The sequence below is a fragment of the Rhinoderma darwinii genome, chromosome 2 (assembly GCF_050947455.1).
Source record: "Rhinoderma darwinii isolate aRhiDar2 chromosome 2, aRhiDar2.hap1, whole genome shotgun sequence".
Lineage (NCBI taxonomy): Eukaryota > Metazoa > Chordata > Amphibia > Anura > Rhinodermatidae > Rhinoderma > Rhinoderma darwinii.
In genome coordinates this window covers 61,658,111-61,802,289 of record NC_134688.1, presented here as the reverse complement: position 1 = coordinate 61,802,289, position 144,179 = coordinate 61,658,111, and the positions used below count along the sequence as shown (strand labels likewise).

Sequence of the window (144,179 nt, the reverse complement as noted above, 5' to 3'; positions counted from 1 at the left end):
TTTGGGACTGCCTGGTTTAAGTTTATGCGGTCCAACTATTAGGGTATGTTCACAAAGGGCGGATACGCTGCGTAAAGGTACACAGCATATCCAGCCTATTACCGCAGGGAATTCCAGATGAAAAACCACACCAAATTGTGTGGCAGTTTTTCGGCCAGAATATCCGCTGCGGAAATCTTGCAATGAAAGAAAAAATCGGGAATACTTACCATGGCCATGCATCCCTCCGACATCCTGAAAACCTGCTCCCTGGGATGACGCTTCATTGACTGCAGCGGTCACATGGGATGAAACGTCATCCCAGGAGGCCGGCCTGGACAAAGAAGCACAGAATTTTTGGTAAGTATACAGATATTTTTTCCTGAGTTGCGATTTTTTGGCAGAATCTCTTCCGCCGCAAAAATCGCAACATTGGCAACGTTGTTGATTTTGCCTCCCCATTGAATTTAATGGGGGAAATCCGCAACAAAAGAAAAAAGTGATTATGCAAATACAATTGACATGCTGCGGATTAAAAAACGGCACCGCAGGTCAATCTCTGAACAGTTTTTTTATGCTTATCATTTACGCAGCTTTTGGATGAGATTTATTCAAATCTCATCCATTCTGCTGCTACTGTATTATGCTGTCGATTTTCCGCAACTATATATGTTGCGGATAAAATGCTGTATTTACGCAATGTCTGAACTCGGCCTTAGGCTGGACTCACACGAGCGTGACGGTTTTGATCAAGCAAAAACGTGGCGTTTTGCCTGCGCAAAAGGCACTTAACAGCTCCGTGGGACATCAGCATATGATGCGCGGCTGCGTGCTTTTCGCGCAGCCGGCATCATTATGACACGCCGTTTGGATGTTTGTAAACAGAAAAGCACGTGGTGCTTTTCTGTTTTCATTCATCTTTTTGACAGCTGTTGCGCAAATCACGCAGTTCGCACGGAAGTGCTTCCGTGCGACATGCGTGTTTTTCACGCACCCAATGACTTCAATGGGTGCGTGATGTGCGAAAAACGCCCAAAGAACGGACACGTTGTGACTTTTTTTCAGCGGACTCACGCTGAGTAAAAATCACGGACATTTCTGCACGGCCCCATAGACTAATATAGGTCCGTGCAACGCGCGTGAAAATCATGCGCGTTGCACGGACGTTTTTCCCGTTCGTCTGAATAAAGCCTTAGACAGGTAAATGTGGGCCAATATTCCATGTGCAGTCTATCTAGAGATTTGTAAAGTGGTAGAACTTTGTTTTCGTCATGTGCATCTATACTATTTTGATACATCCCATGATCTTATTTGCCTTGGCAGCAGCTGCCTGACACTCTATGCTACAATTAAGTTTACTGTCTACTTACGTTCCTAAATCCTTTTTCATGTCTGTTTTACCCAGTGTTTTCCCATTTAGCATGTAATGGTGACATGTATTTTCCCTTTCCAAACTACATAACCTTACATTTTTCATTGTTAAACCTCAATTGCTACTTCTCTGCCCAAGCCTCTAACTTATCCAGATCCATTTGTAATAGAATACTGTCCTCCTTTGTGTTAATTACTCCACACAGTTTAGTATTATCTTCAAAAAAAGAAATTTCACTCCCTCTATGAGGTCATTAATAAACCCACTAAACAGCATAAGGCCCAAAGCTATCCCGTGTGTTTTTTTGTTTTTTTCATTGAAAGCCCGAGCCGTGCTTTCTCTCACCCAAGTGCATAAAAGCCACACAAAAAGTGCACAAGGATGCGGTCTATCGCAGCCCTTCTCTTAAAAGAGAGAAGCCCCTCATAACCATTCCCCAACCCTCCAAACCATATGCCTAGAGGATCGATGATCCCCCCTCGCCGAAGCTTGGGGAGACCCAAACACACTCTTACGCTTCCACCTAGGAGCCTGCATCAAGGTCGCATATCCCCTCCGAAGAAAGGAGGCCGAGTTGCAGGGGAAAACGGAACCAGATAGCCACACATTTTCCCCCTAGACCTCAGGAGGGTCCCAAAAGGGCACCACATTTCGAAAATCCTTGTGACAAACACACAGTGAAAAAACAAAATTAAATAAATGGATGTGCGCTGTGATACAGCCTGGACATCTCCCAGCCAGAAGGCTGGGAGAATAAAGGTGTGTGCTCATGTAGTGTGAAAGGTAGTGCGTGCAAATGTGCCTTCACACAGTGGGATCCCACCCCCAGTGAGTTAGGGCACCCCAGGGTCACCAGCCCTGGGGCACATAGCAACTCGGGCTTCCAAACTACCCAACCTCAGTCCGGCAGTCGCCTGGTCACCTACAAATGGTGCCTTTAAACCAAATGCGTACACCAGAGACTGTTGTGTTTCCCTGCCCTCACCTCAGCATTCTGTCATCCCCCTACGATGGTTCAAACTTCCACCGGCAGGGATGATTACTAACCTCAGCTTGAGCAGGTACAACACTTGATCTTAGCCAAAAAGGCCGAGAAGCAACTAGCCACTAGTAACACAGGGGACAGAATTGGGCCCTATGGTATCCCCATAACCATGCCAACCCATACAATATAATAAACACATTATTTATGGTGATCAGTAAATGTCGTAAATAAAAATATAAAAATATTTTTTTCTGCATTTAGTCCACAATACGAGTTCATAGAAAATAAACACTTCGTTTTGTGTATGGCAAAAGGATGCCTAAAAAAATGACAGCTCAGTCCGAAAAAAACAGAACCTCATTCAGGTATGTTGACGTGAAAATAAAGAAGTTATGGCGGTTATTGCTATGTTATGGTTATGACCATGGGAAGGCGAAAACAAAATAACTCTTCTGGCTATCTGAGCAAGTACAGCAACCACATTTCCATCAGTAAACTTTGCGGCATATATTTCGAATATGTTCACACAGTGAGTTTTTTGCCGTTTTTTGGTAGAAATGACAGGGAAATATATTTATGTCATTTATTTTTATTTAAAAAAGAAACTCATGCAAAAAAACAAGGCAGCATAAACTGTGATGTAAACGTCACTGGTGCCATTATTGGTATATAACATACTGGGTGGATTAAAGAAGTTGAGGCATAAGGGGACCCCTGTGACTTTATCCCCCAAGGTTCCACGTAAACCTGGAGCCAGCCCTTGCAAGCAACCACACATTTCCCCTGCAATGGCCACTGCAGCGAGTAATACAGGCTGCTAATTCTCTCTGGCACTCTTACATTTTTGTGCAGCGTGGTGCGCTTTGTACCACTTGATAGCTTGTACACATTAATGCATCTTAAAGAGGCTCTGTCACCAGATTTTGCAACCCCTATCTGCTATTTCAGCAGATCGGTGCTGCAATGTAGATAAGAGTAACGTGTTTTTTTTTTTTTTTAAACGAGCATTTTTGGCCAAGTTATGACCATTTTTATATTTATGCAAATGAGGCTTTCTAAAGTACAAATGGGCGTGTTTAAAGTTAAAGTACAACTGGGCGTGTATTGTGTATGTACATCTGGGCGTTTTTACTTCTTTTACTAGCTGGGCGTTGTGAATAGAAGTGTATGTAAGTAGCTACATCGACTTACCTGCAAACGCCGATGCTGCTGCAGAATCAAATGTAGCCTCTGGTGCCGATGTGTTCTCGCTCGTCTGACATGATGCAGGACCTGGGGCAGGAAGTGAGTGACGTCACAGCGTGATCTCTCGAGAACACGCTGTGTGTCTGTGCACTGCCAGAAGCTGGGTGGTAACGAAGAGAAGTGGATGATGCTGATTCGTCAGCATCATACACTTCTATTCACAACGCCCAGCTAGTAAAAGAAGTAAAAACGCCCAGATGTACACAAACAATACACGCCCAGTTGTACTTTAACTTTAAACACGCCCAGTTGTACTTTAGAAAGCCTCATTTGCATAAATATAAAAATGGTTATAACTTGGCCAAAAATGCTCGTTTTTAAAAAAAAAAAAACGTTACTCTTATCTACATTGCAGCGCCGATCTGCTGCAATAGGAGATAGGGGTTGCAAAATCTGGTGACAGAGCCTCTTTAAGGCTTCTCTGAGAGGCTTGTTCGTTGCAGATGTGAGATATATATATCTCAACGTTTCAAGTCAAAACGACAAGTACAGTAAACTAACAAAGCACACCAGTCCTGTTGTAGAGCATGACGGCGGTAGTTTTGAGATGTAAGAAAGCGCTATACAGGTGGCCTTGGAAGGTTTGTGAACTCAGGCCTCATGCACACGACCGTAATGATGTACAGGGCCGTGATTTGCATCTCGGATGGCCGCGGAGCATCACCCGCGGGCCGCCCTTAAATCGTGGGACGTGCACATGGCCGTGTGCATTCATTTCTTTGAGCCTGGACCGCAAAATACGGTCGTAATAAGACATGTCCTATCATTTCGCGGTCCAGGCTCCTGGGCAATGCACGGACAGTGGAAACCACGACGTATGCATGGGCCCATTGAAATGAATGGGGCGGCAATTCGCCTGCAGGTTTGCGGGTATATTGCGGCCACAAAAATATGTTCGTGTGCATAGGGACTTAAAGGATCTGTTGGATTTCACTCAGAGATTAAGCTGTTAGGTAATCTCAAGGGCTATGCTTCCCCATGAAAAGTTTGCAAACTAGCTCTGCTTTAGAAAAAAAAAACTGTTTAAATAAATAAATAAAATAAAAATGTCTATCAGAGTGATTGGTGCAACTTTCAATATACTTTTTATTACAAATTATTTTAACTTTTTCAGATACAGCTGCTTTGTATAGTGTATACAGAGCAGGTGTATCTAGTGCTGAAACCTCTATCTGTCAGGTCCGCAGGACTGACGGGTTCAGTGTCAGCGGGTCCTGCGTGTCTCTGACACGCAGGATCGAGCTGCTATCGATCACATCTAAGTTCATAACTTAGATGTGATCGATTACAGGTGGATTACAGTCCCGCTGACCTGACGGATTCAGGTTTTAGCGCACGATACAGCTGCTCTGTATACAGAATACAAAGCAGCTGTAACTCAAAGTTAAAAAAGTTTTTAATAAAAAGTATTTTGAAAGTTGCACCAATCACACTGATAGACATTTTTATTTAAAAAAAAAAACAAAAAAACTTCACAGGTGTACATAGCCTTTAAAGGGAAGGTGTCACGGAAATTATTTTTTTTATATGTTATAGCTTTTATTATGTCATTAAAATAAATTTTATTTATTTGTGTTTTTGTGTTGTACTTTTTTCTTTTTTCTTTCTTTTACTTCTCTATGGGGGCTGCCATTTTTTCTTTCATCTCTGTATGTGTCGATTAACGACACATACAGAGATGGAATAAGACTCATACAGCCCCATAGAGAATGCGAACGGGAGCCGTTCCATTCACTATAGTGTACGCCGTCTGTGTGGGAACGGCGTATGTGCCGCTTCCACACAGTCCAAAAGGAAGGTCTTTGGCAGAGCGACATCCGGCGACATTTTCATGTGGACAGGAAGCCACGACCGGACAGTAAGATAACTACTTCTGGTCGCGGCTTCCGTCCATATGTTCAGAAGCAAGGACAGGGAGCGGAGGCGGCGACAGCGGCAGGAGCAGGTAAGTTATGTTTGTGTATGTGATGTGTGTGTATGTTCGTGTTATACTGTGTGATTATCTGTATCTAATCCTCCTACACTGTGCATTCGCTCAAAAAATGGCAGCACACAGTGTAGGAGGTTTGAACATTCAACCCCCACCTTTCTCCTGGCACTAGCCAGGATAAAAGGGGGGGGGGATTGTTTGAGCACACTAGAGCGAGTGTGCTTCTCTAATTTTACAGCATAAAGCAATGAGGTTGCTTTACCACATGCCAATGCTGCAATTTTGGGAATTGCTCCCTCTAGTGACCAGCACATGGAAATGCTATAAATTAGAATCTAATTTATAATATTTCCTGACTTGTGAAAAAAATTAGAACAATGTGTAATCACTTATGTACTAACTGTTTAACTTAAAAAAAAAATATTCTAGTGACACATTCCCTTTAATACATTAATCAGGTTAATAAACAAACCAGAGACATTCATTGGTAACCAACGCTGTTCCAGAGTTGGTGTTCCTCATCTGCCCAGAGTAAGGTTTTGGTTGGCTTTTTGAAGTAGCTCTTGAAAGTTATTGATTCTCCTTGCAGAAAACCAGTTGGTAGGTGGCACTAGAGAGAGAGTTGTCTTTTTTCTGGAGAACTATTTTGCATACTTTTCCCAGGGAGCATTGCCCTTAAGACTCCCTATCAGCTGGATCTCCACAAGGTGAATCAGTAACTTCCAAGGGCTGCTTCAAACGTGTTTCACTCAGCCAAGTGCTTTAAGGCTCTTTAACCTCTTCCTGACAGTTGCCAGCTGGGTATGCCACTTCTTGGCCTTTTGGCTAAGATCAAGTGTAGTACCTGCTCAAGCTGAGGTTAGTAATCATCCCTGCAGGTGGTTGATGGGCCATCGTAGGGGGATGACAGAACGCTGAGGTGAGGGCAGGGAACCACAACGGTCATTGCTCTGGTGTACGCATTTGGTTTAAAGGTACCATTTGTAGGTGACCAGGCGACCGCTGGATCGAGGTCGGGTAGTTTGAAAGCCTGAGTTGCTATGTGCCCCAGGGCTGGTGACCCTGGGGTGCCCTAACTCACTGGGGGTGGGATCCCACTGAGTGAAGGCACACTTGCACGCACTCTTCTTTCACACTTTTAAGCACACACATTTATTCTCCCGGCCTTCTGGCTGGGAGATGAGGAATTTTTTTTATACCTGGCGGATGTCCAGGCTGTATCACAGCGCACATCCACTTATTTAATTTTGTTTTTCCACTGTGTGTTTGTCACGTTTGTCACAAGGATTTTGGGATGCGGTGCCCTTTTGGGACCCTCCTGAGGTCTAGGGGGAAAATGTGTGGCCATCTGCTTCCGTTTTCCCCTGCAACCCGGCCTCCCTTCTTCGGAGGGGAGGTGCACCTTTGATGCAGGCTCCTAGGTGGACACTGGGGTGGCAGCCCAGGTAGAAGCCTAGGAGTGTGTTTGGGTCTCCCTAAGCTTCGGCGAGGGGGGATCATCGATCCTTGATCCTCTAGGCCTAAGGCTTGGAGGGTCGAGGAATGGTTATGCGGGGCTGCTCTCTTTTAAGAGAAGGGCTGCGATAGACCACATCCTTGTGCACTTTTTGTGTGGCACCTCTGCACTTTTTATGCACTTGGGTGATAGAAAGCACATCTCGGGCTTTCATAAAAAATATGGGTATGCCACTTCTTGGCCTTTTGGCTAAGATCAAGTGTAGTACCTGCTCAAGCTGAGGTTAGTAATCATCCCTGCCGGTGGTTGATGGGCCATTGTAGGGGGATGACAGAATGCTGAGGTGAGGGCAGGGAACCACAATGGTCATTGCTCTGGTGTATGCGCTTGGTTTAAAGGTACCGTTTGTAGGTGACCAGCCGACCGCCGGATCGTAGTCAGAAGGTCGGGTAGTTTGGAAGCCCGAGTTGCTATGTGACCCTGGGGTGCCCTAACTCACTGGGGGTGGGATCCCACTGAGTGAAGGTACATTTGCACGCACTCTCTTTCACACTTCTGAGCACACACCCTTATTCTTCTGGCTGGGAGCTGAGGAATTTTTATATCAGGAGAATGTCCAGGCTGTATCACAGCGCACAGCGCACATCCACTTATTTAATTTTGTTTTTTCACTGTGTGTTTGTCACGTTTGTCACAAGGATTTTGGGATGTGGTGCCCTTTTGGGACCCTCCTGAGGTCTAGGGGGAAAATGTGTGGTTCCGTTTCCCCCTGCAACCCGGCCTCTCTTCTTCGGATGGGAAGTGCAACCCAGATGCAGGCTCCTAGGTGGACACTGGGGTGGCAGCCCAGGTAGAAGCCTAGAAGTGTGTTTGGGTCTCCCTAAGCTTCGGCGAGGGGGGATCATCGATCCTCTATCCTCTAGACCTATGGTTTGGAGGGTTGGGGAATGGTTTTGCGGGGTCTCGCTCTTTTAAGAGAAGGGCTGCGATAGACTGCATCCTTGTGCGCTTTTTGTGTGGCACCTCTGTACTTTTTATGCACTTGGGTGATAGAAAGCATGATTCGGGCTTTCAAAAAAAATAAATAAATATGGCTACGCCATTCTGGTACCCTTTTCCCCTTCAACCCGGCCTCCCTCCTTCGGAAGGGAGGTGCAAATAGAAGCAGGCTCCAAGGTAGAAGTCTTGGAGTGTTGTTGGGTCTCCCTAAGCTCCGGCAAGGGGGGGATCATCGATCCTCTTGGCCTAAGGCTTGGAGGGTCGGGGAATGGTTATGCGGGGCCTCTCTCTTTTAAGAGAAGGGCTGCGATAGACCGCATCCTTGTGCACTTTTTTTGTGGCACCCCTACACTTTTTTTTGCACCTGGGTGATAGAAAGCTCAGCTCGGGCTTCAAAAAAAAAATAAAAATATGGGTATGCCATAGAAAGCCATGACTTCCCACAAATTGCCGTATCCATACACCAAATGTTTGGCACCGGCTCGAAAGCTGATCCGGTGCCATCATCGCCGGATCTCAGCAGTATCTTACAGCTGACATCCGGCTGTAATGGCGGGTACCGAAATTAGCTTCGATCCCTGCCATTAACCCATTAACCCCTCAAACGCGATCGCTGCACTTAAGGTGTTTGCAGCTCATTGGAACCCCAGGAATTAAATTGCCGGGATTCCGGTGGCTGCAATGGCAACCGGAGGCCTAATACTGGCCTCCTGGTTTGCCTAGCACGGAAGCTGGTCAGGACCCGCCCGGCAGCGGAGCCTGATCGGCTTCCGTAGCCGCCAGCAAGATGGCGCCGGCTCAGGAGCTGATCCGGCATCATCAGCGGTGGAAGTCAGCTCTATGTTACAGCTGACATCCACCTGTAACAGCAGGAACTGGAGCTAGCTAAGATCCCTGCCATTAACAACTTCAATGCAGCAATCGAATGCGATCGCCAGCCCTGACAGGCAATCAGGACTGGCGACTGCTGCTATGGCAACAGGAGACACAATGGCCTCCTGCTCTGCCATTACGGAAGTCGACTAGGCCCCGCCGGGAGGCGAAGGCTAATCGGCTTGCTGTCAGTGAATAACTGACAGATCTAATACATTGCACTACGTAGGTAGTGCAATGTATTAGAAAAAAAACATCAGACAGTTGGACCTTCAAGTCCCCTAGAGGGACTTGAAAAAAAGTGTAAAAAATAGTGAAAAAAATAAAAGTTTGAAAACATAATAAAAGTTTCAAGTAATAAAATAAAACACAGTCGCCCTGTTCCCTTTATCAAGTCCTTAATTATTGAAAAAATAAATAATAAACCATACGTATCTGGTATCGCCGCGGCCGTAATGACCTGAGGTATAAAAATATTATATTATTTATTGCACACGGTGAATAGCGTAAAAAAAACTCGTAAAAAACAATACCAGAGTTTCTGTTTTTTGGTCACTTTGCTCTACAAATATTTTAATACAAAGTGATCAAAAAGTCCTACAGGTAAAATGGTACCTATAAAAACTATAGCTCGTCTCTCAAAAACCAAGCCCTTATACAGCTCCGTTGACAAAAAAGTTAAACAGTTATGGTTCTCACAACTTGGCGACAGAAAAAATACATTCTTTTTGCAAAAGTAATTTTATTGTGCAAAACGTTGTAAAGCATAAAAAAGTGCCAGAAATTAGGAATCGCCGGAATCGTATTTACCCACAGAATAAAGTTAACATGTAATTTATAACGCGTGGTAAACGCTGCATAAAAAAAACCTTAAAAAACTGTGCCAGATTTGCGTTTTTTTTTATTACCTTGCCTCCCAACAAATAGAATAAAAGGTGATAAAAAAGTCGCATGTACCCCAAAATGGTACCAATAATAACTATAGCTCATCCTTCAAAAAAACAGCCCTCATACCACTACGTATATGAAAAAATAAAATTAGTTAAGGCTTCCATAAGTCAGGAAATAAAAAATATGCAGTTGTGCAGCCCGAGGGGAACATTTCTTCTGTTTCAAGAGGCGATTTATCAAGGCCCTAAAATTAGGGAACCAGGAAGGGGAGGGCCCAAACATATCTGCTGGAAGCGACGGTGCCCGTATTATACCAGGACAACACTTTCCCAGCAAAATTTCCCAAACTGCAAAGGTGTGGAGTGTGGACCAAAACGGGGATAAGAAAGGACACTATTTATCAGTGCGACCCCGGCCTGTGCAGAAATTATTGCTTCACAGCGTAAGGGCGGATTTACACGAACGTGATTTGCATCCGTGCAACCCGCGTGACCTATGCAAGTCTATGGGGTAGTGCAGACTGTCCGTGATTTTTGCGCAGCGTGAGTCCGCTGCGTAAAACTCACGACAGGTTCTATATTTCGGCGTTTTCTGCGCATCACGCACCCATTGAAGTGAATGGGTGCGTGAAAATCACGCGCACCACACGGAAGCACTTCCGTGGGACGCACGTTATACGCGCAACAGCAGTAAAAAAATGAATGTAAACAGAAAAGCACCACGTGCTTTTCTGTTTACAAACATCCAAACGGAGTGTCATTAACCCGTTAGTGACCGGCCCATCGTGTTTCTACGTCGGTCACTAACGGGCCTTATTCCGATGCCATAGACTTTTTACGTCGTGGCATCGGAATAAGTTTACAGAGCAGGGAACTGTCAAATCTCCCTGCTCTCAGCTGCCAGAGGCAGCTGAGGGCTGGGAGCGTCGCTGCTCTGCCGTGTGAGATCGATATTAGTATCGATCTCACACGTTTAACCCCTCAGATGCAGTGCTCAATAGCGAGCACCGCATCTGAGTGGTTTTGGAGAGAGGGAGGGAGCTCCCTCTCTCTCCCACCGACACCCGTTGATACGATCGCCGAGTGTCTGTGTCTCTAATGGCAGCCGGGGGTCTAATAAAGGCCCCCAGGTCTGCCTGGAGTGAATGCCTGCTAGATCATGCCGCAGGCATGACCTAGCAGATGCCTGTCCGTGTTAAACGGACAGGCAGTAATACACTGCAATACAAAAGTATTGCAGTGTATTATAGATGCGATCGCAGAATCACATATTATAGTCCCCTAATGACACTAGTAAAAAAGTGAAAAAAAAGTTTAATAAAGTTAATTTAAAAAAAAATGTGAAAAAAATGAAAAACCCAGCTTTTCCCCTTATAAAATGCTTTACTATTAAAAAAACAAAATAAAGTTAAAAAGTTACACATATTTGGTATCGCCGCGTCCGTAACGACCCGACTATAAATCTATTTCATTATTTAACCCGCACGGTGAACGGCATAAAAAAATTAATAAAAAAATATGGAAAAATTGCAGTTTTCTGTGAATACTGACTTTAAAAAAATGTGATAAAAAGTGATCAAAAAGTCGCATCTACTCCAAAATGGTACCAATAAAAACTACAAGTCTTCCCGCAAAAAAAAAGCCCTCATACAACCGCATCGGCGAAAAAATAAAAACGTTACGGCTCTTCAAATATGGAGACACAAAAACAAATAATTTTGAAAAAAAAGCGTTTTTACTGTGTAAAAGTAGTAAAACATACAAAAACTATACAAATTTGGTATCGTTGCAATCGTAACAACCCGCTGAATAAAGATATTGTGTTATTTATATCACACGGTAAACGGCGTGGATTTAGGACGCAAAAAAGTGTGGCGAAATTTCAGATTTTTTTCTATTTCCCCCCAAAAAAAAGTTAAGAAAAGTTAATCAATAAATAATATGTACCTAAAAATGGTGCTATTAAAAAATACAACTTGTCCCGCAAAAAACAAGACCTTATTACAGGTATGTAGATGCAAAAATAAAAAGGTTATAGCTCTTGGAATGCGACGATTGAAAAACGTAAAAAATAGCTTGGTCATTAAGGTCCAAAATAGGCTGGTCATTAAGGGGTTAACCACTTTAGGACGCAGCCTGTTTTGGCCTTGCTGCACAGCCGATTTTTCAAATCTGACATTTGTTACTTTATGTGGTAATAACTCCGGAATGCTTTTACATATCCAAGCGATTCTGAGATTGTTTTCTCGAGACATATTGTACTTTATGATAGTGGAAAAATTTGGTCGATAAATTCAATATTTATTCGTTAAAAACACCAAAATTTAGAGAAATTTTGCAAAAAATTTGAATTTTTCTAAATTTAAATGAATCTGCTTGTAAAACCGATAGTAATACCACACAAAATAGTCACTAGTTACCATTTACCACTATTTTTACAGGGGCCAGTTTAGTTCTGAAGTGGTTTTGAGGGCCTTATATATTATAATACCCCAATAAAACACCCCATTTTATAAACTGCACCCCTCAAAGTATTCAAAACAGCATTCAGAAAGTATTTTAACCCTTTAAGCGTTTCACAGGAAATAAAGCAAAGTAGAAGGGAAATTTACAAATTTCCCTTTTTTTTGCCGAAATTCATTTGTAATAAAAATAATTGTGTAACACAGAAGGTTTTACCAGAGAAATACAACTCAATATTTATTGCCCAGGTCCTGCAGTTTTTAGGAATATCCCACATGTGGCCCTAGTGCGGTAATGGACCAAAACACCGGCCTCAGAAGCAAAGGAGCACCTAGTGGATTTTGGGGCCTGCTTATTTTTAGATTATATTTTAGGCACCATGTCGAGTTTGAAGAGGTCTTGTGGTGCCAAAACAGTGGAAACTCCCCAAAAGTGACCCCATTTTGGAAACTAGACCCCTCAAGGAATTTATCTAGGGGAATAGTTAGCACTTTGACCCCACAGGTATTTTGCTATATTTATTGGAGTTAGTCTGTGAAAATGAAAATCTACTTTTTTTCTGAAATAACATAGACATTTTTAATATTTACAAGGAATAAAGAATAAAATTCACCCCAACATTTGTAAAGCATCTTCTCCCGATTACGGAAATACCCCATATGTGGTAATAAACTGCTGTTTGGACCCACGGCAGTGCTCAGAAGGGAGGGAGCGCCATTTGGATTTTGGAGCACAGATTTTGCTGGATTGGTTTTTAGTGCCATGTCACAATTGCAACCCCCTGGAGGGAACAAAATAGTGGAAACACCCCAAAAGTGACCCCATTTTGGAAACTAGACCCCTCAAGGAATTTTTCTAGGGGGTTAGTAAGCATTTATACAACACAGATCTTTTGCAGAATTTAGTAGAATTAGGCCGTGAAAATGAATATAAACATTTTTGTCCACTAAAATGTTGAATTTTTTCATTTTCACAAGGGATAAAGGAGAAAAAGTCACCCTAAATTTGTAACGCAATCTCTCCCGAGTACGACAATACCCCATATGTGGTAATAATTTATTTTTTTAATAGAAATTAATTAACCTTTGCAGGACTGATCCTTTTTTGCTTTTCCATGTTAGTTTTTCACTCCCCGCCTTCCAAACGCCATAACTTTTTTATATTTCCATGAATTTAGCGGTGTAAGGGCTTATTGTTGGCAGGACGAGCTGTAGTTTTTATTGGTACCATTTTTTGGTAGATGCAAATTTTTAATCACTTTTTATTACATTTTATTTAGAGCTCTGGTGGCCAAAAACAGTGATTTGGGCGTTTTAAATTCTTTATTTCTTACGGCATTCATAATGCGCTATAAATGACAATTTTACTTTATTCTGCGGGTCGGTACGATTACGGCGATACCATATGTATATAGTTTTTTTATGTTTTGCAGCATTTGCACAATAAAATCACTTCTTTATAAAAATTATTTATTTTCTGTGTCACTATATTCTGAGAGCCGTAACTTTTTTTATTTTTCAGTCAAAAAAACGGTGTAAGGGCTTGTTTTTTGCGAGACGGGTTGTAGTTTTTATTGGTGCTATTTTCGTGTACATGCGACTTTTTGATCACTTTTTATTCTATATTTTGGGAGGGGTGGTGACCAAAAAATAGTGATTCTGGCATTGTTTTTAGTTTATTTTTTTTGCGGCGTTCACGTGCGGTAAAAATAACATTATAGTTTCATAATTTAGGTCGTTACGAACGCGGTGATACCAAATATGTGTACTGTTTTTTAACGGTTTCATTTTTTTCCTATAATAAAATACTTATTATAGGAAAAAAAAATCTTTTATTTTTACACTTTTGTAAAACATTTTTATTAACTTTTTTTTTTTTTTTTTTTACTTTTTACACTTTCTTTTTTTACCTGCAGCTCTAATCGCTGCTAGAATACATTACACTACCTAGGTAGTGTAACGTATTCCAACTGTCAGTGTGACGTCACAGTTACTCTGACAGTTAGTCTATGAGGACCAGCCAGAAGCTGATCCTCATAGGCTTGCATACACAGCAGACCCGGGGGGCCGTTGTTTGGCCCCCGGGTGCCATCACAAGCATCAGCAGCCCCCACAATTGCATGGGGGCTGCTGATGTGCTACAAACCCTGTACATGCGGAGATCGCAATCGAGCCCCGCATGTAACGGGTCAATTGCCGAAATCAGCGGCAACTAGTGGAGTGTCAGCTGTCAGGGACAGCTGACCTCCCGGTTCTCGATGCACATTGTCGCCGACACTGTCACAGACACTGTCATCGACAGTGTGCATCGCGAACGGCAGTGACGTCCTGTCACTCTGACAGGAAGTCTATCAGGAGGCCGTAACTTTTTTTATTTTTCAGTCAAAAAAACGGTGTAAGGGCTTGTTTTTTGCGAGACGGGTTGTAGTTTTTATTGGTGCTATTTTCGTGTACATGCGACTTTTTGATCACTTTTTATTCTATATTTTGGGAGGGGTGGTGACCAAAAAATAGTGATTCTGGCATTGTTTTTAGTTTATTTTTTTTGCGGCGTTCACGTGCGGTAAAAATAACATTATAGTTTCATAATTTAGGTCGTTACGAACGCGGTGATACCAAATATGTGTACTGTTTTTTAACGGTTTCATTTTTTTCCTATAATAAAATACTTATTATAGGAAAAAAAAATCTTTTATTTTTACACTTTTGTAAAACATTTTTATTAACTTTTTTTTTTTTTTTTTTACTTTTTACACTTTCTTTTTTTACCTGCAGCTCTAATCGCTGCTAGAATACATTACACTACCTAGGTAGTGTAACGTATTCCAACTGTCAGTGTGACGTCACAGTTACTCTGACAGTTAGTCTATGAGGACCAGCCAGAAGCTGATCCTCATAGGCTTGCATACACAGCAGACCCGGGGGGCCGTTGTTTGGCCCCCGGGTGCCATCACAAGCATCAGCAGCCCCCACAATTGCATGGGGGCTGCTGATGTGCTACAAACCCTGTACATACGGAGATCGCAATCGAGCCCCGCATGTAACGGGTCAATTGCCGAAATCAGCGGCAACTAGTGGAGTGTCAGCTGTCAGGGACAGCTGACCTCCCGGTTCTCGATGCACATTGTCGCCGACACTGTCACAGACACTGTCATCGACAGTGTGCATCGCGAACGGCAGTGACGTCCTGTCACTCTGACAGGAAGTCTATCAGGAGGCCGATCCTGATAGGCTTCCGTAAATGGCAGACACGGAGGCCATTACTTGGCCTCCGATCGCCATTCTAGCCATCTGCAAACCTCACGATTTCATCGTGAGGTCTGCCGATGAGCTAGAAACCCCTGAATGCGGTGATTGCAATCGATCACCGCAATCAAGGGGTTAATTGCCGATATCAGCGGAAATAAGCCGCTGATCGGCATACAGTGGAGTGTCAGCTGTCAGGGACAGCTGGCCTCCCGGTTCCGGGTGCACACTGTCGCCAACAGTGTGCACCGGGAACCACGCAGTAACTGTACGTCCCTGTGCCTTAAGACACTGGAAACATGGACGTACAGTTGCGTCCTGGTGCGTCTAGGGGTTAATGATGGCGGCTGCGTGAAAAGCACGCAGCCGCGCACCATATGAACATGACACATAGAGCTGTTAAGTGCCTTTTGCACATGCAATACGCCGCGTTTTTTGCGTGCGCAAAACGCACACGCTAATGTAAATCCGCCCTAACACACATCTATGGATCATTTTATTGTTTTTTTTACCCCATTATTATACCACCTGACTATGCCCCTGATGTACTCTGCCCAGTTTACATGTACCCCCACATTATAAACGGAAACACCAGCAATACTCAAACAAATCTACTACCAATCAAAATCCGCTCTCCAAAAGCGAAATGGCGCTCCCTCTGCTCTGAACCCTACAGCGTGCCCAAACAGCAGTCTATTTCCACATATATCGTATCGCCATACCCGGAAGAAAACTTTAAAAAAATTTAGAGGTGTGTGTCTCCAGTGGCATAAGCTGTGCACAACATATTTGCCACTGAAATGGCATATCATGGGAAAAATATTAATTTTTAATTTGCACCATCCGCAGCGCATTCATTTATGGAAAAGATCTGTGGGGTGAAAATGCTCACTACACCCCTTAATAAATGCCTTGAGGGGTGTAGTTTCTAAAATCAGGTCACTTTCTTTTTATTATTTCACATCTGGGCCTCTGCAATTGTGAACCAATACTTTGTAAATCGCCAAATTAGGCCTCAATTTTACATGTTACTCTTTCACTCCTGAGCCTGGTCGAATGTCCAGGCAAAAGATTAGGGTCACATGTAGGGTGTTTCTAAAACCGGGAAACACTGCATAATAATTAGAGAGCTGTCTTGTTATGGTGGCACAAGCTGGGCACCACATATTGGCATATCTACGGAAAAAATCCCATATTTACTCTGCAACATTAGTGCACACTAATTTCTACAAAACACTGCTCACTACACCACTAGGGGAGTGGATTGAGGGGTGTAGTTTCCAAAATGTGGTCACTTCTGGGTGGTTTCGACTGTTTTGGTCCCACAGGCGCCCAGAAACCAATCCAGCAAAATCTGCACTCCAAATGGCGCTCCTTCCCTTCTGAGTCCTGCCGTGTGCCCAAACAGCAGTTTATGACCACATATGGGGTATTTCCGTACTCGGGAGAAATAGCTTTACAAATGTTGGGTTCTTTTTTTCCTTTATTTGTTGAGAAAATTAAAAATTTTGAGCTAAAGCTACGTCTTATTGAAGAAAAAGGATTGTTTTTATTTTCACTGCCCAATTCTAATAAATTCTATAAAACACCTGTGGGGTCAAAATGCTCACTACACCCCTAGATTAATTCCTCAAGAGGTGTAGTTTCCTAAATGGAGTCAGTCTTTGGGCGTTTTCATTGTTTTGTCCCCTCAGGGGCTTTGCAAATGCAACATGGCCTCCGCAAACAATTCCTGCTAAATGGGATTTCCAAAAGCCAAATAGCGCTCTTTCCCTTCTAAGCCCTGCCGTGTGTCCAAACAGCCGTTTATTATCATATATGGGGAATTGTTTTACTCGGGAGAAATTGCTTTTTCTCCTTTAGTCCTTGTGGAAATGAGAAAAAAAAATCGCTAAACCTACATTTTCTTTGAAAAAATTTAGATTTTAATTTTCACAGCCCAATTCCAATAATTTCTGCAAAAAACCTGTGGGGTCAAAATGCTCACTATACCCCTAGATAATTTCCTCAATGGGTTTCGTTTCCAAAATGGGGTCACTTGTTGGGGGTTTCCGCTGTTTTGTCCTCTCAGGGGCTTTGCAAATGTGACATGGCCTCCGCAAACCAGTCCTGCTAAATTTGAGGTCCAAAAGCCAAATAGCGCTCCATCCCTTCTAAGCCCTGCCGTGTGTCCAAACAGCCGTTTATGACCACATGTGGGGTATTGTTTTACTCGGGAGAAATTGCTTTACATATTTTGCAGTGCTTTTTCTCCTTTAGTCCTTGTGGAAATGAGAAAAAAATCGCTAAATCTACATTTTCTTTGAAAAAATGTAGATATTAATTTTCACGGCCTACTTCCAATAATTTCTGTAAAAAACCTGTGCGGTCAACATGCTCACTACACTCCTAGATCATTTCCTTGAGGTAGTTTCCCAAATGGGGTCACTTTTGGGGAATTTCCACTGTTTTGGCACCGCAAGAGCCCTTCAAACCTGACATGGTGCCTAAAATATATTCTAATAAGGCCCCAAAATCTACTAGGTGCTGCTTTGCTTCTGAGGCCTGTGCTTTAGTCCAGTAGCACACTAGGGCCAGATGTGGGATATTTCTAAAAACTGCATAATCTGGGCAATAAATATTGAGTTGCATTTTTCTGGTAAAACATTCTGTGTTACAAAAAAAATGGATTAAAAATGAATTTCTGCAAAAAAAACAAAATTTGTAAATTTCTCCTATACGTTGCTTTAATTCCTGTGAAACGTCTAAAGGGTTAAGAAACTTTGGGGATGGCGTCTGTGCCGCGGACCATGTACATCTATGGTTACGTTACATAGATGACATCTTTTTTATTTGGCAAGGATCGGAGTCTGGGCTGATGAATTTCATGCAGCAATTGAATATAAATCCATATAACATCAAATTGACCTATAAATACCATCAACAGAGGATCGAATTCTTGGATATTCAAATATTCACTGATGACTCTGGCTTCTTGCATACTGATGTATATCGCAAACCTACGGCAGTTAACTCTCTGCTGCATGCTTCATCAGCTCACACTCCATCCACCATTAGGGCCATCCCGGTTGGACAGTTTCTGAGGATCAGGCGGATCTGCTCATCCAATACCCTGTTTGAAAATCAATCCAATGATCTAAAAACTAGATTTAGGGAAAGAGGGTACAGTAATAGAGTGATTAAAACGGGATATGGAAGAGCAAGGAAAACACCACGAAATGAACTCTTGAGACACAAATGCCACCAATCCAGTGATCCCGAAATTAGATTTATCTCCACATATAATAGACAATGGAGCCAGATGAGGGCAATACTGGACAAACACTGGCCAATCTTAAAATCTGAGCCTGTATTAGCCCGGACCTTACCAGAAAGGCCAATGATGATGGCAAAGAGGGCTAAGAATTTGAGGGACTTTCTGGTCACAAGTCATTATATACCGTGTCAGATATGCCCATTTGGCTCCCGTGGACCCAAAAAGGGTTGTTATCCTTGTGGTGACTGTAGGGCCTGTAGTAATATCTGTCGAGCGACCAACTTTGTGTCAGCTGATGGAAAAAAGGAATTTGAGATCAGGGAATATATCTCGTGCAGCAGCACACACGTGATATACTACGCAACATGTAGCTGTCGGAAAATTTACATCGGACTCACGTCCAGGGAACTCAGAACCCGGACTAGAGAACACGTACGTGATATTGTGAAAGCAGCTGAGATTGATGATCTGTTGAGTCTAAAAACCTTACCTAGGCACTTTAAAAAACACCATGATTGCAACCCCAAATCTCTGTCAATACGTGGCATTGACAAAATACACTGTGGCATCAGAGGGGGCAATGTGAAGAAAATGTTCGCACAAAGGGAATGTAAATGGATCGTAATGATCGGATCCATGAAACCCCATGGCCTTAATGAACACCTGAGCTTCGCCCCATTCCTGTAGTCTCTGTCTCTATTGAGGTTTTTTTAAATCCTTTTAATTTTGTCTGTGAATTGGTATCTAACTCTTTGCTTTTAATCTAGGTTTCTAAAATTGCTCCTGTGTCTCTTTGCCCGAAGACTCTGATTGATACCTTCAATCCTTTTTCTCTATCTAGAAGACTACAATAACAAGATTGCCTACCTATTGTATCGCATGATATGATGGTACAAGAGAGTGACACTTTATCTTGATGACTATATACAGTATATCGTTTTGTCTGACCTTATCTGTATGACTTTGACATGAGATGTAGCATGAATGTAGATATGTTTCCATATTTAAACTGTATCACTATATGTGGTGGATATCTCTCCTCAATCCTATATATTTGCTTTGTAACGACTACATCGGTCCTTAATAGATCTCCCCTATATGTGAGGATCGAGATGACCTCTTAATACCTCTCAGCCTAATTCTCATAACGCGGAGTGGCTGATAAATGCCTTAAACCCTATATAATGGTCCCTTGCCAATCATATCTCCGTGTGACATTGACGCAAACTCCCATTTCTAAATATATCATCTGTCATGTCTTGAGGGATTTGTTGTAATATATATAGAATTGTTGACACTGAACATGTACCTCTGGACCTTTGTATCGGCCTATGCCGAATTTAGTTTGATCTGTTATATATTATATAATGGTACTATGTAACTTGATCACTTTTACATCAATAGCTTTTGCTATTGTCTTAAACTGTGTAGTTTGCATTTTTTACTTCTTATTTATTATTTTTTATTTTTTCATTTTTCATACACCTTCACCTTAGTGTTATTCTCAGCTTTGTATTGTGTTTGTATATTATTATTAATCTGAGTGATGTGTCCGCGAATGTAGCATTCAATATTTCTTGTTTGCAAATCAAGCATTGAATACAACAAGGCTTCTTCCTTGCCCATACTAATTATACACATAGCAAAAACTTCAGGTATACACATTTTCACTTTACACATATATTTTGAGTAGAGTAATCTTTATATCTTGCATCCTTAATACTGCTTTTCATCAATATACTATTATTTTGATATATACTGTCACGTAACCACCATCACATGTCTTTCTTTTTCCTGTTGTATCTCTAAATTTTTATTGCAACACATGACGAGACAAATATATTTTTTCCGCTATTTGCAATAACGGATAAGGATGGGCTATTGACACATACATATGACATAACATACTTCACATCACTCTACCTACATCAACTGTCTTTGCGATGTGTGCGCATGCTCGGATCCGGCCTGATTCGCGATGTTGTCCTGCTCCGCCTCTGTAGATGCACTGCGCATGTCCGGAAATCCCGATACGCGTCGGGTATCCGGATGTGCGCTCCAGCATGTGGAGGCGGAAGTGGGGCAGTCCTCGCTTCCGGCTCTGTTCTGGGCATGCGCCGATAATCATCGGCGATTCCTTGTTATTCCATATAGTATAAAAGGGTTCTTTGACACAGGACACAGTTACACATCTCCCCCTGAGGAAGCAATATCATAGCGAAACGCGCGTTGGGGCTTTTGTGCTGGAGCACACATCGTTTTACTACTGCTATTCAATATAGGTAAGCTGTATCCAACACCTCTTATCCTTTAGCTATTAAGTTAAGGGAGTTGATCTAGCTACTAAGTTAAAGGAGTTGATCTTGATGCAATACCTGGTATCTAGACCCCTGTACAATATCTCTGTTGACATAGGGCTGTTCTCAATATGAATTTGCCTCATAAGAGGTACCTTTCCATGATAGTTAATGAATTCTGTGTAAATGGATAACACAGCCAAACCTACCTTTGCATATCGATATCTTTGATGTGTGCTCCTTGAAACTTTCTCTAGAGTCTTGTCCTTTTTTATATATTGTATCTATGTGTATTTTATATGAATGTATTTGTATACATGTTAATAAAAATTTCTAATGTTTAACATAATTTCCTGGCTACAAGCTCTTTTCTCTCTGTGGTCTCAATATTCAAATAGAGTTGCCTATCTGATTACATGGGAGGTCGGTTTATGACCTTGACTTAGCCCTTAGTACTAATGCGTGTTGGAGTGCATATATTGATTCTTTCACTCCTGAGCCTGGTCGAATGTCCAGGCAAAAGATTAGGGTCACATGTAGGGTGTTTCTAAAACCGGGAAACACTGCATAATAATTAGAGAGCTGTCTTGTTATGGTGGCACAAGCTGGGCACCACATATTGGCATATCTACGGAAAAAATCCCATATTTACTCTGCAACATTAGTGCACACTAATTTCTACAAAACACTGCTCACTACACCACTAGGGGAGTGGATTGAGGGGTGTAGTTTCCAAAATGTGGTCACTTCTGGGTGGTTTCGACTGTTTTGGTCCCACAGGCGCCCAGAAACCAATCCAGCAAAATCTGCACTCCAAATGGCGCTCCTTCCCTTCTGAGTCCTGCCGTGTGCCCAAACAGCAGATATATGGGAGAGATCCTCCAGCTCACCTGACACTTGACATGTGTGTCGTAGTCATCGCACGGAATCTCGTGTCGGCGCACGATAGGTAAAGACAGGCAAAGGCAAGGGGTTGAATCCAGCGATGTAGAGGATAAAATGGAAACTTATTCCAAGTTTACTAGGTATCGAGGTTTAAAAAGGTCCAATAAGATGGAGTCCTGGTGTGCAGACAGGAGTGTGTATCGGTCCAGTCTTGGAGCCTACGCGTTTCAGACGTTGTGCACGTCCTTAATCATGGCTGTTTAGTGTTTGGAAACTGGGGCTCTGGTTTTATATGTATGGGTTCCGGTTTTACAGCTGACTTGATTAATTGCGTTTCAAGATGCAGTGAGTCACTGGAGCGCACGCCAGTGTGTTCGGGTATTCAGCATAGGTGTTAGTACGGAATAAACCACTTTCTTGGAGTATTCTCGAGGGGAAGGGAAAAGAAGGCCTGGGGAGCGAGAACATGCATGTTTTTATCTGATGGCTTTATGTTTTTGCTGTCAGCAGGTGTGGAGACATTTGGTCCGGTGTGTTACGTAATGTCAAAGACTTTGTTTGCGTTCCAGGTCTCATGTGTGCTGCTGGACCACAGGATAAGCCAATCAGAGGCAAGAGCACCGGAGGAGCCTCAACGGAGTCAGCTGTTGCTACGATCTGATCTAGTGCAAGGTGAGTAAGTGTGACATAGTTTCTGGCGAGAAACATATTTTGATTCTTACTCGATGGAAGAATGTAAGTGATAAATTGAATATTTATTAGATTTTAACTGTAGAACAATGCACTGTATGAATACGATGAGTTAATAGCATGTGACTATTTGGGGCGGTGTCTTTAAGGCTATGTTGTTGTCTATCGTGATAATTCATATGGGCCTTTGTTTATTTTACAGGTTTTCTATGCATGTCGGAAGAACGAACGACTATCTGAACGTAAGAAATCCCTCCACCCTCATTGCGTCGCTGTCGGCTGAAGTGCTCCAGTATATGCTGTGGGTAAGTAAAATACTTTTGCATGTCTATGGAGAGCATGCTTGATGCGATTATTCATGGCTAGGGATTAATGTTTTGGTTAGTTTGATATGTGTGGTGTTGTGACCTGTATGTGGAACGATAATCTTGTAGTCACCTAGATGGATAGCCTGTGGCGGAACTATACTTTTGTTAATGTTTTTGCATGATTTTATAGCAAATTAATTTGGGGGGGGGGGCCTCAGTTTCTATGCGCTGGATCAAAAATCTGGAGTGCAGGGAGTGTAGGAAGGAAAATGAAGAAAATTAAAGTGGATGGAGAAAGGTGGCTAAAAAAGTCATAATATTGTGTAGATTGCATTACAAAAAGCACATGTTATGTATGCAAGAATACTGTTGACTTTATGTACAAATGGAGAGAATATCATTTGTGTGGGACAGTTAATTCTAACATGGGTTACGACTGTAAGAGAACAAAGTATGCAATTGGTGCACAGGCTTAAATTAATACTGGAACATGAGTTCTTTCTTGAGATTAAGTCCCAGTGGGAACCTTGTTTTTAATCTGTATATCCAAAAGGCCTCTCGCAGGTGAGTTTTATGTTTCAAATCGCCTCCTCTTTTGGGGAGATGGATTTTTTCTATAGCGAAACATCGGAGAGTTTTTATTGTTCGATTATGGTGATGCATAAAATGTTTGGAGGCACTCGAAATATTTATGATGTTTGGATTTCTTATGTAACTGAGGTGTTCGAGGATCCTAATTTTGAGTTTTCGGTTCGTACAGCCTATGTATTTTAGTAGGCATTCTGTGCATTCAATGACGTAGATAACAGACTCAGTATTACAATTGATGTCGTTTTGGATGGTATATGTGTCTGACTGTGTGGAGTCACAGAAGGTTTTTGTGGGATAAGCATATTGGCATACCTTGCAGGGATGCTGTCCACATTTGTAGAACCCTTTAGTTTCCAACCAAGTTGATTTAGTCTCATGTGACGTGAATAGGGATGGTGAGAGGATGCTGCCTATTGATGGGGCTTTTCTTGCTATTATTTTGCATCCTTCCTTTAGGATGGACCGCAGGTCACCGTCCTCCATGAGAATGGGTAGGTACCTATTTACTAGATGTTTTATTTCCAGAAACTGGTTGCTTTGCTGTCTGCACACCAGGACTCCATCTTATTGGACCTTTTTAAACCTTGATACCTAGTAAACTTGGAATAAGTTTCCATTTTATCCTCTACATCGCTGGATTCAACCCCTTGCCTTTGCCTGCCCAAACAGCAGTTTATGACCACATATGGGGTATTTCCGTACTCGGGAGAAATAGCTTTACAAATGTTGGGTTCTTTTTTTCCTTTATTTGTTGAGAAAATTAAAAATTTTGAGCTAAAGCTACGTCTTATTGAAGAAAAAGGATTGTTTTTATTTTCATTGCCCAATTCTAATAAATTCTATGAAACACCTGTGGGGTCAAAATGCTCACTACACCCCTAGATTAATTCCTCAAGAGGTGTAGTTTCCTAAATGGAGTCAGTCTTTGGGCGTTTTCATTGTTTTGTCCCCTCAGGGGCTTTGCAAATGCAACATGGCCTCCGCAAACCATTCCTGCTAAATGGGATTTCCAAAAGCCAAATAGCGCTCTTTCCCTTCTAAGCCCTGCCGTGTGTCCAAACAGCCGTTTATTATCACATATGGGGAATTGTTTTACTCGGGAGAAATTGCTTTACATATTTTGCAGTGCTTTTTCTCCTTTAGTCCTTGTGGAAATGAGAAAAAAATCGCTAAACCTACATTTTCTTTGAAAAAATTTAGATTTTAATTTTCACAGCCCAATTCCAATAATTTCTGCAAAAAACCTGTGGGGTCAAAATGCTCACTATACCCCTAGATAATTTCCTCAATGGGTTTCGTTTCCAAAATGGGGTCACTTGTTGGGGGTTTCCGCTGTTTTGTCCCCTCAGGGGCTTTGCAAATGTGACATGGCCTCCGCAAACCAGTCCTGCTAAATTTGAGGTCCAAAAGCCAAATAGCGCTCCATCCCTTCTAAGCCCTGCCGTGTGTCCAAACAGCCGTTTATGACCACATGTGGGGTATTGTTTTACTCGGGAGAAATTGCTTTACATATTTTGCAGTGCTTTTTCTCCTTTAGTCCTTGTGGAAATGAGAAAAAAATCGCTAAATCTACATTTTCTTTGAAAAAATGTAGATATTAATTTTCACGGCCTACTTCCAATAATTTCTGTAAAAAACCTGTGCGGTCAACATGCTCACTACACCCCTAGATCATTTCCTTGAGGTAGTTTCCCAAATGGGGTCACTTTTGGGGAATTTCCACTGTTTTGGCACCGCAAGAGCCCTTCAAACCTGACATGGTGCCTAAAATATATTCTAATAAAAATAAGGCCCCAAAATCTACTAGGTGCTGCTTTGCTTCTGAGGCCTGTGCTTTAGTCCAGTAGCACACTAGGGCCAGATGTGGGATATTTCTAAAAACTGCATAATCTGGGCAATAAATATTGAGTTGCATTTTTCTGGTAAAACATTCTGTGTTACAAAAAAAATGGATTAAAAATGAATTTCTGCAAAAAAAAAACAAAATTTGTAAATTTCTCCTATACGTTGCTTTAATTCCTGTGAAACGTCTAAAGGGTTAAGAAACTTTCTAAATGCTATTTTCATTACTTTGAGGGGTGCAGTTTTTAAAATGTGGTGACTTATTGGGGGTTTCTAATATATAAGGCCCCCAATGCCACTTCACAACTGAACTGGCCCCTGTAAAAATAGCCTTTTGAAATTTTCTTGAAAATGTGAGAAATTGCTGCTAAAGTTCTAAGCCTTGTAACGTCCTAGAAAAATAAAAGGATGTTCAAAAAACGATGCCAAACTAAAGTAGACATATGGGGGATGTTAATTAGCAACAATTTTGTGTGGTATAACTGCCTGTCTTACAAGGAGATACATTTAAATTGGAAAAAAAAGAAACATTTTTGCAATTTTCTGATAATTTTGGTGTTTTTCACAATTAAATACTGAACATATCGAGCAAATGTTGCCAGTAACATAAAGTCCAATGTGTAACGAGAAAACAATCTCAGAATCGCTTGGATAGGTGAAAGCATTCCGACGTTATTACCACATAAAGTGAAACTTGTCAGATTTGAAAAATGAGGCTCTGTCAGGAAGGTCAAAAGTGGCAAGGGGTTAAAGGAGCAGACACTGACTTACAGGGCAGTCTTCTATACTTAATTGGCAGGAGAGATACCATGATCACTAAGGTGAGATTGGGACCTTCTTGCCAGGTTCTTGCTCCTTGGCCTTTGGCTTAGACCAGGTGTAGTAGGGTCCTTATCTGAGGTTAGGAATCATCCCTGCCGGTGGACCATTGTAGAGGGATGACAGAACGGTAAGGAGAGGGGCAGAGAACCACATGGTTAATGCTATCGGTCGGGTAGCTGGAGAGTCTGAGTTGCTAAGTGCCCCAGTAGTGGTGACCCTTGGGTGCCCGAACTCACTGGGGGGGACGGGACCCACTGAGTGATGGCACATTTGCACTCACTTGTCTTTCACACTATATGAGAACACACCTTTATTTTCCCGGGCTTCTGGCTGGGAAATTAGGAATTTTTATATCTGGCGAATGTCCAGGCTGTATCATGGCGCACATTCACTTATTTAATTTTGTTTTCTCACTGTGTTTGTCATGTGTGTCACATGATTTTTGGATGCGGTGCCCTTTTGGGACCCTTCCAAGGTCTTGGGGGAAAATGTGTGGACTTCTGGTTCCTTTTTCCCCTGCAACCCGGCCTCCCTTCTTTGGAAGGGAGATGCAACCAGATGCAGGCTCCAAGGTGGACACTGGGGTGGCAGCCCAGGTAGAAGCCTTGGAGTGTTGTTGGGTCCTCCTAAGCTCCGGCAAGGGGGGATCATTGATCTTCGATCCTCTTGGCCTATGGTTTGGAGGGTCGGGGAATGGTCACTCCTTTAGGAGTAGGGCTGTGATAGACCGCATACTTTGTGCACTTTTTTGTGTGGCACCTCTGCACTTTTTTTGCACTTTGGGTGACAGAAAGCACGACTCGGACTTTCCATAAAAATGTTTTAAAAAAAACATTCATCTATAGGTGAAACTAGAGAGACAGATTTCATCCTTCTTGAGCAAAGCTATTTTGTGAATTTAAAGAATACAATTTGAGGAGTATTCTGATCGTAGACATTTATCGCATATTAAGGGTATGTTCACATTGAGTTTTTTGCAGGCTGAAAATTCTGCCTTAAAATTCCCTGATTTCCAACTACTCAAATAATGACAGAAGGTAAAACTAAAAAATAACTTTTATTAACATGAATTAAACATTTCCAAAAGGACACAAAACACACAAGGTTGAAAATAGCCAATATAGACTAGCAATGTGTAGTGAGTCAGAATACGTCTCTAAGATATTTGAAGTGGATACATATAGTATACGACAGCATGGGTGTATCAGTCAGTGGCTGCAGAACGCTGAACTAGCACCAAATAACTGTTGGGATTCTAATATAATTGCTAGCCCCATTATACCCCTGAGGACGCTACGTGTGTAGCAAAACATGTCGGGGGTGGGGGGGGGGGCTATCCTGCTTTTAATTTCTTTGTTAGTCTAGCAATTATATGAGAATATTGCGTATTCGGAAGTTTTTTGGCCCGTTTTCCAACATGGTTTCCGCGTCAAAAATCGTGTCCAAAAAACTCTGTGTGAACAAAGCCTCATATGATGCCAAAAATGTTTAATAGGTGGGGTTCAGCATTTTCTGTAACTCTCATAGACTATAATGGGGGACTGGTTTTTCCCTACTATTCTTTATCGTGGCCACCACAGCCTGGCTCATGATGAGACCCCTGTTCTCATGGTGCCCAAGTGGTGAAATCCTCACCTATCAGACATTTATGGATATGCTATGGACAACATCTCCAGTTCTTGACAGCAATAGTTATGCTCCATTGTTACAATAAAACAATCCAGGAGAGTGGGTGTTGAATACTTTTTATATATTCTGCACTTCAGGATTATTCATAGTCTTTGTATGTACTCATTCATGGGAGATTGGCAGAAATGCATTTGAATAGGAAAATAGAGTTGACAATACTGGATGTGACAAAATTCAATACTCATAAATGTAGGTTTGCATGGTAAATTAGACATTTGCATGGGAAATAGGATGTTCTGTCAGCACAATGGTGATAGTGAAGTTGTACCTTCTTACATACAGAATGTCTCTTGCATTGTTCTTTTTGATACATAAGGAGCGAATAACTTTCCATTTTGTCTGAAAAAAAGTGGCTTCCTAAAATTCAGCAAATAGGCCACGGAATCCCAGGATCATTTACATTTTATATCAGTTACTAATTGTAATTAATGGGGAGGGTGGACCCAGAACACAGACCCTACTTTTGTAGACTTCCGACATGACTATGAAAGTTGAAGTAGAAATTATGGAAGAAATTGAACAAATTAAAGGGGTTTTCTGACACGAGTCCACCAGAAGAGGGAACAGATTGAGGATGTACGGGACATGGGCGGATGGTAGTATCTTCAGTGTGAGAGGCATCACGTGACCAGCTGGGAGAAACGGCAATTGGAAAAAATATGGAATTTCAAGTGTATTGCAAAGCGCCCTGGATTTACATGCTCAGTTAGTTAGATGATAGTTTATTTGTCCTGAAAAACAACATTAACACGAACGGGTTAAACGTCCGTGGGACGGCCATTGAAACAGCGGCCGTCCCACGGACCTATATAATTAAATCTGGACATTCACACAGCCGTTGTTTCAACGGACTGCGTGAAGGGTCTGTGCGAAAATACGACATGTCCTATGTTTTCACGCATCACGCATCCCGCCATAGACTCTGAACTATGGTGGATGCGTGACATCGTGTCCCGCAGCGATGAGCACGGATGCACCTCGGATGTGAAAAACAGCAGTTTTTCACGTCCGAGATGCGCAGCGCTGATGTGAATCAGGCCTAACTGCTGCATTTATTAGTTTCTTATAATTATTCTCATATGGTAGGTCCCCCAAAGAACAACTGATCTCAAGGGGCCCCACTGCATCACCCCCCCTACTCGAGCATCAGTTATAGCCAGAGGAAGAAGCTATCCAGATGAGCTAGAGACACCCACCATTACATTTATACAATCTAATAGAGCATAGATATATTCATACACTCATATTTTTATATGTAATTTTATGTTTTATGTTGTATTTTTATATATATTTAAAACAATTGTATATCAAGAAAATTAAAATAACAAGAAATAGATTGTCTTATGCTTTTAATCTATGTCTTTTTTGTAAGTATGGTATAAACACGTAGATTTGTTAATTTCCCAAGGGTAGTGCACTATCTCCTTTTTCTCCCTTGTTGGAGATATAGACCATCAAGTACGAGGATTTGCACAGCAGGCTGCTGCTTTAGGGCATGGCCAGACGTGGTGGAATTGCTCCGGAATTCCGCTGCGGCCAGTCCGCTGCGGAAATCCGCAGCGGACAGTTTCTCCATTGGTTTCCACACCTTTTTAGTTAGGTTCGTGCACACGTGGCGGAAAACTCCACTGCGGACCATAGGCGTGTTGCGGAATCATTGCGGAATTTCTCCATTGACTTCAATGGAGATTTAAAATTCCGCAATGAAATCCGCAGATGTTATGTGTGTTGCGTTGCGTTTTGGTTTTAAGAAAAGGATATTTCTTCACTCTGGCTGGACCTATGTATTTCTAGGTCTATAGCCAGACTGAGGTGAAATGTTTTAAAAGACAGCAGGAAGTACTCTTCACCTGAATACGCAACAGCTAATCAGCATCAATTTCCTGCACATTTTAGGCAAAGCCGCAACAGAATCTGCAACGCAGATTATGTGCGGCATTGATGTGGTCAGTGTCGGCAGAAATACGCCACGTCTGGCCATGCTTTTACTGTGTGGAACCACAGGTGCCAGCGAGATATACACACGGGTGGAAATTTGGATCGTTCTTTCTGCATGCAAGCTGGGGGAAGGAAAACCCTTGATGGACAATTCGAACTTTACATCTACAACCATCTGAGCGGTAAAAATCTATCAATTTGTCTCTGGTTCTTGTGGTGTTCAGGACTTCACCCCTTTTTTTTTTACCTGCTCCGGTGGTTCATCTTCTTGTTGAGAGATTATAGTGAGTGGAGAGCTGAGTTCTCAATATTTGGTTGTTCCAATCTAATAGAGCATATGGATAGGGGTTGTTTAAAGCAGACAATCACTCCATAGAAACAGTCTTCCCCACTGCTTTGGGGCCCGTGGTGAGAAGGGGGCCCAGCACTGAACTTCTACTACCCGACATAGAGCCATTATGTTTTCCTGCAGACACCACTAGGGGAAACTCAGTGCATAGAGATTTTTACACTTTCCATTGAGTTCAATAATAGTGAATAAACTCATATGAACCAAGCTCCCCCTAGTGGTGGCCTCAGGCAGACAACATTTTATTGTGTGTGAAGAGCAGCAGAGGATTTGGAGCTGTATGGGATTGATTCATCTATGTATTTAAGTCAGTTGTCTGGAGTACATGCACTGAAAAATATTCAGACTTCACGCCATATTTATGAAGCACTTGTTCACTTTTCCTGACATGAGGCGGTAATGTCGGCGAGTCATCAGAGGCGTGCGGGTGACATTTGTTTATTAAAATATTCCTCCACTCTCTTACTTACAAAAAGTGTTGGGAAAGGTCCGACCCGGCAGAGGTCTTAGCCAGATTTATCAGCAGGGAGTGCACCATGTTGATAAATCTGTTACACGCTGCACAGGGGGAGAGTACTGGCATACCGCTCACATGGTGCATCAGTATTAGCAGAGCTCCCACTATAAAGATCTGTTATTAAATGACTGGACGTTAACTTAATGAAATATTATTGCATTTTTCTGAGCTCTCCGTGTTGGGTGTGCCAATATTTAGTTTTGCTGCGGGTCCCTATGATTTAAGTGTACGCTCCTGCAGACAAACCATTTCTTAATCAGTGGCTCAGGTGCTATATGTGGCTCTCGGCCCCCCTCTAGATACTATTGTGCCCTAATGGCACTAGGGAGGTCATAGCATTACTGGTAACAGAATCAAATCCAGATCACAGGGATTTAAGGGGAATGTATTACCTATAGTTGTTTTTCACTGATTAAAAACAGATTAGAAGAAAATATGTATCTGTATTTGATTTGATTCTCTGATTGTAGATTCTTTTATTCGATTTTCTGTACATTATTACGGGGGGCAGCCATCTTGCCTGAGCTGCTTTTTACAGCATTTAGAGATATGTTTTACAGCAGCCACATGGACCATAGGAACCTGTGAACAGAAGGGGACCCATTGACTTCTATGGAAGAGTTTTCTAGGCACACTCTGTGATCTATGCAGAGATCATTGTGCAGGAGGGGATAGAAGGGAGCTGTCCCCATCAACTGTTGTCAATGGTGGATCCTGTGTTATCTATATAGAGGTGTTATCTTTCATTGTAATCCTGCCTGTGATGATAACGTAATGACTGCTGAGAAGTGATCTCTGTAGAACAGGAAGTGTCAGCTAATGTGAGGCTTAGTGGCCAGAATGAAAACTGCAAGATTTTAGGATTTTTTTTTTATATAGATAGTGGCACAGAAAATTAAAAAAAAGTCACCAAAATTCTTAAAAGAGTTAGATTTGTATAGACTTTAACAATGAAGATTAATTTTTCCAACAGACAAGTCTAAGAGTAAGAGTTTATTTTCTTCATATTGACAGAATGATACAGTTTGAAATACTTATAAAATTGGGTTTAGCATTGACATGGCCTCTCACATACTTTATTAAAGCTTTAAAGACTATGTGAACTAATATAACAAATTTTACTCCACTCTCTCTGCTTCCTCTTCTTACTAACCTAGATATTAAAGGGGTAAGATGGAAATGAGTAACATGTGACTGCAGGATCAGAAAGGCTTTGCTTGTAGTCTGTAACCAGTGGTGTAACTAATGCTGTAGCAGCCATAGCGGCTACTACGCGGCCCGCGCCGCCCGCCGACATGACCCCCATGCCCGGTGGCGCTACCTAGCAGCTGCTATGGCTGCCATAGCGGTAGCGATGCTACATTCACTAGTATCTGCGTCCTTAGGACACAGATATTGTTGAACACTATGGCAGAGCAGGGCGGTATCTCCCTGCTCTGCCATTTACTAGGCTACAGTTTGTTCGGTCTGCATCATTTTAAGAGCAGGTACAGGATTCCTACGCAGGCCGGCATGAGGATGTCACTGGATCACGCCAGCCTACATAAGGATCCCGTCGGCATTGTGGAGCAGCTCTGTTCACCGCGGGAATGGGGCCTAGGTGAGTATACACTTTTTTGTCTTATTTGTTTGGGGAGCACTGTCTACAAGGGGGTAGTGTGGGGCTGTATGGCACTGTCTACAAGGGGGGTGGAGGGCTGCATGACACTGTCTACAACTGGAAGGTGGGGGCTGTATGGCACTGTCTACAAGGGGAAGGTGGGGGCTATATGGCACTATCTACAACGGGACGTGATGGTCTGTATGGCACTGTCTACATGGGGAGGTGGGGGCTGTATGGCACTACAGGGGGGCTGTACTGTCTACAAGGGGGAGGTGGGGGCTGTATGGCACTGCCTACAAGGGGGAGGTGGGGGGGCTATATGGCACTATCTACAAGGGGAGGTGGGGCGCTTTATGGCATTGTCTACAAGGGGAGGTGGGGAGCTGCATGACACTGTCTACAACTGGGAGGTGGGGGCTGGATGGCACTGTCTACAAGGGGGAGGTGGGGGCTATATGGTACTATCTACAAGGGGAGATGGGGCTGTATGGCACGGTCTACAAGGGGGAGGTGGGGGGCTGTATGGCACTACAGGAGGGCTGTACTGTCTACAAGGGGGAGGTGGGTGGCTATATGGCACTATCTACAAGGGCAGGTGGGGGCTGTATGTCACTGTCTACAAGGGGGAGGTGGGGCTGTATAGAACTGTCTACAAGGGCAAGATGGGGGGGCTGTATGGCCCTATCTACAGGGGGCTGTATGGCAGAATCTACAGCGGGGCTGTATGGCAGAATCTACAGGGGGGCTGTATGGACAATCTACAGGGGGGAATTATCTACAAGGGGGCTCTGTGTTACACCCAGGGGTGGGGGAGCAGTCAAATGTTTGCTATGGGGCCCAGTGTTTCCTAGTTACACCCCTGTCTGTAACTATGGAGACACATTGTCTGCATAATAGCTGTATGCACAAAACGGTATGATATTTTTAATCAAGAGTATTTGCAGAGTTGCTTAATTTTTTTAGATACATTGGAGCAAAGAAAAAAGACAAATTGTATGCAAAATTGTACATACCGTTTAAAGTGAAGGAGTGGTTGTGTCCCGTCTATTCTAACGATTTATAGAGATACCATTTTACAGACTGCGACATTGACATCTTCTTATGTGTCTCAATGTCAAGAATGTAAATAACTTTTTTTTTTTTTTTTTTTTTTATATATATATTATGCAATGTAAAACAAACATTAGAATTATGGTATGAGCAGTAAAGGAGAGAAAGTCTTACTGAGTCCACTTATATAATTCTCCATATCACTTCCAAAGATGATCACAAGGTAATAGTTCAAGATCCCAGCCAGACTCATGGCAAAAAGAAAAAATATAATGCGTTTTCCAAAAACATATCCAGGAGTGCTACAAGTAAAGGAAAAATAAAAATGGTATAAACCTTGAAAATACACAACCAGATCATGTAACATAAAGAGGACCTGTCACCTCTCCTGATATGTTCATTTTAGTAAATACTTGTATTTCTCAATTTCTAGAGCGTCTTATCTTAGAACTCTACAGTGCACCATTCCTCTGTTATTCCTCCTGGAAATGTCTGAATAAATTAACCACTGGGCATTACCACTTCCCCTGAAAATGGGGCGTGACCAACAAAGTCTGACACTGTCCAATCAGCCCAGTTGTTAATGTATAAATGTGGCGCACGGTCAGAATTCTGCCACATTTGAATTGGGGAATCGGCCCCAGTGTTTTCTATAGCAACCTGACCTTATTTCAATTATCTGTTTCACATTTTATTTGTGTTTTCCCTTCTCTGGATCAAACAGCTAGGTCTGGAAGGAAAAACTTAATAGAGCTTGATAACTGCAGGCGCAATCTACTATTACTTGGCGGATATTCCAATCAATGCCCAATCATTTAATACATGGATGGGCTGAGTTGGCCAGAGCGAAAGCTGCTCTTTGTGAGAAGAGTGTGTGACACCCCCCCCCCCCTCTATGATGTTCGTATGCCCTAATACATATCTTCTAACATGGCAGAAGATCCTATTGGTGGAGTTTGTGGACCACCACCATTTTCCAGAATGAATGGGCTGTTGTGTTGTATACAGCTCTGAACTTCTTTGACACTGTCCAGAAGTTTCTGTTATTGGAAATCTCAGACATAACATTCTAAGCAATGAATCCTTGAACTGAAGGCCCCTTTATTTAGCATGTTCTAGATCTTTATAATGATTGAAAAATCTAATGGCACTAAAGGTGTCTGGGCATGATATAGTTCTATAAATCAGATCCAATGACATGTTTCTATGACTTGTGGAGATATCAATTTTGAGTGGATTTTTTGTTTAGGAAAAGTTTTGGTTGTATTTTTTTTAGTCAAAGCCAAAAGTTGATACAAAAGCAAGGAAAAGTATAAAGAAAAGACTGATGCATCTCCTTTCTTTTGTGTCCACTCCTGTGTATGCCCAAAAAAAACAAACAGCCAAAAGCATCACCAAAAACGGTATCAATACTGTGTGTGTGATCCTGGGGAAAACAACTCTTTACGCAGTACTATAGGTGTACAGGTGCTCTATAGAGTGCATTGTTGTGCATTGTCCAAAAGCTGAGTACTAAGGGTGTGTTCACATCAGCGTTAGGTTCAGTTGATGGGTTCCGCTAGACCTTTCCGTCGGAGGAACCCATCAACGGAAAGGCAAACCATTTGTTTGCATTACCACTGATTTCAATGATAATGCAAATGGTTTCCATTTGTCTCTGTTCCGACTGCGCTATTGATTCCGCCAACAAACAGAAACCTTATGGAACGGAGACAAACGGAAACCATTTGCAACGGAAGCATTACCATTGGTAATGGTAATGCAAACGGAAGTTATGGTTTCCGTTCGGCTTTCCGTTCATCGGTTCCTCGGACGGAACAAATGAACGGAAGCCCAACGCTGATGTGAACAGGCTCTGTCTCCCTCCTTCCAAAATGACATATCTAAAGATAATTTCTGACTGTATTTCCCTTTAAGGGAGGAAACATTTTATGAAATTATATTGTAGGACTATTGCTTGTGAATTTGAAACTGCCGTAATTGAAATGACATTTTGCGCTGTAATAGAAGTGTGCCTGACATTATATCTGATTGAAGCAGGATCATTATCCTGAGAATAGTTTATGAATTGCTGCAAACTTGATAGGAAATGTTAAATGTAACTATAAAAGGGTAAAGTACTAAGGTTTCTGATACATTATTCGAATGATACCAAATAATACCTCTGTGTCTTCTCTCCTAGGTAACCGACAAAGTACTTCTGCCGAACAAACAAGTACATAAGGCCAGCAAAGGCGGCAGGTGCTACATTAACATATGGAAACAAAGTGTTAGAAGGCAGCGACAATGCGACAATTTCCTCAACGTTAAGTAAACCTTACTACCTGTACATGTCCTCATCATATCTCATCTAGATTACTCCAACAGCCTCCTCTGTGTTCTGCCCTCCAACACTCTTGCACCCCTTCAATTCAACTTCAACCCCGCTGCCTGTTTAATCCACATCTCCCCTCTCTGCCAGTTCCTCCATTAGCTACTCATTACCCAGCGAAAACATTTCAAAATATTATCATCGACAAACAACCTGTCTCCGTACGACTCTGCCCTAATCTCCCGATACCGCCCCTTACATAACTTCCAGTCCTCATAAGACCTTATTCTCTGCTCTCCTCTTGTATGCTCAACCCATCATCGTCTCCAAGATTTCTTATGTGAATTCCCCATATACTGGAACTCGCTACTTCAACACATCAGACTCTCCCTCCATCCAAACCTTCAAAAGCAGGCTTAAAGAGGCTCTCTCACCACATTATAAGTGCCCTATCTCCTACATAATGTGATTGGCGCTGTAATGTAGATAACAACACTTTTTTATTTTGAAAAACAATCATTTTTGAGGAAGTTATGAGCAATTTTAGATTTATGCTAATTACTTTCTTAATGTCCAAAAGGGCGTGTTTTAATTTTTGACCAAGTGGGCGTTCTAAAGAGGAGTGTGTGACGCTGACCAATCAGTGACCAATCAGCGTCATACACTTCTCTTCATGTCCATTTGTACTCAGCACAGCTTTGCTGTCGCATACACCCACATTAACTTTACTGAAGTGTCTTGACAGTGAATAGCTATCACCTCCAGCCAGGACGCGATGTCTATTCACAATCCCAACAATTCAGTAAAGTTTGTGTGGGACTTAATCGCTGCACAGTAAAGTTAATGTGGGTGTATGTGACAGCACAGCGTGATCTCGCAAGATCACTATGTGATGAGTACAAATGGACATGAACAGAGAGAAGTGTATGACGCTGATTGGTCAGCGTCATACACTCCTCTTTACAACACCCATCTAGTCAAAAGTTAAAAAAACGGCCAGTTGGGCATTAAGAAAGTAATTAGCATAAATCTAAAAAAGGATAGTTTTTCAAAATAAAAAACAGTATTGTTATCTACATTACAGCGCCGATCACATTAGATAGGAGATAGGGCACTTATAATGTGGTTATGGAGCCTCTTTAAAACAACCCCCTTCAGAAGAGCTCACAACCCACAATGACCATGTCTCATATGCAAGCGGTTTCTACCCCTCAGTTTGCGGAGCTTTTACAGCTTATTTGGGTTGAAATTTGCATTAGAAGTCACAGTACATGCTGCTAATGTGCTCACATCAGTATTCTAAGCTATAGACATGTATTACTTATAATCTTTATGATTAATTTTAGTTTTCGAATTTGTTCATAAAAAAAAGCTGACTATCCGTGATTTTTGGATAGTTTTTTTTTTTTTTTTTTTTTTTAATTTAGGTTGGCAACCCTTGGTGGGGTCTCCCAATAATTTCCAACTTTGGACTTTTTGCAGAAGGCCATTGTAGTACTTCTATTATTTGCAAACTTTTGTTAAACCACAGCAGACCGTTTAAAAAGTTGTGCCCTCCAAATTTATATTACCTTGGCTACAGAGGACACCAGCGCACCACAACACAGCTAGGAAAGTAGCGTATGCATCAGTACAATTTTGGCTGGAAAAGATAAGAAGCATTAAAAATGTGTAAATTCGCTATATACTTATCAAATACTACAAATCAAAAGCAATATATCATGTATTAAAAACTAATCAATAGAGGACCTAAATGATACTGGTTTCTAGATGTCTGTACTATCTATGTTGGATGACCATAGAGTATAAGTAAGTTATATGCTGTATTCCTCATAGAATAAGAAGTAGAAGGCTTTTTAAGGCTGCAATTACTCATGCAGTTTTTGTTTTCAGAACCAAAGCCAGGAGTGGATACAAAAAAAAGATGTATGAAGTTTAGGCCCAGTTCACACTGAGTTTTTTTTACGCTGATTTTGACGCGAAAACCGCATCGCAATCAGCGACAAAAAACAACCAAAATCGCCTCCCATTGCTTTCAAAGGGAGGCGGAGCCGTTTTTTTCTGCAGCGGTGTTTAGCCGGCTTTTAGCATAATTTGCGGTACACTTTTACGGCCTGGACCCCTTCCCGCAAATATACGGAAAGGTGTCTGCGGTCAATAGAAGTGAATGGGTCTGTAATTACGGATGATTTTTACAGTCGTATGCATGGGGCCTTAGACATTTCTTTCCTGTTGTATCCACTCCTGGCTTTGTCTAAAAAAAACAACATCAAAAACTGCATGTGTAATTTCAGCCTAAGGCTGGATTCATAAATACAGTCACTTGCATTTTCAGTGAAGTTTTTCACTGCGTTTTTTTGCATTTCCCCCCCCCCCCCCCCCCAAAAATGCTGTGGCCAGAGGATACTTTAAATTCTATAGTAAAATATGAGAATGCCTACATACACAACGTTTTGGTTTGTGCCATTTTTGTAGCATTTTTAGGGTTAATGGTGCATTCTGTTTTTTTCAAAACGCAGCCTAAAGGAGGTTGGTGTTGGTAAATAGAGGTTGCGCTAAGAATATAATCTTTCAACTGTCTTTTTTTCTACTTTCTACTGAAATTATCTGATCCTTTTTATTCTCTGTACGTGTTTCATAAATAAGTATGATATATAACAAATTTTATAAACTATAAATTATAATTCTTAAAGAGAATATTTAATGTATTTGATTTTTTTTTAAATGTTGTAGCTATTTAGTTTTTATTTTTAAAAACTTTCCTGGGAAAGTCATATTGGACCTGCAATGAATGGGAGTTTATGGGCAGAGAAATATCATACATTATTACAGTCTCCAGACCAGAGAGTGTCAGGTGAGGTACATACAGATCCTTATTTTTGTGTATAGTATTAATATCCTGCCTTATCTAGGTTTTCAGTAGTACAGTAGAACTATTTAAATCCTGCAACTATTAAATCTCCTGCTCCCTGTTGACTCTGTCCCAGTCTACACAGTAAAGTTGGCAAGTGAACTGCAAAAGACTCCTCTAGTGGACAATGCAAAAACTGGACTACTTTAAGATTATATTTTTTATACATATATGGATGGCCACATACAAAAAAAAGTAAAATCCCAAAATTTGAAAGGACCTGATTTAAATAATATATCATTTTCTACTGATACATCCCTTTGTTCAACATAACCAAATATCTGCACCTCTAGACATAAATTAATTCGATAACCCTGCAGTAAATCTATAGTACGTATAAGGTCACACAGACTCACTTTGCTGTATACACTTTCTCAAAGGCAAGAGAGCCCGTTCTCTGGAAACTCTTGGAGTGCTGAGCCTTGGATTCATGTTCCACTTTAAATGCAAAAGAAACTGAAACATAAAAAACAACTCGTATTAGCATCACATTTTCTTTGGTGTTATATAATTAAAGTTACTTATAATGAGCACTGTATGTAATGTATCTCATGTAAATTTCACAGCTATTCGGTCAGACCTGTTTGTTTACCCAGACCAGCCAAATGTAGGACTAAACGCGTCTTAGTAATGTCCTGAAGGTATTGTAAACCTTAATGACCAAGCAATTTTTAAAGTTTTTCCACCGTCGCATTCAAAGTGTTATAACTTTTTTTTTTTCCTTCGACCTAGCTGTATAAGGACTTTTTTTTTGCGGAACAAGTTGTATTTTTTAATAGCATTTATTTGAGGTACATATAAGTTGATCAACTTTTTATTAAAAAGTCTGAAACTTCGCCATTCTTTTTTGAGTTTTACATTTACGCCACTTACCCTGTGGTATAAATAACATATTAACTTTATTCAGCGGGTCTTTACAATTGCGGCGATACCATATTTATATAGTTTTTTTATGTTTTACAAATTTTACATAGTAAAAACACTTTTTTTTCAAAACTATTTGGTTTTGTGTCGCCATATTTTAAGAGCCATCATTTTTTTATTTTTCCACCAATGTTGCTGTATGAGGGCTATTTTTTTTTTTTGCGGGACGACTTGTAGTTTTTATTGGTATCATTTTGGAGTACATGCAACGTTTTTATCACATTTTTTAAAGGCAGGATGAACAGAAAATAGCAATTCTGGCATTGTTTTATTAATTTATTTTTTACTGCGTTCACCTTGCGGGTTAAATAATGTAATAGTTTTATAGTTGGGTTCGTTACGGACGCAGCGATACCAAATATGTGTAGGTTTTTACTTTTTTCATAATAAAGTATTTTGTAAGGTTGAAAAAGTGGGTTTTTAATTTTTTTTACTTTGGACTTTTATTTATTTATTTCAAACATTATTAAACTTTTTTTTAACTCTTCTCTAGTCCCACTAGGGGACTTCACTATGCGATCTTTTGATCGCTTTTAGAATACACTGCAATACTTATGTGTAAAACTGACAGGCATCTGTTATGCCTAATGCACACGACAGTGTGCGGCGGCCGAGTGCTGTCAGTGATCCATGGAAAGATAGGACACGTCACCTGCTAAAGTGAATGGGCCCGTGAAGACTATCGGGCGCCACTCGTATGCCGTTAAATCACTAGAGGCAGACCTGGAGGCCTTTATTAAGCCCCCAGCTGCCATAGAAATCATTGGCACCCCATGATTGCATCGCAGGTGTGCCGGTGGGGTGAGAGCGGGAGCCCCCTCCCATTAAAACCACTCAGATGCGGCGGTCTCACGATGCTGGAAAATTTCTTCTGAAGTGCCGTTGTGGAACGGCTGCCGTAAAAACACTATACGGTGGTCGTTAAGGGTACTGATGAGGTGCAGTAGCTGTTATAGGCGTATTTTGCCTGGCACTTATGTGGTCACCGTAAGGGCCGCGGTCGCAGACCATAGACCCCTTTCATGCTGCCGACGTCTTTCTCTCCGGGGATGCCAGCATATGCGGCCGTCCTGTCCTGTAATGACCACTAGGGTGCACGCGCGAGCGAGCTCACTCCTGGCCTTAAAGAGGCTCTGTCACCACATTATAAGTGCCCTATCTCCTGCATAATGTGATCGGTGCTGTAATGTAGATAACAACACTGTTTTTTTTTTTTTTGAAAAACTATCATTTTTGAGGAAGTTATGAGCAATTTTAGATTTATGCTAATTACTTTCTTAATGCCCAACTGGGTGTTTTTAACTTTTGACCAAGTGGGCGTTGTACAGAGGAGTGTATGACGCTGACCAATCAGCGTCATACACTTCTCTTCATTCATGTCCATTTGTACTCAGCACAGTGTGATCTGGCGAGATCACGCTGTGCAGCAATTAAGTCACACACAACCGTTACCAAAGTGTCGGGAGTGTGAATAGACATCGCGTCCTGGCTGGACAGCGAAGTCTATTCCATCTCAAGACACTACAGTAACGTTAATGTGTGAGTAAGTGACAGCACATCATGATCTAGCAAGATCACTTTGTGCTAAATACATGAATGGAGAGAAGTGTATGACGCTGATTGGTCCACTTGGTCTAAAGCTAAAAAAAACACCCAGTTGGGCATTAAGAAAGTCATTAGCATAAAGCTAATATAGGTCATAACTCAGTCAAAATTGATAGTTTTTCTAAATAAAAAAACACTGCTGTAATCTACAGTACAGTACAGCGCTGATCACATTATGTAGAAGATAGGGCACTTATAATGTGGTAACAGAGCCTCTTTAAGGGGCCAGCGCCCGAACATGTTAAGAATGAACTAATTAGTCCCAGATCCCTGACTATAAAAGAGCCCTGCCCTGTCACTCCTTGCCTGAGCGTTGTTTGTATTCCTCTGTTAGTCTTGCAAATGGTCCCTTAGTCATTTCCTGTTGCCAGTGTTCCTGTGCCCTGCTACCTGTATCCCGTGCTGTATTTGTTCCTGTGCCCTCTATAGTGTTGGAGTTGTGTTGTGCCGTTTACCACTTCTACTGTGTTACACCACGTTTGGTGTCATCTGCCGTCTGAGATTCCATCTGTACCTAGCCACTGTGACTGTCTGGACTATTCAGGTACCCTTGTGCTGGACTTTGTATTAATTGGGTACTCTGTTGTTTGGCCGGCTGCCTCCCTGCTACGGCGGTGCGGCCTAGTGGATCCACGTAACCACAGATCGTGACAGTCACTGTGACTGGCATTTGTAGAGTACTTGCGAAGTAAATATGGCTGCCACTTGTGAAACAACGGCTAACACTTATGAGGGCTCAATTTTTCTCTTAGAAGGTATTGCTTCTCCTTACAGAGATCCAGCTGGTAAGGAGTCATAAAGAGGCTCTGTGACCAGTTTATAAATGCCCTATCCTCTACATAATCTGATCGGCGCTGTAATGTAGATATCAGCAGTGGTTTTTATTTTGAAAAACTATCATTTTAGAGCAAGTTATGAACAATTTTAGATTTATGCTAATTCGTTTCTTAATGCCCAACTGGGCATTTTTTTACTTTTGACCAAGTGGGCATTGTAAAGAGAAGTGCATGACACTGACCAATCAGCCTCATACACTTCTCTCCATTCATGTCCATTTGTATTCACAGCACTCACAAGATCACGCAGTGCTGTGTAAGTCCCACAGAAACTTTACCAAAGTGTCGGGAGTGTGAATAGACATCGCATCCCGGCTGGAGGCAATATCTATTCACTCTCAAGACACTTTTCTTTAAAGTTAATGTGGGTGTATGTGACAGCACAACATGAACTCGCGAGATCACGCTGTGCTGTGAGTACAAATGGACATGAATGGATACAAGTGTATGATGCTGATTGGTCAGCGTCATACACTCCTCTTTACAAAGCCCACTTGGTCAAAAGTTAAAAACCGCCCAGTTGGGCATTAAGAAACGAATTAGTATAAATCTAGAATGCTCAAAAATGATTGTTTTCAAAATAAAAACCACTGTTATCTACATTACAGTGCCGATCACATTATGTAGGCGACAGAGCCTCTTTAAGGCAATGCTTCCTGAGAAAAAGGATGCACAATAGCTCTCCTCTAGATGGAAATAAAACTATCTCTCTAGTGCCACCTATAGGTGACTACTGTGTAAGTCAATGTCCAATTCTTTATAATGCCTTGAAACATGACTCTGGTTATTAGCCAAACCAGAGACACCAATCAGCAGACAGCACTATTTTGGCATAGAGGCTCCTCATCTGTACAGAGTAGGGTGCTGGTTGGCTAAGTGAAATGCCTTTCAAGTAGCTCTTGGAAGGTACTGAATAGAGATGAGCGAACCGGGACAACCGAACCCGGTTTCGGTCCGAACATCGGGAAAAGTTCGGTTCGCAGCGACTCCGAACTTCACCGGGTTTGGCCGAACACGTTTTGACCGAACCCGGTCAAAAATATTAGACAAATCGGCAGCCACTTGTCTCTATCAATCACTGATAGAGAAAAGAGGCTGCTGATTAAAAATAAAATAAAAAGCATTTCATACGTACCCGGTCGTTGCCTTGGTGACGAGTCCCTCTTCTTCCTCCAGTCCGACCTTCTTTCCTGACGCGGCAGCCTGTTATTGGCTGCAGAGGCCGCTGTAGCCTGTGATTGGCTGCAGAGGCCGCGGCAGCCTGTGATTGGCTGCAGCGGTCACATGGGCTGTAGCGTCATCCAGGAATGTCGGGCCGGATGTCGAGAGGGACGCGTCACCAAGGCAATGGCCGGGAGACCGGACTGGAGGAAGCAGAAAGTTCTCGGTAAGTACGAACGTCTTTTTTTTTTACAGGTTACTCTATATTCTGATCGGAATTCACTGCCGATCAGTTAACTCTTTCAGCACCCTGGACAGTGACTATTTACTGACGTCGCCTAGCAACGCTGCCGTAATGACGGGTGCACACATGTAGCCACCCGTCATTACGGGGCCTCATGCACACGACCGTAAAAACACCCGTTATTACGGGTTGTAATTACGACCCGAAATAGCGGGCCCATAGACTTCTGTTAGCCACGGTTACCTTCCCGTTTTCTCACGGGAAGGTGCCCGTGCCGTTAAAAAGATAGAACGTGTTCTATTTTTTTATTTTACGGGCCGTGCTCCTATACTTTATAATGGGAGCACGGCTCGGAAAAACGACCGGCTGCCCGTGGCCGGCCGTGCCCGGCCTTGCTCATCTCCTGAAATACTCTGTGCTGCCTTAAACTCTGTGGACCGGTCAGGATCCTGTTTCTTTTAAATGCTGCTGGGGAACCCGCTCGATCCACTATATAAGGCTGCACTACAGTGCTTGGGAATAAGTGACTGGGGCAGAAGAGGATGGAGGCGCAGCCTTATATAGTGGATCGAGCGGGTTCCCCAGCAGCATTTAAAAGAAACAGGATCCTGACCTGTCCACAGAGTTTAAGGCAGCACAGAGTATTTCAGGAGATGGGCGTGCGGATCTTGTGCGGGGTGGTGACTTGCCAATCATGTGAAAGTGTCATTGAGGACAGGAGTGGAGGAGAGGTAACAGACTGAGAGCTACGTAATGGTAAGAGCAGAGTTCACAGCAGCACAGAATATTTCAGGAGAGGAGCGTGTGATTGGCTGCAGAGGCCGCGGCAGCCTGTGATTGGCTACAAAGGCGGTCACGTGACGTGCATGACCGCCACTACAGCCTGTGATTGGCTGCAGCGGCGACATGGATGAAACGTCATCGCTGGAGGCCGGACAGGAGGAATGTAAGCATGAACGTATTTTTTCATTACATTAAAATTTTATTTTCCGCGCGCCGAGCATGGTACTGTCCAGGTTGCTGAAAGAGTTAGTGCAGCCCATTAACTCTTTCAGCACCCTGGACAGTACCATGCTCGGCGCACGCAAATTACAGGTTCGGTCAGAACTAGTTCGGTCCGAATCAAACTTTTTCGTGAAATTCGGCGAACTAGCTGAACCGAACTTTTCATAAATTCGCTCATCTCTAGTACTGAATATACTTATGGAGATCAGGTTGGTAGGGGAAATACTCCCTGGGAAAATTATGCAAAATAACTTTCCTCCAGACTACCCAAACAGTCTCTCTAGTGCCACTTATAGGTGACTATCCTGTATGTCTGAGGTCGGGTCCACACAGGATGGAAATGCTGCGGATTTGTGAATAAAATGCGCATGCTGGGCATTAAAGGGACCAGAGGCGCTCTTTTTCTTAATTATAAAATCTTAATTTATTTCTTTTTTTCCATGCTCAGATACAAATACAGTGCATGTGCTTTACATATATTTTATGTAATATGTATATATTTTATACATATATTCTCCCCACACAGTAATTTTAAGCATATAGTGCCAACTTTCTCCTCTAACTACTTACGGTATATCTTTCAGATACCAGGAGGTTCAACCTTGAAAACCACTTGAATACATTTTACATGCAGTTTATCTATAAATATAATCTGCATAAGAGTTAGCAACTCTGCAAATACATTTCCTTACTTATCTTGTACTGATCTTGAGTGACATCATCTCATATTTCTTTCACGTACACAGCGGAATCCACAATTCTACAGGCTTTGGAGCTTGCATTGCCCAGCATCCCCTGCCAATTTAGTGCCTGTACAGAGCTTACTCTGGTTATTTGCATTAATGGATGAGTAGTATTTATACCAGACACTGTATAGTAATCTTCAATAGAAATAGAAATCACCTTGCAGAAAGCATACCCCCAACATTTACATCCCTATTCGTGGGGCACTTTTCAGCCCTGCCCCAATCCATCTGTGAATGCCCACAAAACATCCCAAAAACTCCCACTTTTATCCGAATTGAGACACATTTGCAGAACATTATTCAGTAAAAAAAACAAGACGGTTGGGAAATATGCAGAAATAATGCCTCTCCTTCCAGTACCCCTGTAAGGGTGTGGGGGAGATTTCCCACCCTTAAAGCAAACATTACTGCTTATTTGGCCAGTAATGGAGTTGTTTCTATATATTTGTACATATGCAAAAGGGATATGCTTATTTATATCCATTGTGCCTTTAAGAGCTGCATGTGTCATGGTTTTGCGTCCAAAGAGGAAGGCATGGCCATTTCAACTTGTATTTATGTTGCACTTATGTGGCCTGTCCTGCATGTGTACATAAAGCCTATGTACACCCTTGTAAGGAAATTATTATTTTTTTATGAAAACAATGCTTTGTGTCTTTTTAAGAATTTTCTAATTGACTTTTATTACAAAATGTTTTACTTTTTACAATACAGCTTTTATGTTTCCTGCATACATAAAAGCTGTATCATTCTCCACCACCTGAATCCATCAGTTCAGCTGAACTGACGGCTCGGCTGAGAGTGGGTCCTACAGGATCCAACTAATATCGATCACATCGTGGGTCACGGTGCAAGCTACCCACTACCTTTTGTGGAATCCTCAAGGATGGCGCGTAGTAATAGTGTCCCCACACATTGATGATACCTCCTAAATGCCCACTCCCAGTAATGATGCCCCATCATGCTCCCATAGTGCCCCCTCCACCCAAAATCATGCCCCCATGACACAATATCAGGCCCCCAAAGTGGCCTCACATAGTATCATGCCCCAATAATGCTACAACACAGTATCATCCCCCTGTAGCGCCCCTACACAATATCATGCTTTTATAATGCCCCTCACAGTATCATGCCCCCATAGTGCTCCGACACAGTATCATGCACCAATATTGTTCCCCACAGAGTATATTGCCCCCATAGTGCCTCCACACAGCATAATGTCCTATAGTGCCCCCACACAGTATAATACCCCTTAGTGCCTCCACAGTATAATGTCCCCATAGTGCACGTCAAACAGTATTATGCCCCACACACACAGTAACGAGCCCCCAAAGTGACTCCCCATGCAGTATAATGCCCCCATAGTGCCTCCCTTCTGAGTAAAATGCCCCCATGGTGGCACTATGACATCACTTCTTCACGCCTGTCTGTGCCAAGCTAATTACGGCAAGCGTCACAGGGAGAATTGTGGAACGGGTAGCTGACAGAGATACAGTTGATTCCGGGAATGTCCCGCTGGATCTGGGACGGTTGGGAGGCATGCAGTTATCATTACAGAATTAACTCCAATACATGGTATTACATATAGACAATTCCAAGGGAGACCGCAATAAACACTTGTACACAATCAAACAGTCACATTGATCGGGGTGGTACGGTCTTCCCCCTCCCCTCCCTTACAGACACACCGGCCTTGGCCCTTACACCCCCACCTGCTGGGGGGCTGCTTCCTTACACCCCCTCAACCAACTTCCATATTGCACTGAACAAAAAGATTAGTTACCTATTACTTTCCTCTTCAACACTGAGCAGATTAGTCACCTTTTCCTGCATGATGCAGAGGGTGGACGTAAGTAATATGCAGTGCCAGCATTTCTGAAACAAAAAAGGGACCATACTAGTCTCCACAAGAACATGGAGATCCGGCGTCGTCACCTCTTCTATGGTGGATTAGGGGCCCATTAATGTACCAGAGCCTTTGCCCACTGAAGGATCCTCTGGTATTCTGGAGGGCCATTACAGCCGTGGAAATACAGATGACACAGCTCCCTGATACATTCCTTTAGATAATTCCAGGTGGAGGTTCACTTAAAAAAATTGAGTTTCACTTGTTCAGGTGGCAAGGACCGAGGCCACTAGATGGTATTTGGCCAAAATGTCTCATAGCTTTAATAACATCTGCTCAGAAATATCTATTGTACCATAAATCACACTCATATTCCACCTGGAATAGAATAATTAGTCTGATAGGGAATAAAAAAATGTACCGTGTGAACGGCCCATAAATAAAAGGGCCGTTTTTCACAACCAATTTGACACACGCTCATCTGAATAAGTCATTATAGTTATTAAAAACTTTATAAGACTACGAACATAATATCAGCAATATTATAAACTCCAATCTACTTACTGTTCTGTACAACGCTGATTAATGTAACGATTGCCAGGAGGACAATATTCTCGATGATTTCTTGATTCATTCTTCAGAGAGCAGCGGCCGATGTCTGGCTTCTTGGGTAACTAATGTTTTACTGGGCACTGCAGATATAGTGTCTTCAAAGAGGAAAAAAAAAAAAAGAGGAAGTTTATTTTCTAATCTTTCATTGAGTATCTCTGCTCCGGATCTGTCAGGGGAACCTACATGAAGAGAAATCGAGGTAAACTTTAGACCATTCCTCTATTTCTACCACATAGGTTTTAAGGTGGTGTAGGCAAACATACTGTTTACCATGGCTGGAAGACACAGACACTTTATACGACTAGATCACATTATTTTTTATTTCCTTATTTCTCCATCACTCAATAATTATACATGTGGTGTAGCTGTAAGGATGTGGAGTAGCCATCACCAGTATCCTCTGGCTCCTGGAGTAGGGTCATGCGCTGGGAAGAACGGCACGGTCCATATTTTAGTGTAATTTATGTGCCATTAGCGTTGGCAGCAATTACTAAGGGGTGGACCCCAATAGTTGGTGGGCGCAAGAGATACAATATATAGAGTGCCTGCCGGCAAACAAAGCCCTTGTTTCCCAACTACCAAAATTAAAATCACAAGTTTTATTAGGTATAGACGACCATAGACAGACTACATGAAAGTTAAAATTCCTGGTCCATTGCTGATAAGGATCAGCATAGTGCAATGTGTCAACACTCAAAGAAGCAAGGTGCTAGCGACTGCAGTCCGCAGCACCACGCTGTCAGTTAAATTCTAGAGGATCAGCAAGACCAGTAATTAAAATTCAAAAGAGCCCCCCCGACATGTTTCGCTACCGACGTAGCGTCTTCAGGGGTATCGGGGATAGTGACAGCGAGCGGCGGAATCCACAGTCATATATACACGTAAAAGTATCTACAACTGTGCCTGTAATAAGCTGGGAGCCAATCAAAGACTGAGTAGAGGACCGTGCCTCCACTCGGCTGACTGACAGTCAGCAGCTCCAATCGCAGGCGAAACACAGACCACCAATGAATGCGGTGCCGGTGCGCATGCGCAGTAAAGAATATACCGGAGATAGAAAAAATTGGGTAGTTACAAAGATGTTGAGAAAGATTTATCTAGGCGCATGCGCACTACGATGTATGCAAACATCATTAAGGTAAGATGTAATTACTAGGTCATTAAATGACCAGCAATAAAAAGGGATTATGTAAATAAGTAGACTAATAGTTATGGCTGCAATAAGGTGGACCGTAGAAATGGTTAAACACGGGTATAAGCGATGTGCGTGTGATGCCAACTATAAGATACCAACGATAGTGGCACCGATTTAATCTACAGTGGGAGCCAAGTTATAAAATTAAACGAAACCGTCGCTCTAGTCACTAAAATAATCTGAGTACCTATCCAGGATTAAACAGTAAATTAAATTAACATCAATAAGTAGTGACGAATAGCAAAAGGTATAGTCATAGTCAGAATTAGCTCAATAATAATGCAGCTTATAACAAAAGGTGCCCAAAGAAAAACGTATACCGGGACGAAAGGAAGAACCGGCAGATAATAGTAAAATGCTCATATCAGATAGTAGATAAATTCACAAAAACGCTGCAAAGGTAAAACCCTCGTTAAGGCCCCCTGGACTGAGAGAGCCCAAGCTATGGATCCAGCGTGCCTCCTCCTGTAATAACCTGCGATCTAAGTTACCTGCTCAATGGCAAAGTTTAATATGGGTAATGCCCCAAAATTGTAGGGCACGAACATCCCTGTCATGTGCAGAGCGCACGTGCCTAGAGAGTGGTGTATCTTCGTTGTGATGAATAGTACTTAGGTGTTTAGAGATTCTCCTCCTCAATTCCTGTATAGTCTTGCCGACATATAATTTAGGACAAGGGCATTTAGCAATATAGATCACTCCCTTACTCTGGCAATTGATAAATTCTCTGATCTGGTAAGATCTACCATCCAATGGATTCGTAAAATGTTTGACGGTAGGCATGAGATAGCAAAAAGAACATCGAAAACATGAGTGTGAACCAATAGTAGATGACTTTAGCCAGCATTTTGACATCACACTCGGTCCGGAGTGATGGCTATGGACCAGGTAGTCACGTAGGTTCCTCCCTCTGCGATAGGTGATACTAGGTGTAGGGGGGATAGCATCGCGAAGATCCGGATCGGCCAGAAGGATTGGCCAGTGTCGGTGTAAAATTTCGCGAACCTGTTGGGAGCCAGCATCAAACGTACCAATACATCTGATGCTGGTAGATCCCATGGATTTAGCAGTGATCGCTATTTGCTGAGCATCTTGAGATTTACATTCACATAATAATTCACTTCTATTGGTAGCTCTAGCCCTAGCATAGGCTTTGTGCAGCCACTTTCTGGGATAGCCCCTTGCCACAAATTTGGAGAAGAGGCTATTACATTCCAGTTGAAAGGTCCGTTCGTCCGAACAGTTCCTTTTTGCATGGAGGTACTGCCCAATAGGGATTCCCTTCTTTAGGGCAGGAGGATGGTAACTTTCCCAATGCAAAAGGCTGTTAGTAGATGTAGGTTTCCTGGAGATATCAGTATGGACACCACCAGCAGGATCCAGGCAGATTTTTAAATCCAAAAAAATAATTTCTTTTTCGTGTATACAGTGGGTGAATTTCATACCCACCTGATTAGTATTGAGTATGTTCATGAACTCATGGAATAGAGATAGGTCACCGTCCCACAGGAGGAGAATATCGTCGATATATCTCCCCCAGAAGAGGATGTGACAGTTGTAGGAGGCTAGTGTGTCAGTGAAGTGTTGGCAAGATACAACTGGCATGGAGGTGCTGCATGCCTCCTACGCGGTGGTGCTTAGTTGAAAAAAGAAAGGATGTTTGCACCTAACAGGGAGAAGTATGTAGGCTACGGCCCTAAAGTTGTGACCGTAATGGTGGGTGGAAGTTGCCAGGAGCCTCCCCGCATCCTTAGAGAGTAGGTGGGTTGGGATGCCAGAACCCACCAAGGAAGACAGATTGCTGTGAGCCAGGTTGAGTACAAGCCGTGACATCATGTTCAGTCCGCTGTTTTAAATCGCAGCCAACCCTGCCTTCTTTGATCCGCTTGGCCTACATACCTATAAGGGGTGAAGAGATAGCAGTTGCACCTTGGCACTGGTGCCTAGGGGGGCCCAAGGCCTCTGCCACATAGGAATACACCAGTATTGTAAATAGCACTTGGTAGGTATGGGGTCCATGGTCTTAGAGTTACACCTCTGAAGCGTACATATAGTCAGTTACAGTTCTAGGAACTGTTATGTTACAAGAAGTGAACGCTGTAGACCAGTGTTTTCCATACAAAATTGCATGAATGGTGGAGTGGTTTATATTTGTTCCTGAAAAAATATTCTAAGCTCAGTGCTGGTTTTATCTTCCCCACATACAATTAGCTTTTTAAGTAAATATATGTGGATCATATGACAAACAAGCTGTACAGTATAGGCAGTACCGGATTTACATCTTAGGAGCCTGTAGGCACAGATTGTCTGACGCCATAGACTACACCCATCAAGTCGGCCACACCATAAAGGGGTTTTCCATTTTTGTAAGTGAATACAAACCTCTAGGATATGCCATCACTTACTGATTAATTGGGGTCTGACTCCCAGAATCCCCTACCAAACTTTAGAATAAAGGTGCCGCAGCACTGGTTAAGCTCTAAGGCTGCTTCACAGTGCTGACCTGCACATCGGGTGACCCGGATCACAGCTGTGCAGGAGAAAAACCAGAAAGACCAGAGGTCGGACCACCCGGATTAAAATATTCCGGCGTATCTTATCGATATTCCATAAAATTATGTGATGTAAATATCCCCTTTAAATCATGGATGGCTTTAATATGCAGATTGCAGTACACATCTATCAACTGCTATTCCCTTGTCCCTCCCTGGATGCCTAATTAACATATACATACAATTATTTACATATAAATTCTCTGCCTATAGGTAAATGCAGCCTGAGTAAAGGGTCACTCAAGAGAATTTCTTAATACAGTGATTCCCAACTTATATTTTACCATGGGGGAACCTCCAGTAAATGGTTTTTTTTTTTTAAATTCTGAGGAGCCTTCCTTTCATGTTTGGGCATGTTCACACGTGGCGGAATTGCTGTGGAATTCTCCAGCGGCCGTTTTTTACATTTGTTTCAATACATTTTGAGGCAAGTTAGTTCAGACATTACGGAAAACTCCGCTGCGGACCATAGGCTGCGGTGCGGAATTTTCCCTCTGCAGCCTGCACTGTCTATTGCGGAGAAGAAGCGGAATTTCACTGCGGATTTCAGCCTTTGCAATGCAAAAACTGAAATCTGTGGCACGTCCGCTGTGATATCTGCAACGTCTGAATTACCTGTCAAATATGCAAATGTTGGTGCAGATTCGTTGCGTAATTGCCCCAAATCTGCACCAACATTTGCAGCGGAAAAACTCTGCCACGTCTGAACATGCCCTTTTGGTCACTTCTATCACAATGGAAATACGCACACACAATCCCATTGCATGGACAAAACATGCAAATACTTCTCATAGTCCCTCCTATACTTCCACATTACATAACATTTTTTTCATAGCTAAATTTACTATAACCAGAATAATTGGAGACAGTCAATGTGAGGGGAGAGAGATCATTACATAGCTCAGATTTAGGCTGAATTCAGACGACTGTGGTATATGTCCATGTGACGGTCATTAAAACAACGGCCATCACACGGACACATGTATTTCAATGTGGCCGTTCACACAACCATTGTTTCAACAGACCGTGTAAAGAGTCTGCTGAAAAATAGAACGTGTCCTATTTTGTTCCATTTTCACTGATCCCTCGATAGACTCAAGTCTATGGGGAGCTGTGAAAACGGAAACCCGCACGGGGGCTACTCGGATTTGAAAAACGGCTGTTTTTCACGTCCGAGTTTCCCCACGTTTGTCTCGCACGGACCTATGTTAGTCAATGGGGCCGTTCAGACAGTCCGTGATTTTCACGCAGCATATGTCCGCTGCGTAAAACTCACGAAATGTCCTATTTGGCCGTGTTCCGCGCTGCACGCACCCATTTAAGTCAATAGGTGCGTGCAAATCGCGCTCGGCACACGGAAGCACTTCCGTGTGCTGCGCGTGATTCGCGCGACAGCAGTAAAATCTATGAATGAAAACAGAAAAGCACCACGTGCTTTTCTGTTTGTAAACATAAAACCAGAGTGTCATCATGATGCCAGCTGCGCGAAAATCACACAGCCGTGCACCATAAGCTGATGACACACGGACCATTTGCGCATGCAAAACGCCACGTTTTTTGCACACGCAAAACGCCACGTTTTTTGCACACGCAAAACGCACACGCTCGTGTGAATCCAGCCTCACTAGTCGTTCGAGCACCATTTACCGACACCACTAATGATAACAATAATTTTTATGTTTGATCGATTCTGATCAATGATTGTTTATATTTTTATATACATTCAGATTGGGCAATAATTGTTATGATCACTCAGAAACGAACAAATTATTACGATTAGTCTTACATGCAAACTAACTTTACCTCTGCTGTGGGTCCCTAATAATTCTAGTTACACCTCTGATGCCTAGATTCCCTACAGGGTTAACACATGGCCCTCTAAAATAAAAAATGACGTGTAATGTTGTATTTACATGAGTCGTTATTGTTGTGCTTAGTATTTGGGATTTTCGTCTCGGCTTTCACAAAAATAGTATCGTTTTACAGCAATTACAACAATCACAACCAAAAAAAAGTGTTGAAAATCTCAAAAAAAAAAAAAAAAAGACTAAGGTCAATAAACCCACAAATAAAATTGTCTTCCTCTGTTAAGATTGAATTTTAGAAGACTGTGTGACAACCAATATGTCTTACTTCTCAGCTCACACATCTGTAACCCAATGTCCCTTGAGTACTATATCTAGTGGTGTGGCTTACGGGATGTTTGGTCAGAATACTGGGTAGATTTGCCTTTCAGGGCTCTGGGAAAGTTGTGCGACAATCCCTATAATGGTTTCACTCTGCTGTCCTAGAAAAAGCTGTTAATAAGACGTCTGAAAATAATTTCTAAAGGCTTGACTTAGGACAACGGAATAACTCATATTTAGTTGTACGATGATTTGTTTGGACGGAAATATTATTTTATGTTTTTACAGAATTTGTATTATAAAGTGAGAGCAGCCGTGCCTCTGGCAATAGGCAACAAAATGCTGCACGCAACCTTTCAAGAGGTAAAACCAGGAAGAAATTAAAGAGGATCTGCCACAAATACAGACACCTTTAGGTCCCATGAACATGATAGAGCCATGTGCAGGAGGCTTTACAGAGGAACACAGGGTCCCTGTGGCGCAGCACTATGAGCCATAGGCACTCTCTGTGCCACCGCATGGCTCTAGGGGAGAACACCCTCGAAAATACAGCGTCTGGTGATGGATGCCACGTTTGTGTCATCAAACTATGTAGCATGCGGACAGGTCTGCTTTCCTATTAGACAATACAAAACAAAAAAATAATGTGCTGTCTGGCTAATAGGAGCGATCAAAGAATAGACCAGACTCATGAGTCCGGTGTATTCATGAGGGGAACGCTCCGCCTGTCTCTCCCTGCCCCTCTCAGCGATGATTGAGAGCTGTGTGTGTAGCGTCCATGGCCGCGTACCGTCGGGATTACTCCCCCTTGCGCCCGCAGCCATGGATCTGTGAGCGCTGGCCCGCATCTCCTCCCCAGGAGACGCCAGCGCTCACTTCCGCTCCGTTCTGCTGTGTAACCACGGTCGTGGGCATGGGCCCATAGAAATGAATGACCCATTTTTGCAGATGAATTGTGGACGCAAAAACACTGCTGTGTGCATGAGGCCTGAGTTACCATCTGTAACCAACTTCATCATCCTCACGCATTCTCTTTTTTTGTGGTCTTGCCTGTCCCCCACCCCTCTAAAAATGTTATTACATTTTTTCTGTCACCCCCTCCCCATGTTCTTGTCTCCCGGTTTATTGTTATGCTCCTCTATTTAGGAAAAAGAACCTGCCGCTGCTCTGTACATGACGCTGTTGTCGTGGACTGTCTATATAATATATCACAATGTACATGTTTTCTTGTACTGATACTTTGTTTTATCTCCGCTGTTTGTTATTATCTATCATAGAGATAGAAGACATATCAGACATTTCCAGGTCCCAAGACATGTAGTTTATAAAGGAAATCAATGACCAGATTGCAAATAGGAAGCCAGAAGTTTCACAAATACATCTGAGGTTTGGAAACTTCCTTTTGTGGCAGTTGTGATGAGGTAAGACGGAGCTTTACTGACTGCGCACATCCTTTCTGATAGTGTTGCAAACAAGACATGACTTCTCAAGTGGTCTCTACAAATTCTAAATTTATGCCGATGCATGCAGAGTTTTCTGTTCGATTCCGCATTGCTTTTAAGACGAATATCTTCTTAGACACATAGTCCGACGGAGCCCGTACGGCAGTGCACGGAAGCTGTACGGTTCCGTATTAAGCTGCACAGTCCCCTCGCACGAGGCTCTGCCGTGTGCATAAACCTTTAGACATAATTCTAAGGGTGTATTCACACGCAGCAAATTTTGTTGCAGAAATTTCTGCAACTGAAATCAGTTCCATGTACCTGAATAGGGTTGTTTCTGCAGCAAGCGCATGGATTTCTGCACGTTCCAGTCAGATGAATGGCACAATTGCAGAAACTTTTGCAACAAATCTTCCGCGTGTGAATGTACCCCAACAAAATTCTAAAAGAGAGAGAGTTCTTACCCTGACTATTTTCCCATAATGACAGCCAAGAGGCCCCCAAACACGGTGATGTGATCGGTCTGTGTTCCATGGCAGCAATTGCGTGATCAGCTTTGGGAAAGTGATATTCAACATGGGACTTAGGTGGGTTCCCTTGGGCTCTGTTCACATAGAGTTAGAGCACTATGTTTGGCATATGCGTCTGGAAAGCTACCGGCGAATACGCCAAATGTATCCATAAGCCCCCCCCATCAACCTGGAATTTGACAAAACATTCTCCTATTCGCATATACTGTGCCGGTATACATCGGTATACTTTTTTTTTTGCTGTATAGAATAGCATAGCAGACTGTGCTATTCAGTACAGAGGGATACAGAAAATAAATAAAAACTATACCGTGAGTATGGAAACAGTGGCATATGTTGGAGTCTTCTTGCATCGGAAAATCCTCCTGATGTATACTTCCAATTGAAGGCTCTACCACTATGTGAACAGAGCCTTATTTTGCAAGACACCTGGACAATTCAGGACAGTAGGTCAGTATGTTATGCGGTGGTACTAGACATGTAGGAGTTGGTGCTCAGCGCGCAGGAACTCTTCTCATTCTACACCAGTTTAACATTTCAGATCAAGGGTGTCTCATGTATCATGTATCAAAACCGCCGAAGAGGAAAGGAGCCCAAGTTTCTTGCAAGTTTGTTGCGTGTCCGCTTGTAAATTTTATCTGCCTAGTGCAGAGGAAAATCGCACCAAAACACGAAGCATGAAAACACTGCAATTTACGCATCAAAGCGTAAAAACTGCACCGACAACGCATAAAAAAACTCACCTTAATTTTTTCCTGCGGTTTCTTGCGGTTTCCTGCGGTTTTTCTGTGTATGTTCTGCAGCAAAACATGCAATGTGTGCATGGAGCCTAACAACTGTGGTCGTGTCTAGTCTAACGCTAAGGAGCAACCAAGAGAATTTGAAATTCCTGAGTAGCAAAACGAAAGTTGTTTTCTTTTTTTTAAAGGAATCTGGTACCAGAACTGACTCCTTTAAGGCCCCATGCACACGAACGGGAGAATTGCGGCCCCATTCATTTCTATGGGGCCATGCACACGACCGTAGTTTTTACGGTCCGTGCACGGAGCGGGAGCCCGCACCGCAGAAAGAACAGACCCGTCTTATTACGGCTGTCTTCTGCGGTCCGGGCTCACTGAAAATAATGGCCGCGGCCATGTGCATGTCCCACGATTTGCGGGCGGCTCGCGGCTGACAGTCCGTAGCCGGCCGACCCGAAAATCACGGCCGTACACATGGCTACGGTTGTGTGCATGAGCCCTTACGTTGGGAAAAGGCGAGACTTTTCCATCAAAAACGGACAGGAGTACGACCTGTCCTATTTTTGATGGAAGGGCCACACGGTTCCGTTAAAATAACGGAAGTGTACATAGCACCCTGACACATCAATTTCAATGGGGCCATCAGTTAAAAAAACGGATAGCACCCTGAAGAAAAAAGCTGAAGTGTATAGATGTAGAGGCTTTCTCAGGTTTTTTTCTTCAAAGTGAATGGGTCATGGGTCCGTGAAGACTATCGGGTACCACTTGGATGCCGTTGAAAACAGCCCGAGTTGCACAACGGTCACTTGCATAAGCTATAACGATAACACTTCACTGGAAGAGATGTATATAGTAATTGGAGAGAACTATTTAGTGGCCTCCCATATGGTCTAGCGGTTAGGATTCCTGGTTTTCACCCAGGCGGCCCGGGTTCGACTCCCGGTATGGGAAGTTAGATTTTTTTCTTTCTTAAGTATTTTTATTTCAAAACATGTTCTAAGTATTTCTTCTATTTGAGTGTCAGTTGTTCGTTGTTGGTTTTGTTGTAGATCACATTCTAAATCATGGGGGAGTATGCCTGCATAGAGAATTGTAATATGAAAAGTGTCCACTAGGAGTCAGATGTTGCTCATTACAGTTTTTATATATCCAAAACTAGATCAGCATGGCAACGCAGTCTCTGTGGCGCAATCGGTTAGCGCGTTCGGCTGTTAACCGAAAGGTTGGTGGTTCAAGCCCACCCAGGGACGCATACTTTTTCCATTTAGTTTTCGTTTTAACTTAACTTAATTTGGTATAGAATCAGTTTTGAATGGCTGAAATACAGCTGAGCCTGACATTTTATAGACTGAATAATGAATTCACATTATTGTATACATATTACTGCAATCTTGAATTCCGTTTTGTATACAGTTACTATATACATACATATCTATTTATCTAATCTATCTATATACATGGCTGCATTTATTACAGAGAGACGCCAGCCATAAGAACAAGAAGTTTCCGTAGTGTAGTGGTTATCACGTTCGCCTAACACGCGAAAGGTCCCCGGTTCGAAACCGGGCGGAAACAGTTTTTTGTTCTCATTTCTATATCACACTTCTATATAGATCTATGTATGCGCATGGCTGCCTGGTGATTAAATTATTTTAAATTAATTTATTTTAAAACATTAGGGATGTGTGAGAGAAGGGAGGATGTGCAGTTTAGCGTGTATTTCTGATTAATCACAGGCAATGCATTGAATTGATTGATTCTCCATAGAGCAGGCTAAATACTGATCATGGGGGTGGGTGTGCCTACAGCAGGGTCAGCCATGGGGGGGGCAGTAGTGTAAAGAGTGCACTAGTAATAACGCATTGCAGAACTGCATAAAAAGTAATTCCACAATACTTCCCTTTTTACGCTGGGTTTGTTACTTTTATGGAAAGGGGCGTGGTTTCTTAAAATGGGCGGGGCCACAGCGGTCCAACAAATTTATTATAATTTATGGCAGAAAAGTGGAAATCTATGGTGGAGATCTACGCAATAAAAAAAAAAAAAAAAAAAAAAAAAAGCATGCTCACCTCTTCTCCCCTCAGCATGCTGCCGGTAATACAACGTACTGACGCCCGAAAAATGTTTATTATTTTTTTTTAACGACCAACGTTTCCATTTTATGTAGATATTCAATTTAAATAAATCTTTTTCTGTAACACATGAAGTGTTAACAGAGAAAAGAAACAAAATGTATTACCGATTCTGTCGGTTTTAGAAATATCCCATATGTGGCCCTAGTGTGTGCAACTTGACTCAAACATAGGCCTTAGGCCCCATGCACACGACCGTGCCCGCAATCACGGCCCGCGATTGCGGGCACGGCCGGCCGCTGACTGACAGCCGCATTTTCGGGCCGTGCTCCCATACAAAGTATGGGAGCACGGCCCGCAAAATGCGAAAGAACGGACATGTTCCATAATTCCCGGAACATTTCCACGCCACTGACACCCTTCCGTAGTGCTACGGAAAGGTGTCAGTGTTCAATGAAAGTGAATGGCTCCGTTTTTGCGGACCGCAATTGCGGTCCGCAAAAACTGAGGTTTTTTACGGTCGTGTGCATGGGGCCTCAGAAATGAAAAAGCACCCTGTGGATTTTGTGGCTTTCCACTAAGGCCTCATGCACACTTCCATCACTGTTTTCAAGGCCGTTTCTCACGGATCCGTGTGTCCCTTTTGGGATCCGTGTGGTTTCCATGTGTACTCCACATCCGTTCCGTGTTTCCGTTTTAAACGGACGTTGTGCTTCCATTTCGCTTCCGTGTTTCCGTTAAGAAAACGGAAGGTATTGAACTTTATTTGAACTTGTCACATGTCCCAGTCTGTGAACTTTGGCACACCCTGCCATTGCTAGGGCAAAGTATCCGTCAAAAACGGACGGCACACGGAAGCCTTCCGTTTTTTTTGACTGACCCATTGACTTCTATGGGCCTCACGGTCACGGAATCACTGACCCAAGTAGGACATGCTCTACTTTTGACGGAACGGATCAACGGATGCGTCAAAATAACGGAAGTGTGCATGGGCCCATTGAAATGAATGGGTTCAGGATGCTATCAGTGACAAAAACGGATAGCACCCCTGAAGGAAAAAACTGAAGTGTGCATGAGGTCTTAGGATGTTTTCCAGGAACCATTAAGGGTAGGAAGACACGGCCTAATCAGGGCGGATACTCTGTGTCAAGCTGCGCAGGGTATCCGCCCTGAACACCACAAGGAATACAATCCAAAAACCCGCACCAAACTGTGGTGCATTTTTTCGGGCATAAATTATGGCACATACTTACCCCCTCCCGCCTGTGATTGGCTGCAGTGGTCACATGGCCTGCAACGTTATCCGGGGAGGCCAGACAGAAGGCATTCGCCGAAACACGCGTCTGGTCTGGTGTCTCCCTAGTGCAGGAGCTACAACATGGGTAGGTTCTCACCTGTATTATTCTAACATGTCAGTCTTTTTGTGCCAGTATCTGGTGTCTTTAATACGTCATGTAACTTTCCAGGGAACTTCACGTTTTTAAGACGCATTGTTGTCTTTTGCAACAAGATTATTACTTATCCGTGGCTATCCGCTCATTTATAGGTATTTTCCCCCTGTAATTTGTATGTATTCTGACACATTATCATCTATTTCTCTTGTTATATACCATTACCATACTCTTATGTATATGTTCTCTGCGCAGATAGACACCTTTGTATGCTTTGCATGACTCATTTTTTAATTTCTTTTTATGTCTTTATGTAATAAAACTATTTTTGTAATTTTCTAAAAAAAAATAATTCATGTGCTAATTGACCTTCTCTGTAGGCTATGTATAATGCAATAGGTCTATGCACCCAGTATCACCTGGTTATACATAATTTTTTTGCCCTGGTATTTTTTTTTACTGTAGATACAATATTTATGTAGGAAAAAAAAACTCTCCTGGATGTACCAATAGGTTGTACGGACTGGAGAAGAAGCAGGGAACTCTGGCGAAGTATAACTTTATATTATTATTTTTTTTTTATTACTTGCGATTTTTGAGGCAGAATCACTGTGATTCTGCCGCAAATATCGCAACACACAGCACTTTGTTGCAGGTTTAAGCACCCCATTGAATTCAATGGAAAAACCCGCAATGAAAGGGCTGTGATTTCGCAGGATTTATTTTACATGCTGCGGTTGAAGATACCGCACCGCAGGTCAATATTTGTGCGTTTTTTTTTCGGTGGCATTTTTCCGAAGTGTGGAGACGAGATTCATTCAAATCTTACCCACACTGCTGCTACTGTAATACGCTTCGTATTTTCCGCAATTAATCCGTTACGGAAAATCTGCAGTGTTTACGCTGCGTGTGTTCCCACCCTAAATGGGTTTACCACCTTCTGACAACTGATGACCTATCCACCGGATAGGCCTACACCGAGACTTTGTGTAGCGCTACTGATTGATTTTAACTAGAGCGACAGCTGCAGTCCACAAGATCGCATGCAACTCAATGTATTAATTTGCACTGCAGCTGTACCCCAAGTGTTAAAATAAATCTGCAGCAATTCCCTTTAAACCCTCCTCAAAGAGCTATTTTCTCTTCAAAATCATGGGAATGCCTAATTTCCTGTCAGGGTTTTTCCATTCCCTCTTAATGAGGCTGGTTATATTCCCGTGAACAGGAAAAGTCCTCTGTTTCCTAGGACCCAGGCCCTCAAACATAATGTCCTGAACAGACCGGGGTTCCTTGGGGTCATCGACATTCATAGTGGCCCGGACTGCTTTAAGAAGTTGGTCCACGTCATCCGCTGGGAATAAGTTCTTCCCTCACCCATCTTCGTCAGAGGAAAACTCAGCCTAGCTCCCCTTCCTCAAACCTTTCCTCTTCACTAGAGGAATTAGAAACGCCTAGGTCTTGCCAGATGCGGTGCTAGGACGATCACGATTCTTTGAGGGATCTAAGGGTGCTCTTAACCGCTGTATGCACTATATCTCTTATGCTAGAGGCAAGGCTAGGGGATTCTCCTGCCAGGATCTTATCTAAACAAAGCTGGCATAACCGTTATTGCTAAGAGGCTGCTAGCTTCCTACTACACACAGCGCGTTCTTTGTTGCGAGCCTTGTCCAATTTTTTCCTGGGACCCTCTCTCACCTAGGAAACATGCAATTTACAAGGAAGGACAAAATTAATAATGTGAAAAAAAAGGTCTGTCCTACCATGCTTCCTAGAAGATCCCATGCCGTTTAAAGTACCGGACTGGAGGATCTTCCTGGGTCTGATCGCTCAGGTCATTCCACGCGTCCTGCTGCTTCACCTGGAGCTTCAATGCTGGTTGCTTTGCTGGAGGAGCCATCCTGGTTCAGGACTAGGATTGGCTGTAGCTCCTCCTCCCCACATGGGCCGCCGGAGAACCGCTTCCTGGGACGTCCGCGCGTCATTCCCACCGGAAGAGACGTGCGCCGCGGGCCAGGAAGTGGTCACTGTTGTGCAGCGGAACGCTGGGTCAGGAGTCCTGGCTCTCTGCCTGTAACCCGGAGCCAGGCCAGACCACAGGAGAGCCCCCCCCCCCCCCCCCAGAGACCCCCACCTGCGGTGGGAATCTACCACCTCCATAGAGGGAAGTGGTGAACGGGAGAGGAGGGAGATACCAGCCCCAGACTACAGGATGCTCCCGAAGAAGCTTATACCCTCATAAAACCTCCAGCAACACAGGTGAGTACCTGCTGGAGAGTCTGCAATCCTGGAGAGTATGTCTTGATCCACAGGACAATCCCATCTGGAGGGCATGAAACTTGACGGTGTGTGGAGAGGGATGTCCTTTTTTTATATGGTCAGGCTTCCTCTCCAGCAAATGGGATGTCTCTCCAGGGGTGCTGTCATAGATGAAAGGGTAAACCGCAGTTTTTCACGTCCGAGATGCGCAACGCCTGTGTGAATCTATCCTAATAGAGGGATGAGTAGGAAGTATATGGGTAAATCTTTCCCATCAGGCCAGGCATGCCTATATATAGGGGTTTTATAGAAAGGAAACAATTATACACATGTGGACCTGAGATCTTGGTTGGTTACCTAACTGACACGGCCATGTATAAAGTATATCAAAACAGTCTGACAGTAAAGGTTTAGCTTTTGAAAACTTCTAAAACTTCCTTTTAAGGCCCTGTTCACACCAACATTCGGGACTTTTGTAAATTTTTCCAGTATGTTTACTGCATCCTGCACTATTTTTGCCATCGAAAACACCAGAACACATTTAAGTGAATAGGGTGCGTCAGTATACATGTGAAACAGATCAGTCACGGCAGTTATGAGCAGAAGCCATGACACTAGTCTGAAGAGAACCTAACTCATTTAGAATTTGCGGAAATTAATGAAAGTAATTTAATCCAGGCTTATGCTGATCAACATTTTATTTCAACTTTGTTGGTTCTGCATAAAGAGCAACAACTTCGATATTCAAAAACGGTTTTTTTCCAAATTGACAAATTTTTACAATAAAACAAAGACATTAATAACTTTACACATTAATATAGCAGACCTTTGCTTTTAAACAAAAAAAAAACAAACTAAAAAGTAAGGCCTCATGCACACGACCGTGTTTTTGCGGCCGCAATTCCCCCGAAAATCCACGGGAGAATTGCGGCCCCATTCTTTTCTATGGGGCCGTGCACACGACCATAGTTTTTGCGGTCCGTGCACGGCCCGGGAGCCCGGACCGCAGAAAGAACGGGCATGTCTTATTACGGCCCGGTTCTGCGGTCCGGGCTCATTGAAAACAATGGCCGCGGCCATGTGCATGTGCGGGCGGCCTGCGGCTGACAGTCCGCAGCTGGCCGACCTGAAAATCACGGCCGTGCACACGGCTACGGTCGTGTGCATGAGGCCTAATAGTTTCAAGTCGTCAGGAAATGTATAGACCAAGCCTCAATGAATGAAGGGGAAATATTTAATGTACATAATACCGAGGCTGTACAATCAAATGTCAAAATGTAATTTTATTATATATGTGGAATTTGTTTTTGACTGCATAGTTGTGTAGGTGAAAAGTAACCATCTAGAGCCGCTACTGAACATATCCATCCAGCACCAATGGGTTGAAGTCACGCTGTGAAAATAAATATAAAACAAACAAATAAAAAAACAAAACACTAAAATGCTGCCACTTCCATACACATCCATCCATGGCGCTCATAGACCGTGGGATAGTTTTATCCATTTCTGCCACTTCTGATCATCAAGTGCTTTAAGTATTACCAGTAACTATAGACCAGTAAATATTTCCGGTTATGTTTTATGCAGTCTGTCAAACCATAAGATGCTCGATTCCAATATCTCAACATAAAATTTTTATTTTCTTTGATAGCCAATAAGCTTCACAGTAGAATCACTTCGGTTCCCTTTTTAAGGTACATCAGGTCAGGAGTATTTAGGCACCCGTTATCCAGAACGGTAAAAGGTTAACAATGATGGCCTTTTGTAATCTGTCCGATGCCACATAATGCAGATAAAGAACTTCGGATACTGTGCGCGTTACTTGCAAATGACCTGTAAGTCACCCTGACCTCTCCCCATCACAAGACAGCTCCGGTGACATCCTGCACATGCGCAGTAGAGCAAGGTGTGCTGGCCACGGCTTCACCTTTCCACGCTACAAATGCTGTCAGGGGTGGCTTGTAATGATGTATGTCAGACTGTGGGAAGTCAATCAAGCCAGCAGGGGGACCAGCAAGGAGTGGCACCAACTCAATGACTCTTTGCAGGTCATTTGCATATAGTGCACATTGTTTTCAAAGGTTCTTATTTTACATTATGCTGCATCGGCCAGAACCTCAATGTATCCCTTTAAGGGTAAAAGTTGTGACAATTGCAAGACTTCAAACCTGGGTCACCCGCAGCTTTTTCTCTCCTAAGGAAACATGAAGGTCGTAGGCAAGTCACGGTAATGCTGCAATTTTACCGTGGCTCACAAGTGGCCAAATGTTACCACAGGGCCCTAACATTAAAAGGGGTTGACCACTTTCTGAAAACTGATGACCTATCCACCAGATACGTCATCAGTATATGATCGGCGCATGCCAGACATCCAGAACCTGCACCGATCCGCAACTCCGTCTGCCTACGTGCACCGGACGTTTGGAACGGGATGCAGTAGTTGGAGCCAGAAGCAGATGGCTCCGACCACTGCATAGCGGCCGTTCGGCAGAACAGCAGCTCTGCCGCTATTCTTTGACCGGAGCCATCTGCTTCCGGCAACATCGTCCGGAGGCAGCCGGAGTGGTGCGGGGTCCGGGGGTCGGACATGTACCGATCTATCTAGCGGATAGGTCATCAGTTGTGAGAAAATGGAAAACCCCTTTAAGTTCCTCCATAACTTCCACCTGTTTAGGACACATTTTGGTTTTATAGAAAAACCTTAAGAAAAAACAAAAAAACATCAACAAAATTGCACTGTAACCGGACCTTAAAAGTCTGAATTGGCTAACAAAACAATAGCCTAGAAATAATCATCAAAATGAAAATAATCATTGTCCTCATTCAGAATTGATAAAGTAGAATTTGACATGAGATTTAAAGATTCATCTGTATTAGAATGGTTTAGTGTGCTGGTCGTAGGGCAGGAATTACTTCCTGAGGTAGACTGCAAGACACCTCTCTCCTTGGACAACTGATGGTCCTTTACCTGGTGTGACTGACCCGCTGCTGCTATTCCACAGCCATCAGCCAACATCTCCAGATACCTGCTGTCGCTTGGTTGGTTAACAGGGGAGGGTGATAAAAGCTCTGTGAAGAACTCCGCATCCCCGGGACTACTGCATATAGAAGTGCTGGAGCTCATAGTGCAAACAGATTCATTATCAACATTGTCTATTTGTTCCTGAAGCTCCTGTAAAAAGCCCCGGAGGTGCTCCTTCCGATTAAAACCACCCTGAGGAACGCCATTAGCCTTGACACCAAAAGGGCCGCTCTGCTGCGTTTTTGCCAACCGTTCTAAGGAGGCCAGCTCATGTTTCTTAGCCTTCAACTTTTTCAATAACTTCAGTCTCAGTTTCCGAATTTTATCCTCATTGGATGAGCTCCCTTCCCTTGACAACACGTTGCCAGAATCTAGACCATTGCTCCCAGGTATCTTAAAACGTGTAGCTGCAGGTGTTGTCAATGTTTTAGCTACTGGTGTACCTTTCTCTTTCGGAACATAAAAGGATGGCTTACATGCAGCGTTTGATATTTTAGCATCCAATATATTTCCATCAGTTTTATTCATGCCTCTGCCTTGAAAGCCATTAAAGCTCTGAGCCTTCTTGGAAGCACTGGTTGAATCTGTTACCTTCAGCGGAGGACAAGTTTTGAGCGTTACAAGTCTCTTATTTGCCCCGAGGGGGTCTAAACTTAAAATAGAATCATCTTTGTTGATCAATCTAGTCATCCAGTTTCCAACTACGCTCCTCCTGGGGTTATAGGGTTGTTGAGCGGGTGTGCTGGTAGCAATGGCTTCGACAGCTGGCTTTAAGCAGCTTCGTTTCAAAGGACTTAGCAGAACGCTACAATCCTTAAGGATAACAGCCTCAGAATTCGAGCCTGTGGCGATGGGTGAGGTAAATGTACAGTGCTGTTGGCCTTCAAGCTGAGGATTAGTTGGCATCTCAAGTTGAGCAGTGTGGGTATCTACCCCTTGAGTTTCTACCACGTGAGAGGCACAAGTATTAGTTGGCTGAAGCTCAGTAAGTGTCTCAATAGGACGGCCATTCACATCGAGGGGTACTTCAACTAGCGTCAGTGTTATGACGTCATCATCAGCATAGTCTTCCATTCCTGCAAGTGGATTTGATACGTTTAAAGCATCAGACTGCGCGGTAGGAGTAACCTGTTGGGAGAGCTCAGCAGCCCCCACTGAACACAAGCTCTGATCTTGAGAAGACATAGATATATTTGTTGAAGTCAATTCTGAATCTTGCTCTGCTGCACCAATTTGCAAATTATCCTCAAAAGTCTTTACTATAGTACTCTCCCAAATAACAATATGAATGTCGTTACTTCGCACCCTAAATTTCTGGTGTCTTCTGCAGAATGAGCCTCTAAGGTCATCCGATTCAAGCCAGGTACCTAGAGGGCAAATTAAAACCATCAATCTTTAAGAAAACATCAAAAGGTAAATTTTTGACAATCATTCCTACCCAAATCAATTAAGGAGTACCTGTCAACTGTACTAAAATAGACATGTCAGCAAGTTAAATTCCCTTTAAAATAACAATTCTGGAGAACCATTTCTTAGAACTCTGATGTACAATCATAAGGCCTTATTCAGACGACCATATTTTACGTCCGTGTGCTGTCCGTTTAAATAACGGCCAGCACACTGACCCATGCAAATCAATAGGGACATTCACACGGATTTTTTCACGCGGCGTGTCCGTTGCATGAAACTCACGGAATGTCCTATTTTGGTCTGTTTTTGCAGACCACGTCGCCCTTGAAGTCTATGGGTGCGTAAAAAACACTGATAGCAAAAGGATGAGATCTGCGTGCTGTCCGTTTTTCACACATCATTTCCTAAAGGAATGCAGAGAAAATATATAAAACCAGAAAGCATAGAAACACGAAGGTGTGTGAAAAACTGATGCCACATGGAAAACCCACTGATGCCACACGGAACTAAAACGCAGAAAATACGCTCCTTATTTTGCGGATGCAAAACTGACACGCTCGTCTGAATAAGACGTAAAATTTATAGAAAATGAAAACAGACGTGTCTGTAGATCGTCTGATATGGTCAGTATTAATCCGTATACGTGCATTAACACCTATACATGATTTGGACTGTGAAAAGACAGATTTACCGTTTTCTTTTGTTGGACTGAATATATATTATATAGCTCTGATGCTCACCATCACTATTTGATATCCAAGTAGAGAAGTGCTTATTCCGATACTTAATTACCGTCTTTACTTCATATGAATGTCCTTTAAATTGAAATGCATAATCATTCAGATCACTGCTGGGCAACCCTTCCACAAAGTGAACCATGAATATTGAATTCAGCCTACAAGAAAAAAAGAATATAGAATATGCACTGATAAGGTAAGGTTCAGGTAAGATTCCAGCCATGACAATGTTATACTTCTAGAGGAAAGACCCCCCCAAAGACCCGATGTAAATCAGTATTCATCAGTTAGCATTGCCCAACCACTCAGGATCACATTTACGTGCAATAAAGACTGCGGTCATTATACACAGGGCATGCTCACGCAGGTTAGGGTATTATGATGCTGGGATAGCCTGGTGTGCGGATGTTTGGCACTGCATGCAGGGCAGCCCGCTCTCTTACAGTATGGGCGCTATAAATAGGCTGCTATTCGGCGATATATGCTGTGCCTCACTATCCAAACACTATGCCTCCATGTTTTACACTCTACACTCACTTTTTTTGTTTCACTCACAGCCCTGATTTCTACACACTACACTTAGTCATGTCCCCTATACCTCACATGTGCACTATACACAGTACTTCATTATTTATTTATTATTATTACACATTTACTTCCATGCCCAACACACCACTCCCCTCAAGGTAAGTGGGAGTGGCTATCATTATTTAAACACACCTGGGCACTTCCCATCAACAGCATTCTCTGACCTGGTTGCGTCCTGTTTGGAACGGGTATTTTACCCACCACCTAATCTGTGAGTATGGCCTTTTCTGTGGTTTTAATTACATTCTATGTCCCAATTTTTTTTTGTATATCTTAGATTTTGGAACGAAAAGTTCTAGGTAGGGACTCGCAAGTGTGGGGATCCGTGACGTGGATTGCGAGCTTGCGTTTTTTTGGCCAAAACAACAACTAATACCCCATGTTTTTTCATGGTTACTTACATTGTACATACTTTTTTTCAGGACGCGCCCGGGTCTTATGATGCTGGGATAGCCTGGTGTGCGGATGTTTGGCACTGCATGCAGGGCAGCCCGCTCTTACAGTATGGGCGCTATAAATAGGCTGCTATTCGGCGATATATGCTGTGCCTCACTATCCAAACACTATGCCTCCATGTTTTACACTCTACACTCACTTTTTTTGTTTCACTCACAGCCCTGATTTCTACACACTACACTTAGTCATGTCCCCTATACCTCACATGTGCACTATACACAGTACTTTATTATTTATTTATTATTATTACACATTTACTTCCATGCCCAACACACCACTCCCCTCAAGGTTAGTGGGAGTGGCTATCATTATTTAAACACACCTGGGCACTTCCCATCAACAGCATTCTCTGACCTGGTTGCGTCCTGTTTGGAACGGGTATTTTACCCACCACCTAATCTGTGAGTATGGCCTTTTCTGTGGTTTTAATTACATTCTATGTCCCAATTTTTTTTTGTATATATTCACACAAGGCAGATTTGTTGCAGAAATGTCTGCAAGTAATAATCAGTTCCATACATCTGAATGGGGTTGTTTCTGCAACATGTGCATGTATTTCTGAAGGCCCCATTGAGAAATTCCTACAACAAATCTGCAGTGCGTGAATAAACCCTTAAAGGCTATGTACATCTTTAAGTATTTAAAAAAAAAAATAATATTTCAAAGTATTTAGAAAGTATTAATTAAAAATTAATTTGAGATAAAGCTGCTTTGTATTCTGTATACAGAGCAGCTGTATCATGCACGGGGAGACCTGAATCCGTCAGGTGAGCGGCACTGACGAGTGCAGTGTTAGCCGTCCTGTGCATCAGATCCACCAGTAATCGATCACGTCTAAGTTATGAACTTAGCGTAGGATAAAGCCGTTACTGATCACATCTGACACTGAACTCATCAGTGCCGCTAACCTGACGGATACAGGTTTCAGCGCTCTTTATACAGGATACAAAGCAGCTATTTCTCAAAAAGTAAAAGTAATTAATAAAAACTACTTCAAAAGCTGCACAAAACACAGTGATGCACAATTTTATTAAAAAAGAAAAAAAACGATTTCAAAAGGTGTACATAGCCTATAAGAGCATGAAACTCTCCTTGCCTTTCCATAAGATGTAAATCTGAGAAGGTATATTCACTATAGCCACTAATAGCTAGAGGAGAGAAACCCAGAGCAGGAAGGGCTGAACACTCTGCTTGTATGGTGATGGCTTCTTCCTAGATAACAAGCAGAGAGCTGTGTGTATAAAAAAAAAATATAAAAATAAAAAAGGTCAACCACAACGTGAGCTAAAGAGTTATTACTAACAATATTAAGGTAACCAATTAGTTAAGGGCCAATATGCAAGGCAGCAGGTCACACAGTCCCATGCAGTCCAATATTAGAGCACCAAAATATACATCGGACAAACGATTGAAAAATATTGAATAAATCTTTAGAATATTGTATAAATCCATATTAAGGGCCAAATATCTTACTTTTCCAGAACCAGTGACCGCTTTTGTTCAGCATTCTGGCATTTGTTGCACGGCCCTACGTGTACAGCATTCAGAGGACGCCACTCTGGTAGTACCTTTGTGAACGTAGTCAATGTGTTTTCGCATCTACAAAAATAATAAATATAAAATAAATAAAAAAATAGTATGGCTAAAACTATATATTGCATGTAATTAAAATATAACTCCGTGTTTGAGAAAACAAAAAACCAAACACTACATTACAACAAAAATAGACTAAGGGTGTTTCCAGATGGTGCAGATGTGAGGCCATTGTAGCCACACAGTTTTAAAGACCACCACATTATAAGTGGCCTATATTGTACACGATGAGATCGGCGCTGTAATGTAGATTACAGCAGTGTTTTTTATTTAGAAATACGATCATACGAGTTATGACCTATATTAGCTTTATGCTAATGAGTTTCTTAATGCCCAACTGGGCGTGTTTTACTTTTTGACCAAGTGGGCGTTGTGGAGAGGAGTGTATGACGCTGACCAATCAGCGTCATAGACTTCTCCCCATTCATTTATTCTGCACATAGTGAACAACGCAGGTTTACTATGTGCAGTTACTCAAGTGTCCTGACAATGAATAGACATTACCTCCAACCAGGACGGGATGTGTATTCAGAATCCTGACACTTTTCACAAACGTTTGTGGTTGATTTACAGCAGAGCAGGTGTAATCTCACGAGATTACGCTGCAAAATGTCATTTACATCGAGACTACGCCTGCTGTGCTGTAAATCAACCACAAACGTTAGAGAAAAGTGTCAGGATTCTGAATACACATCCCGTCCTGGTTGGAGGTAATGTCTATTAAGAATTATTGTTGATTTTTTTATATTATCTCCGTAAAAAAAAGAAAAAAAAAAAAGATTACTAAAATCTTGCAGTTTTCACTCTGGCCACTGAGCCTCACAATACACTGACCCTTCCTGTTCTGTAGAGATCACTTATCAGCAGTCATCACCTGCAGGATTACACTGACAGGTAACATCCATCCATCTATAATGCAGGGTCCACCATTGACAAAAGGTAATGGACACAGCTCCCCTCCTATCCCTTCCTGCACAAGGACACAGAGCATGCCTAGAAAACTCTTCCAAAGAAGTCAATGGGCCCCCTCTTGTTCACATGTTACTTCAGTCTATGTAGCTGATATAAAGCATAGCGCTATATGCTATTAACAGCAGCTCAAGAAAGATGGCTGCCCCCATAATCATGTAAAAGAAAATAGAAAAATAAATTATCTTTCTGGTTTTAATTAAGGAAGAAAACATAGGCGATACTTTCCCTTTAGATTGCACAGCTCTTGGAAGGTACGGATTCTTCTTCCTCAGTGGAACGCTTCCTGGGGAAAAAAGTATGCTCCCTTCTGGAGGAGAGCTACTTTGCATACTTGAATTGTAAAGTAACCAGTGGGAGGTCTGTAATGTTGCCCCCTTGCCCTTACCTCTGCTGGTAGCTATATCCACAGGCCTCACACTTAAATTGCCACATAAACGAATGCAGAAAAAGTCTTTCAGTCTCTGGGTCCAGCTTAAGTAGTAAAGGAAACGCAAACACCGGGCTGTCTTTGTTTCCTGTTGGGGGAAAAAGATACAAAAAGTTGGAGATAGACTGCAAAAAATATATATTTCTTTATTTCATACTGTGCACTTAACCCATTCAGCACCAGAAGGCGGCACATTAAGTACATTTTATATGTAAGTAGAGACCTTGGGGCAGATGCCTGATTGCAACACTGGAAGGGTCACTAGGTGTTGCTCAGATCTCGTGATGCCTATACAGATTCTGTCTTTAAATAATATGGGGGGGGGGGGGGGTCTACACTTTGGGAAAACCCTGAGTTATGACATTAAAGTGTCACTCCTGCCTGAGACAAAATGTATAAGCAAGGAGATAATAGTGTATTAATCAAGAGTTGCACAAATTGCTCACACTTTAATATATGGAGTTGCTACTAAATGTATGGGTGGGAGTAGAGAGCTGGAACTGGGGCTGCAAGGATAAGCCTGTTTACGTTGAGAGAGTACTTGCAGCCGCATGCATGGATGGATGAGCCTACTCCTATGTATTGCCTGGATGCTTTATAAAGAAAAATGTTAAGTGTCCATTTTATCACATATGAAGAATCCCTTTTATTGCTCTAAGGCACCTACTGTATAGACTTCCAGCAGGCACAAGGGCAGCACCCATGTAACATGAATACGAGTACTGAGACATCAGTATAAGTAATCCTACTGTTTTGCAGGGACACTATTTATTTTTAATTGCTGAGAACTTAACCCAGCACGGCTTATTTGACAGGGTAGAGCCAATATGCGTACCTTGCAGCTGTTATTCTACTTACACTAGAGCGCAGTCCATTAAGTCCAAAAACGTTAAGTCACTTCTCAGACACCTGCAATGAAGGGGTGCCACCTAATTAAAAATAAACTGCACATGAAAGTTTTAAACCAATGTGACAGATGGGCTCCTAGTGCTGAACGGGTTAAAAACGTGATCTCTAATCTTGGCGAATATATTCTTATATTAAATAAGTCCTAAAACTACCCTCAGTAGTTATAAAGGTTTTATTATGCAATGCAGGGTTTTGGAAATCTCATCTTATGCTGTTTTTTTTTGGTGCACAGATTTAGTCTAAAGTGGCACGTAACCTCAACATAATAACGTTTTTTGAAAGAAAAAAAAGTCTCCCTAGGATTAAAGGGGTTATATGGGGACCAAAAATTATTAGAAGTATACGAACACACTTGCTAATATACATGCCGGTCTGAGACTTTCGTAGCGCTGGCGGGGGAGCGGAAGTCTAGTTGCACAGCCTTCCTTGAGGACGATATGACTCTTGGTCACGTGACTGTACGCTTAGGTACGCGCTTCACTACATAAGAGTACAGCGTGGGCCAGTCACATGACTTAGAGTCATATCGTCATCACAGACGGCTGTGCAGCTAGACTTCCGCTCCCCCGGCAGCGCTATAAGAATCTATGAAAATCTCAGAATCCGCGCGATAGGGGACCGGAATGTGTATTAGGGAGTGTACTCACATACGGCAGGGACTAAACTGCTAATCATTTTTGGTCCACGCACAACCCCTTTTAGCCTCAAAGTAGCAAAAAATAAATATCAATGATACGTAAGCAAATATACATGGCCTAAAAGCAGGACTATCCTGCGTGGTAAGAACAAAATCATAGCTTTATACCTTAGGGTTTATTTATAGGAGTCATTTTTGATCCGGTTTTGGCATGATCTTCCACATCGTGGCAAACGGCACCATTTTTGTAAATACACCCTAACACTATAATGGGACTTCTGGGAAACAATTAGGGCTCATTCAGACGAGCGTGATTCTCGTCCGTGTGCTGTGCGTTAAAACAACGCACAGCACACGGACCCATTTAATTCAATGGGGCTATTCACACATGCGTGAGTTTTCATGCAGCGAGTGTCCGTTGCGGTAAACTCGCTGCATGTCCTATATTAGTGCGTTCTTACGCACCTAGCCGCCCATTGAAGTCAATGGGTGAATGAAAACCACGGACAGCACATCCGTGTGCTGTCCGTGTTTCACGCACCAATTACATTGCAAAAAAAAAAAAAAGTGCTTTCAGATGCGTGAAAAACACATGCCACACGCAAAGCACACGGATGCAAAAACGCAACGCACACGGACAGATTTAGGCACGTTTTTTACGCGTGTAAATCTGTCACGCTCGTGTGAATGTAGCCTTACACTTTTTTCCATTGCAATCCACCATCAAGGTAAACGAACATTGGAAAAGTCCACTTCAAACTACAGGCAAGCTGTTTTTAAAGGGAGAAGGAAACAAGAAACAAAATAAGAATCATCTCGAAACATCTACCCCTTCACCTTCTTGAGCTTGTTCTGCCACTGTGATCCATAGACAAGTCTAAGTGATATACCAGAAAGCATTCATTTTGCCTCAACTCTCCAGTGCTAGTGCACGTGAAGCAATTTTTTTTTTTTTAAAAAGGGGCAGGACTTTGGTTTAGGCTTGCTGCAGCAGAAATCTTCTCTTACTACTCGGTTCCACCGCTATCATCTAATCACTTGCCCCCTACCATAGATGAAAGAAGCAAGGATGTGATGGCACCATAATGATTGGTTAAAATATTGTTTACATTTTCAGCTACTTTGCACTAGATCTATGAGCCCTTTCCTCTACACCACTTGTGTTGAGAAATTATAGTTTGGCGCTCCCAAATGCTTCATTTTTTGGGTGGGTGGTGGTTGGGTCTCAGTAATTCTACTTAAGAACATCTTGTGGGAATCTACAGCTCACAACAAATTTGTCAGTGATAGATCCACGTTAAGATGTTGGTAAACCGTTCAACAGCTCTAATAAATGAGTTTTATGATTCAACACATTACCAAAAAAAGTTTAGTGGCCACAGGTATAATGTCCACGGGCGGTGACTGAACCCACATAAGTTAGAAGTAGGTTAGGGGCAGTCTATGGATTAGCTTAGAAAATAAAGAATTTAAGTAGTGAACACTAACAAAGATAAATCAGTGATCTGTTGGCAATCAGTCCACTTTAATTGTACGTACGTAGTTAGCAAATTTTCAAGTCCACTCTGGAGCAGTACATACCCAATTTGCACTTCAAAAAAGGCTTCAGTTTTTCAAAGACGCCTATTCTGGCCTCATTCAGACGCTTCTCATGCCTTGGTCGCTTATCTGAAAAGAAGAACGGGTGATTAGGTTGTATCCATATAAGCATTTGATTATTTACTGGTTAAGAGAAGACAATATGCAACATATAGGTTCCAGCCAACAAAAAGACACAAACCTCTCCAACCCCCCTGGCACCTATTGCACTATTTCATCCAGACGTCAGTTGCGTCTCCTTTTGCAGGCAAAGCAGGAAGACCACGGTCTGCGCTCTGGCCTTGTTCAGCCTTTAGACAGCTACATAAGGGGATATTTACTTATACAGACTTACCGCTAAGAGGAATGCGTTAATGACATTTTATTGTAAAGTTATACACCTCAGCCAGGTGCATGCAGTGTAATACTGAGCTACTGTTGCTTTATGTAGGTTGTACCGTGCCTAAAAGTGGCAGAACCATTTACGAAACATGTTGCAGTGTGCGACTTGCAAGCCATGCCCACTTTTAACAAATATCGAAAAATCATTACTAAGCAAAAGGACTCAGACCGAGCCGCATTTTGGCGTAAGTACTTTGATAAACATGCCCGACTGTGAAGATCCAATTCACTATCCTTTGCCTACCTGGCTTAAATAGAGGCAGTTGTGTATATATGTGCATGTTGATGTGAATGGTGATCAGTGTTAGATTTATGCGAATTATTTCTTAATGCCCAACTGGGCGTTTGTTTACTTTTGAGCAAGTGGGCGTTGTAAAGAGAAGTGTATGACCCTTACCAATCAGCGTCATACACTTCTCTCCATTCATGTCCATCTGTATTCACAGCACAGCATGCTCTCGCGAGATCATGCTGTGCTGTCACATACACCCACATTAACTTTACTGAAGATTCTTGAGAGTGAATAGACATCACCTCCAGCCAGGATGCGATGTCTATTCACACTCCCGACACTTTGGTAAAGTTTCTGTGGGACTTACACAGCACGATCTCGTGAGATTAAGCTGTGCCATGTGTGTATGTCCCTCAGAAACCTTACCGAAATGTCTGGAGTGTGAATAGACATCGCATCCTGACTGGAGGTGATGTCTATTCACTCTCAAGAATCTTCAGTAAAGTTAATGTGGGTGTATGTGACAGCACAGCATGATCTCGCGAGAGCATGCTGTGCTGTGAATACAGATGGACATGAATGGAGAGAAGTGTATGACGCTGATTGGTCAGCATCATACACTTCTCTTTACAACGCCCACTTGGTCAAAAGTTAAAAAACGCCCAGTTGGGCATTAAGAAACGAATTAGCATAAATCTAACATTGTTCATAACTTGCTCAAAAATTATCGTTTTTCAAAATAAAAACCACTTATCTACATTACAGCGGCGATCAGATTATGTAGGAGATAGGGCACTTATAATCTGGCGACAGAGTCTCTGGAAACTAAAAAATAAATTAAAAAAAAATAAAAATTTAAAACACCTACCGGTTTTCCGTTTCTTAAGACTCTGTATAAACATTGTAGTGGCTTCATTATATCTTGTAAAGAGATTGTGAATGACGGACTCCTTTCTTATATGATGACCCTCTGCAACAAAATAGATTAGAGTCTCCGACTGGACCAAGGCTGATAGTATGCAATCTAACCAGCATAAGGAATGTTTGTTCTTCCATTGTAGACGTCTTTCCGCAGGTTTCAATCTTTTAGCTGCAGGTGCTTTATCAACTCGTGCTGGACCATCGTTTTTGGCTTCCATGGCTTCATCACTATCATCAGCCAATCCTTCACTGTTAAACGAGGTTTCCAAAGAGCCCGTATCTGACAATTTGCTGTCATCTTCAATATGGTCACTCAATATTTCCATTGCATCGGTTTCCATTAGATTAAGACACTCTTTGACCTGTCCATTCTGCAAAACCTTTTGTGTCACTACTTCCATGTCTGATGGAGTCATGCACACTGTAGCATCACATGCAGTATTGGGGGATGTCAGTAAATGATCTTCCATTCGGTGTTCAAGCTGAATGTCCAGCAACAAGTCAGGTAAAATTGTGTTTTCATAAAAGTCTTTATTCTGCTTGGATAACGGTGATTCAGATTCTATTGGTGGGGAGGATGCAGTGTTTTCGACAGTAGCAAAAGTAATACTATTCGTAAGACTGTCTGACTGTGCCGATACTTTAGCTGTAACCCCAAGCAAGGAATTGGCAACTTCATTTGCAACATTTTTATCTTGTGTCTCTGTATTCTGCAAACTCTGAGACGACATATTCATTTTACAATGACACTTCATGCAGTCCTGTAACAAGATTTGAGGACCCGGCAATGAAATTTTGTTTAGAGATTTGGAATCTGTGTGTGCAATACAGCCATCTTTCATAATAGAAGCTGAAGTGACAGGAGATTCACACACTTTCTCCATGGGACAATTGTCTGGAAGGCAAACAGGTTGATTATCCTGTGATGGGTCATCTGGAGTAGCCATGTCATTCTGATCGGGATGAGTCCCGTCAAATGTCTCGGACAACGGATTGCCTGGTAAAGATATCGCTGCAGCGTCCGTATAGGCCTTGTCTTTTACAGGAGGCGTTGTAGTAGTTGACCTGCCACCAGTATTCTTGAAAGCTTTTTCTTCAACTTGGTACTCAGGCTGAACATCCCGTAAAGAATTAGAGGGATTGTGTTCTTCATAATTAGTTTTCTGGCTGTTATGCACTAGCTCTTGTATCAATGACAAATTGGGACATGGTATTGATGGTGGGCTTATCATAGACCTGTCTGGCACGAGAGAAACGGTTTTACAGGATGTCAAATCCAAAGGTGTATCCAAGTTGTCTTTTGACAAACTCTCAGGTTGACACTTCAACTCGCACGATGGCAAGGTAGCCTGACTTTTCTCAATAACCTCCGCCACAGCATTTGTGGAAGCCAGTGTCTTCTCCACTGTGAAGGAACGTTGTTCTGCTGGACACTCTTGTAACACATCTTCTAGAGATTGAGAGGTTGTCAATTCACAAGATTGATGAATCAACTTAAGAGATTCCGATAAATCTACACTACCAAAGCTGTTCTCTTGTACAGCCGCCCCTGGACACATTGGAGGAGATCTCTCAGGTAAGGAGCTTAGGTAAATTTGTTGATCAGACTTTTCATGTTGCAATTCAGGGACTGTATTTCTAATTATTTCTGTAGGACTTTCCTGAATTAAAAGAGAAGCCTTTTTGTTACATGAAAAAGATTCAACATCTCCATCTAGCAAATCATCCATGTTTTCAATTTGTTCTTTAGGCTGTGCATGTTGAAACAGTGGAGATTCATTCAAACAAGTCTGCGGTAACCCAGAGTCCATGGAAAAAGTTTTTTCTAGATCTGACAGAGCGTCAATATAGTTTGGGGGGACAGACCCTTCTATAGAGGAATTTTCCTTCGCTTCACACTCGAGCTTCAACATAGGTGAAGGTGAAAAGTTATATGAGTGCATACTATCTCCGCTGAATGCAACACCATTCAGCATAAGTTCTTCGTTTAAAGATTCAGTAGTTTCCTTATCTGAAGTTGGTTTTACCTGCACTTTATCTACCAGGTTTGGTATCAGGCTATTCTCTGGTGGGTGGAGAAGAGAACCATTATTTAAAGTGTCCATTATTTCTAGATGTCCATTCTGTAATACTTCTTGATGGCCATTCTCTACAGCAGGCAATCCATCAGGTTGACCATGTGCATATCTACGAGATCCTGTAGGCAGAATTGGAAATCTATACTCGTCTCCTAAAGCAGAACTACTGAAAGAGTTAGTAGTTCCTGATACATTTTGCATCTGAGAATCTGTGGACTCCATCTGATCACGTTGTAATCTTGTTGGTGAACTTGTTTCACATTCCAGTTCTGGAAAACCAGATGCAGATGGACATAGATCAGCCTGAACAGTATAAGAGTCAAAGACTGGAAGATCCATTCTCTGTCTCTTCTCACATGGGAGTGGAGTTGGTGACATGTCGGAGATGTTGCGCTTTTTCTTCTTACTTGGGCTGCTATTCTTCTTAAGGTCAGCAGTTTTTGCAATTACGTTATCCAAGGGAGCATATCCCAATGGATAAATACACTAAATGGAGAAAAAAAATAAAAGAAAGTTGAACACATCTTTGGAATTGTATTTGTTTTTTTGTAACTGCTAGTTGTAACAAATATACCCATACCTGTGGGTTACTACAGAGGAATATTGACTGAGTAAAGTTGATGCGGTACGTCTTGAGAGCCTGTGCTTGGCCCTTGGTCTTGCACACCGGGCACAATCCATCATGGGGTGAATCAATGCTATGAGGGTCCTAGCAGTGTAGAAAACGTATAAGGTTCAATCAATTCTAACACAAATGCCACTTCTTTCTTTTCTAATAACATGATTATTTGCCTATAAGAGAAGTTATCAAAACTACCGTTCATCACAATTATTAGAAAAGCCATTGTGAAGATCTATCAACATTAAAGCAAAGAAAAATAATATAATGAAGTAATTGTCCATAGCAACCAGAATGCTACTTTCTTTCTTGAACGGACCTCAGAAAAAGAGCTGGAATCAGATTAACATTTTAATTTCCTAATGTTTGAACACCCTTGTAAATTACAGCCATGTTAAATTGTGGAACTACCAGTAAAAAGATATACTTAGGTGGCGCTACCATAACAGATGTATTTTTCACGTATAAGAGGTAATGTTCATCGCTGTGATGGGTGATGGGGTTTAGGGCTGGATAACTCTTGGAAGCCAAATAACCAATATTCCTTATTATGTCTCAATTGAGCTTTAAATGTGCCACCACTTCTATCTACAAATCTGAGCTGTAATTGACAGGAGCTAAGCTTGGTGGGGGGATCCATACCAATCCCTAGAATGAAGTGGCTCGCTGCCCTTTACCAAGCACTATGACCCTTTGGCTTTTAAATCGGAGTTAGGGCTCAGACACTTGGCCGATTATTGCTCTGTTTTGTACAGAGCCATATTGGGGTTTCCATAGGAATGCAGGAGCCCTCTGCTGTATATCCATTTGCCTTCATACGGAGGCATCCAAAAAACGGTGCATGCTCCATTGTACTCCATATATACAGAGGTATTCAACGCTAGCACCCTTGTTTCTAAGGGAGAATATCTCCATACACATGAAATAGGACAGAGCCTGTAGGCTATGCACAAAAGTACCCATACAAGGTTTGCACATAGCCGTGCAGGCTCCGTGTCAGTGTGAATGAGCCCTTAAAGTGAAGCTAAACGTTTGACAAACTTCTGACATGTCATAGTGACATGTCAGAAGTTTGGATTGGTGGGGGTCCGAGCACTGAGAACCAAACGTTTTCATTACCATAGACCTATTGTTAAAGGATAACTAAACATTTCAAAGGTCATAGTGACATGTCAGAAGTTTTGATCGGTGGAGGTCCGAGCACTGAAACCCCCAATGATCGCGAATATGAAGCAGAAGAAGCGCTCGGGTGGGTGCTGATCGGTTTCTGATCTGATTTCCTCATAAAACAGAGCAGGCGTTTTACAGGCTCATAGAATTTCTATTGAGCCTGTACACCACTTGCTCGGCTTTCGGATGAAAGCCGCTCAGAAACAAAGAAGCACAATGGCTCACTTAAGCGCTTCTGCCACTTAGTTTTAGCAATCCGTGAGGGTCTCTGTGCTCGGATCCACACCAATCAAAATAGCGAACATTTCAGAAAATCGTCCACGTGTCACCCTTAGTAAGAAAGTAAATAACTAATATGCTTGCCCTAAAAGCTCAGGGAGGGGGCAATAGAAATGTGGCTAACGTACGCATTTTATTTATAATGTGGTGCCCAATGAATTTTACTTTTTTCTTTTAGGAATGAACATTTTGGTGAAGTCAGTAATATACAAAAATACACACAAAGATCATGTACATAAAAACACTGGTGATTGCATTAAAACGAGACAACTTTAGACAATAAAACCATTGGATCATACAAAGATGTAAGCCACCAAATGTAAGGTTTACTTTTGTGGTCATCTTTCGCCTTTTTTTTTTTAAAGATTTCCGTGGAAGAGAAAACACAAAAAAAAATAGAACATTAAAAACATATGCGCAGGTAAAAAATATTTGAAAAATTTTCTAAATGAAAAAAAAAAAGTTTCACTGACTTTTCCCATGTACCCCACCATGAGAAGTGAGGGCTTATCTAAAAATGACCCTTGTTCAACCAATGACACTGTAGATCCTGGAGTCTTGGCAGCCATTGTGGTGACCCATTGACAAATTTTTGTCATAGCACATGTAACCTGTCAGCACCGCTTAGGACATGTCAGAGAACCCTGAAAGACAAGCGAGTGGAACAAGTTATTAAAATGATTAAAGTCTCCAGATACATCAAATAGAAGTACTTAGCCAGTAATAGACACACATATGTACCATTATCCAAAAAAAAACAACCTTTAAAGACTATGTACACCTTTGTGTTGTTAAAGAAAAAAGTTCAATGTTTAAGGTGATGCCGTACATCCACGTGACTGCTGCTTGCATGTACGGCATGAGATTTCTAAGGCCAGTGATTGGCTGCAGCGGTCATGTGGATGTAGGCGACGTCATCACAGCAGGACAAGTAGACAAAGGCCAGAAGAGCATTCAACAGGTGAAAATTGCTAATTTAAATTTATCCCATTTCCCACTTTTAGGCAAATTTTTTAAATTCCCAGAAAACCCCTTTAAAGACAGGAGCAATACAGTAGCCAAAACCTTAAGGCTGGGTTCACACGACCTATTTTGAGACGTAAACGAGGCGTATTATGCCTCGTTTTACGCCTGAAAATAGGGCTACAATACGTCGGCAAACATCTGCCCATTCATTTGAATGGGTTTGCCGACGTATTGTGCAGACGACCTGTCAGTTACGAGTCGTCGTTTGACAGCTGTCAAACGACGACGCGTAAAAATACAGCCTCGTCAAAAGAAGTGCAGGGCACTTCGTTCAGACGTAATTTGAGCCGTTCTTCATTGAATTCAATGAAGAGCAGCTCAAAATTTACGGCTGTCAGAGAAGCCTCGCAAAATGCGAGGAGGAGCATTTACGTCTGAAACGAGGCAGCTGTTTTCTCCTGAAAACAGTCTGTCTTTTCAGACGTAAAAGCCTGCTACCGTGTGCACATACCCTAATAATTACATACATGAAATAGAAAATCTGCGTGGTAACAAGTAGGACCGTCTGATCTCCTGCAGACGCCGCGAGCTGGTAACTTTAAACCGGCATCTTGAAGTAGATTTCACCAGCCTGAACTATTAATGTGTGTGTGACAGTTCAGGAGAAGACAGCTGCAGCGACCACAAGACTCCAGCGCCAACGCTACTACGGACAGGTCAAATTACCCTGAATGCAACGTGATATTCACATGAGACCATTAACGACTTACACATCTTATTTCTTCTACCCTCAAGAAAAAAACAAAACTCAAATTAGGAGAGCAGAGGTTGATTTTCACACTTAGGCCTTATTAATACGACCATGTTCTGTCCACGATATACGATCCGCATGTCCCGGACCGAACACCGTTTAGGGTGCCGGCTCCTAGCATCATCATTATGTATGTTGCTAGGTGTCCCTGCCTCCCCACAGGAAAACGGTCCTGTACTAAAACATGTTTTCAGTACAGGACAGTAGTCCCGCGGGGAGGCAGTGTCTCAGCGTCATACATAATGATGATGATGATGATGCTAGGAGCCCGGCACCCTAAACTGTGTTCGCTCCGGGAAATGCAGCCGACATGCGATCTATATATCAAGGACCAAACACGGTCGTGTGAATAAGGCCCGATACAAAACACTGTTACAATGCATGTCCTCATAGTGTTCACCCTTTATAAGACAAGTATATATGGGCCTGTGTTGTACATAGCGAGAAAAATATGTATTGTGGACATGAATTGCATCCCATGGCCTAGTCAGATGAGCGATGTTCACGTCCGGATGCATAGCTGACAGTGCATGAACTAGTTTGGTCCAAATCTCACATTAGGAATTGCCTATTCAAGTTAATGGGTCAGTGAAAGAAAAACTGAAAATAAAAATCGGTTTTCACACGAGTGCGATTGGTTTTTCACTGATGATTGATAGTAGATGCTAAGCCCTCATGCACACGAACGTGCTTTTGCGTCCGCAATTCATCCCCAATAAACCGTGGTTTACACGGACCGTGTGGGGACCGCAAATGAGGACCGGTCCCATTTAAATAAATGTACATCTTCTGTGTGCATGGTCCGTGATCGTGGACGGCCTGTGGATGACACTCAGCGCCCATCCGTGCCTTAATCACAGACTGTGCACACTCGTCTGAATACAGCCTCAGGGATCATTCTGGCTGCCGTAATGCAGCCGCATTTCGAATGCAAGACCCAGAACCTTTGTAATTGAAGTGTACCGAGCTCAGCCTTAGGGTTCTATGTTGAAGTTCGGCTCAATTGAACTGCAGAGGGTCCGGGTCTTGAAGCTGTAATACAGACGATAGAATACCGCCTAGCCCTGTTAAAGTTATGTAGATGAGAGTGGCTACACAGGAGCAGGTATATGGATGGGACAGCTAGGGGCTATAGCTGCTCCTGTGCTTTCCATATTTTAAACAAGCATGAAACCCATTTCTAGCACCTTATCACTACTATAAAGACAACCCCTTTAAAGAGGTATTCCCACCAGTAGGCATTTTTTCCAAGCCTCCCCAAACCTTCCGTAATACCCCTAAGTCTACTCTTTGTTGAGACCCCTCCCATGTTCTTATGTTCTTTTAATTTGTCAAGCGGCTCTGGTACCTCTGTGTTTTCATACCTATTTTGGCGATAATGTGAAGTGTCCGTCTTCTCTACTGTAACCCTTTCTCTAGCCCCTCCCCTTTGCAGAAGTTACAGCTCTAGCCAAGAGCACGTTATGGCGCAGGACGCTGCTAGATCTGTCACTCAAAAGCACAGGGGTTACAGTGGAGAAGACGGCCACCCTCACATCTCCTAAGCAAATAGCGTGTGAGGATTAAAAGTTCATTTTCCTTGTGTTGCTTGCACTATTAGCGCCAACATAGGTATGATAAAACTTGTCTCTTCTACACCTACAGTATCTGGCAGTGGTCGCCCAAAAGTGGTGACAGACTCACTTTAAAGGAGCTTTATGGTCTGTACAAAATACTGACGCTAGAACGGTGTTAAGGCTCTTATATACGGGCCAATATTGAGGCAAACGAGCGTTCATATGAAAGCTCATTCCCGATCAGTTCCGTGATTGTTTATGCAGCACATCTCCCTATGTAAACAGATGTGCTGCCGAAATGATGGAAATGTATGGGGACGACCGATCATAGCAACTATCGCTCGTCCCCATACATAGCTCCTTGTGGAAGGCGCAAACGAGCACCGATCAACGAGACGTCTCGTTGATCGCCGCTCGTTTACACGGTCCAGGTCAGGTAGTGTTAGGCCCCGTGCACACGACCGTAAAAACTCCCGTAATTACGGGCCCATAGACTTCTATTGGCCACGGGTACCTCCCTGTATGCTGCGCGAAAATCACACAGCCACACACCATATACAGATGCCCACTGAGCTTTTGCGCGCGCAAAACGGACACGCTCGTGTGAATAAGGCCTTAAAGTGGTAGGTTCACTTTATAACACATTCGGGGGCGTAAAAAGAAATTCTCTAATAAAGTGTTATTTACACAATCTATGCAGCGGTCAGTAAGGCAGAGTTCACACAGTTTTTTGCAGGCAAAAAATTCTGCCTCAAAATTCCGTTTGGAATTTTGAGCCAGATTTTGATCTGCCTGCACTTCGTTTGCTGCATTTTTCGCTCGCGTCCATTGAGCGCCACGAGCAAAAACGCCACAAAATACACTTTCTCTGCCTCCCATTGATGTCAATGGGAGGTCAGAGGCGTAAACGCCCGAAGATAGGGCATGTCGCTTCTTTTTCCCACAAGCATTTTTTTCCAGGAAAAAAAACACGTCGGTTTCCGTGTAAAAAAAACTTAGCAAGAACTAGGCCTAAGTATTCTGGATTGACCAGTCATGGGAACGTCTAATTCTTTGACGTTACCCACAAATATACAAATCCACAAGCTGTAGACTATAGTTATGACAATCTAAAGCCGGTGTATAACCTGTAGACTAGTGCAGGACCCTGCAGCGTCTACAGGTGCTGTTCTCCACGAGGAATGGCGAATTGTACCGATTTTTCCCAAGAGTTTCCAATACACTTAAAAATATAAAGCAGACGAGCGCGACAGAGAGAAAATATGAGTGAGTATGAGAAAGTGAGTGTGTGGCGGTAAATGTGTATTTCCTTCTTGCATTCATTTTCGGATTCTTTTTCATGGTTTTTGTTATTACGGTTATTGTTTAGCTGCCATTGCAGTGATAAACCTAAAACACTGGACAGATCCTGCAGGAAGGACAATGTATAAGGCTTCACTACTGTCAACATTCATTCTGCTGATTTTGAAATTGAAAAATTGAGACAGGGAAGGGCAATATGTTATCTCAGTGAACTCAAATAATAATATAAAAAGATAGGTCATCAATGTCAGATCACCAACCTCTACGATCCCAACTGATCGCCAGAGCCCAGTAGCAGCGGCGCTAGCGAAGCATCGTACCCTTTCGGCTCTATTTTTTTTCAGGGGTCCATCATAGTAAATGTACATTTTTTTAGTGCTGCTGACACTTATCAGAAAACTGATTGGACATGGATGGTATATCCCAGCGATGTCATCGATGTCTTAAAGAGACTGTCACCAGATTATAAATGCCCTACCTCCTACATAATCTGATCAGCGCTGTAATGTAGATAACACTGTTTTTTATTTTGAAAAACAATCATTTTTGAGCAAGTTATGAGCAATTTTAGATTTATGCTGAGGACTTTAATGCCCAACTGGGCGTTTTTTAACTTTTGACCAAGTGGGCATTGTAAAGAGAAGTGTATGACGCTGACCAATCAGCGTAATACACTTCTCTCCATTCATACTCAGTACAGCGTGAACTAGCGAGATCACGCTGTGCTGTCACATACACCCACATTAACTTTACTGAAGTGTCTTGACAGTGAATAGACATCACCTCCAGCCAGGACGCGAAATCTATTCACAATCCCGATACTTCGGTAACGTTTGTGTGGGACTTATTAGCTGCACAGCAAGCGTGATCTCACAATATCACGCTGTGAATGACAGCAGTAGCCTGATCTCACGAGATCTCTATGTGCGGAGTACATGAATGGAGAGAAGTGTATGACACTGATTGGTCAGCGTCATACACTTCTCTTTACAACGCCCACTTGGTCAAAAGTTAAAATGCCAGTTGGGCATTAAGAAATTAGCATAAATCTAAAGTTGCGCATAACTTCCTCAAAAATTATCATTTTTCAAAATAAAAAACAGTGTTCTCTACATTACAGCGCTGATTAGAATATGTAGGGGATAGGGCACTTATAATCTGGTGACAGAGTCTCTTTAAGTTGGAAAATCCCTTTAAAAAGTGCACACCCTTTGGCTTTAAAGGGAATCTGCAATCAAACAGACCTATCTTGGTAAAGATATTAACATTATGGTCAGCGATGATCTCGTTCAGGGAAAGCTGGAATGACAGGCAATAGGGATATAATTACCCAGCTTTTCCAAACTCCTCAACGACAAATACACAAAGCTATACAATACTAGGAGAGAGTAAGATGTTGTGCAACTCATAACTACAGGTCAGTCTCAGGCTCTCCTGTACATGGCTCCTATATAATGCATGTGAATGACGGCTGCCCGGTGTATGTGTAGTATCAGTGTATGGTATCAGCAGGATGACATCACGTCAGGTGGGGACACCCAGTCACCACCACTTCCTCACCTGTATCCCGGACTCGTCACCACGAAACCCGCGATACGCCGATTATAGCACTCGGTATCCAGCCGGCTACACGTGAGGTGAAATACGTGAAACCAACGTCCCCACTTCCGTCGGCTGCAATGTACGTCACTACGCCATTTCCGCTTTCATTTGCCGCTGTATCCCCACATCCGTCGCAGACTAATGACGAAAATAAATATGTGGCCATCTTGACTGTGGGCAGTTGTTGTTCTATTCTAAATTCTAGGGACCAATAGAGATAAATCACAATAGTGTTAAGAAGTCAATCGGAGTTCTTAATATTGTCATGACCTATGATATGTCGAGCTGTAGAAAACATAAACATGAATTTAAAGGTGTAGAAAAGTATCCTGGTTTTACTGTTTTAGATCTCTGTAGCAACATATTGCAGCCGATCATGGGTGGAACGAGAACGTGCAGGGCCCCATAGCAAACATTTGCCAGCTCCATGCGAAAGTTAGGGTGAGGGCACACTTGCCGGACTAGTCACGATTAAAAAAAAAAAAAAAAGCACAATTTCTGCGTACAATTAATTTTTTTTTTTTAAATTATCGAAGCATGATTTGACATTGGTACCATGGTACCACACACTATCAGCCACATACGTAGAAAATGCAGGATGGAGCCATCAAACCCCATAAATAAATTCACACCCCATACCAGACACCCACATGAATCAGACCCCAAAAAAACAAAATTCTGACCACAGACTAGACGACCCTATTTATTTAGCTCCCCTCGCTCCAATCCTCTGTTCACTACTGTCATAGTTGGCAACAGTCCCGAATTTACAGAGACAATCCCGGCAAATTACTGTCCCAGCAACTTGAACTGGCAACTTCCGTATATAATTGTATCTGCATTTTCTGGACACAGATACAATTGAATACTGTGACAGAGCAGGGAGCCAGCTACCTGCTCTGACATTCACTAGGTTATAGGCCATGTTAGGCCTGCAGTCTATATAACGCTGGGACAGGATACCTGCACATTCCGTTGCGATAACTACGCTGGTTTTTACGCTACCAGTAGTGGCTAGTAATAATGTGAGACATCACCTGGCTCTATACAATCAGATAACCAGAGAGAGATATACTGGCCACCATAGTAGTTGTCAACATTTGAATTTTTTCCCCAGGGTGCGGGTATTTGGTGGGTGTGGCTTATATGGTGGGTGCGTTATGGGGGCGTGGCTTTCTTCCCAGAATTTCTGCACACAAATAAACAAAAAAAAATTCTACGCTAGTTTGGCTGACAACTACTATGGTGGCCAGTATATCTCTCTCTGATTATCTGTTTGTATACAGGCAGGTGATGTCTCACATTATTACTAGCCACTACTGGTAGCATAAATACCAGCGTAGTTAGTGCCATATTAAGTGCTCCTTGTAGATTGTGCCCCATACTGCCCCCAGTAGATTGCGCCATACACTGCTTCCTGTAGATAATGCCACAGTGCCCCCAGTAGATAGTGACACTGCTGGTACTTGAGTCATGGCTGGCACAGGAAGAGGAACTCGTGGATGCTGACTGTACACAATGTAGAAAGGAGACGAGGCAATAGACTCACTTGTGTAATTGTTGTAAGAGAATTCTACCCAAGGCAGGAGTTGTACCCAATTGTCATGTTGGGCGGGAACATGATGATGATGATGATGATGATGATGATGATGATGATGATGATGATGATGATGATGATGATGATGATGATGATGATGATGATGATGATGATGATGATGATGATGATGATGATGATGATGATGATGATGATGATGATGATGATGATGATGATGATGATGAAGATAAAGTCGGGGGGGGGGGGGGACGGGACTTATGCATGAACCGTCTCTTAAGGTTCTCCTTAATGTAGGCGGTCATGGCTAGGGTCTCAATCAAATCACGGTCAAGAACAAATATCCGTTGCCACTCATTTCCAAACTGTTTGACCGCATACAAGGAGCCAAGATTGTTTCTAAATTAGATTTGTGTGGTGCTTATAATTTTTTCCGAATCCGTCAAAGTGACGAGTGGAAGACAGCGTTTAACATGAGAGACGGGCACTACGAATACCTGGTGATGCCCTTCAGTCTGTGTAACGCTCCCGCGGACTTCCAGGAATTCGTCAATGATATCTTCCGAGATCTCACCTATGTCTGTGTTGTGGTCTATCTCAATGATATTCTGATTTTCTCTCCAGATCAAACAACTCATCGGAGGCATGTTTGTCAAGTTCTGCTGTGATAAAGGGAGAATCGTCTGTATGCCAAGCTGGAAAGTGCGTCTTTGAAAATAACTCTCTGCCATTCCTGGGTTATATCATCTCGGATCAAGGTCTCAAGATGGATGCAGAGAAAGTAAAGTCCGTCCTGGAATGGCCACGTCCTCAGGGCCTGCGGTCCATTCAGCGTTTGGGATTCGCCAACTTCTACCAGCAGTTTATCCCAAACTTCTCATCATTGACGGCTCCCATCTATACCCTTACCAAGAAGGGTGTGAACGCCATGGTGTGAACTCCAGAGGCAGAATCTGCATTTAATTGCCTCAAGAATGCCTTTACCCCAGCCTCAATCCTCCATCATCCTGACATCTCTCGTCAGTTCACGTTGGAGGTGGATGCTTCCTCTGTTGGTGCAGGTGCACTTCTGTCCCAGAGAGGCCTCAAAGGAAAGGCAGTGACATGTGGCTATTACTATAGACATTTTTCTCTGCAGAGCGCAATTACTATATTGGGAATCGGGAGTTACTGGCCATTAAATTGGCTCTGGATGAGTGGAGACATCTACTAGAGGGCGCAGCCCACCCCATCCTGATATACACCGACCACAAGCACCTTACATATTTCCAGTTGGCTCAATGGCTGAACCCCTGTCAAGCCAGGTGGTCCCTGTTCTTCACCCGGTTCCAATTTGTGCTCCACTACCTGCCGCTGACAAAAACATAAGGGCCGATGCCCTGTCTAGGTCATTTGAAACAGAGGACACTGTGGAGTTCCCTCAATGTATCATAGTCTCGTCCTGCACTATTTCTGCTAACCCTCTGCAAGCTAGAGACATTTCCCCGGGGAGGACGTTTGTGTGGTTGGCAGGCAGGAGGAGAATCCTTCGCTGGGGACATAGCTCCAAACTGGCTGGGCACGCGGGGGTTCATAAGACGCGAGATCTGATTGCTCATCATTTCTGGTGGCTCACGATGCTTAAAGATGTTGTGGACTTTGTCGCTTCCTGCACTTTGTGTGCTTCCAACAAAGTTGCTCACTCCAAGCCTGCCGGTCTGCTCCAGCCTCTACCTGTGCCCAACGCTCCCTGGCAGCATACAGCAATGGACTTTGTCAAAGACATTCCTGCCTCAGCAGGATGCAATACGGTCAGGGTGGTGGTGGACTGGTTCTCAAAGATGGCACATTTTATCCCGCCGACCAGCCTACCTTCTGCTCCTCATCTGGCATATCTTGCGTTTACATGGTCTGCCCCTTCATATCGTGTCTGATCACGTTGTTCAGTTTACATAGAAATTCTGGAGAGCCCTCTGTAAACTCCTAGATGTGAAGTTGGCCTTTTCCTCAGCCTACCATCCCACAGTCCAATGGCCAAGTCGAGAGGACTAACCAAATCATGGAGAATTATCTACGACACTTCATCTCCATGCAGCATGATGACTGGGTACAGCTTCTTCCTTGGGCCGAGTTCTCATACAAACAACCATACAAGTGAGTCCACTGATGTTTGGAAGGATCAGTATTATTGGGTCATTAAACAAGCGGTCCCCCTATGAAAATTATTTCCTGGAACGTAAAGGGCCTTGAATCGAAGGATCAAGATACTTCGGCACTCTAAACGTTTTCACCCTGATGTGGTATCAGGGCCAGCCTTAGGGGGTGTGCGACCTGTGCCATTGCAGAGGGCGCATTACTCCAGCAGGTAGACAGGGGTGCTGCGCTGGCTCTCTGACCCTGCTTGTGTTTCAGAAGCTGCTTTTCTGCCCGGGCGCTTCTTCTCTCTGTAGCAGCCATAGTGGTTGCTCGCAGCGACAGCGGGCATGACGGCGCCCACATGGCCGGAAGCGCCGCTAGCAGACGCTCTGGCTGCTACAACAGTAGCAACGCCACATTCTTTAGTATCTGCCTCCTACTATGTAGCGATGAACTAATTGGAAGAGTTATTGAATCCGAAATAGAAGAATTAGTAATCTCAGATCATGCACCAATCTCAATATCCCTTCTTGACACTCACCTGAAGGAAACTGACTATATATGGAAGGTTCCTCCATTCTTAGTCAAAGATGACACTTTCGTAGAATCCATGAGGGGATGGTGGTTAGAGCTCGAACATAACAATGCGGAACATAAAGATAACCCTTTGTTATACTGGGCAACAGCTAAGGCGGTAATAAGGTGTAGGTTGATAGCATATCTACGCGCACATAAGAGAAAGGTGAATATTCAGTATCAGTCGGTTAGTGATCGTTTACGGCGTGCTTATACCTCATATCTGGAATCACATTTAGACCTTGATAAGGAAGAGTGGAACACAGCAAGAAGGTATTTTGAACTATCGTTGGATAGTAGAGAAAAGTTGCACAGAGCACTCTTTGAGAACGTATTCTTCCGATATGGTAACAAATCGGGTAGGCTCCTGGCCAGACTATCTAAAGGTAGAAATCCCGTCTCCCATATCACGGCCATGAAAGATCAAGGGGGGTGGATTCGGGGTGATCTCAAGGACTTTCCACTCTTTGTGATTACTATGAAAAACTGTACCAGAATGATAATCAAGATATCAAGAGAGGGGAGAACTTCATAAACACTATTCACCTTCCATCCCTATCACAGGATCAACTGGACTTACTCGATGCTGACATCTCGCTGCAAGAGATTAGTGAGTTTATCAAATATCTACATAATGGAAAATCGCCGGGGCCAGATGGGTTCACCGGGGAATTTTAGAAAGCTATGATAGAGCAAATCACTCCTTCCCTGCTGAATTATTATACGTCAGTGTTGAATACGGGTAGACTCCTGTCGGGATCTAATGTAGCATATATCAAAGTGCTGCCCAAACCTGGAAAAGACCTGCTGGATCCAGGCTCATATAGGCCTATTTCCCTCATTGATCAGGACTTGAAAATCCTCACCAAAAATATGGCAGATAGACTGGCAGCCCTAATGCCCATTTTGGTGGACTCGACCCAGGTGGGTTTCATTAAGGGAATATCAGTGGTTGCCAATATCCATAAGGTATTGACGGTTCTTGATAGGGTTCGCCATCGCCCCCAGCCAGGAGAATCACCGGCCTTATTAACTCTGGATGCGGAAAAAGCATTCAATAATGTAAAATGGCACTAGCTGGGGGAGGTGATGGACCTAACGAATAAATTGGGAACTTTTAGAATACTCCTGAAGTGCTTATACGACTCTCCGAAAGACAGAATACATACTCTGGGCTTCATATCTGTAGCATTTTTGCTGGAGAAGCGGATGCCCCCTATCCCCTCTTCTTTTTGACTTCGTATTAGAACCCCAGGCAAGACTTTTGGAGGAGGGCAATATTTTTTCAGGTATAAAAGTTGGGGAATGGAAAGTGAGGCTCATGATGAATTTGGTGCCCTCTCAGGATACAAAATTAACGTTGATTTATGGAATCTTGGTACATTCTATATATTCTATGTCATGGTGGGGCCTTCATTACTTATTTTATCATTAGATATTTTCATGTAGCTTTCATATATACTCCTTTTAATGGTACTTAACATTACTTCTCTTAATGTTAAGGGTCTGAATAGTCCCTTCAAACGCTCCATCTTATGGAAAGAGGCTAGGAAACAAAAAGGTGACGTATTATGTGTTCAGGAAACGCATCTTAATGACGCTGACTCGCCAAGAGTGTGTAATCGCCACTTTCAGAATATTTTTTTTTCTCACGCTGCTAATAAGAAAAGAGGGGTAATGATTCCGTTTAAAAACACTATTGCCTTCCAATTGACATCAACTGTTTCTCACCCTGAGAGTAGATATCTTATTGTGATATGTACGATTAACAACATTCCCTATACTTTGGTATCTCTATATGTCCCTGAATCTCGGCAGACTGAATTTATTAAAGATAAAATTGATCTGGTCAACAATATTAGAAAGGGCTCAGTGGTTTATTGTGGCGATTTTAATATTATACCAGACCCTGTCTTAGATAAAAGTTCCCCTCACTCTTCATCTACTAAAGAGTTTGTATGATATATGGAGAATTCTCTATGCAAATGAGAGAGATTACTTTTTATTTTCTAACCCTCATAAAATCTATTCCTGTATTGACCTATTCCTATCAGATAAATTGCTACAAAAAAATGATACACGCTAAGGCCGGATTCACATGAGCGTGTTCGTTTGCGCGCGCAAAAAACGCGCCGTTTTGCGCGCGCAAAAGGCACTTGACAGCTGCGTGTGTCAGCCCCGTATGATGCGCGGCTGCGTGCTTTTCGCGCGGCCGCCATCATTATGACACTCCGCACGTGGTGCTTTTCTGTTTCCATTCATCCATTTCACAGCTGTTGCGCGAATCACGCTTGTCCCAAGGAAGTGGGTGTGTGATGCGTGAAAAACGCTCAAAGAACGGACATGTTGTGACTTTTACGCAGCGGACCAACACTGCGTAAAAATCATGCAACTGTCTGCACAGCCCCATAGACTAATATAGGTTCGTGCGACGCGCGTGAAAATCACGTGCTTTGCACGGACGTATATCCCGTTTGTCTGAATAAGCGCTAAGATAGATCTCATCTCTTGGTCTGATCACGCTCACATTTCTATAACTATTTCTGAATAATTCAATAACACTCCTTCATCCCCTTGGAGACTTAACAACTCTCTCTTAGGCCTCATTTACACGAGCGTATTATACGCGCGTGCGACGCGCGTGCTTTTCACGCGTGTCGTACGCACCTATAATAGTCTATGGGGCTGTTTAGACGATGCGTGAATTTTGCGCTGCGTGAGTGCGTTGCGTAAAACTCACGACATGTTCTATATTCTTGCGTTTTTCACGCAACACGCACCCATTGACTTCAATGGGTGCGTGAAAACAACGCATGCCACACGGACGGTCCTGCGTTGCATGCGCGAAAATCACGCAAGAGCTGTCAAACTCCTGAATGTAAACAGAAAAGCACCACGTGCTTTTCTGTTTACAAACATCCAAACGGAGTGTCAAATTCGAGATGAGCGCACCGAACTTCACCGGGTTCGGCCAAACTCGTTTTGACCGAAACCGGTAAAAAATGTTCGGGTACGCGACGTCAGGAGACAGTCACTGTCCACGGTGCTGAAAGCGTTAAACTGGTTCAGCACCATGGACAGTGACTTCCGCTCCGAAAATCCATGAACCTGTAAAAAAAAAAAGACGTTCTGACTTACCGATAACTCCGGTCCGACCTCCCGGGATGACAGTTTAGTCCAAGTGACAGCTGCAGCCAATCACAGGCCAAGCACAGGCTGCAGCCAATCACAGGCTGCAGCGGTCTCATGGACTGCGGCGTCATCCTGGGAGGTGGGGCCGGATGACAAGAGAGGGACGCGTCACCAAGGCAACGGCCGGGAGCCCGGACTGGGGGAAGCAGGAAGTTCTTGGTAAGTATGAAATATTTTTTTTATTCACAGGTTGGTGTATATTGTGTTCGGCATTCACTGTCGAGGGTGCTGAAAGAGTTACTGCCGATCAGTTAGCTCTTTCAGCACCTTGGACAGTGACGGGCGTCGACTAGCCTCATCTCTATGATGGCGGCTGCGTGAAAATCACGCAGCCGCGCATCATACACGGATGACACACGGAGCTGCCAAGTGCCTTTTGCGCGCGCAAAACGCAGCGTTTTTTGCGCGCGCAAAACGCACACGCTCGTGTAAATGAGGCCTTAGGCTGGATTCACACGAGCAGATTACGTCCGTAATGGAGGGAAAGTATTTTGGCCGGAAGTCCCGGACTCCCAGCATCATAGTTATGTACGATGCTAGGAGTCCCTGCCTCGCTGCAGGACAACTGTCCCGTACTGTAATCATGTTTTCAGTACGGGACAGTTGTCCTGCAGCGAGGCAGGGACTCCTAGCATCGTACATAACTATGATACTAGGAGCCCGGCTCCCTGCACTGTGTTTGGTCCGGGATTAGAGGCCGAAATACGTTCTGTCCATTACGGACATAATGTGCTCGTGTGAATCCAGCCTTATTCAGGTCTGATATATCTACACAAATATCCTCCCAATTAACAGAATACTTTAAACTTAATGACAATGGGGAAACTTCTGATCCCAACATATGGTGTGCTCATAAGGCTGTAATTAGAGGCCTTCTCATTAAACTTGCCTCCATTGAAAAAAAAAAAAAGGACTACCACCATTGATAACCTTTTAAATAAAATAAAAACCATAGAAGACCAAAACAAGTTGAAATTTTCCTGTGCAACTAACTTGGAACTAAAAAAAGCTTAGGAAAAATAAACTCCCCCATTACTGGCAGGGAAATAAAGATTCCAAATACCTAGCCAACAAAATTAAGTATAGAGAGGTGAAATCGAAAATTTCCTTTATTTTTAACTCGCACAGTGTAAAAATCCTGAACCCGCAAAAGATCACTGATGTTTTTGCAGATTACTACTGCAATTTATACAATCTGAAAGATCAACTTGATACTCCTGAACCGAACTCAGAAGCGATTAATAACTTCTTAAAGGATATATCCCCACCCAAAATGTCCTCATCACAAAAAGAACATTTATATAACCAGATATCTTTAAGGGAAATGATTGATACAATATCCTCTTTAAAACCCAATATGTGTGTACTAGTAAATGCCCACATGAGATGCTCCATAATTGATAATTACCCTTCCCAAACCTGGTAAATCTCCAGACTCTCCTCCAAATTTTCGTTAGATTTCTCTTCTAAATTCTGACCTGAAGATCTATGCCAAAATATTGGCAAATCGTCTGGTTAATCTTCTTCCCCAATTGATCAAAACTGATCAGGTAGGATTTGTGAAGGGCTGTCAGACATCTGATAGTACTAGACGCTTCTTAGACCTCATGGAAATAGTAAGTTCTAGGGGTCCACCTTGTCTGCTCCTGTCCTTGGACGCAGAGAAAGCATTCGATAGAGTTAATTGTAAATACTTAGAAGCAGTTTTGAACAATTTCAGATTTGAAGGCCCATACCTCTCAGCTCTACTGGCTCTTTACTCTAACCATAATGCATCGGTATATTCCTCAGGTTTTCTTGCTAGGTCGTTTCAAGTTTCGAATAGAACTAGACAGTGCTGCCCGATGTCATCCCTAATAGTTGCACTACTGATGTAACCATTTGCAGAACAGATTAGATCTGCTACTGATCTCACTGATATAAAAAGTGGGGATTATGGGCACCGCATTGGCCTTTTTGCCGATGATGTTTTCGTAGTCTTAACAAACCCGACAGTATCTCTACCCTCGGTGTCAGATATTATACAGGATAGGGGATACATGTGTGATCGCTGGCATTAATAGGGAGAACGGGGGACCGAAAGTCCCCTGAAGTTCTCCATCACAAACAGCCCCCCTGTAGATAACGCCATACAGCCCCCACTGTAGAGAATGCCATACAGCCCCCACAGTAGAGAACGCCATACAGCCCCCTGTAGATAACGCCATACAGCCCCCTCTGTAGATAACGCCATACAGCCCCCATTGTAGATAACGCCATACAGCCCGCACTGTAGAGAACACCATACAGCCCCCTCTGTAGATAACGCCATACAGCCCCCTCTGTAGATAACACCATACAGCCCCCTCTGTAGATAACGCCATACAGCCCCCTCTGTAGATAACGCCATACAGCCCCCTCTGTAAATAACGCCATACAGCCCCCACTGTAGATAACGCCATACAGCCCCCCTGTAGATAACGCCATACAGCCCCCCTGTAGAGAACGCCATACATCCCCCTGTAGATAACGCCATACAGCCCGCACTGTAGAGAACGCCATACAGAGTTTCCCCTGTAGATAACGCCATACAGCCCCCTTTGTAGATAACGCCATACAGCCCCCTTTGTAGATAACGCCATAGAGCCCCCTCTGTAGATATCTACAAAGGGGGCTGTATGGCGTTATCTACAGGGGGGCTGTATGGCGTTATCTACAGGGGGATGTATGGCGCTATCTACATAGGGGGCTGTATGGCGTTATCTACAGGGGGCTGTATGGCGTTATCTACAGGGGGATGTATGGCGTTATCTACAGGGGGATGTATGGCATTATCTACAGGGGGATGTATGGCGTCATATACAGGGGGATGTATGGCATTATCTACAGGGGGGGCTGTAAAAAGGCACTATCTACAAGGGGGGGTTGTGTGACACCCAGGGGAGGGGGGGCCCCAGTCAAAAGTTAGCTATGGGGCACAGTCTTTCCTAGTTACGCCCCTGGTTCAGATATTTTAGAAACTTCCATTCCAGATCTATCGATCTCTTCATGGAAAGAGAAGGGTCTTCTAACCATTAATCGACTTTTGCAAGATAATATTTTTCTTTCCTTCTCTCAATTGGTAGTCAATTTGGTATACCTAAACAAGATTTTTTCAAATTAGACATCTACTCTCGCACACCCCTCCATCCCCTGAGGCTATGAGCCTGTCTTTTCTTGATAGCTGGCTGCTTTCTCCACAAGCTGATGTTAGAGGGATTTCAAAATGTTATAAATTCCTTAAAGGAAAGGTGTCATGAATTTATTATTTTTTTAATTAATTTATGTGTTTTTATTGAATAAAATGTTATATGTACTTTCACATAAAATATTTTTTTTTTATTAACAATTTTTTACATTACTGGGGGCTGCCATGTTTTATTTCATCTGTGTATGTGTCTCTCACGATCACACATGTATCCCCTATCCTTTGCCATACAGGGGGGCTGTATGATGTTACCTACAGGGGGCTGTGTATGGCGCTATCAACAGGGTGGCTGTTTGGTGCTATCTATAGGGGCGCTGTGTGGCGGAATCTATAGGGAGGCACTATCTACAAGGGGGGGTTGTGTGATACCCAGTCAAAAGTTTGCTATGGGGCCCAGTCTTTCCTAGTTACGCCCCTGGCCCTAGGTCTTAGGTATTCCCATTAAACCGGTTACTGACCACATCACTTACCCAGGCATTAAAATTGGAAAGACTCTGGACACCCTATATGCACTAGATACATAAAATTACTTCGGAAATTCAAAAGTGGCAGCATCTTCCACTTAATTTCCTGGGCCGCTGTCATTTGGTGAAAATTACGAGTTTGCCGAAACTCTTATATCCTCTATAGACACTCCCAATACTAGTGAAACATAAAGACATTAGAAGACACAATGCTGTTTTCTCTAATTATATTTAGAATGGGAAACACCCCAGAATTGCACCTAAAGCTGATGTACTGCAAAGCGGAGGGAGAGACCAACTTCCCAAATGGTAGGGGTGTATTTATTCCGGCATATACTGGATTGGTTACATGAATCTAGTCATTTTTCCAATTGGGATTTGGAAAAACATCTGGCGGCTCCGTGGAATCCGCTATCTCTTCTACACACTAAGTTCTCAATTTATGTAAAGAACTCAACCCTCCTTAGGGATACCATACTTACATGGAAGATATTGAGAAAATTATTTATTACCATTACCATTTCTATTGTCTAAACAAATGCCTCATTGGGAGCACCCTGAGTTAGGGAAATGGTCTATTTAGAGAATGGAGAGAGTATATCCTCTTTATATAATGTCTTCAGAAATATGGTTATAAAAATACTACCGACTGATTGTTATAAAGTCTGGGAGAGACTGGGGGACTCAGACATAGCTAACATCATACTGAGGGGTTCGGAGATTGTGCGAAAGGAAATTATCAATGACAGATGGCGGGAAACCTGTTTTAAACTCATGCATAGGGCTATTTATGGCTTCAACATTCCGGTCTCACCCAATGGTCCCGATAGGATCACTGCGTGCCCTAAATGTAATGTCTTATAAAGATCAGAGCTCCAAATCCCCTGGTTCCTTTTACACATCCATAGTGTAATAAGGCCTCACTCAAATCTGTGTTGGAGGCTCTGTTGGGGTTCTTCACCACAGATCCGTCCGAAAATAGCGCAGCATATTGTTTATGGTAAAGCAACAGACACCATGAAGGAAACTCGTCAGAACCCATTAAAATCAATAGGTTCCGTCCAGTGTCAATGGTGTCCGTCATGCAACGGAACCGGGGCTTTCGATGTTTTCGTTGTCTTGCTCCTCTGACAGAGTAGAATGAAAACATGAACGAGGCCTAACATTGTCTTCCTGAAACTGGGCAAGATCACTGCAGAGGGAAATTGACACTCATTAAACTACATTAATTTAATCTGCTGTAAACTCCCCATAGTGGTGGCAGAGAATTACAGGCTTTAACTCTATTTCCTTATTTTAATTTTTTTTTCCTGAACTGCATTCCAGGTACTGGGAAATTTCCATTCAGCTGTACAACTTGTCAATGTGTGACTGTTCATGGATTACTATTAATTTTTGTTGGTTTGAAGGTCCTCTTAAGGCTACTGTAGCGCCCATGGCCGCGGGCCGTCAGGTTTACTCACCTCCCGACGCCCGCAGCCATGGATCTGTGAGCGCTGGCCTCCGTCTCCCTCCTAGGAGATGCCAGCGCTCACTTCCGCTTAATTTGGCTGGATCCCGTAGGGTGCGCCTTTAACGCTCGCGCCCGGCCTTAAAGGGCCAGCGCGCGCAATTAGGAAATCGTCATCACCATCAACTGCCACAATTTCCTGGTCTATAAGAAGGCCCCTGGCCTTCTAATCCTTGCCTGAGCGTTGTTAGTCTTTCCCAGTCTGTCTTGCAAATGGTTCCTTAGTGTCTCCCGTTCCAGCTGTTACCCGTGCCCTGTTACCGTTCCTGTATTCTGTATTGTTCCTGTGCCTACCCGCGTTCAAGTGTCTTCTGCCACGTCAAGTGCCATCTGCCACATCAAGTGCCATCTGCCACGTAAAGTGTCTTCTGCCACGTCAAGTGCCATCTGCCACGTCAAGTGTCATCGGATACTGCCCGCCACGTCTAGCGCCACTTGCCACACCTGCCTCCATCCGTGCTGAAGCCACAACCACCGCCCGGACTATTTCAGGTACCCAAGCATACTGTCTACCATTTACTTCTGGTTAGACTGTGACCTGGTCAGCTGCCTCCCCGCTACGGCGGAGCGGCCTAGTGGGTTCACATACCCTGTGCCCGTGACAGTACGCTCAGGCCATGGAACCCGCTGGCCAGCCCAAGACCCCAGTACAGAAGATTCAGACAGAGATGCAGGACCTACGCACACGTCAGGATCAACTCCTTGAGGCAGTGAATTCTATCCTGGTCCGCCTGGATCTACTCGCTGTTCCACCCCCGGTTCTTCACCCTGAAGTTGTTGCCGTGCCACTGCCTGTTGCTCCCCCTGTTTGTTCCGGATCCTCAGTTCTACTGCCACTTCCTCCTCGCTACGACGGTGACCCCAGAGCATGTAGAGGATTTCTCAATCAATGCACGGTGCATTTTAGGCTACGGCCTCATCTCTTCCCCTCCGAGGAGGCCAAAGTCGCATTTATTATCTCCCTCCTCGCTGGCAAGGCCCTCGCATGGGCGAACCCAATCTTGGAGCAACAAGGACCTGTATCCGCGGACCTAGCCTTGTTCCTGCAGTCCTTTCGTGCCGTGTTCGAGGAGCCGGGTCGAACATCCTCTGCCGCAGCCACTCTGTTGACCCTCAAGCAAGAAGGCTGCACAGTAGGGGAGTATGCTATCTCCTTCCGTACCCTAGCAGCCGAGCTGGCATGGAACAATGAGGCACTGGTGGCGACCTTCTGGCAGGGACTGTCCTCTCACATCAAGGACGAACTGGCAGCCCGCGACCTTCCTTCTACCTTGGATGCCCTCATCCTGTTAGCCACCCGGGTTGATATGAGAATCCGGGAGCGCTCTCTAGAGGTTCGTCAGGAGAGCCGGGCCCACAGACCAGCACCCTCTGCCCAGAGACCACTATTGTCCACTCCTAGTGCGCTACCTGAGGAACCCATGCAGGTAGACAGAGTCCGGTTATCTGAACAGGAGAAGCAGCGCAGACGCTCCTCTGGCCTTTGTATGTATTGTGGCCTCAAGGGTCATTTTGTGCGCCAATGCCCACAGAAAACGGGAAACTCCCGTACCTAGGGTTGGTTGGAGAGGCAACTGTAGGTGGAACGTCTCCAAACGTTAAAACCTCTTCCAAATTGTCGATACCTGTGGCCATCGTCACCGGACAGACATCACATCCTTCCTCCGCCTATCTTGACTCTGGAGCGGCTGCTAATTTTATCCACCAGGATCTAGTGGATCGGTTTCAACTACCCACAGTCCGTCTGGAGAGACCCCTGGCAGTTGCTTCTGTGAATGGTCTACCGTTGCCTGATCCGATCATGCTGATCACTGAGCCGTTGACATTACGGGTCGGAGCTCTTCACTCGGAACAGATCTCCTTCCTGGTACTACCCAAGGCTATCAATCCTATCCTGCTGGGTCTGCCATGGCTCCGTCTACACGCCCCGACACTCGACTGGAGTTCTGGAGAAGTTCAATGGGGTTCCAGATGCCATAGCCATTGGCTGTCACAAGTCCGTCCTGTTGTGCCCCCTCTGCCTCAGTCACTCTCCGATCTACCTTCTCAGTATGCCAGTTTTGCGGATGTCTTTTGCAAACGAGAGGCTGAGACGTTGCCTCCACATCGGAATTATGACTGTCCCATTGAACTGGTTCCCAATGCTTCTCTTCCCCGTGGACGAGTATATCCTCTCTCCTTGCCAGAGACTTTATCGATGTCAGCCTATATCAAGGAGAACTTGGAGAGGGGTTTTATTCGAAAATCTTCCTCCCCGGCCGGGGCAGGCTTCTTCTTCGTTAAAAAGAGAGATGGATCTCTTCGACCCTGCATTGATTACCGTGGACTCAATCAGATCACGGTCAAGAACAAATACCCGTTGCCACTCATTTCCGAGCTGTTTGATCGCATTCGAGGAGCCACAATTTTTTCCAAGCTAGATCTGCGGGGGGCCTATAATCTAATCCGGATTCGCCGGGGTGACGAATGGAAGACAGCATTTAACACTCGCGATGGGCACTACGAATATCTAGTGATGCCCTTCGGACTGTGTAACGCTCCCGCAGTATTTCAGGAGTTCGTTAATGACATCTTCCGAGATCTCCTCAATATGTGCGTTGTAGTTTATCTCGACGATATTCTAATTTTCTCCCCAGATCTGATGACCCATCGGAGGCATGTTCGTCAAGTTCTCCTGCGACTAAGAGAGAATCGCTTGTATGCCAAGTTAGAGAAATGCACCTTTGAAAAGAGGTCTTTGCCCTTCCTGGGCTATGTCATCTCGGATCAAGGCCTTAAGATGGACCCTGAGAAGTTAAAGTCTGTCCTGGAATGGCCACGTCCTCAAGGCCTAAGGGCCATACAACGGTTCCTGGGTTTCGCCAATTTCTACCAGCAGTTTATTCCGAACTTTTCTTCTCTGACGGCCCCCATCTCTACCCTTACCAAGAAGGGTGTGGACTCCAGAGGCAGAGTCCGCATTCATTAGCCTCAAGAAAGCCTTCACTTCAGCTTCAATCCTCCATCACCCTGACGTATCCTGGCAGTTTTCACTGGAAGTGGACGCTTCCTCTGTTGGTGCAGGCGCACTTCTGTTCCAGGGGAGCTCCAAAGGAAAGGCAGTAGTATGTGGCTACTACTCAAGACTGTTTTCCTCTGCTGAGCGCAATTATTCCATTGGAGATCGGGAGTTACTGGCTATCAAATTGGCCCTGGAGGAGTGGAGACATCTTCTGGAGGGCGCTGCTCACCCCATCCTGATCTTCACCGACCACAAGAATCTCACTTACCTTCAGTCTGCACAACGACTGAATCCTCGTCAAGCCAGGTGGTCACTGTTCTTCACCCATTTCCAATTTCTCCTCCACTACCGTCCCGCTGACAAGAATGTGAGGGCCGATGTCCTGTCCAGATCATTTGAGACGGAAGACACGGTAGAGTCCCTTCAGACGATCATAGACCCATCCTGCGTTGTCACCGCCAATCCTCTGCAGCTTAGAAATATCCCTCCGGGGAGAACTTTTGTTCGGTTGGCAGACAGAAAAATAATTCTCCACTGGGGACACAGTTCTAAACTGGCTGGGCACGCCGGTGTCCGTAAAACCCAAGACCTGGTGGCTCATCACTTCTGGTGGCCCACGCTACCTAAGGATGTTCTGGACTTTGTCTCTGCTTGCACGGTGTGTGCCTCCAAAAAAGTGACTCACAGCAAGCCTGCCGGCCTGCTTCAACCCCTGCCTGTACCCAGTGCCCCCTGGCAGCACATTGCTATGGACTTCGTCACGGACCTTCCTCTCTCAGCAGGATGCAACACCATCTGGGTGGTGGTGGACCGGTTCTCTAAGATGGCACATTTTATCCCGCTGACCGGCCTACCCTCTGCTCCTCGACTGGCAAGTCTCTTCATTCTGCACATCTTCCGCTTGCATGGCTTGCCTCTTCACATTGTGTCCGACCGGGGGGTTCAGTTTACCTCCAAGTTCTGGAGAGCCCTCTGTAAACTCCTGGATGTGAGTTTGGACTTTTCCTCTGCCTATCACCCCAGTCCAATGGGCAAGTTGAGAGGATCAACCAGATCATGGAAAATTACCTCCGCCACTTCATCTCTTCACAGCACGATAACTGGGTACAGCTTCTTCCATGGGCGGAGTTTTCATACAACAACCACACAAGTGAGTCCACCACTTCCACTCCGTTTCACATCGTGTACAGTCAACATCCCAGAGTCCCTCTTCCTGTGTCGACTTCATCTCAGGTACCCGCTGCTGACTCTGCATATGGGGACTTCCTGCAAATCTGGCAACAGACCCGGTCCTCTATTTTGCTGGCGGTCGAACGCATGAAGCGAAAGGCAGATACTAGGAGAAGAGAGCCGCCTCAGTATCTTCCGGGGACTAAAGTCTGGCTGTCCTCTCGGAATATTCGCTTGAGGGTGCCCTCATACAAGTTCGCTCCCAGGTTCCTTGGTCCTTTCGAGGTCCTGCAACAAATTAACCCTGTCACCTATAAGCTGCGGCTGCCTCCTGCCCTCAGAAACCCTAACTCCTTCCATGTGTCCCTCCTGAAACCAGTGGTCCTGAACCGCTACAGCAAGACCTCTAGTCCCACAGTTGCTCCCAGCGGTCCTTCTGCTGTATTTGAGGCAAAGGAGATCCTGCACCGCAAGAGAGTAGGAGGAAGAACTTTCTATTTGGTGGACTGGAGAGGGTTTGGTCCTGAGGAGAGGTCCTGGGAGCCAGAAGAGAACCTCAGTGCTCCTGCTCTTATTAAAAAGTTCCTCTCTCACTCTGGCCCCAAGAAGAGGGGGCGTAAGAGGGGGGATACTGTAGCGCCCATGGCCGCGGGCCGTCGGATTTACTCACCTCCCGACGCCCGCAGCCATGGATCTGTGAGCGCTGGCCTCCGTCTCCCTGCTAGGAGATGCCAGCGCTCACTTTCGCTCCATTCGGCTGGATCCCGTAGGGTGCGCGCGCACGCTCGCGCCCGGCCTTAAAGGACCAGCGCGCGCAATTAGGAAATCGTCATCACCATCAACTGCCATGATTTCCTGGTCTATAAGAAGGCCCCTGGCCTTCTAATCCTTGCCTGAGCGTTGTTAGTCTTTCCCAGTCTGTCTCGCAAATGGTTCCTTTGTGTCTCCCGTTCCAGCTGTTACCCGTGCCCTGTTACCGTTCCTGTATTCCGTATTGTTCCTGTGCCTACCCGCGTTCAAGTGTCTTCTGCCACGTCAAGTGCCATCTGCCACGTCAAGTGCCATCTGCCACGTCAAGTGCCATCTGCCACCTCAAGTGTCTTCTGCCACGTCAAGTGCCATCTGCCACGTCAAGTGTCTTCTGCCACGTCAAGTGCCATCTGCCACGTCAAGTCTCATTGGATACTGCCCGCCACGTCTGGCGCCACTTGCCGCACCTGTCTCCATCTGTGCTGAAGCCACAACCACCGCCCGGACTATTTCAGGTACCCAAGCATACTGTCTACCATTTACTTCTGCTTAGACTGTGACCTGGTCAGCTGCCTCCCCGCTATGGCGGAGCGGCCTAGTGGGTCCATATACCCTGTGCCCGTGACAGCTACCTTCACACACAGAATTTTTTTGGCACCAGAAAATGCTTTTAAAAATGCTAGCATTTTTCAATTGTAACATGTTTTTTTTTTAATTATGGTTTTTAGAGGCTTTTTTATAGCGTTTCCCATTTAGTGTCATTTTGTGCATTCATTTTTTTTATGGTATTTTTGAAGTTCTATAGAGATGTATATGGGAAAAATACCTGAAAAAAAACATACCTAGAGCATGCTGCCTTTTGATACGTCACTGACCACAAAATTGCCTCAAACCAAAACGCAGTTGTGTGTAGTGCATTTGATATCTTACTATAGATATTTACATATCATCTCACCGCACTAAAAAAACACCACTAAAAATGCACAAAAATGCAGCACAACTCTGTGTAAATCCAGTCTAAGGCTATGTTCACACGGGGTATTTTGCCGAGTTTTTTGACGCGGAAACCGCGTCGCAAAACTCGGCAAAAACGGCCAGAGAACGCCTCCCATTGATTTCAATGGGAGGCGTCGGCGTCTTTTTCCCGCGAGCAGTAAAACTGCCTCGCGGGAAAAAGAAGCGACATGCCCTATCTTCGGGCGCTTCCGCCTCTGACCTCCAATTGCGCTCAATGGCCGCGGGCGAAAAACGGCGCGATAATCGCAGTGAAAATCGGCGTGCAGGGAGAGGAATATCTGCCTCAAAGTTCCAAACGGAATTTTGAGGCAGATATTCCTCCCCCAAAATACTCCGTGTGAACATAGCCTAAAGGTGTTTTCCCATATCATAAAGTGATGCCTTATCAGTAAGCTCCATACATTAAGGAGGCTGCAGTGCTAGTTGAGTAATGGGTCCCCAACACTGTTTTTCCATTTTTTTCCATTTTGAAGGGGACATGGCAGTGCAGCCCATTCATTATAAGGATCAGTGAGAGTCCCAACAATCAGACCCCCACCGATCAATGTGATGGCATATCAGTTATATCAGTTGGGTATACCATCACTTTTATGTGGGGGGAACCCCCTTTAGTGGTTTTACCCCTGAAACTTTCGCTAATGTCTACCTAAATTATTTCCTTTTCCCCAGTTTCCAAGAACCATCCTAACACAAAGACCCACTTCAGTCATATGGACATGACTCCCGACAGTCAAGATCTGAAGACAAATGGAGGGAAGATCATCCACTCCATTACCGATGCACTGAACCGCTATGCAAATCTTAATGAACGTGGCAAAACTCCAAGATTTGCATACAAACAATAATGGTGTATCATTGGGATGTGTTCTCCATATGTGATTTGTGTGGATTCAAGTGTTTAGAAACACATCCATCATGAGAATGCGGCCCCTTTAACTTTTACCAGACTTTTCTTTGTCCATGCACTGTCTGGTATTGCAGCTGGCCCCATTTAAGCAAAGTTGCCCACTGCTCCTCTTTCTAATGACTTAAAGGGAACCTGTCACAAGCATTTCACCTATTGAACTTTACCTATCTCTCACTGGCCGCTGCTATCAAAAGTTTATTGCCGTAATCCCCTCTCCTAAACTACTCCTCCGACTGTAAATAACGGTCTACAAACATTTTGCGCTTTTTATCGTAATAATACTGTGTCCATTTGTGCGCACACACCAGAAGAGGACATCAATGCACAAGCGCAGGATTTTGTGTGCTGGGGGAAGGCGAGGAGCTGTCAATCAAAAGTATGGAAGCGGGGTAAACTCGGAAAGACTTGAGGAATGAAGATTTGACTCTTTTCAAAGGAAGATTTGACTCTTTTCAAATGAAGATTTGACTCTTTTATGCTCATTAGCATGTGTGGGAAGACTAAAAAGCTGAATATTAAAGCTACAGAGCCGACTAAGCAGACAATTATAGGTTATATATAAATGATTTTTCACCCTCTACCACCAGGTATTGCTGGTTTAATAGGTGAAATGCTGGTGACAGGTTCCCTTTAAGATGGGAAATGCTTGTAGGTTTGCTTGTGCTTACTATAGTGTTGCTTTCAGTTTAGAATTGTATGGACAATTGATAGGATTCTTCTGACTTGGTTATGGCATCATGACTGAAATTATTACATATACAATGTGATGGTGCATTATGTGTGGTTTATTGTGAGCCCTCAGCAGAGAGGAAAGACTCTGTAATGAAGTACCACAGGTCGTGTCTCCAGCCTATGGACAATCAGACGAGTCAGAGGTACAGTCCACAAGACATAAAGTGTTCTCACTGTCCAGTCTCCACAGGGGGTCATCAGGAGGCACCACAGTTATATTCAGCTCAGGTGCAGACCAGCAAACAAAGGTGATCCAATTATCTCCCCCATTGTGTTCTCATCCCGGCTGTGGCAATACACATGATAGCACAAAGGACCACAACCCACATACTGACAGTAGAGTCACAAACTAAAGTCATTATAATGATGGTGACTAGAAACTGCCAAGAGGTTCCTCCCCCCCTGTGAGGGGATATAAGGGCTTGTCCTGGGAAGGATGGAGATCTTCTGGATTTAGACCTTCAGGAGAGCTGAAGTTGAGGCCGGCGCTCTGAAGATGCTCCTGTGACTACCTGATTTTGTGAACTGTGTGTTGTTCCTGCAGTAAAGGCGACTTGTTCTGTGAACATTGGATGCAATAAACCCTGTTGGAGTTGCCCTGTCGTCTCTGGCTCTGTTGATCATGTATTAATCTAACGAACCCCATGACAACTCGACTTGTTCTGTGAACATTGGATGCAATAAACCCTGTTGGAGATGCCCTGTCGTCTCTGGCTCTGTTTATCGTGTATTAACCTAACGAACCCCATGTCAACTGGTGTCAGAAGTAGGATCAACAGAGTGCAGGAGAGATGGACAGAGGTCTGAACACCAGCATGTCTATCGTGAGGAGAGCAATTGTATTTTACCAGGAGGCAATGGACTGCCTTGGACCAAAGTTTACAGAAGACATTGAACGCTGGGCTTGGGATAAGGCTCTGACCAGGGGCGTAGCTAAAGGCTCATGGGCCCGATGCAAATATTCTTACAGCCCCCCCCCCCCCCGCAAACTTCTCATGACCGACGGTCCGCAGCTTTCAGCTGCATCACTGGGTCTCCTAAGTGACCCAACAATGCAGCACTAGCAGCCGGGGGCGTCAGTAAGGCTGGGTTCATACACCCTATTTACGGACGTAATTCGGGCGTTTTAGCATTGAATTACGTCCGAAAATGCGGCTCAAAAGCATTTTTTTTACGCGCCGCTGTCAAAAGGCGGCACGTAAAAAAGACGCCCGCGTCAAAGAAGTGCCTGTCACTTCTTCAGGCGTAAATGGAGCCATTTTCCATTGACTCCATAGAAAAACAGCTCCAATTACGTCCGTAATGGACGCAGCGAAAGACGCCTGCACATGCCATTACGGCTGAAATTACGGTGCTGTTTTCTCCTGAAAACAGCACCGTAATTTCAGCCGTAACACACGCTGCCGTGTGAACATACCCTCAGGGCTTAAAATGTCAGGGGAATAGCCCCAATACATATGTGTCCGCCCAAAAAAAAATGTGTATATGAGACAGCATAGCATATCTATAGCACTACGACCCTATAAACTATGGATAGGATTAGATACAGTGGCTCAGCAGACAGTATCACACATGATAGGATTAGATACAGTGGCTCAGCAGACAGTACCACACATGATAGGATTAGATACAGTGGCTCAGAAGGCAGTATCACACATGATTGGATTAGATACACAGCTCAGCAGACAGTATCACACATGATCGGATTAGATACAGGGCTCAGCTCGCTGACATTGCGGCTCCAGCACTGGACCCAGGATAGGTAAGAATAATAATTTTGCTTCTTTATGTGTTACTGATTATTTTTGTGTGTTTGTGTTTTTTTACAGGTTCGGTTGTTGGACTTCGGATTCGAGGACTTCAATGACGGCGTTTTTTTTATTCTCAATAAAATGGTTAATGAGGGTTGTGTTTTTTTATTTCAATAAAATATTTTTTCTATGTGCTTGTATCTTTTTAAACTTTATTATCACCGCCTTAGTAATGGCCGCTGGCTGATTGACAACCTCCATTACTAAGGCGGGGCTTAATGTTAACCGGTGCAGAGGCTAACACTAACCCCCATTATTACCCCGGTACCCACCGCCACCAGGGGTGCTGGGAAGAGCCGGGTACGAACCAGTACCCGACCATCTGTACAGACGGGCAGGCACCGGGGTGGCCGCAGGCTGGTAGTATTAGGCTGGGGAAGGCCAAAAACAGTGGCCCTTCCCACCCTTGTAATGCTGCCTGCTGCTGCTGTGTTGTATCTGGCTGGTTATGATAATTGGGGGGGACCCCACATCGTTCTTTCCAATTATTATTTATTTTTTATTTTTTTAAATGACGTGGGGCCCCCCCCCATTTTTCATAACCAGCCAGATACAATAAAGCAGCAGCAGCCTAGCATCACCAGGGTAGGAAGGGCCACTGTTTTTGGCCTTTCCCCTCCTGATAATACCAGCCTGTGGCCACCCCAGTGGCCGACCATCACTACAGATGGTCAGGTACTGGATCGTACCCGGCTCTTCCCAGCACCCCAGGTGGCGGTGGGTACCGGGGTAATAATGGGGGTTAGTGTTCGCCTCTGCATCGGCTAACACTAAGCCCCGCCTTATTAATGGACGCTGTCAATCAGCCGGCGGCCATTACTAAGGCGGTAGTAATATAGTTTAAAAAAAAAAACACAAAGACGTAGAAAAAATATTTTATTGAAATAAAAAAAACCCCCACACAGCCCTCATTAACCATTTTATTGATAATAAAAAAAAAAGCTGTCATCGAAGTAGTCCTGGAATCTGACGTAGTCCAACGACCGAACCTGTAAGAAAACACACAAAAAATGATTAGTAACACGTGTGTTAGGCTTAGATACAGGGCCCATGCGTGATACTGTCTGTGGGACCCTGTATCTAAGCCTACCACAACGTAGGCTTAGATACAGGGTCCAGCAGATAGTAATCTTATACAGTATAAGATTACTGTGTGCTGGGGCCCTGTATCTAAACCTACAGTGTGGTAGGCTTATATACAGGGCCCATCAGACAGGATCACACATGGGCCATGTATCTAAGCCTACCATGTGATTGGCTTAGATACAGGGCCCAGCAGACAGGATCACGCATGGGCCATGTATCTAAGCCTACCATGTGATTGGCTTAGATACAGGGCCCAGCAGACAGGATAACGCATGGGCCATGTATCTAAGCCTACCATCTGATTGGCTTAGATACAGGGCCCAGCAGACAGGATCACACAATCTGTGATCCTGTCTCACGGGCCCCCTAAGCCTGCTACATCGTAGGCTTAGGGGTTGTACAGTCCCTAAACATTGATGGCCTATCCTCAGGATAGGCCATCAATAGCTGATGTGTCTCCCGGGACCCGCCAATCAGCTGTTTTGAAGGGGCCGCAGCACTCGTACGAGAGCTGCTTCCCCTTCATTTCACTACTCGCTCACACTGTGAATCGCCGACACGGATTCACAGTGTGACCGGAATGAAGTGACAGGAATGAAGGGGAGCAGCTCTCGTACGAGTGCTGCGGCCCCTTCAAAACAGCTGATTGGCGGGTCCCGGGAGTCGCACCCCGCCAGTCAGGGCTAACCTTACCTTCCTCTTCGGCCGCGGCGGGAGTTCTGTCGTCTCGATGCGGTGCGCGGCGCATTGCGCTGTGACGTCATGCGCTGCGCACAGAGCTTGACGTCAGGACCTCCGCTGCGATCCGGAACCAGGAAGGTACGTAAAGTATGTTACTATAGTAACAGGGGCCCGCGGCCCGAGTTACTATAGTAACTTTTTATTGATGTGGTGCGGGGGGCCGTGGGCCCCCCTGGCTCCGGGGCCCGGTCGCAATTGCGACCGCTGCGACCCCTATAGCTACGCCAGTGGCTCTGACTATGGCAAGGAAGGAACAAGTTCTTGTGCGAGCTAGGGAGTTGCACCAGGAGACCATGGATGTCCTGGGATGTTTGGCCTCCAAGGATGATAAGTTCTGGGACTGGGACTGGAATTGGTGTCTGGCAACAGCGGAGCGAGTGGTGCCGCAAACATGGTGTGAATGGCCAGCAAAGTGTTATAAGGATTGTGCTGCTGCTCCAGGCTCGGATCGCTACAGATCTCCAGAGAAAGCTTCAGAGTGTCCTGAGGTGAGTGATGTGAAATCTGTGGGCAGCTTAAACCATAAGACATGGGAGCACCAGGAAGAGGGAAAAGATTCTGAACTTAAAGGAACAGTGTCACGAAAAAATTTTTTTTAACATCAGTTTGATTTTAGTCTTTTATTAAAAACTTTTATATTTATTTGTGTGTTTGTGTTTTACTTTTTTTTATTTTTACACTTTTTCTTCCCTATGGGGGCTGCCATTTTTTACTCCATTTCTGTATGTGTCGATTAACGACACATACAGACATGGAATACGGCAGCTACAGTCCCATAGTGAATGCGAACGGGGCCCGTTCCATCCACTATGGTGTACGCCGTCTGTGTGGGAACGGCGCATGCGCCGCTCCCACATAGTCCAAGTTGAACTGAGCGCCGTCCGGCGCCATTTTCCTGTAGACCGGAAGTCGCGGCCGGACAGTAAGATTACTACTTCCGGTCGCGGCTTCCGGACTTGTGCACTTGGAGCAGCGGCAGCGGACGGACCGGAGGGAGCGGCGGCGGCAGGAGCAGGTAAGTGATTTCTATGTATGTTCGTGTTTCAGTGTGTTTTTACTAGTGTATGTAAACCTACTACACTGTGTGTTAGCTCAAAAAATGGCGACACACAGTGTAGGAGGTTTGACCGTTCAATCCCCTCGTTTCTCCCGGCACTAGCCAGGATAAAGGAGGGGGGGATTCTGTGAGCTCACTAGAGCGAGGGATTTTTTTCCAATTTTGCAGCATAAAGCAATGTGGTTGCTTTACCACATGCAATGCTGCAATTTTGGGAATTGCTCCATCTAGTGACCAGTGCTGGGAAATATTATAAATTAGAATCTAATTTATAATATTTCCTGACTCGTGAAAAAAAAAAAAAAAATTAGAACAATGTTTAATCACCTACACACTAATTGTTTAACTAAAAAAAAAAATACATTTTTTGCTAACAACACATTCCCTTTAATTCAGGACTGGAAGGAATGCATACAGAGGATGTCACTATATCTACAGAGACAAATCCTGTGGATGATGAGGATACAGGAGCAAAAACTAGCGCTGGTGTGGAGGATGAAGACGCAGGAGATGTAACTAGCACTGGACCTCCTGAAACCTTTAGCATTGAGATCCCCAGTACCAGTTCTGAAAGCCCAACTAAGGTTAAGACACACAAAACAGACCCGCTAGTGAGCAATGGTGTTTGTGCTTCTCCTGGCGATGTGTTTCCTGCATTCCCTTCATCCCAGGATTTCCCAGAGGTTGAGGAATCCAGCTGTATTGTTACCTTGAGCTCTGATTTGTCTTTGTCCAATGATGTTGTGGATGTTGCAGTCAGTATGGACTCTCCAGGCACACAGTCTTCCGACATGGATGAAGAGAACACTGGAGAGTCAGCAAGTTCTAAGGTGGAAGAAGGAGCATTGGAGGAGCAGGTCTGCGGAGGACAACAAGACACTGGTCCCAACAGCAGTGATGACCTTCATGATGGTGAGACTTCAGGCCCTTTATAAATATGGCCCTTGTTTTCTCAAACCAATTGGACTTCTATCTCCCCATCTTCTGCCACCAACTTCTCTGGACTCACTACAATTCTGAACAGTGACTGTATTTTCTCGTATGATATTTGCCTGGGTGATGGGTCAGAGAGTAGGCCAGCATTACCCAATATATTGTGGTGGGATGGACCATGCGGAGTCTGCAGAAACCTGTAAAATGGATAAAAGGTCCCAAGAAACCCCCTGACCCCAGAGACTAAATCTCACGGGCTGGACTATCCTGGAAGCCACCGGATCAGGTCTTCCAAAATGAACAGATGACGTGGAACTTTTTGTGGAAATTTCTTGAACCTTGTGATTGTGTTTCCAGACATTGCTCTTTGCCCCGGATGTTCATGTGCATTGGACTTTCTTTACAGCCTGTGGACTGTTCTTATTGAACTGTAATAAGAGGCTTATGAGTGAGGTGGCCAGCGGCCTGTGGAGGCCACATGGCCAGCTCACTTATTATATGAGGGGAGAGGTTGTGATGGTGCATTATGTGTGGTTTATTGTGAGCCCTCAGCAGAGAGGAATGACTCTGTAATGAAGTACCACAGGTCGTGTCTCCAGCCTATGGACAATCAGACGAGTCAGAGGTACAGTCCACAAGACATAAAGTGTTCTCACTGTCCAGTCTCCACAGGGCCTCATCAGGAGGCACCACAGTTATATTCAGCTCAGGTGCAGACCAGCAAACAAAGGTGATCCAATTATCTCCCACATTGTGTTCTCATCCCGGCTGTGGCAATACACATGATAGCACAAAGGACCACAACTCACATACAGACAGTAGAGTCACAAACTAAAGTCATTATAATGATGGTGACTAGAAACTGCCAAGAGGTTCCTCCCCCCCGTGAGGGGATATAAGGGCTTGTCCTGGGGAGGATGGAGATCTTCTGAATTTAGACCTTCAGGAGAGCTGAAGTTGAGGCTGGCGCTCTGAAGATGTTCCTGTGACTACCTGATTTTGTGAACTGTGTGTTGTTCCTGCATTGAACGTGAGTTGTTCTGTCAGCATTGGATACAATAAACCCTGTTGGAGTTGCCCTGTCGTCACTGGCTCCGTTGATCGTGTATTAACTTAATGAACCCCATGACATACATTAAATCACATAACAGATTAAAATGATCACTTCACTAGAATTGGGCTCTGGTTTGATTGAAAAATGCTTTATTGACAATCAATCGTCATCATACAAACATTACTGCGACGCAGCGCAAGCCATGAAGCAGCAAATAATAAATAATAACAGTCGTCAAACATAACATGACAGTATAATACACAGTACAGGCTAGCCTATGCTATACATTACACCACACGCTACACTAACATTCTTGCATTCACTAAAGCCAAACAACAAAGCATTACAGACAAGTGAAGGGATAGGGGGGTGGGTAGGAGGGGATAGGGAAGGGGGAAATCACAGGCCCGAAGCTTTATTGAAAGACAACACACAAGAAGGGAGAGTGGGGGGAAGGGGAGTATCAGTCCTCTTCCTCATCGACGTCCGGGCTGTCCCAGGTGGAATAGTCTCTGAGCAGGCTGTGGATCAGCCTGCGGCAGTCCTGGATGGACACACTCTCTCTCCGCAAAATCAGACGATTCCTGGCGAACCATATAGCGTCCTTAAAGCAGTTCATAAGGCGCCAGGCTTCCTGGATTGCTCCATCCGGCGGTATTCCCAGGAAATAGTCCATAAAGTACCGAGCGGTACGACAGTCTGTTCCTGGGGACTGAGTCCTTGAGTTCATGTTCCAAGGCTTTCAACAGACCCTGTGCAAAGGGGCACTGCCAGAAAGTGTGCAAAGATGTTTCCTCCGTGAAGGGGCACCTGGGGCAGTACCGGGTCTTGCACAGGTTGCGGGCATGCATGAATGACCTAAGAGGCAGTCCTCCCTGGATGGCCATCCATGAAATGTCTTTGTGCCCGTTGGTCAACCTGCCAGATGACACGTTAGTCCAAACAGTCTCCAACGTGTCAGCATGAAGCCCTAGAACAGACTCCAGTGAGTCTTTTGCTCTGATGTGCTTGTGGATCGTCTTAGGTTTCCACAAGTCGGGCTTAAGACCCTCCAGCTGATGCTCCCTCACAAACCGGACAACATCTCCGTAGAACCAGGGAGCGTGCCAGTTGTAAGGGAAGGAGCTGTCCCACTTGTCCCAGCCAAAACCTCGCCAGATGGGAAGGAGGAAGTAGCGGGACATGGCCTTGCCCGCAGAGCCGTTTGCTGTCCTCAGAGTCCTACGAACACAGTCACATACAAAAGCGATCCGCAGCAGTGGGAATGTCGGGTATACCCTTCCCACCTTTGCGGGGCTCCTTGTACATAACAGTCCGCTTTACTCTGTCCATTTTCGAGCCCCAGATGAAGCAAAACACAGTCCTGGTAATGGCCCTCGAGACCATGGCAAGAGGGGGCCATGCCTGTGCAGTGTATTGTAGCACAGGCAAGACTTCGTTACGCAGGACCATTGCTTTGCCCTCAATAGTGAGTTGTCTGAAACTCCACAGTCCGATCCTTTGGTTGACTTTGGCCAAGCGTTCTTCCCACGACTTTAGGGCTGCACCTTCCTTACCGAACCAGACTCCCATAATTTTGATGAAGTCCGGCTTTATAGTAAACGGGAAGGAGGCAGGAGAAGGCAGGTACCATTTTCCGAAGAGCATGGCTTCCGAATTCCCGCAGTTGACTTTTGCCCCTGAAGCGCGTCCGAACTCCTCGCAGGTCTGGACGAGTGCAGTCACCGAACTCTGGTCAGCGCAGAAGACGGTCACGTCGTCCATGTACAGCGAGCATTTGACCTCGAAGTGTCCTGGACCTGGTGCGGTGATCCCTCTGATCTCTCCATTCTGCCGGATAGCCTCTGCGAAGAGCTCTATAACACAAACAAAAAGGAGAGGTGAAAGAGGACAGCCTTGTCTAACCCCCGACGATACAGGAAAGGGGTCAGTCTTCCAGCCGTTCACCAGCACCGAGCTGTAAATGTCGCAATACATCAGGTTAACATACAAACAGAACAACATGCCAAGCCGCAGCCTACGCAGAGCCTTACCCATGAATTCGTGAGAGACCCGGTCAAAAGCCTTCTCCTGATCCAGACTGACCAGGGCCGTGTGTGTACGGCGGCTTTGCATGTAATGCACCGTGTCCCTCACCAGGGCAAGACTGTCGGCCACCCTACGGCCAGGAATGCCGCAGGTTTGGTCCGATCCGATGATCCGTCCGATGACAACCTTCAGTCTGTTGGCCAATACTTTGGTGAGGATCTTGTAGTCCACGTTCAGGAGAGAGATGGGACGCCAGTTTTTCAGGTCACATCTCTCCCCCTTCCGCTTATACAAGATCGTGATCATGCCTTCTCTCAAGGACGGTGGCATTCTACCCTCCACCACCATCTCCTCATAGAGCTCCAGCAGGTCCAGACAGATCAAGTCCCCCAGCGCTACATAGAGCTCTGCTGGGAGACCATCACTGCCCGGGGTCCTGCCGGGTCTGAAGGATTTAGCGGCAGAGAGCAGTTCCTCCACCGTCAGGGGTACATCCATAGCCTCCGTACCTGCAGGATCAAGATGATTAGTGATACCTGACAGGAATTTATCGGCGGCTTCGGGGTCAGTGGTTTTCCGGGAGTAGAGGCTTCGGTAGTAGTCTGTGACGACTCCCATCACCTCCTTCTTCCCAGAATGCATGTTTCCGGTCTCATCTCGGAGTTCCTTCAGGGGCGTGTGGCCGGCATGGAGTTTCCTGAAAAAGAACGAGTTACATTTCTCACCCTTCTCCAGGTTCTCCACCTTGGAACGAAAGACAATTCGCTTGGATTCCTCCTCAAAGTGCCTTTTCAGGCCTTTTTTGGCTTCCTCCAGCTCCTTCCTGACGTCCCAGCCGCATTGAAGGAGGTCTTGCAGGGATCGCAGCTGACGCTGCATCTCTCTGAAGTCTCTCTTCCTCTCACACGCCTGTTGGCGACTTTTTGCCTGAAAGAAACAACGAAATTCAACTTTAACATATTCCCACCAGTCACAGGTTTTGTCAAAGAAAACTTTATCATTCCTCCAAACAATATAGGCATCTCTAAGTTCCGCCAGTACCTCCTCTCTTTCCAGCAGGGCACAATTCAGCTTCCAGGAGCCAGGGCTGGGAGGAAAACCGTGGCCGATGGCACCCTGGAAGAGAATGGCCCTGTGGTCAGAGAAGAAGCAGGGGACCATGGAGTGCCCATGCTGCTTGACTGCCCGGGAGGTGAACACAAAGTCAATCCGAGAACGAAGTGAGCCATCGGGTCGGCTCCATGAATAGTTCACAGAGCCGATCCCCATGGAGCCCACAATGTCCTGCAAGGATGCTTCGGTTACCATCTCGATAAGCAGTTTGGAACTGACATCCAGCTTGATTGAAGTGCCGGAACTTCGTCCATCCTCTTCGATGGGGCAGTTGAAGTCCCCGGCCATCACCACTGCCCTAGTGGTGGCGAGCTGTGTCCGCAGGGTCTGGAATAGTTCCAGGCGCTCAGCCTTCATAGGGGGAGCGTACACGTTGATGAGCCTAATCGGCTCTCCTGCCCAGGAACCGTCTACGACCAACAAGCGGCCGCAGACGAGCTCCTGGACAGAGTCAACAGTAAATACGCCTGCCCTAATCAGGATGGCAACCCCTGCAGACTTACAGTCGCCCCCACCAGACCAGTAGGACGGGCCATGGATCCACTGCCTGGCCAGGTGATGATATGACCTGGAAGAGGGGAGAGTACATTCCTGCAGCATAAATATATCACTCGACTGCTTGGAAAGAAAAGTTAGCACCATCTGACATCTAGTCCTATCTCTAACACTCCTCACATTGAGGCTAAAGATGTTAAGTTTAGCAGCCATGGGGGAGAATAAAGAAGGTTAGTGCAAACGATACACCTTAGTTACCAGTCCGGTCAGGCGAATCCTCCTCGCCTGGCGGGTCCGAAAGATCCAGCAGGCTCTCTGCCATAAATTGTTCCAGGATTGAAGCCACCTGGATGTCTGTTGTGAAGTCGATGACCTCAGGTTCAGACACGAGTTCCTCCACCATCTGCTCCATTTCCTCCTGCTGCGCAAGGGAACCTTCGCAGATTTCCACAACTTTTCGCTTTGAGGAATCAGCAGCTGGGCTGTCCCTCACCTTTCTCTTCCTCTGGATGGCACCTGAGGAGACAAGAGGGGGAAAATCCTCCAGGGAGAGGACTCCAGCAGCTGGAGGGGAAGATGTTAGTGCTGCTGGATCTGGGGAGAAGGGAGGCTGGGTTGGGAGAGGTGCAGGTGACAGGACCACTGAGATGGGTGGGTAGGAGAAGGTGAGAGCCTCAGTGGGGGTGACAGGGGTTGGGGACGGGGGGGTGGGGAGGGCCGGGCGAGGGAGAGTGGGAAGGGTAGGGCGAGGGAGGGCCGGGAGAGGGGGGGAGGGACTGTCGTCTTCTTACCATCCTTCTTTTTCCCGGTCTTCTGTGCCGCTGGAGCTCTGGCTGGGGCGGGGTTCCCTCTGGCTGGAGCTTTCACTGCTACAGTTGCCCAGGATCGATCCCTCTTCGGGCAGTCCTTGTAAGAGTGGGCTGCTTGTCCGCAGAGGTTGCACATTGTCCGTTTCGGGCAGTCTTTGGTCTCGTGTCCTGTTACCCGGCAGTTCTTGCAGGCGTGCTCCTTGCAGTCCTTCATCGAATGACCTTTCTTGCTGCATCTCCTGCAGATCTGCGGCATGTCCGGGTAGTAGATGAGGCCGTAGGAGTTGCCCAGCGAGAATGACTGGGGCAGGTGCTGGAGGCCGTCTTCCGCGCTTGAATCCTTGTTGAGTCAGACGATTACCGACCACTTGCCAGTCCAGAAGCCGAGTCCGTTCAGGATGTGGGTGGGTTCCCTCACCACTGTGCAGAACCGCTTCAGGAGCGTGGTGATGTCTTTGCCGGGGGTGTGTGGGTTCCGCATTGAGACCGTCACCCGCCTTTCCTCTCTTTGGACAGGGGAGTTGCCCAAGAAGCGGGAGAAAGGGGATTCAGGCCTCGCCGCTTTCACCATCTCCCAGTACCTTCTGCAGATGTTGATCGATGCGAAGGTCACGAAGAACATCCCGGTCATGAAGGCCTGGATGCTGATGGTCTCCGGCTTAGCGAAGCCCTGGTCCAGGAGCATCTTCTACCGTCATGTCCGGCACTCTCCCGTCCACCTCCTTCAGCTTCAGGGCCACCGTCTGCTTCATCCAGGGCTCCAGGGTTGGAGCAGCCTGGTTCGGCTTCCTGATGGCCTGTTGGCTTGAGGAGGCTTCAGGAGGAGATGTCCTGGCCTGGGTCTGCTCACCTGGTCCATCAGCCTTCTCCTTCCGGGTGGCAGGGTTGCTGGTTGAGGCCATGGCTTCTTCCAGCTGTTCCTGTCGCTTGGGGAAGATCTTCGATAGCTCTTTCCTGAAGGGGGCGGAGCTATGCAAATCTTCTCCTTGCTGGCCGAGGTTCTTCCACGAAATTTCCCAGTACCTTCTGCAGATGTTGATCGATGCGAAGGTCACGAAGAACATCCCGGTCATGAAGGCCTGGATGCTGATGGTCTCCGGCTTAGAGAAGCCCTGGTCCAGGAGCATCTTCTGGCAGAACACTTCTTCCGTCATGACCGGCACTCTCCCGTCCACCTCCTTCAGCTTCAGGGCCACCGTCTGCTTCATCCAGGGCTCCATGGTTGGAGCAGCCTGGTTCGGCTTCCTGGTGGCCTGTTGGCTTGAGGAGGAGATGTCCTGGCCTGGGTCTGCTCACCTGGTACATTAGCCTTCTCCTTCCGGGTGGCACGGTTGCTGGTTGAGGCCATGGCTTTTTCCAGCTGTTCCTGTCGCTTGGGGAGGATCTTCGATAGCTCTTTCCCGAAGGGGGCGGAGCTATGCAAATCTTCTCCTTGCTGGCCGAGGTTCTTCCACGAAATTTCTTCCGCAGCAGTTCCTCGTCGAGCTTCTTCTGCGGCCGAGCTTCTTCGAAGATCCCCTTGAGCAGCGGCTCTTCTCCGAAGGTCTCTGTCGCAGTTCTCCTTCTTCTTCCCGGCAGCGATCTCCCGAAGCTTCTTCCCCGATGGCGGCTTCTCCCTTCTGGATCGTCGTCGGCTTCGTCTGGAACGCTCTTGGATCGTTAAGCTAGTGTTAATTGCCCCCAGTGGTTCTCCGAGCTATCTATCCTTACAAGGACTGATAAGAACAGATTTATTATTATTTTTTTTGAAAGCCCGAGTCGTGCTTTTGTATCACCCAAGTGCATAAAAAGTGCAGAGGTGCCACACAAAAAGTGCACAAGGATGCAGTCTATCGCAGCCCTTCTCTTAAAAAGAGAGAGGCCCCGCATAACCATTCTTCGACCCTCCAAGCCTTAGGCCTAGAGGATCAAGGATCGATGATCCCCCCTCGCCGAAGCTTAGGGAGACCCAACAACACTCCAAGGCTTCTACCTGGGCTGCCACCCCAGTGTCCACCTTGGAGCCTGCATCAAAGGTGCACCTCCCCTCCGAAGAAGGGAGACCGGGTTGCAGGGGAAAACGGAACCAGATGGCCACACATTTTCCCCCTAGACCTCAGGAGGGTCCCAAAAGGGCACCGCATCCCAAAATCCTTGTGACAAAACGTGACAAACACACAGTGAAAAACAAAATTAAATAAGTGGATGTGCGCTGTGATACAGCCTGGACATCCGCCAGGTATAAAAAATTCCTCATCTCCCAGCCAGAAGGCCGGGAGAATAAAGGTGTGTGCTCATATAGCGTGAAAGAGAGTGCGTGCAAATGTGCCTTCACTCAGTGGGATCCCACCCCCAGTGAGTTAGGGCACCCCAGGGTCACCAGCCCTGGGGCACATAGCAACTCGGGCTTCCAAACTACCCGACCTAATGACCTCGATCCGGCGGTCGCCTGGTCACCTACAAATGGTACCTTTAAACCAAATGCGTACACCAGAGCGATGACCGTTGTGGTTCCCTGCCCTCACCTCAGCGTTCTGTCATCCCCCTACAATGGCCCATCAACCACCGGCAGGGATGATTACGAACCTCAGCTTGAGCAGGTACTACACTTGATCTTAGCCAAAAGGCCGAGAAGCGATAACCCGAATGTGCCGCGTGTTGCCCGAGCCTGCCCAATTCAGCCTACTCCTTTTGGGCTCTGGTTGAAGCTTTCATAAAAAAAAAAAAAAAACTGAGTAAAGTTGAAGATCCACACCCAAGTTGAGTGGTTGCACATCAAGCACATTTTCATCAGTGAGAGGAAAATAGGTTTGATGAGGTCTTTTCCTCGCGAGACCAGGTTGGATTACTTAAAGAGGCTCTGTCGTCAGATTATCAAATCCCTATCTCCTATTGCATGTGCATGTGTGGTGACAGAGCCTCTTTAAAGGCAAGACTTGGCATCATATGCAAAGAAGATGGCTCCACCCAGGCAGATTTACTGTAGTTAACACCCCATTGGCTAACTACAGTAATTTACCATATTGGGTGAAAAAAGAACGGGGACATTTATTCACAGAAAAGGGGAGCGCAGAGCAAAAAAAAAAAAGGTGATGGGAAGAGGGAGTGAGCGGGCTAAAGGTAATATATGTAAATTAAATATTAGGACCTGGTGACCGGTTCTCTTTAATAAGTGTGTGGAGGAATGACAGCTATTACAGTCCTTCACCGCAAGTATAGTATTGACTTATTAAAAGTCTCGGCCTTCTGGCTGAGATCAAGTGTAGTGCTGGTTACTTGTAGTCAGTGCTGCATGGTCTTGGTTGGGAGGTGCTCAGGTACCCTCTCTCTCGGCCTCGGGGGATCGTCCAGGTTCACCTGGATTTCACCCCCGTGCTGCTATTTGGGAGAGAGGCTTAGTCCTGAGCAACGGGTTGCGATCCATATACCCCCGTGTAGGTTTCGACCGACGTTGCGCTGAGTAGTGTGACCGATTCCTAAAACCTTACTCACCATGGACGAGGATCCATGTGAGATACCGGCTTATGCCCGGATTAAAAACACGATTCGTGTAGTATTATCGGAGGAGAAGGCGACGACCTGCGGCTTAAAATTCGTGGTGGAGACCGTACTTGTTGGTATCTTCAACATCCAGAAGTGAGAAATTTTGGCGGTGCAGGATTTCCCAAGAAGGAGGACATATGATGTTACTTTCATACAGAATGGAGTATTCCGAGATCTGCTGGCGGCTTATACGGTAAAAAATGACACAAGACTGGACGGTGTTGATTTTTATGAGCACGTTATGGACATCACTAAAATGATAGTTATAAAGATGTACTGCCCTTTTGCCGACTTAAAAGAAGTGATGTCCTTTTTATTCCCTTATTTTAAAACTGTGAAATGTATTGGCAAAGTCATGAATGAGGTTGGTGTATGGACCTCAAAGTGGAGATTCAATGTAACATGTTATAAAGATGCCAATTTTACAGGAGGGATAATGTTGCCGCCAGCACGTTTTAAAATAGGTGATATGGCCGGAGACTTTTATTTTTCAGGGATGCCTCCATTCTGTAGGAAGTGCCAAAAGTACGGTCACACCAAGGAGTCTTGTGACAGCAACTGTAGGAACTGCGGCAGCTCTGAGCACGAGACCAAAACTTGCCCTCTGGGGAAAAGGTGCCGTTTTTGCAGCCGAGTTGGTCACCTCTATGCTACTTGTCCCCACAGATCTAAAGAGTTGGAACAACCCGAGGACCGGCCAAGGCGTCCCGAGCGGCCCGCAGGCCAGATCACCCCCGTACAAGGAGAGGAACCCCAAGGAGGTGAGCAAGACGAAATGGATACCTCCAGCAGACCCCCGCAAACAGGTGACCCTAAAGAGCAGAGGCGGCAAAAACGCAGAGCCAGTGATCAGCGGACAAAAGAGTCCCCCCCAGGAGACTAGGGCGCAGGGTAGTTCGGATGAAGCTGATCCTACTGACCTGCAAGAGATGCTGGGTCAGCCTGTACCTGAGGCAGAGGTCCCGGGCGGAGCGGCAGCGCTCACCAAGAGACGTAGGGCGTACTCGGAGGTGGCAGCGGGGGTGCCGATGTGAGTACCTGCCAGGTTGCAGGCAGGGAAACCAGTTGACCTGCCCCCGGAAGCGACAGCTAAAGGTCCCCCCTCTTCCAGACAGTTGGGGGATATAGGGACAGCTGCATCCGAGGTAAGCGTGGTCCCTGAGACGTCCAGAAGCACGATTCCTGCCCCTATAGAAGGGGAGGACGCTGCCAAAGATTGCCGAATCTTACCCGTTGAGTCCGTCTGGGACCCATTTTCAAGAAGCGCCTTATGTATGGGGGGTCAGCTGAGTGATGGGTCTTCCTCTCAAACCTCATCGATGCGTACATTTGACTCGAGTAAAGATAATGATGAGAGCTCGAGTGGGGTGTCTGGCGACGCGGAGGACTGCTGAGGCCTCCTCGGGTAAGCTAAAAATAGACTTTCTCTCTCCCTTTTCCCCATGGCTGAGTTATGTGGTCTTTCCCTTAATGTAAGAAGCGTGCACTCACAGACAAGAAGAGCTGCCCTTTTTAACTACCTTTCCGTTTTTACCGCCTCAGTGTTTTTCCTACAGGAATGCTGCATACCTCACCGCATGAATTATAAAAAATATGAGGAAGACTGGAGACACGGACCTTCAGTGTGGTCCGGGTCCAATGAATCAAAAGCCGCAGGTGTCGCCATTTTATTCAAAGGGAACGTTTTAATTGATAGTTTTTATGAAATTTTACCAGGCAGAATTTTAATGGTCAAAGCTTTTATAAACGGTGTTAGATGGCAGTTTTTAAACTTTTATGGTTCTACAGACAAAAAAGAAAGAGCAAAAATGCTGGAAATTTTACCCCTTTTTATCAATGATTCAGAACCACTTGTTTTAGCGGGTGATTTTAATTGTATTTTAACCCCTTCCCGACATTTGCCGTACATGTACGTCATGGAAAGTACTGACTTCCCGCATCTTGCCGTACATGTACGCCAAATGTTTGGGACCGGCTCAGAAGCTGAGCCGGTCCCATCATCACCGGATCTCAGCTGTATCTTACAGCTGACATCCGGCTGTAACGGCGGGGACCGAAATTAGCTTCGATCCCCGCCATTAACCCCTTAAGTGCAGCGCTCAAACGCGATCGCTGCACTTAAGGTGTTTGCAGCTCATCGGAACCCCAGTAATGAAATTGCCGGGGTTCCGGTGGCTGCAATGGCAACCGGAGGCCTAATACTGGCCTCCCGGTCTGCCTAGCACCGAAGCCGGTCAAGATCCGCCCGGCGGCGGAGCCTGATCGGCTTCCGTAGCTGTCGGCAAGATGGCGCCGGGTCAGGAGCTGATCCGGCGTCATCAGCGGTGGAAGTCAGCTGTACTGTACAGCTGACATCCACCTGTAACGGCAGGAACCGGAGCTAGCTCCGATCCCTGCCATTAACCCCTTCGATGCAGCAATCAAAAGCGATTGCTGCATCGTAGCGGTTACTAGCAGATCGCCAGCCCTGACAGGCAATCGGGACTGGCGACTGCTGTTATGGCAACAGGAGACACAATGGTCTCCTGCTCTGCCATTACGGAAGCCGATTTAGGCCCCGCCGGGAGGCGAAGCCTAATCGGCTTGCTGTCAGTGAATGACTGACAGATCTAATACATTGCACTACATAGGTAGTGCAATGTATTAGAAAAAAAAAAATCTGACCGTTGGAACTTCAAGTCCCCTAGTGAGACTTGAGAAAAAGTGTAAAAAAAGTATAAAAAAGTGTAAAAAAAAGTGCACAAAATAAAAGTTTGAAAACAGTAAAAGTTTCAAGTAATCAAATAAAACACAATCCCCCTTTTACTCTTATCAAGTCCTTTATTATTGAAAAATAATAATAAACCATATGTATTTGGTATCGCCACGACCGTAACGACCGGAGGTATCAAAATATTATATTATTTATTGCACGCGGTGAACAGCGTAAAAAAAACCCGTAAAAAACGTTACCAGAGTTTCTGTTTTTTGGTCACTTTGCCCTACAAATATTAGAATAAAAAGTGATCAAAAAGGCGCACATATCCAAAAATGGTACCTATAAAAACTATAGCTCGTCCCGCAAAAAACAAGCCCTCATACAGCTCCGTCGACAAAAAAATGAAAAAGTTATGGTTCTCACAACTTGGCGACAGAAAAAATACATTCTTTTTACAAAAGTAATTTTATTGTGCAAAAAGTTGTAAAACATGAAAAAGTTCTATAAATTAGGTATCGCCGGAATCGTACGGACCTGCAGAATAAAGTTAACATGTAGTTTATAACGCATGGTGAACGCTGTATAAAAAAAAAAACGAAAAAAGCTGTGCCAGAATTGCGTTTTTTTGTTTACCTGGCATCCCAAAAAATAGGATAAAAGGTGATCAAAAAGTTGCATGTACCCCAAAATGGTACCAATAATAACTACAGCTCGTCCCGCAACAAACCAGCCCTCATACCGCTACGTCTATGAAAAATAAAATTAGTTATGGCTCCAATAAGTCAGGAAATAAAAAAATATGCAGTTGTGCCCGAGGGGAACATTTCTTCTGTTTGAAGAGGCGATTTATCAAGGACCTAAAATTAGGGAACCAGGAAAGGGAGGGCCCAAACATATCCGCTGGAAGCGACGGTGCCCGTATTACACCAGGACAACACTTTCCTAGCAAAATTCCCCAAACTACAAAGGCGCGGAGTGTGGACCAAAGGGGGATAATAAAGGACGCCATTTATCAGTGCGACACCGGCCTGTGCGGAAAGGATCGATCACAGCGTAACACACATCTATGGATTATTTTATTGTTTTTTTTTACCCCATTATACCACCTGACTATGCCCCTGATATACTCCGCCCGGCTTACATATGCCCTACATTATAAACGGAAACACCAGTAAGACTCCAAACAAAACTACTACCAAGCAAAATCCACGCTCCAAAAGCCAAATGGCGTTTCCTCCCATCTGAACCCTACAGCGTGCCCAAACAGCAGTTTCCTTCCACATATATGGCACCGTCATACCCGGGAGAACCCTTTTAGCAATTTTTGGGGTGTGTGTCTCCAGTGGCATAAGCTGGGCACGACATATTTGCCACTGAATGGCATATCTAGGGAAAAATATAAATTTTTAATTTGCACCATCCACAGCGCATTCATTTATGGAAAAGATCTGTGGGGTGAAAATGCTCACTACACCCCTTAATAAATGCCTTGAGGGGTGCAGTTTCCATAATGGGGTCACTTCCCAGGGGTTTATTTTTATTATTTCACATCTGAGCCTCTGCAGTTGTGAACCAATACTTTGTAAATCGCCAAATTAGGCCTCAATTTTACATGGTACCCTTTCACTCCTGAGCCTGGTCAACTGTCCAGGCAAGAGATTAGGGCCACATGTAGGGTGTTTCTAAAACCAGGAAACCCAGCATAATAATTAGAGAGCTGTCTCGTTATGGTGGCACAAGCTGGGCACCACATATTGTCCACATATCTGTGGAAAAAATCCCATTTTCACTCTGCAACATCGAGTTCACACTAATTTCTACAAAACACCTGCAGGGTTAACATGCTCACTACACCCGTAGGTAAAAGCATTGAGGGGTGTAGTTTCCAAAATGGGGTCACTTCTGGGGGGTTTCCACTGTTTTGGGCCCACAGGCGCCCAGAAACCAATCCAGAAACATCTGCACTCCAAATGGCGGTCCTTCCCTTCTGAGCCCTGCCGTGTGCCCAAACAGCAGTTTATGACCACATATGGGGTATTGCCGTACTCGGTAGAAATTGCTTTACAAATGTTGGGTTCTTTTTTTCCTTTATTTGTTGCGAAAATGAAAAAATTTGCGCTAAAGCTACGTCTTATTGAAGAAAAAGGATTGTTTTTATTTTCACTGCCCAATTCTAATAAATTCTATGAAACATCTGTGGGGTCAAAATGCTCACTACGCCCCTAGATGAATTCCTCAAGAGGTGTAGTTTCCTAAATGGTGTCACTTTTTGGGCGTTTTCATTGTTTTTTCCCCTCAGGGGCTTTGCAAATGTGACATGGCCGCCGCAAACCATTCCTGCTCAATGTGATCTCCAAAAGCCAAATAGCGCTCTTTCCCTTCTAAGCCAAGCCGTGTCTCCAAACAGCCGTTTATTACCACATGTGGGGCATTGTTTTACTCGGGAGAAATTGCTTTACAAATTTTGTGGTGCTTTTTCTCCTTCAGTCCTTGTGGAAATGAGTAAAAATAAGCTAAACCTACATTTTCTTTGAAAAAATGTTGATTTTTATTTTCAGGGCCTACTTCCAATAATTTCTGCAAAAAACCTGTGGGGTCAAAGAGCTCACTATACCCCTAAATAATTTCCTCAATGGGTGTAGTCTCCAAAATGGGGTCACTTGTGGGGGGTTTCCACTGTTTTGTCTCCTCAGGGACTTCGTAAATGTGACCTGGCCTCCGCAAACCATTCCTGCTAAACTTGAGCTCCAAAAGCCAAATAGCGCTCTTTCCCTTCTCAGCCCTGCCGTGTCTCCAAACAACCGTTTATTACCACATATGGGGCATTGTTTTACTCGGGAGAGATTGGTTTACAAATTTTACGGTGCTTTTTCTCCTTCAGTCCTTGTGGAAATGAGAAAAAATTAGCTAAACCTACATTTTCTTTGAAAAAATTTAGATTGTCATTTTCAGGGCCTATTTCCAATAATTTATGCAAAAAACCTGTTGGGTCAAAACGCTCACTATACCCCTAGATAATTTCCTCAATGGGCGTAGTTTCCGAAATGGGGTCACTTGTGGGGGGTTTCCACTGTTTTGTCCCCTCAGGGGCTTTGTAAATGTGACATGGCCTCTCAAACCATTCCTGCTAAACTTGAGCTCCAAAAGCCAAATAGCGCTCTTTCCCTTCTCAGCCTCGCCGTGTCTCCAAACAACCGGTTATTACCACATGTGGGGTATTGTTTTACTCGGGAGAAATTGCTTTACAAATTTTACGGTGCTTTTTCTCCTTTAGTCTTTGTGAAAATGAGAAAAAAAATCGCTAAACCTACATTTTCTTTGAAGAAATGTTGATTTTAATTTTCACGACCTACTTCCAATAATTTCTGTAAAAAAGCTGTGCGGTCAAAATGCTCACTGTACCCCTAGATAATTTCCTTGAGGTGTGTAGTTTCCCAGATGGGGTCACTTTTGGGGGATTTTGACTGTTTTAGCACCGCAAGAGCCCTTCAAACCGGACATGGTGCCTAAAATTTATTCTAACAAAAATAAGGCCCCAAAATCCACTAGGTGCTCCTTTGCTTCTGAGGCCGGTGCTTCATTCCAGTAGCACGCTACGGCCACATGTGGGATATTTCCTAAAACTGCAGAAACTGGGCAACAAATATTGAGTTGCATTTCTCTGGTAAAACCTTCTGTGTTATAAAAAAAATTGTACTAAAAATTTATTTCTGCAAAAAAATATGAAATTTGTAAAATTCACCTCTACATTGCTTTAATTCCTGTGACATGTGTAAAGGGTTAAGACATTTTCTAAATGCTGTTTTGAATACTTTGAGGGGTGAAGTTTTTAAAATGGGGTGACTTTTTGGGGGTTTCTAATATATAAGGCCCTCAAAGCCACTTCACAACTGAACTGGCCCCTGTAAAAATGGCCTTTTGAAATTTTCTTGAAAATGTGAGAAATTGCTGCTAAAGTTCTAAGCCTTGTGAGGTCATAGAAAAATAAAAGGATGTTCAAAAAACGATGCCAATCTAAAGTAGACATATGGGGGATGTTAATTAGAAACAATTTTGGGTGGTATAACTGCCTGTCTTACAAGCAGATACATTTAAATTGAGAAAAATGCTAATTTTTGCAATTTTTCGCTAAATTTTGGTGTTTTTCACAATTAAATACTGAACATATCGAGCAAATTTTGCCAGTAACATAAAGTCCAATGTGTCACGAGAAAACAATCTCAGAATCGCTTGGATAGGTGAAAGCATTCCGGAGTTATTACCACATAAAGTGACACATGTCAGATTTGAAAAATGAGGCTCGGTCAGGAAGGTCAAAAGTGGCTAAAGAGGGAAGGGGTTAAAGGGGGAACGCCGTTTCTCTAATTGAGTAAGTCGAAATTATGATAAAACCCCGTCTATTTTAAAAGATATTACAGTGGATTTTAAACTTACTGATGTTTTTAAAAAATGCAATAGGGATCTACCTGAAGAGGATGGCGTCACCTGGAGCAATGTAAACTGCAGCTCCAGGATTGATTTTATTTTTTGCTCTTATCAAATACTGCCTTTTAAATGTGATCTTAATTCTAACGTGTTTTCTGACCATAAACTTTTATATTTTAAAGTTAATTTGAACGATCAAAGGAGAACTCCGAAGAAAGACTGGAAATTAAACGTATCCCTTTTAGAGGATCCGCAAATTTTATCCGATTTTATCACCTTTCATAAGGGCTGCAGACGGGTAAGACATCCCAATATGCCAATTATTTCCTGGTGGGAAAAAATGAAAATAAAGATAAGAGATTTTTTTATTAAAGCTGGGATGAAGAAAGCAAAAGAAAAATTTGAATTTTATGCTAATTTAAATACCCATCTGCAGACCCAATACAAGTTCAGAGAACAGGGTATGCAGGTGGAGAAAGAGATCACCGAAATTAAAAAAGAAATCTCCCAGTGCCTGGAGCAGAGGGGAAAGGAGATAATCTTTCGCTCTAAGGTGAAACATCTTGAGGAAAATGAGACCTGCTCCAGGTACTTCTTCAAGAAAATAAATGATAAGCATACCCTGTTAAATGAGATAGATGGTGAAACAAACACACAAAACATTTTAAAAAAGGTGCACGGTTTTTATGTGGATCTTTTTAATACAAAACACGTTGATGTTGATTTTATGAACGACTCATTGAAGGAGGTGGATGCTGTTTTAAATCCTGCTTCCCAAGTGTTTTTATTACAGGATATTACGGAACAGGAGATTTTAGAAACTACAAAGAGTTTTAAAACAGGTAAAGTCCCTGGCCCTGACGGTATACCTATAGAATTTTATGTCATATTTTATGGTATTTTAAAAGAGGATCTCCACCCTCTTTTTACCCAAGTTTTTAGAACAAAAGCCCTCCCGGGGTCCTGGAAGAAAGGCGAGGTGTCCCTGCTTTACAAAAAGGGGGACAAAACAGACATTAAAAATTGGAGGCCTATCACTTTGCTAAACTCTGACTACAAAGTAATGGCGAAGATATGTGCGAACAGATTAAAAGCAGTGATAGGCCAGATCATACACTCCAATGAGGTCTGTGGGATACCCGGGAGGAGTATATGGGATAATTTAAACCTTTTAAAAGATGTGATCAGTGACACGAAAGAGAGAGGAGGTAAAATGGCAATTTTATCTATAGATTTCGAGAAAGCCTTCGATAGAGTGTCACATTTTTATCTTTTTAAGGTTTTAGAAAAGATGGGTATACCGGAAGGTTTTTTACAGTCTCTGAAGGCCTTTTATGAAAATTGTACTAGCAAAATTTTAGTAAAGGGTTTTAAGACACAGGATGTCCTTTTAAATTCCGGAGTGAAGCAGGGGTGTCCCTTGTCCCCACTACTTTTTATTTGTGCGATTGAGCCTCTACTCTGCAGGTTAAGTAAGGATAAGCAGATAAGCGGAGTCCCCCTGCCGGGCAGGGGGGGGACGGGACATGGACGATGTCGCGGTCCTTTGCAGGGACACCCTGTCATTACAGAAATCCTTTAACCCCTTCCCGCATTTTCACGTACAGTTACGTGATGGGAGATGGCCTTTTCCCGCATCTCCACGTAACTGTACGTGATGGAGATGAAGCTGGCTCAGGAGCTGAGCCAGCGACATCACCGCCGGGTGACAGCTGTATGTTACAGCTGGCACCCTGAGGTATCGGCCAGGACCGGAGCTAGCCTCCGATCCGACCGATTAACCCCTCACATGCTGCGTTCAATAGAGATCGCAGCATGTGAGGAGTTTATAGCCACCGGCGACAAAGCAACGTGATCGCTGGGTTGCCGGTGGCTGCAAATGCGATCGGAGGGGTAATACTTACCTCCCGGTCCGCCAGTAACGGAATCCTCCTATGCCCCGTCGTCGGCGGGGCCCAGGAGGCTTCCGGTACCATCGGCAAGATGGCGCCCGCTCAGCTTCCGGTTCAGAAGCTGAGCCGGCGTCATCAGCAGTGGGTGTCCGCTGTATGTTACAGCGGACACCCCGATCTATCGCCAGGAACCGGAGCTAGCTCCGATTCCTGGCATTAACCCCTTCAATGCAGCGATTCAATGCAATCGCTGCATCAAAGTGGTTTGTATGCAATCGGCAGCCTTGCCACGCGATGGCAAGGCTGGCGACTGCTACTATGGCAACAGGATGCCTAACAATGGCTTCCTATCTGCCATTACGTTAGCCGATTAGGCCCCGCCCGGAGGCGGAGCCTGATCGGCTTGCTGTCAGTGAACAACTGACAGTTCTAATACATTGCACTACATAGGTAGTGCAATGTATTAGAACATCAATAAAACAGTTGGACCTTCAAGTCCCCTAGTGGGACTAAAGAAAAGTGTAAAAAAAAGTGTAAAAAATGTAAAAATAAAAGTTGTAAAAAATACAATAAAAGTTTTAAATAATAACACAAAACACAATCGCCCTTTTTCACTTATCAAGTCATTTATTATTGAAAAAAATAATAAAGCCATACATGTTTGGTATCGCTGCGACCGTAACGACCTGAACTATAAAATATTATGTTATTTATCCAGCGCAGTGAACGCCGTAAAAAAAAAACTAAAAAATACTGACATAATTGCTATTTTTTGGTCACTTTGTCTTCCAAAAATTGAAATAAAAAGTGATCAAAAAGTCGCATGTACCTAAAAATGGTACCTATAAAAACTATAACTCGTCTCGCTAAAAACAAGCCCTCATACAGCTCCGTCGACGAAAAATGTAAAACCGTTCTGGCTCTCACAACTTGGCGACAGAAAAAATCCATTATCTTTACAAAAGTAATTTTATTGTGCAAAAAGTTGTAAAACATAAAAAGTGCTATAAATTTGGTATCGCCAGAATCGGACTGACACGCAGAATAACGTGAACATGTAATTTATAATGCGTGGTGAACGCTGTATAAAAAGAACTAAAAAAATATGCCAGAATTGCTGTTTTTTGGTCACCTTGCCTCCCAAAAAAAAAGGATAACAAGTGATCAAAAAGTCGCATGTGCCCCAAAATAGTACAAATAAAAACTACAGCTCGTCACACACAAAAAAAAACAGCCCTCATACCACTACGTCTATGAAAAAATAAAATTAGTCAAGGCACCAATAAGCCAGGAAATAAAAATATGCAGTTGTGCCGGCCCGAGGGGAACGTTTCTTCTGTTTCAAGTGGCGAATTATCAAGGCCCCTAAAATTAGGGAACCTGGAAGGGGAGGGCCCAAACATATCTGCTGGAAGTGAGGGCGCCCGTATTATACCAGGACAACACTTTCCTGCAAAATCCCCCAAACTGCAAAGGTCCAGAGTGTGGTCCAAAAGGGGACTAAGTAAAGACCATTTATTAGTGCGACACCGGCCTGTGCAGAAAGTCACAGCGTAACACACATCTATGGATTATTTTATTGTTTTTTTTTTACCCCACTATACCACCTGACTATGCCCCTTATATACTCCGCCCATCTTACATGTACCCCCACATTATAAACGGAAACACCAGTAAGACTCAAAACAAAACTACTACAAGCAAAATCCACGCTCCAAAAGCCAAATGGCGCTACCTCCCTTCTGAACCCTACAGTTTGCCCAAACAGCAGTTTACTTCCACATATATGGCATCGCCATACCCGGGAGAACCCTTTTAACAATTTTTGGGGTGTGTGTCTCCAGTGGCACAAGCTGGGCGCCACATATTGGCATATCTATTGAAAAACCCTTTTCACTCTGCAACATCGCGTGCACACCAATTTCTGCCAATCACCTGTGGGGTTAATATGCTCACTACACCCCTAGGTGAATACTTTGACGGGTGTAGTTTCCAAAATGGGGTCACTTCTGGGGGGGATCCACTGTTTTAGTCCCACAGGGACTTTGCAAATGCGACATAGCGACCAGAAACCAATCCAGCAAAATCTGTACTCCAAAAGCCAAATGGCGCTCTTTCCCTTCTGAGCCCTACTCTGTGCCCAAACAGCAGTTTATGACCACATATGTGGTATTGCCATACACAGGAGAAGTTGCTTTACAAGTGTTGGGGAGCTTTTTTTCATTTATTTGTTGAGAATATGAAACATTTTCAGCTAAAACTACGTCTTATTGAAGAAAAAGGATTTTTTTTATTTTCACTGCCCAATTCTAATAAAATCTATGAAACACCTGTGGGGTCAAAATGCTCACTACACCCCTAGATGGATTCCTCAAGGGGTGTAGTTTCGTGAATCGAGTGACTTTTGGGGAGTTTCCACTGTACTGGTACCTTAGGAGCTTTGCAAAAGTGACATGGTGTCAAGAAATCAATCCAGCAAAATCTGTGCTCCAAAAGCCAAACAGCACTCCTTCTCTTCTGATCCTTGCCGTATGCCCAAACAGCAGTTTATGACCACAAATGGGGTATTGCCGTACTCCAGAGAAGTTGCTTTACAAATGTTGGGGTTCTTTTATTCCTTTATTTGTTGAGAAAATGAGAAATGTTGAGCTAAAGCTACGTCTTATTGGAAAAAAAGGATTTTTTTTATCTTCACTGCCCAATTCTAATAAAATCTATGAAGCCCCTGTGGGTTCAAAATGCTCACTACACCCCTAGATGGATTCTTCAAGGGGTGTAGTTTCCTAAATGGAGTCACTTTTTTGGTGTTTTCACTCTTTTGGTCCCTTAGGGGCTTTGCAAATGCGACGTGGTCTCCGCAAACCATTCCTGCTAAATTTGAGCTCCAAAAGCCAAATGGCGCTCTTTCCCTTCTAAGCTCCGCCGTGTGTCCTAACAGCTGTTTATGACCACATGCAGGGTACTGTTTTACTCGGGAGAAATTGCTTTACAAAACTGGTGGTGCATTTTCTCCTTTTAGTCCTTGTGGAAATTAGAAAAAATAAGCTAAACCTACATTTTCTTTGAAAGAATTTAGATTTTCATTTTCACGGCCTACTTCCAATAATTTCTGCAAAAAACCTGCGGGGTCAAAATGCTCACTATACCCCTAGATAATTTCCTCAAGGGGTATAGTTTCCAAAATGGGGTCACTTTTGGGGGATTTCCACTGTTTTGATGCCGCAAGAGCCTTTCAAACCCGACATGGTGCCTATAATATATTTTAATAAAAAGGAGGCCCCAAAATCCTCTAGGTGTTCCTTTGCTTCTGAGGCCTGTGCTTCAGTCAATAAGTGCACTAGGGCCACATGTGGGGTATTTTTAAAAACTGCAGAATCTGGGCAATAGATATTGAGTTGCGTTTCTCTGGTAAAACTTTCTGTGTTACAAAAAAAAATAGATGAAAAATGAATTTCTGCAAAAAAAAAAGAAATTTGAACATTTCACATCTACTTTGCCTTAATTCCTGTGAAACATCTAAAGGGTTAAGAAACTTTCTAAATGCTGTTTTGAATACTTTGAGGGGTGAAGTTTTTAAAATGGGGTGACTTATCGAGGGTTTCTAATATATAAGGCCCTAAAATCCACTTCACAACTGAACTGGCCCCTGTAAAAATAGCCTTTTGAAATTTTCTTGAAAATGTGAGAAATTGCTGCTAAAGTTCTAAGCCTTGTGATGTCATAGAAAAATAAAAGGATGTTCAAAAAACTATGCCAATCTAAAGTAGACATATGGGTGATGTTAATTAGCAACAATTTTGTGTGGTATTACTGCCTGTCTTACAAGCAGATACATATAAATTTAGAAAAATGCTAATTTTTGCAATTTTTCGCTAAATTTTGGTGTTTTTCACAATTAAATACTTAATGTATCGAGCAAATTTTGCCAGTATCATAAAGTCCAATGTGTCACGAGAAAACAATCTCAGAATCGCTTGGATAGGTAAAAGCATTCCGAAGTTATTACCACATAAAGTGAAACATGTCCGATTTGAAAAAATTGGCTGTGTCCTGAAGGCCAAAACAGGCTGTGTCTTGAAGGGGTTAAACAGATTTACCAATTCTGTTGCTCCTCCGGTTTTTTAGTAAATTTTAACAAAAGTAACATCTTAAATATCGGCAAAATGGTTTTAATGGACATTCCAGTCCCTGTGTCAGAGTCTGTACAAATTTTAGGAGTCTCCTTCAATGAGTCAAATAATGGTTTTACCAATTGGGACTTGGTGGCACAAAAAGTCAATCAGAAAATTTGCATGTGGAACATGAGAAAGTTAACAATGGAGGGAAAGGTTTTAATTACAAAAATGGTGATTTTACCTATTTTATTATATTTAAGTATGGTATTCCCTCCCCCTGAGATTTTATTGAAAAAAATAGTTAAAGCATGTTTCACATTTTTATGGAACTCCAGGATGGAAAAGCTCAAAAGAGAGGGTAATATTACCCAAACCAATGGGGGGGGGGGGAAAGATTTCCCCGATATAAAAGCATTCCTTTTAATAAAATTTTTTACTTGATGTCTTAATGCAGTTTTTAAGGAACATTACTGGTCATATTTTATACGTTTTAACACAGGTTATTTTATGAGGAGGAACGGTTGGTTCTCCACGGTTTTAAGCTCCCCGTATGCTTTTAACCTTTCTGGCCAGTATAAGATTTTAGAAAAAATTGTAAACCTTTTTAACTTAAAAGACAAAAATATTAACGAAGTAAAAAATAGTAAAGGAATTTTAAAAAAGATAAAAGAAAATGTTTTAGTAGCTCCCATCAGTAATTTTAATGAACAAAAATGCAAAGAAATATGGAAGATGGTGAACGCTAAATATCTTTTTAACCCACAGAAAGAGCTGTGCCCACGAGTGTCTTCCATGCCGGGCATTCCAGCATCGATGGGGACTGACCAACTCGGCTGCGTGTCCAAGGGGAGGATGTAGAGATGACGAGACAGTCTACCACCTTTTCTGGGAATGTTTTTATGCGCAATTAATATGGACAAGAATCCTCCCCTTGGTACAGAAGATTACACGACTTCGGAGATACACAAGTGATGGCGTTTTATATGGATGCCTGGAATGCCCAACACAGACTCGAAAAATGATGGCATGGAAGATCACCAACTGCGTAAAAGCAGCTCTGTGGACGGCCAGAAACATTTTATTATTTAAGCATGAAGTTTTAGCTGTGGAAGATGTTTTAGCCATTTGTCTTAATGAAATGTACAAATATTTTCTTTTAGATAAAAAACTCTCTCCTGTTTTATGTAGAAAATGGTTTTTAATTGAATGGAGTTCCATAATATGATGCCACCAAGAGCCCTTTTATAAATTGTTTTTATTTGACAATTTGTATTTATCTGTATTAAAAACCATGATTGTAAATTTATGTAAATTTTTGTTGAAATGTATTGATTTATTGCAAATTTGTTCAAAATTTTAAATAAACGGTTACCTCCTTTGTTGGGGTAGTCAACTCAAAAAATCTGTTCTTATCAGCTCCTTCCCTTACAACTGGCACGGTCCCTGGTTCTACGGAGATGTTGTCCGGTTTGTGAGGGAGCATCAGCTGCCTCTTAAGCCCGACTTGTGGAAACCTAAGACGATCCACAAGCACATCAGAGCAAAGGACTCACTGGAGTCTGTTCCAGGGCTTCATGCCGACACGTTGGAGACTGTTTGGACTAACGTGTCATCTGGCAGGTTGACCAACGGGCACAAGGACATTTCATGGATGGCCATCCAGGGAGGACTGCCTCTTAGGTCATTCATGCATGCCCGCAACCTGTGCAAGACCCGGTACTGCCCCAGGTGCCCCTTCACGGAGGAAACATCTTTGCACACTTTCTGGCAGTGCCCCTTTGCACAGGATCTGTTGAAAGCCTTGGAACATGAACTCAAGGACTCAGTCCCCAGGAACAGACTGTCGTACCGCTCGGTACTTTATGGACTATTTCCTGGGAATACCACTGATGGATTTTGCGGAGAGAGAGTGTGTCCGTCCAGGACTGCCGCAGGCTGATACACAGCCTGCTCAGAGACTATTCCACCTGGGACTATTCCACCTGGGACAGCCCGGATGTCGATGAGGAAGAGGACTGATACTCACCTTCCCCCCACTCTCCCTTCTTGTGTGTTGTCTTTCAATAAAGCTTCGGGCCTGTGATTTCCCCCTTCCCTATCCCCTCCTACCCACTACCCTATCCCATCACTTGTCTGTAATGCTTTGTTGTTTGGCTTTAGTGAATGCAAGAATGTTAGTGTAGCATGTGGTGTAATGTATAGCATAGGCTAGCTTGTACTGTGTATTATACTGTCATGTTATGTTTGACGACTGTTATTATTTATTATTTGCTGCTTCATGGCTTGCGCTGCGTCGCAGTAATGTTTGTATGATGACGATTGATTGTCAATAAAGCATTTTTCAATCAAAAAAATCTGTTCTTATCAGTCCTTGTAAGGATAGATAGCTCGGAGAACCACTGGGGGCTATTAACACTAGCTTAGCGATCCAAGAGCGTTCCAGATGAAGCCGGCGACGAACTGCGGAGAAGAACCAGCGAAGACGACGATCCAGAAGAGGAGAAGCCGCCATCGGGGAAGAAGCTCCGGGAGATCACTGCCGGGAAGAAGAAGGAGAACTGCGACAGAGACCTTCGGAGAAGAGCCGCTGCTGAAGGGGATCTTCGAAGAAGCTCGGCCGCAGAAGAAGAAGCTCGACGAGGAACCGCTGCGGAAGAAATTTCGTGGAAGAACCTCGGCCAGCAGAAGATTTGCATAGCTCCGCCCCCTTCGGGAAAGAGCTATCGAAGATCTTCCCCAAGCGACAGGAACAGCTGGAAGAAGCCATGGCCTCAACCAGCAACCCTGCCACCCGGAAGGAGAAGGCTGATGGACCAGGTGAGCAGACCCAGGCCAGGACATCTCCTCCTGAAGCCTCCTCAAGCCAACAGGCCACCAGGAAGCCGAACCAGGCTGCTCCAACCCTGGAGCCCTGGATGAAGCAGACGGTGGCCCTGAAGCTGAAGGAGGTGGACGGGAGAGTGCCGGACATGACGGTAGAAGATGCTCCTGGACCAGGGCTTCGCTAAGCCGGAGACCATCAGCATCCAGGCCTTCATGACCGGGATGTTCTTCGTGACCTTCGCATCGATCAACATCTGCAGAAGGTACTGGGAGATGGTGAAAGCGGCGAGGCCTGAATCCACTTTCTCTCGCTTTGTGGGCAACTGCCCTGCCCAAAGAGAGGAAAGGCGGGTGACGGTCTCAATGCGGAACCCACACACCCCCGGCAAAGACATCACCACGCTCCTGAAGCGGTTCTGCACAGTGGTGAGGGAACCCACCCACATCCTGAACGGACTCGGCTTCTGGACTGGCAAGTGGTCGGTAATCGTCCGTCTGAACAAGGATTCGAGCGCGGAAGACGGCCTCCAGCACCTGCCCCAGTCGTTCTCGCTGGGCAACTCCTACGGCCTCATCTACTACCCGGACATGCCGCAGATCTGCAGGAGATACAGCAAGAAGGGTCATTCGATGAAGGACTGCAAGGAGGACGCCTGCAAGAACTGCCGGGTAACAGGACACGAGACCAAAGACTGCCCGAAACGGACAATGTGCAACCTCTGCGGACAAGCAGCCCACTCCTACAAGGACTGCCCGAAGAGGGATCGATCCTGGGCAACTGTAGCGGCGAAAGCTCCAGCCAGAGGGAACCCCGCCCCAGCCAGAGCTCCAGCGGCGCAGAAGACCGGGAAAAAGAAGGATGGTAAGAAGACGACAGTCCCTCCCCCCCCTTTCCGGCCCTCCCTCGCCCTACCCTTCCCACCCTTCCTCGCCCGGCCCTCCCCACCCCCCCGTCCCCAACCCCTGTCACCCCCACTGAGGCTCTCACCTTCTCCTACCCACCCATCTCAGTGGTCCTGTCACCTGCACCTCTCCCAACCCAGCCTCCCTTCTCCCCATCTCCAGCAGCACTAACATCTTCCCCTCCAGCTGCTGGAGTCCTCTCCCTGGGGGAATTTCCCCCTCTTGTCTCCTCAGGTGCCATCTAGAGGAAGAGAAAGGTGAGGGACAGCCCAGCTGCTGAGTCCTCAAAGAGAAAAGTTGTGGAAATCTGCGAAGATTCCCTTGCGCAGCAGGAGGAAATGGAGCAGATGGTGGAGGAACTCGTGTCTGAACCTGAGGTCATCGACTTCACAACAGACAACCAGGTGGCTTCAATCCTGGAACAATTTTTGGCAGAGAGCCTGCTGGATCTTCCGGACCCACCAGGTGAGGAGGATCCGCCCGACCGGACTGGTAACTAAGGTGTATCGTTTGCATTGACCTTCTTTATTCTCCCCCATGGCTGCTAAACTTAACATCTTTAGCCTCAATGTGAGGAGTCTTAGAGATAGGACTAGATGTCAGATGGTGCTAACTTTGCTTTCCAAGCAGTCGAGTGATGTATTTATGCTGCAGGAATGTACTCTCCCCTCTTCCAGGTCATACCATCTTCTGTGCAGGCAGTGGACCCATGGCCCGTCCTACTGGTCTGGTTGGGGCGACTGTAAGTCTGCAGGGGTTGCCATCCTGATTAGGGGAGGCGTATTTACTGTTGACTCTGTCCAGGAGCTCGTCTGCAGCCGCTTGTTGGTCGTAGACGGTTCCTGGGCAGGAGAGCCGTTTAGGCTCATCAACGTGTACGCTCCCCCTATGAAGGCTGAGCGCCTGGAACTATTCCAGACCCTGCGGACACAGCTCGCCACCACTAGGGCAGTGGTGATGGCCGGGGACTTCAACTGCCCCATCGAAGAGGATGGACGAAGCTCCGGCACTTCAATCAAGCTGGATGTCAGTTCCAAATTGCTTATCGAGATGGTAACCGAAGCATCCTTGCAGGACGTTGTGGGCTCCATGGGGATCGGCTCTGTGAACTATTCATGGAGCCGACCCGATGGCTCACTTCGTTCTCGGATTGACTTTGTGTTCACCTCCCGGGCAGTCAAGCAGCATGGGCACTCCATGGTCCCCTGCTTCTTCTCTGACCACAGGGCCATTCTCTTCCAGGGTGCCATCGGCCACGGTTTTCCTCCCGGCCCTGGCTCCTGGAAGCTGAATTGTGCCCTGCTGGAAAGAGAGGAGGTACTGGTGGAACTTAGAGACGCATATATTGTTTGGAGGAATGATAAAGTTTTCTTTGACAAAACCTGTGACTGGTGGGAATATGTTAAAGTTGAATTTCGTTGTTTCTTTCAGGCAAAAAGTCGTCAACAGGCGTGTGAGAGGAAGAGAGACTTCAGGGAGATGCAGCGTCAGCTACGATCCCTGCAAGATCTCCTTCAATGTGGCTGGGACGTCAGGAAGGAGCTGGAGGAAGCCAAAAAGGGCCTGAAAAGGAACTTTGAAGAGGAATCCAAGCGAATTGTCTTTCGTTCCAAGGTGGAGAACCTGGAGAAGGGTGAGAAATGTAACTCGTTCTTTTTCAGGAAACTCCATGCCGGCCACACGCCCCTGAAGGAACTCCGAGATGAGACCGGAAACATGCATTCTGGGAAGAAGGAGGTGATGGGAGTCGTCACAGACTACTAGCGAAGCCTCTGCTCCCGGAAAACCACTGACCCCGAAGCCGCCGATAAATTCCTGTCAGGTATCACTAATCATCTTGATCCTGCAGGTACGGAGGCTATGGATGTACCCCTGATGGTGGAGGAACTGCTCTCTGCCGCTAAATCCTTCAGACCCGGCAAGACCCCGGGTAGTGATGGTCTCCCAGCAGAGCTCTATGTAGCACTGGGGGACTTGATCTGTCCGGACCTGCTGGAGCTCTATGAGGAGATGGTGGTGGAGGGTAGAATGCCACCATCCTTGAGAGAAGGCATGATCACGATCTTGTATAAGCGGAAGGGGGAGAGATGTGACCTGAAAAACTGGCGTCCCATCTCTCTCCTGAACGTGGACTACAAGATCCTCGCCAAAGTATTGACCAACAGACGGAAGGTTGTCATCGGACAGATCATCGGATCGGACCAAACCTGCGGCATTCCTGGCCGTAGGGTGGCCGACAGTCTTGCCCTGGTGAGGGACACGGTGCATTACATGCAAAGCCGCCGTACACACGCGGCCCTGGTCAGTCTGGATCAGGAGAAGGCTTTTGACCGGGTCTCTCACGAATTCATGGGTAAGGCTCTGCGTAGGCTGCGGCTTGGCATGTTGTTCTGTTTGTATGTTAACCTGATGTATTGCGACATTTACAGCTCGGTGCTGGTGAACGGCTGGAAGACTGACCCCTTTCCTGTATCGTCGGGGGTTAGACAAGGCTGTCCTCTTTCACCTCTCCTTTTTGTTTGTGTTATAGAGCTCTTCGCAGAGGCTATCCGGCAGAATGGAGAGATCAGAGGGATCACCGCACCAGGTCCAGGACACTTCGAGGTCAAATGGACGACGTGACCGTCTTCTGCGCTGACCAGAGTTCGGTGACTGCACTCGTCCAGACCTGCGAGGAGTTCGGACGCGCTTCAGGGGCAAAAGTCAACTGCGGGAAGTCGGAAGCCATGCTCTTCGGAAAATGATACCTGCCTACTCCTGCCTCCTTCCCGTTTACTATCAAGCCGGACTTCATCAAAATTCTGGGAGTCTGGTTCGGTAAGGAAGGTGCAGCCCTAAAGTCGTGGGAAGAACGCTTGGCCAAAGTCAACCAAAGGATCGGACTGTGGAGTTTCAGACAACTCACTATTGAGGGCAAAGCAATGGTCCTGCGTAACGAAGTCTTGCCTGTGCTACAATACACTGCACAGGCATGGCCCCCTCTTGCCACGGTCTCGAGGGCCATTACCAGGACTGTGTTTCGCTTCATCTGGGGCTCGAAAATGTGGGAAGGGTATACCCGACATTCCCACTCTGCTGCGGGTCGCTTTTGTATGTGACTGTGTTCGTAGGACTCTGAGGACAGCAAACAGCTCTGCGGGCAAGGCCATGTCCCGCTACTTCCTCCTTCCCCTCTGGCGAGGCTTTGGCTGGGACAAGTGGGACAGCTCCTTCCCTTATAACTGGCACGCTCCCTGGTTCTACGGATATGTTGTCCGGTTTGTGAGGGAGCATCAGCTGAAGGGTCTTAAGCCCGACTTGTGGAAACCTAAGACGATCCACAAGCACATCAGAGCAAAGGACTCACTGGAGACTGTTCCAGGGCTTCATGCCGATACGTTGGAGACTGTTTGGACTAACGTGTCATCTGGCAGGTTGACCAACGGGCACAAGGACATGTCATGGATGGCCATCCAGGGAGGACTGCCTCTTAGGTCATTCATGCATGCCCGCAACCTGTGCAAGACCCGGTACTGCCCCAGGTGCCCCTTCACGGAGGAAACATCTTTGCACACTTTCTGGCAGTGCCCCTTTGCACAGGGTCTGTTGAAAGCCTTGGAACACGAACTCAAGGACTCAGTTCCCAGGAACAGACTGTCGTACCGCTCGGTACTTTATGGACTATTTCCTGGGAATACCACAGATGGAGCAATCCAGGAGGCCTGGCACCTTATGAACTGTTTTAAGGACGCTATATGGTTTGCCAGGAATCGTCTGATTTTGCGGAGAGAGAGTGTGTCCGTCCAGGACTGCCGCAGGCTGATCCACAGCCTGCTCAGAGACTATTCCACCTGGGACAGCCCGGACGTCGATGAGGAAGAGGACTGATACTCCCTTTCCCCCCACTCTCCCTTCTTGTGTGTTGTCTTTCAATAAAGCTTCGGGCCTGTGATTTCCCCCTTCCCTATCCCCTCCTACCCACTCCCCTATCCCATCACTTGTCTGTAATGCTTTGTTGTTTGGCTTTAGTGAATGCAAGAATGTTAGTGTAGCATGTGGTGTAATGTATAGCATAGGCTAGCCTGTACTGTGTATTATACTGTCATGTTATGTTTGACGACTGTTATTATTTATTATTTGCTGCTCCATGGCTTGCGCTGCGTCGCAGTAATGTTTGTATGATGACGATTGATTGTCAATAAAGCATTTTTCAATCAAAAATTTACTTATTAAAACATAAGACTTGTATGTTTACACTTCTACATGAGAAATCTATAAAAAAAAATAATGTATTCCTCAATTTAAGCTCTTTTTCAGAAGGATGTTATGCGGTCGCGGTTCAAATGAACCAAACAGAGTATATTCACACCTGGCTGAATTGATGCAGAAATTTCTCCAACTGTACTATTCATCTGAATGGGGCTTGCAGACATCCATGCAGTTGCTGAAGAAACAACTACTGTTAGGAAACGTCTGTTACTTTAAGATCGCCTTGACTACTGCTCTAGCTTCTGGGCGGTTCTGGTTTTACTTTGAGCCTATCTCTCTTCTCTGTCTTTCTGCCTATTAGAGGTAAGGGTAGAGTATTAATACCTGGTGTTTTGATCAAGCTTCTGACAACACCCTATACATCGGACTTCTTGGAAACTGACCTCGGCTTGTCTCTGGATAACCCCTGTTTACTGATTTGGAATATCTGCTCCCGGCTGGTTTTGACCTCTGCTATATCTGATATCCGCTTTCTGATTTGGATTTTCTGTTTACCCTCTGAGTGTCTGGTTATCCTGTTCAGGTTTGCCTGCATTGCACCTCTTATCCAACCCTGAACTCTGCTAAAACAACCTGGGTTCTATGCAGCAAAAACCATCCCATCTTGCATAGAGTAGCCTTAGACTCTGTTGATCAGAGTTGTGACGGATTTGAGGTTACGGATTCATTTGCATGCTCACTCCCGGCAGTCTCCTGCAGCCTTTGGGGCATCGCTTGCATAGCAATTCCATAACAACTGCATTCTGATGGATGGCCCCATTGACACCACATTTGGCAAAGTGTAATAAATATATATATATATATATATATATATATATATATATATATATATATATATATATGTATATATATATATATATATATATATATATATATATATATATATATTTATTTTTTAAACTACCGTTCAAAAGTTTAGGGTCACTTAGAAATTTCCTTATTTTTCCTGGAAAACACAGAATTGTCTGGGTGACCCCAGACTTTTGGACGGTAGTGTATATATATATATATATATATATATATATACATATACATATACATATATATAAATATATACATATATACACTACCGTTCAAAAGTTTGGGGTCACCCAGACAATTTTGTGTTTTCCATGAAAACTCACACTTATATTTATCAAATGAGTTGCAAAATGACTAGAAAATATAGTCAAGACATTGACAAGGTTATAAATAATGATTTTCTTATTTGAAATAATAATTTTCTCCTTCAAACTTTGCTTTCGTCAAAGAATGCTCCATTTGCCGCAATTACAGCATTGCAGACCTTTGGCATTCTAGCTGTTAATTTGCTGAGGTAATCGGGAGAAATTTCACCCCATGCTTCCAGAAGCCCCTCCCACAAGTTGGATTGGCTTGATGGCCACTTCTTGCGTACCATATGGTCAAGCTGCTCCCACAACAGCTCTATGGGGTTGAGATCTGGTGACTGCGCTGGCCACTCCATTACAGATAGAATACCAGCTGCCTGCTTCTTCCCTAAATAGTTCTTGCATAATTTGGAGGTGTGCTTTGGGTCATTGTCCTGTTGTAGGATGAAATTGGCTCCAATCAAGCGCTGTCCACAGGGTATGGCATGGCATTGCAAAATGGAGTGATAGCCTTCCTTATTCAAAATCCCTTTTACCTTGTACAAATCTCCCACTTTACCAGCACCAAAGCAACCCCAGACCATCACATTACTTCCACCATGCTTGACAGATGGCGTCAGGCCCTCTTCCAGCATCTTTTCAGTTGTTCTGCGTCTCAAAAATGTTCTTCTGTGTGATCCAAACACCTCAAACTTCGATTCGCCTGTCCATAACACTTTTTCCAATCTTCTTCTGTCCAATGTCTGTGTGCTTTTCCCCATATTAATCTTTTCCTTTTATTACCCAGTCTCCGATATGGCTTTTTCTTTGCCACTCTGCCCTGAAGGCCAGCATCCCGGAGTCGCCTCTTCACTGTAGACGTTGACACTGGCGTTTTGCGGGTACTATTTAATGAAGCTGCCAGTTGAGGACCTGTGAGGCGTCTATTTCTCAAACTAGAGACTCTAATGTACTTGTCTTGTTGCTCAGTTGTGCAGTGGGGCCTCCCACTTCTCTTTCTACTCTGGTTAGAGCCTGTTTGTGCTGTCCTCTGAAGGGAGTAGTACACAGCGTTGTAAG

The 144,179-nt window shown here is 44.3% G+C and overlaps 2 protein-coding genes, 3 non-coding genes and 1 pseudogene across 6 annotated transcripts; 3 read left to right on the top strand and 3 right to left on the bottom strand.

The window, feature by feature from the left end:
* Positions 1-31,594: 31,594 nt before the first annotated feature.
* ALOX5AP (arachidonate 5-lipoxygenase activating protein) lies at positions 31,595-47,534 on the bottom strand. Its single transcript, XM_075850025.1, has 5 exons — positions 47,428-47,534; positions 38,853-38,952; positions 37,157-37,227; positions 35,437-35,518; positions 31,595-33,576 (listed from the first exon to the last, which is right to left on the bottom strand). Exons 1-5 carry the CDS (start codon positions 47,495-47,497, stop codon positions 33,414-33,416), a joined length of 486 nt encoding a protein of 161 aa, XP_075706140.1. The 5' UTR covers positions 47,498-47,534; the 3' UTR covers positions 31,595-33,413.
* A 9,405-nt stretch (positions 47,535-56,939) lies between these two features.
* Positions 56,940-57,011, top strand: TRNAE-UUC (transfer RNA glutamic acid (anticodon UUC)). Its single transcript has one exon. It is a non-coding gene; the product is annotated as a tRNA-Glu (tRNA).
* Positions 57,012-57,236: 225 nt separating this feature from the next.
* TRNAN-GUU (transfer RNA asparagine (anticodon GUU)) lies at positions 57,237-57,310 on the top strand. Its single transcript has one exon. It is a non-coding gene; the product is annotated as a tRNA-Asn (tRNA).
* Positions 57,311-57,562: 252 nt separating this feature from the next.
* On the top strand, positions 57,563-57,635 carry TRNAV-AAC (transfer RNA valine (anticodon AAC)). The gene has a single exon. It is a non-coding gene; the product is annotated as a tRNA-Val (tRNA).
* A 5,765-nt stretch (positions 57,636-63,400) lies between these two features.
* USPL1 (ubiquitin specific peptidase like 1) lies at positions 63,401-86,108 on the bottom strand. Of its 2 annotated transcripts, XM_075851685.1 has the most exons (9): positions 86,005-86,108; positions 80,283-80,453; positions 78,322-78,450; positions 75,611-78,227; positions 74,112-74,198; positions 70,943-71,072; positions 69,466-69,591; positions 66,952-67,106; positions 63,401-66,168 (listed from the first exon to the last, which is right to left on the bottom strand). In XM_075851685.1, the coding sequence occupies exons 2-9, from the start codon at positions 80,406-80,408 to the stop codon at positions 64,562-64,564; spliced, it is 4,977 nt and encodes a 1,658-aa protein (XP_075707800.1). In that variant the 5' UTR covers positions 80,409-80,453; positions 86,005-86,108; the 3' UTR covers positions 63,401-64,561. The 2 variants fall into 2 exon arrangements, with proteins under 2 accessions (XP_075707800.1, XP_075707801.1); XM_075851686.1 differs by lacking the exon at positions 86,005-86,108 and having other exon boundaries at positions 80,283-84,932.
* Positions 86,109-119,937: 33,829 nt separating this feature from the next.
* On the bottom strand, positions 119,938-120,003 carry LOC142747574 (U2 spliceosomal RNA; annotated as a pseudogene).
* Positions 120,004-144,179: the final 24,176 nt, after the last annotated feature.

Coding starts and splice junctions, on each gene's coding strand:
- ALOX5AP (XM_075850025.1), bottom strand. CDS start 47,497: ATGAATCAAGAAATCATCGAGAATATTGTCCTCCTGGCAATCGTTACA. Junction 38,953..47,427: donor AATCAGCGTTGTACAGAACA/GTAAGTAGATTG, acceptor TTTATGTTTCAG/TTTCTTTTGCATTTAAAGTG. Junction 33,577..35,436: donor CTAGGAGAGAAGACACAGAG/GTATTATTTGGT, acceptor CTTTACTTGTAG/CACTCCTGGATATGTTTTTG.
- USPL1 (XM_075851685.1), bottom strand. CDS start 80,408: ATGACAAAAATTTGTCAATGGGTCACCACAATGGCTGCCAAGACTCCA. Junction 71,073..74,111: donor TTTTTTGAAGTGCAAATTGG/GTATGTACTGCT, acceptor TTCCCCCAACAG/GAAACAAAGACAGCCCGGTG. Junction 69,592..70,942: donor GGATATAGCTACCAGCAGAG/GTAAGGGCAAGG, acceptor TTATTTTTGTAG/ATGCGAAAACACATTGACTA.